Here is a 144,179-nt window from a genome sequence, read left to right as displayed (position 1 = left end):
GTTTACTGATGCTATTTCTGTTTGTTATTTAATATTTTGTCTATTTTGAGTTTATTAATTGCTAAATAAACAGGTCAGTTTCTCCTTACCAACCATTGTGTATTATTCAAACACACCTAATTCAGCTGGCTACTTGTTATCAAGAGTAAAACGCTTTTCAACATGAGTTTGACAACAAAGTAAGTTGGCTAAATAACTTTAAACTTTAATACATGCTCGGAAAGGCCGGTATCGGTATTAACCGATATTGGTATCGGATCGGAAGTGCAAATAAATATCAGTATCGTGAGACTGCATCTCTCTTCCTGCATCACTTAGTCCGGCACCACGGCTTCCCTACCTACGTGGTGTTCGATAGGGGACCCCAGTTTACCAGTCACTTTTGGGGCTCTTTCCTGAGGCTCTTGGGGGCCAAAGCTAGTTTATCCTCTGGGTTTCACCCCCAGACTAATGGACAAACTGAGCGCACTAGCCAGGACCTTAAGCAGACGCTTCGGTGTCTGACTTCCTCCTGACTTCCTGACGAGCTCTGTCAGGGCTGGCTCGGATACCGCTCCTTCTACCACCAGGAGAGTCAGCCCTAGACTCGCTGGGCATAATCAGCGGTGATCCATTTCAGCTGTTCCGAGGGCTTCTTAAGGAAACTTGGTGAGGCGGATCATTGCTGATTCGTTCGGTCTGCATGTTCTCAGCCTGCTTCTACTTTTCTCGTGGTTGCGTTTCGCTACAAGGTGTTTCGTCACCTTTCTCTCTCTGACTACTCCTTTGCTTATTCGAGGTTCTCTCTCCTGCATCGCTCCCTGACCTACCTCAAGTTTTCCTCCATCTATATTTCTTCCTATCAGTCTTATCTTTATTTTAGGAAGGGTTTTGTGTTGTTGCGGCGTTATTGCCTGCTGCCAGTTACTTCCCCTGGCGTCCTTGGTTTTATTTTTTATTTTGTTTCTTTCTCCTGTCTCCTTACGGTTGAGTATTTCCTTTCACGCGTTGGTTTTTGTTTCTAGTTTTACCGTGCTTGCACGATTTAGGTTTCTTTTCCTTCTATGCGTTGAGATTACCGTGTTGTTTTGTTTCTCGTTTTATCGCACTTTCACGATTTTGTTTTCTGTTCTTTTATGCGTTGAGTATTCTGCATTGCTTTCATTTATTCTACCTGTGTTGTTACATGTTTAACCCTTGTGTTTAGCTCTGTCAAACGCATTAGTGTCTACCGGCACTTGGGTCCACCCTTCTCTCTATTACTATAGGCAGTATGTACATCCCTGTACTCCCGCATTAGAGTTTGGATTTTTTTCTCCCTTAATAATAAAAAAACACCTTCATTTAAAAATAGCATTTTGTGTTTACCTGTTCTGTGTTTAAACTATGCATCAGTCTTGGCATCCTCCCTCACCGTTCACAGATATCTTTTTATGCATTATAAATGCATAACTAATAAATACACTATACTGCCAAAAGTATTTGCTCACCCATCCACATTATCGGAATCACTTCCATGGCCAGAGGTGTATGAAATTAAGCACCTAGGTATGCAGACTGTTTTAACAAACATTTGTGAAAGAATGGATCACTCTCAGGAGCTCAGTGGAATTGTGATGCCACCTCTGCAACAAATCCAGTCATGAAATTTCCTTACTCTTAAATATTCCACGGTCAGCTGTCAACTATATAAGAAAATGAAAATGTTTGGGAACGACAACAACTCAACCACAAAGTGGTAGGCCACGTAAACTGACGGAGTGGGGTCAGTGGATGCTGAAGCGCAAAGTGCGAAGATGTCGCCAACTTTCTGCAGAGTCAATCACTACAGACATCCAAACTTCATGTGGTCTTCAGATTAGCTCAAGAACGGTGCGCAGACAGCTTCATGGAATGAATTTCCATGGTCGAGCAGCTGCATCCAAGCCATACATCACCAAGTCCAATGCAAAGCGCCGGATGCAGTGGTGTAAAGCAGTGGAGGCACGTTCTCTGGAGTGACGAATCGCGCTTCTTTACCTGGCAATCTGATGGACAAGTCTGGGTTTGGCGGTTGCCAGGAGAATGGTACTTGTCTGACTGCATTGTGCCAAGTGTAAAGTTTGGTGGAGGGGGGATTATAGTGTGGGGTGGTTTTTCATGACTTTGGGCTTTCATGCTTCCTTGCTTATTAATTTGTCTACTTTGTGGACGCCTTTGGGATGAATTAGACCAGAGACTGAGAGCCAGTCCTTCTCATCCAACATCTGTATGTGACCTCACAAATGCACTTTTGAAAGAATTGTCAAAAATCCACATAAACACGCTCCTAAACCGTGTGGACAGCCTTCCAAGAAGAGTTGAAGATATTCTAGCCTCAAATGGTGGACCGACATCATATTGAACTCTATGGATTAGGAATGGGATGTCACTTAAGCTCATAGGTTAACAAATACTTTTGGCAATATAGTGTATTTATTTTTCAATTTTCTTATTCAGTTAGGGAGCAGAGAGTGCCTGGAGCTTTCTGCTTACACACACACACACACAGGGAGCAGAGAGTGCCTGGAGCTTTCTGCTTACACACACACACACACACACACACACACACACACACACACATGAACACACACACTTGCATGCATGCACACATGGTGATGGATGAATTTGATTCTTTTAGGCTGCAGAAATGTGCCATTCTAGAGCCATTCTAATATTGTTATAGCTTTGTTTTCATATTTTTTATATTTTATTTTATACCCACATGTCCTAGTGTTTCAGGAAATGATCTCAGATGAAGATTTGCCTCAACCTTTATGCTGTTTCTGCTGGAAGATACTAACGAAAAAAAGTTTTGTAGTTTCTATGGCAATCAAATATTACGCAAAACTGCTTCAGACTTTGGGTTTCCTCACATGACAAGACAGCAGTATGAATGCTACACGTATCTAGTTTTTTGACAGGTTCAATACTGACAGAATTTTCTTCAGACCTAAAGCAGAACAGAGAGTGTACAGTGAGCAGAAGTGAGACTGTTGTCTGTGGGGTTTCAAACGGCCTTCCAGCAGCAGTGACTCATGGGTAAAGAAGCAGTGACTCATGGGTAAAGGATTCTGTACCAGTATCCTTAAGGGCTCTCACTCATCTACTGAATGGCAGCTAGGGGTGGCTATGACACCTTCATAAACCTTCGTGAACATCTCCATTAGTTGTGCTCTAACCAAACTGAGTTGAGGGTTGAACAGGGTTGAAGAGTATCCAGGGTTATGATGTGTGCTGCAGCACCTCTGTGCTGCTGATGTGGTAACAGGGCAGAGAGATGACCAGGATGAAGACAGAGGGCTCAGAATTATGAAGCAGGATTGTCACTGCAGTGTGACAACTAAAGCCCCAACACTACACATGAAAATACATCTGTAACAAATTGCCAGTGTGCACCGGAAGTAATATTTTCCCACACTCTCACAGTATTAGTGAGCATAAGTGTGTGTTGTGTGATTTGAACTGTGATGTAAGGGGACATTAAAGTGAAGGGGGAAAGAAAGAGTGAGGGAGGAAGAAATAGAGAAACTGTATTAGACATAAAACAAAAACTGTGTGTGTGTGTGAGAGAGAGAGAGAGCACATATTAGGATTTTTAGGAGTGTAGAGTTGAACAAGGCACAAAGATTTATAAATGTTATAGATCTCTAGTATAAATGTTATAATTCTCTCCTCTGCAAATCAGGTAACACCAACCACTTGGGTTTGGGTTAGAGATTTTACGATTAGAGACGTTAGGGTTAGAGGTAGGGTTAGGGTTAGAGACGCTAGGGTCAGTTAAGGTTAGGGTTAGTGTTAGGCTTAACACAGATTCTACACAAGAACATACAGCCCTTGTGACAATTCTTACATACTTAACACTAAACTTCCTATGCATGCATGTGTGTGTGCATGCGTGTGTCTTACAGAATGCCCTGGTGTCGTTTAAGGAACTGTGTGGTCTGACTCCAGCAGCTAATATGAAGCAATGCATCCTGGCTGTGTCGTCTTGGCTCCTGCACAGTGAGCGAGCGGAGCGTGTGACGGTGGATCTGAGTCATGCTTATCCAAGCATGGAGGCACAGGGCCCCGTACCAGAGCTTCTTCGCAAAGTCCTCACCGCCTATGACACGGTGTGCCAGCACACTGCCATATTAGCACACTACCTCTTTAGCACACCAGCACACATTAGCACACTGCCCCATTAGCACACATTAGCATGTTAGCATACTTGTACATTAGCACACTTCCCTTTTGGCATGCCAGCAAAATGACTGGTTAGCACATCAGAAGACTGCCCTGTTAACATGGCAGCACACTGACCAGTTAGCATACTCTGTGTTAGCATGCAAGCACTCTTACCATGTTAGTATGCAGTCACCCTGCTGATATAGCATGCTAGAACACTGCCACATTAGCCCATAAGTGCACTGCCACATTAGCCCATAAATGCACTGCCATGTTAGCCCTTAAACACACTGCCATGTTAGCCCATACATACACTGCCATGTTAGCCCATAAACACACTGCCACGTTAACACATGAGCACACTTACCAGCTAGCACACTAGTATACTGCCAAGTTAACTTGTGAACACACTGCCTTGTTAGCATGCTTGCATGCATCCACTTTCCACAGTACTATCACACTGCTGCATTAGGATACTAGGACATGCATTCAGTTTTCCAATCTCCTTTTCCCACAGTACAGAAACAACTATAAGTCAAATCAAAATAACTTTGAGTGGAGCATTACAGCACTGTCCTACCTAAATAAACTCACTGTGCTGTGAAAGAGACTTTCAGACTTCTTCAGCTCTGTGACAGGAAGCTGGTCATTGTTTATCCTAGCCTATACAATGATGCTAAATCCCATAATGGCCTAGTAAACATGTGTGTGTGTGCGTGTGTGTGTGTGTCTCTCTCTCTCTCTGCTGTATCCCACTTCCTGTTGTGACTTCCTGTTTCCTGTGGCTGACTTCCTGCAGATGATCCAGACAAGCCGCACTCTGATTGAATCAGCAGACAGTGTGTATGCCAAACTCACCCAAGCCCAACGAGCAGGTAAGAATGTATGTACACACACACACACACACACACACACACATAAATACGCACGTACACACATGTGCACACACATACACACAAGCAAAATAAAGAAGGAAATAAATGTTTTGTTACTGAATGGGGGATTAGTGCTGGGCCTCTTAGGAAGACGCTGTGGTAACTGCACAGAATGAGATAATTAGGACAAAACATCAACTAATTAGCCAGTCACAAAGCTGTCTGACATTTCACATCCTACACAGATCCAGATACCGAAACAGAAGCAGCAACATCATGAAAACAAACTTACACAAGATTTTTCAGAATATTCAGCAGGTGCATTATATTGCTCCCATCATACTCCACCCATTATACTCCACCCATTACACTGCATCCATCATACTCCACCAGCAAGGCCTTCTCTGTTGGCCTAAAAAAGATACAATCCCAAAGCATTTAACGAATTACATTTCAGCCATCATTTGTTGCCAGGAAGAGTCAAAGTCAAAGAAATCTGCAGGCCCTCTAATACAAAATAAATGTTGATGAAACACAAAGTGAATGTTGCTTCAACCAATCAGATTTTGAGTTAGTGACACCAGGGACCACTAGCAGGCATATGGCAACATCATTCAGACCCACTCCTTGGCTAGTCTGGCTAAAGTAGAAGAAGAAACAGATCTGGTGGCAGATTTATTTTTAAAGCCATTTTCAAAATGAATTTTTCAAGAAAAGCTTGTCACAACCAGGAAGAGGATTTGTCCACCACTTTCAGGTTACCAACTAGTATTTGGTAGTAGTTGGTGGTAGTTAGCATTAGCTTCGATGGTAATAGAAAACGCACAGATCAAGATTAATTGAACTGTTTTTGAGGAAAGAGAGGAGGATAGATTTTGTTTACAAATAATCAGATTTTTTTGACGAGTATAATGTTGCTATTTTACTGAATAATATTTCAAGTTTCTGATGTTATTTTTGAAGTTTTTTATGTGTGTTGCAACTGTAGCTGCAGTAGAAGGAGACTTGTTCACCCCTGGATTGTTTATTCAATAAAGGTCTTTTTTAAGGCTACAGATTTATCTATCTGTGTTGCACTGGCTCTTTATACTGTACTTCTGCATATTAAGATGGTTTTTATAACCATATATTTGTTGCTGAGGGCTAGATTGATTCAGATAGAGCATTACTGAAGGCCTAGTTGTGAAATGCACGGTCTGCCATTGTACTCCACCAACAATACACTCCACCTATCATACTCCACCCATTACACTCCACCCATTATACTCCACCCATTCTGATCAACCACCACATCATATTTTCTGAAGCAGCATATTGAAGTAACCAGGCTGTAGCAACTGATTCATTTTTCATTTTTGCTCGGATGTATTTTTTTGTCTGTCCAGCACACAATTAGATCTTTCTCCTCTGTCAGAAAACAGAAAAAATGTTTTTCTTGTGCTGTATAAACTAGTACAGAAACAATCACTATAGATCTCAGAGATAAGGATCCATCTTGATACGTATGAGATGTGACATACATATCTTGTGTGTATTTTTGTGAAAGAGCAGTATTTGCAAACCAGGTTCTTTGTTGGGGATCTCAACTGAAAGTGTGAGCCTTGTGTGTGTTTGCTCATAGAGTGTGTGAGCCATGTGTGTGTTTGCTCATAGAGTGTGTGAGCCTTGTGTGCTATCATTAGTGTAACGTGTATTCAGGCCACAGGTGATGAATGTTGTGTAATGTGTGAATCTGAGGTCAATCTGAGGTCCTGAGAAGTGGTATAAGACTCCTTATAATATCTCTCCTCCACCCTCCACAGACCTTGTTACATGTCAGTCTGTGTTCCTCTGAGAAGAGAGGGTTCTGTCAGAGCCCTGTTAGCTTTGATATCACCATTGCCTTACAGTGTCACTACTAAAGCATTACACCAAGAGACAGAAGAATGTTAGTAAACAAGTCTCCCCTCACTCTCTCACTCTTGCTCTCGTTTTCACTCTCACTCTTGCTCTCACTCTCTCATTCTCTCTTTCTTACACTCTCATCCCCTCTCGCACTCTCTCTCACTCTCTGTCTTTCTCTCGCCCACCTCTTTCTCTCTATCTCTCTCTTTCGCCCACTCTCTCTCTCCTCCTGACTCTTCCAAGCTCTTATTCAGACGTTGAATCATGCCTTCATTAATGCTTGTTTCCTTTCTCACAGAAATAGCCGCTTGCACACGCTCATTTAGTGCACACTCAAACACTCCTCTACTGCACACTCATTTAGTTCGCTAACTCAGACACTGTCATCCCTCGCACAAACACTCATCTAGTGCCTAGAGGTCATTCTGTATGTTTTGGAAAATTAAGGCATACATTTTCATTTTATTGTGTATACATTTATTTTTCTCTCTCCCTCTCTCTCTCTCTCTCTCTCACTGCAAATCTGGACTTGGCCTTCTGAGTGTCACAGCTGCCTGTCTTCTAACGAGCTACTTGAGCGCGCGTGTGTGTGTGTGTGCACGCGTGTGCGCATGTGTGTTTGAGTGTGTGCATGTGTGTTTGTGTATGTATCCATGTGTGTTTGAGCGTGTGTCTTGGGGCCCAGCTGTGCATTTAAGGCAGGTGCTCTGGGAAACTTAGCACCTTTTGCTTTAGCATGTTGAGACCTGCATAGTCACTTGTCTCTCTCTCACTACATAGAGAGCCGTCTGCCACCCACCACCTGTCTCTCTCTCAATGCATAGAGCCCATGCCACCTGTCTCTCACTCATTGCATAGAGAGCCCCTACCACCTGTCTCTCTCTCACTGCATAGAGAGCCCCTACCACTTGTCTCTCTCTCACTGCTTAGAGAGCCCCTGCTACCTGTCTCTCTCACACTGTATAGAGAGCCACCTGTCACCTGCCACATGCCTCTTTCTATATAGGACGATGGATGTGTGTGCATATTATGTCTATCACTCTCTATTTCACTTCTTATCTACTGTCTCTCTCCATCTCTCCTTCTCTCTCTCTACCTGTCTCTCTCTCTCTCTGTATATATGTATCTGTCTGTCTTTTCAGATTCAGCCTCTCACAGCTGAACACACCCCACTCAATCCAATATTCAGTGTCATGTTTTCTGAGCTTGTTAGTGTGATGCGCATGTGCCTCCTACAAACTCCAACAAAAGACCACAGCACAGTACAGACTCTACCAAAGTACCACAGCACAGTACAGACTCCAGCAAAATACCACAGCGCAGTACAGACTCCCGACAAAAGACCACAGCACAGTACAGATTGCACCAAAAGACCACAGCGCAGTACGGACTGCACCAAAAGACCACAGTACAGTACAGACTCCACCAAAAGACCACAGCATAGTACAGACTCCACCAAAAGACCACAGCGCAGTACAGACAAGAACACTGCACATGAGTGACAGAAAACAGGACTATAACATATGTATCTGACAACAGTGTCCAGCATATTCAGACTAAATCAGTATGTGCAGTGATAAATGTAGGAAAGGACAGTGTGGCACAGGCTGCAGTTTCATTTATAAGGAACGTGCACATCAGTGCCCCTTGTGGTAAGAAATGTCATATGCAGTTGAAAGAGAAGGACTGCAGTAACTTCCAATCAGCTAGATTTTAAAAGAGTGTATTGTGTAGTGATTGAGTGTTGCACCTCTGGATCCAGTGTTGTGAGTGCTATTCTGAGCTGTTTCCTGGACATGAGGAGGGAGAGTGACTGCTAACCTTCAGTATATCATAGTAGTAACCTTTCAGTATATGCCAGTATATCAAATTATTTGAATATCTCACGAAAAAAGTAAAATTAACTGAACTTTGAATGTGAACTGCTCACTTTGAGCATGTATGAACTGAACTTGCACTAGTTCAGAAAATCTGTGAACTGGCACAACACTGCGCATCGGCACCTGCTAGGTTTATGGAGGAACTACTCGAGACACACAAAGCTCCTCCAAGATTGATACCCATGCTGGTCAACAAATCATCACCAGGGCTGTGGTCTCCTCCTGGCCAGGGAGAGAGTGCTCGCACCCCAAAATTGTGATCTGCTCATCAGCACAGACCAAAAAGGGAGAAACATCTGTGGTATCTCAGAGGCCTAACACCAGGCAGCTCTGGTATTCCAATCGATTGGGAGAGATCTCTTGGATCCTGCTTCGAAAGACGCTTTACCTATAAACCCGCTGGAAGGTGTTTGCGTTTCCCAGCGCGCACATACCCTCCAGGAAGTACTCGGGTCACAGTGACCAAACACACACACATTTCTTAGCACCCTACCTGAACCAGACCTGGTGTCTTGTCTATAAGTACATCACATGGCTCTCATATGACCAAATATGGGTAAATCACCAAAATTGATACAGAGCGTCATGAGGGCGTGCCTAAACAGTATCTCTGATCAGAAGTCGTATTTTCACTAGGTTCAGATGTTACCATGTGTCTTTCATATTATGAAAGTGGAAGCCTAGGCAAAGTCTCCATATTACCAAAGTGATGGCTGCTACATTTTGCGAGTACAGATCAAAGGGTGGCTGTGAAGTGAACCTTTGAAGGTGCTTTTGTAGGCTACAGTACTTGAAGGTCACAGTACTGACCTAGGCACGTGTTTGCAGGCCCTATACATCTCAAGCTACAATAATTATGTTGTATATTGTTCTGCTGTCTATTAAATTAGGTATGTTGGATTTTGTTTATATCGCTTATATTGAGAATTTTATTTATGTTTTTGTCTCTAGTAGGGTCCATTACTGTAATGGCCTCCTAACTGGACTTCCAAAAAAGCTTTAGCAGATTCCTTGATCCATTTTAAGCATTAGTTCTCTATTCATCATGCCACGTCATTCGCGGTCCACTCGCATGTCGTCTGTGTGACGCGGGAACAGAGGCGGCCGAAGGCGAGGGTTGCACTGAATGGTCTTTATTATCCATCCAAATCAACATGCAAACAGAAAAGCTTCTATAACAGAAACAAGGTCCAGACTACTTGTGATGCCAGAGAGGTCCAGTATAGAGCTCCGACGGGGCAATGTGCAGCACTGGACCGAACGACCTGCGGGGTATAAAAGGTGCACAACATAATTACTGACAGGTGCTAGTAATGTGGTGACTGGGACCGAGGGAGTGGTTTGGTGCTCGGGGGCGTGCGCTGTGAGGCAGTGTGAGTTGTGGCCTGCACCCTCTGGCGGCGACCCGGTGATGTCGTTGCTACGTGCTACTGAGCGACGCTTAACCAGCAACCCAGATCTGGCTAAGGTCTACAACGAGGAGATCCATAAGCTGGGGAGAGCTGGATATGTTATCAAGATCAGCAGTGATTAAGCAAGCTAGTCAGGGGAGTCCTGGTACATTCCACACCACATTGTTCATCACAATGGGAAGGCCAGAGTGGTGTTCAATTGTTCGTTCAAGTACCAGCAGACCGCCCTCAATGACATCCTACTCCCTGGACCCAACCTAGGAGCGTCACTGCTCGGCGTGCTCCTCCGGTTCAGAGAGTACCCAGTGGCCATCAGTGGGGACATCCGAGGGATGTTCCACCAGATCCGGTTACTCCCTGAAGACCAACCACTCCTCCGTTTCCTGTGGCGTGACATGGAGAAGGAACGCAGCCCAGACATCTATGAATGGCGTGTTCTGCCCTTCGGTACTACCTGCAGCCCGTGCTGTGCCATATACGCATTGCAACAGCATGTCAAGACCAACAGTGCCAGCTACGAAGAGGTCCTAAACTCAGTCAACAATGTCTTCTACGTAGACAATTGCCTTCAGTCTCTCCGCACTCCACCACAGGCCAGACGGCTGATTGACGATATGAGAGTCTTGCTCGCGGCTGGTGGATTCGACATGAGGCAGTGGGCGAGCAATCGACCAGAGGTCATCACTCATCTCCCGTCAGAGGCAAGGTCCGAAGGCAGTGAATTGTGGCTAACTGCAGAGAGAGCGGATCCTCAGGAATCCACCCTAGGCCTACGGTGGCACTGTCCCATGGACACGCTTGGCTACAAGTACCGCCAACCAGTAGCTTCTGAGCCCACACTGAGGAACATGTATCGAATTCTGGCATCTCAGTACGACCCACTAGGGCAGTGGTTCTCAAACTGTGGTACGCGTACCACTGGTGGTACGCAGAGCACCCCGCGGTGGTACGCCAGATGAGCTCGGAAAATAAAAGATGCTTTGAGTTTTTTTTTTTTTTTTTTTTTACACAACACATTTTTAAAATTAAAACAGAATTATGACAAGTCCTGAAATTCAGAAACTAAAAGGGATGACTCGTATTATTTGCGGAGAAAATGTCGCTAAACAGCTCGATCTGGTGCATCTTTCAAACGACACAGTCACTCGCAGAATTGATGAAATGGCGAACAACGTCAGACAAACATTGACCGAGAGAATTAAAATGAGTAAATGCTTCTCACTGCAGTTAGATGAATCCATAGATGTCGCAGATTTAGCCAACTTGCTCGTTTCCGTGCGATATGAGTATGAGGGCATGTCGCACGAAGACTTTTTGTGCTGTAAACCCCTACCAACACGAACTACAGGAGAACTACATTATAACATATGTGTGTAATGAGCAGGGTTGCCAACTTTCACGCATTGAGCGTGAGACACACGCATTTGACCGTCTTCACACGCCACACATCCGATTTCTCACGCCGACAAAAAAAATCTAGTTTATTTACCTCTGATCCACATCTATGATTCAATGAGTTACTAGTTCGCTCTGGCACCAACCACCGCGATATAATACTTATCTTGTGTCCATTTTACATCCTCCCGGTAACAATTTACGTTCGCTAACCCCCCGTCAACAACTTAAACTCGCCAAACAGCTTTTTCTTTTTTTTTTTGGGGGGGGGGGTGGTACGTGGAGGTATTTCGTTTGACAGTTGGTGGTACTTTGTGTAAAAAGTTTGAGAACCACTGCACTAGGGTATATTATCCCATATACCACTTGTGCTAAGTTTCCTGATCCAAGCCCTATGGAGGCACGAACAACAGTGGGACGAGCCCATCACCGGAGAACTCCTCTCGGTGTGGCAGAATTGGGAGAGTGAACTTCCCCACCTTCAGCACATCAGCATGCCTCGTTGCTACATGCCTGTCAACATGAGCGCTGATGCTTCCGACCTTCATGTGTTCTGCGACGCCTCCGAGAAGGCATACGGATCCGTTGCCTACCTTCGTATGGAAGACACAGAAGTACACCCACACGTGGCATTCGTCATGGCGCGATCCCGGGTTGCACCAAGGAAGCAGCTCTCCATGCCCCGTCTCGAGCTCAGTGCTGTGCTGACCGGAGCTCAACTTGCCAAACTGCTACACTCTGAGCTCACCCTAACCCTGAGGTACACAATCATGTGGTCAGACTCCACCACCGTGCTTAGTTGGGTCCGGTCTGACTCAGCTCAGTACAAGGTGTTCGTCGGAACTCGCATAGCTGAAATCCAAGAGCACCGATGTCAGTGACTGGAGGTACGTTCCCTCCACCCAGAACCCTGCGGATGACATCACTCGGGGCAAGTCACTTCATCAACTAGCTCAACCCAGCCGCTGGAACAGTGGACCTGCTTTCCTGTATGAACCCCCTAGCCATTGGCCGGAGAATTTAGCAGAGAGAGTGGGGGATACAGTAGAGCTCAGGAAGTACACGTTCTGCGGACAGCTTGCAGTCCCCGACACCTGTCCCGATCCACTACAGTATGATAGTTGGTCTGACCTTGTAGACGCCACTTACCAGTCCCAACACGGGGCGGCAGCGACCTCCATGTCCGCTTCAACTCGCATAGACACAGAAGTAGCTCTCCTGAAGCGAGCGCAAGCTGACAGCTTCCCTGAGGAACTCAGCACCCTGCAACATGACTGCCCTATCCGACTGAGTAGCCGCCTCGTATCACTCTCACCGGAGTACGATTGTACTCTTGGTCTCATCAGAGTGGGAGGATGCCTCCGTAAAGCTGACGATCTACTCAAAGACTCAATTCACCCAATTGTCCTTGCACCAGACCACCCCATCACACAACTCCTGGTGAAGGACTACAACAAACGTCCTACATGCCGGTCCGGAGAGAGTTTTCGCAGAAATCAAGAGAGCGTACTGGATCCTTAGAGGTCGTCAAGCCATCAGGAAGCACCAGCGACACTGCGTCGAGTGTCGCAGATGGCAAAGCAAGCCTACGACGCCCAAGATGGCTGACCTACCTGCGGCGCGCCTCCGACTCAATAAGCCTCCATTCTGGTCCACCAGAGTGGATTGCTTCGGCCCGTACATTGTCAAGATAGGATGGCGGCAAGAGAAACGTTGGGGCATCATTTTCAAATGTCTCACGTCCCGCTGCGTCCATCTCGACCTGATGCCAAGTATGGACACGGACTCCTTTCTCCTTGCCCTCCGCCGCTTCATAGCGCGCAGGGGCAAGCCCTATGAGATACTCTGCGACAGAGGCACCAATTTCCGTGGTGGCGAGAAGGAGCTCCAGCAAGCGTTTGAAGCACTCGAGCCATCACTCAAGGAACACCTGGCCAAACAGTGCATCCTGTTCAGATTCAACCCCCCTCTCGCTCCATATTTTGGGGGAGCGTGGGAGAGAGAGATTAGATCAGTGAAGGCCTCCCTCCAGACTGTCCTGAAGGACCAAGTCCTCCCAGAGGAAGTCCTAATGACTATGATCATAGAAATCGAGGGCATCCTTAATTCTAAGCCCCTCGGCTACGCATCCTCTGACTTGGCCGATCACCCCTAATCTTCCCCTCATGGGGCGGCGAGATGCTTCACTGCCCCAGGCAGTCTACGGCTCCAGTGACCTGCTGGGACTAGGGCTGTCGCGATAACCGCAGTATAGCAATACCGCGCTATTGACGAGAAAATCGCAACGTACGGGAATTAACCGCAACAACCGCAATATTTGTGTTTTTTCCCATGCGAGGGGAAAGTGCCTGTGCAAGAGTTAAAGTCATTTTCCCATCAACCCCCTGTTATCATCCGGTGCGGCTGATCAACAATCCGTCTCCTTTTTTCAAAGATGGAAACTACGGCAGATGCTCTGGTCAAAAAACAAAACGCGACTTCGCCGGTTTGAGAGCATTTCGGGTTCAAGTCAAATCCACGCAGATCCACTCGCCTGGTGGCGCGTCAATGAGGCTAGATTTCCTCTGCTCTGCAAACTTGCCCGCAAGTACATGTGCATTTGTGCAACAAGCACACCATCAGAGCGAGTTTTTAGTACTGCCGGGAATATTGTTAGCCCTTTCCGCTCCTCACTGAAACCACATAAGGTGAATATGTTGGTTTTCTTAGCGCGCAACAGGGACGTGACAACTCAGGTTTAAGCTGAGACGTTATTCTTCTGGTTAAGGAAAGATTTCGTTTTATTGATTTATTTATTAAATTCTCTTTTTGTGTTTAAAATCTCGTTTAAAATATTTACCCTACACTTTTAAGAAAGCGAAAGAGCATGGGTTCTTACTGCATCTCATTTGACTTCTGTGTTCTCTATTTGACAATAAACACATATTTAACTGCTCTTAAAACTGTGTCTTCTTCTTTAAAAACAATAAGAACCCCTTTACAATAAAAACAATAAAACAATTATATAGCTCTAAAATTAAGATTTTAGACGACAAATGACGCATATCGCGTCATACCGCATATCGCGGTGTTGAGCCACTATAAATAACCGCAGGGGAAATTCTTTCACCGCGACAGCCCTAGCTGGGACGACGCAGATGGCGACACAGCCAGGTGCTTGCCGACCACTTCTGGGGTCAGTTCATCCGCAAGTATCTACCTAGTCTACAGCCCTGCCAGAAGTGGAGAACTGCTACACCAGACTTAGCAGTAGGTGCCGTTGTCATGATGCTCGACCCACAGCTCCCGAGAGCACTGTGGCCCATTGGGCGCATCACCCGTATCATCCTCAGAGATGATGGTAAAGTCCGCGCTGCAGAGGTGGACATCAAGGACAATCTCTACACCCGTCCTGTCGCCAAGCTGGTCGAGCTGCCGGAGATGCCGGACGATAGTAAACCCAGCGCACGCTAATCCAGCAGAGACTTTCCTTTTCTACGTATTCGCTCTACGAATCCGGGGGCGGCTGTAGAAAACTCCCTGCTGGAGTCAGCGTTGTGACGTCAGCTGTGACGCACCACGCATTTGCGTGCTTTTATGACTAACTTTCAGTGTGCTTCGCTAGCGGACACTTGCTGTGTTGCTCCAGCGCTTTGTTGAAATTGAATGTTCTTTGTGTGCACGTGTGTTGATGATAATAAACCACACACACACATACACACACCCAAAGCAACACGCACACGCTGTAATGCCTGGAAATAAATAAACCTCTCAATAAGTTATTACCTGAAGTTGCAGCTGTTTTCTGACTGGAGCACATGGTCCGTGGGTGGGCAACTAGCCATCAACGTATACGTCCGCCACACTTTCAGTATATTCAAGTATATAATTGTACTAACCTTTCAGTATTTTTCAGTAAATCATAGTATTAACCTTTCAGTATATTTCAGTATATCATAGTACTAACCTTTCAGTATATTCCAGTACATCATAGATCATATTACTAAACTTTCAGTTTTTTCCAGTATATCATCGTACTAACCTTTCTGTATATTTCAGTATATAATAGTACTAACCTTTCAGTATATTCCAGTATATCATAGTACTAGTGTTTTACAAGGACAAATCATAAAATATAAAAGGCATATCAGAATGCACAAATTCAAATATGACGGAGGGGAGTAGATTTACTCAGATACACATTCTTCTTTATCTGAACTTTAACAGAGTAACTGTCAGAATGGGGAGCAGAGAGATGTGATTTGAGGATTTGAGGAGTGATCTGGGCTGAGTCTGTGCAGCCCCTGTCTGTAAATATCTTCTCTGAACTCCTGAAGCCTCCAGCACCGGCTGACCAGAGATGCAGTCAACCGTACATTTCCTTTCCTGGACAGACTTCCATTGGCCAGGCTGACAACAATTTTCTTTTTCCAATTCTCTCTCTCTCTTCATCTCTTTCTTTCAGTGTAGTGTCTTTACTCCGTGTCATCCACTTATCAAATCTTTCAAAGTATAATTTAATACAGATACTAGTGAGTGTATCTGTCATAGATTTGTGAGTGTGTCTGTAATACATGCATGGACATTAGAATTTTGATGCAGAATGAATTAAGAAGTGTGGTGCACACTAGTCAAATTGTAAACAGCAGGACGACTGATTCGCTGGACGACTGGCTTGCTGTGAGTCACTCCGCTGGTTTCCAGAGTTGGAGGGATTATTCTGGTTTTCCTGGGCTTCTACAGGAAAGTGTGATAGGTGTGGGTGTATCTGAATGCTCTGAAGATCCTACCTGAGTGTTTGTCTCATCCACTTCTGTGTGTTATACACAGATGTAAAGATGACTTTTATGTCCAGTTTAAGTGTTTGCCCTGCCCGCAAGACTGGGATAATAGACCGGGATAAGGAGATAACAAACTGGGACTGGGATAACTGAACAGCTGTAACTGGGATTATAGTGAACAGCAGGGACTGGGATTATAGTGAACAGCTGGGACTGGGATCATAGTGAACAGCTAAGACTGGGATTATAGTGAACAGCTGGGACTGAGATTATAGTGAACAGCTGGGACTGGCGTAATGGTGAATTATAGCAGATGTATGATTGGTCAGTGAAGCTGTGGAGCCAGACTGGACCATGTGGATGGAGTCTGCAGGAGTGACTCAACATTGTGTGTGTGTGTGTGTGTGTGTGTGTGTGTGTGTGTGTGTGTGTGTGTGTGTGTGTGTGTGTGTGTGTGTGTGTGTGTGTGTGTGTGTGTGTGTGTGTGTGCGCGCAGGCCTGGACTTCCATGAGAACCTGCACCGAATTGGTGCCAAGGAGGGTCTCAAGGGCAGGAAGCTGCAGAAAGCCATGGAGAGTTACGCTTGGAACATAACAGTTCTCAAGGTGAGTGTGTCTGTGTGTGTGATGAACTTATATAAGGGTTTTCAAGGTGAGTGTGTAAGTGCTCTGATGTGTGTGTGTATGTGTGTTTGTTTGTCATTGCCCAGATATATGTGTTTGCGTGTGTTTGCACAGGTGTGTCTGTGTGTATTGAATACATGGCCTTTCCTAACCTAACGCTAATCTAACCGTTATCCAAGCTAGGTTTATACTTCATGCGTTGTGACTGGTGCGAGGGTCCGTGTGTCAAAAATGATACAATCGCAGTGGCTATACCCGAATGTTTGCAGGGTTCCTACACCCTTACAAGGTGGAATTCAAGCACTTGTACGACACTTTCAATGTCCATTTATACAAATACACATACACTCAAAATGATTCAAAATAATTTGCTTTTTACACTACTTTTTACACTTTACACTACTGCCTCCACAAGCACACGACACTTGCAGGTGCAGGAGCCAATCAGATGCCAAGCTCCAAGCCTCTATGACTGTTCTGGGATCAGTAAAAAATGCTGAGTTGCATCTTTAGTGTTAGTCGTTAGAGGTCACAGAGGAAGCCAGAGTGTGGGTGTGGTTTATGTGGTGTTTTTCTTTTGTCCTAGTCAAGCTGTAATTGAATCAGATACATTGAGACTGTGATGACTAACAAGTACTAAAAGTCATTACAGTACCTATTGTGCTCTTACCTCTGTACATCTCTCTATACCTCTATCTCTCTTTCTATCTGTCTCTCTTTCTGTCTATATCCCTCAGAGACACACACAGACTCTGGTCTTTTATGTGCTCTGCAGAGGGTGTCATTTCATCTGCATATAAACTGATGCTTCACGTTGAACCTTAGGTTCCCTGGATCATATCAGAGAGAGACAGAGAGAGAGAGAGAGAGAGAGAGAGCTGAATATGGAGAGGAGTCCCCTCAGTCAGATGGTTGTGCAGAGTCTCAGTGACCTAAAACCAAACATCATCACAGACAATAATCAGCCTGTTCACACACTCACTCAAAACATCAGACCCAATCAAATTATCACCACCCAAAAACAAAATTATATCACCTATTGGACTGAAACTACACAACACAAACTCCAATGCTATCGAAACTCCAATCGAGACTTCACATTGGCGACCTACCTGACAACAATCAAAGACAAGAAACTGAGGAAGATATTGACAATGTACTTAGTGAGCACAGACTGGCCAATGTAACTGGCTGGCACAGACAAAGCAGGTTACCCAGAGAGGCCAGGCTGTGTTCCCACTGTGAGGTCTCTGTGGTGGAGACAGAGCTGCACTTTCTTACTGAATGTCCTAAAAATGACCGCATTAGAAAGGAATTCTATAGGAAGGTAATGAGCATCTCCCCTGAGTTCCAGTGCTGCAGTGACACTGAGAAACCGCTGTACATATTAGGAGAGAAGAGTGAACTGATCACACACGCAGCATGATATGTGGCTGCCTGTCACCACCTGAGGCACAACCAGTGAGGATAGTCAGATGATTATTGATTATTAATTATTTTAAATTATTTTGGCTCTTATTTTCTTTTTCTTTTCTGTATTGATTAGTAAAAACTCAATATTATTATTATTATTATTGTGTGAATAACACAATTCCAAGTGTTATATTGCAACCAATATTTGTGTCTATAATACTGTCTTTGTTATGTTTATACCTATGTGTTTTCTGTTAACTGCTTTGGCAACAGTGTATTTTATTACATTCATGCCAATAAAACATTGTTGAATTAAACAAAATGAACTGAATTGAGAGAGAGGAGTGGGAGAGAGTGCAGAGAAAAAGAAAGGAGAGAGCAGAGAGAGGAGATATAAAGAAGAGAGTGAGAGAGAGAAATGAGAGATTTTCCTATTCTTCATGTATTTGACACTGAATCACAGCCGTCCACTTTACCATGAATACATATAATACACAAATGAACTGCACTGAAGGGTAGGAACTGTATGTTTGTCGAGAGAGCAGACAGTGTTTGGGTGAGTTTGCACGTGTGTGTGTGTGTGTCTGTGTGACCTGTTCTCTATCCAGTTTGACATATCTATAGGACCTGTAAACACACATTTGTTGTTTGTACTTTATTTATTATGTAGTTATTGAATTCAGTTCTTGCTTAAGTTGTATTAAATATAATCAACACAGAGAAAGACTCACAGAAACACTCACAGGAACACTGATATAAACACTTCCCCTGTTTGCTGCTTTGATGATTCCTCTTGTGAGTAATAGCTCTACAGGCTGGTGTGGTCTGTAACTCTGAGACACTGAGCATTACCATGACGTTCCCACGACATTCCCATGATGTTTCAATGACATTCCCATGACATTCCAATGACATTCCCATGACGTTCCCACATTCCCATGATGTACCCATGACATTGCCATGACGTTCCTATGACATTCTCATGGTATCCCCATATTGCCAGTATGTGTGCTTTGCTCATGGTTCCTCCTCTCCCCACTGTCTTAAAGACTGAGCAATACGCCTACATGCATAATTCATCTGGTTTAAAATATATCATATTTATTGCCTATGTAGGTCACAGATTCCACAGCTTGTGTATACCAGACACTCTCTGCAAACACAGTACAAGCCAGCAGATTAGAAGCACTGTCTACTGACCATATATTACAGCAGCTCTTCTGGTTTCTCCCTGTCCCAAGAGTCCAGTCCCCAGTTATTAACCTTATGAAGTTATTAACCCTAAACTACTGGAAGTTACTAACCCACTAAAGTCACTAACTCAAACCCACTGAGGTCACTACCTAACCCACTGAAGCTTTACAGAAACAGAAAAAGTGGAGAGGCTTCCAGTGTCCTTGAAGAGAGACGTGTGTGTGTGTGTGTGTGTGTGTGTGTGTGTGTGTGTGTGTGTGTGTGAGAGAGAGAGAGAGAGAGAGAGAGAGAGAGAGAGAGAGAGAGAGAGATCAGGATTTAAGGAGCCTCAATTAATTAGTACCAGTCCAAATTCTAGATTCAAGGACATTCTGATTTACTGAGAATGCACACACCTTCACAGACACGCACACACCTTCACAGACACACACACATACATACACACACACACACACACACACACACACACACACACACACACACACACACACACACACACACACACACACACACACACACACACACACACTCAGCTATACTGGTCTGCACATCAGCTCTGACCCTGACATCCTTCACCTCTCGAATGTTTGTAGAGCAACATTGCAGCCGACTGCAGAACACTGCTGCTCTCCGCAGTGCTGCGGTCTAAGCAAACTGACTGATGCAGCACAGTGACCCCTGCAGGAGATTGCAGGCATTGCAGCTCACATTATGAATCTTACTGGCTAATGTAAAAGTAATTGAGATTAATCCTAAAACCTTAACTTAATCCTCAGATCCTCAGCAAGTACTGCATAAAAATCTTACTCATTGGAATGAACTATATATATATATATATATATATATATATATATATATATATATATATATATATATATATATATATATATACATACATATAGGACTATTAGTGGTTGGACTTTAAGTGGGATGCGTTAATTTCGATTAATTAATTACAGGGAAAATAACGATGTCACTGTGAGGCGGCCCCCTACCGGTCGCCTCCGTCCACAGCGGCTGTTGTTGTTGTTGTTTTGTGACGTCGTGTGCGTCCCTCAGGTGGGCGGAGCCTGTGATCCGTCTCACCTGAGGGTCGTTTGTTTGCCTATATATGTCTTGTCTTTGTACCAGTTGACCGCTGATCATTATATCCTTAATTTGGAGATATTGCACGGGTTTTGGTTTGCACACTTTCTATTAAACCATCCTTTTTCCCTGAGATTTGGTGTGATTGCTTCCTTTTTAGTTGCTCACCCCGCCCATCACAAACAAACTAAAAAAATTAACGTATTTTAACGCATTTAACGCACGAGACACTTTTGTATGGAGAGGAAACAGTGCCAAATTGAAATGTAATCCCTACTAGGCAAAAATGGAAATGCAATCCACAAAATGCATTGCTTTTCCATACAAACATGCACAAGAATTTGCATTCAAAACCAAAACGCTGAATTTGTGCCAGAATTGAATATAATACAGCTCGAAATGTAATCACGGCACAGAGGTATTGCTTTTTACCGTACGGTATTTCAGACATAAATGTCTCCTTTAAATGTAATGATCACGAGATTGATTTAAACACTGATGTGATGAAAACATGCCACAATGAAAAGTAAAAGCTCCAGTGTGTGTGGATTTGTATTTAAAGAAAGAAACGCTGAATTTGTGCCAGAAGCCACCTTGAAATGCAATCGACTGAATGTCATTGTATTCCACTGTGTGTCTCTGCGAAGCTGTATTTGTGCCAGAATGAAATCTAATCACTGTCCAATAGGAACGCTCGCCTGAATTTGGGGCGGGGCTTAGACTCCAGTCAGAAGCAATCGCTCGTAGTTGGACTTGAAAGCAGCAGAAATGTCTTTTCACGACAGAATAAAAAAGGAAATAAACAGTCTAATTGGACAAATTGAGGCTGGTGCAGTTACAGACGACTATGTGCTTAACTTAATTAAGCTGAAGGTGCTGGACAATATTGAAAATGGACCTTGAAAGTGCCGTACATGTGCTTGAATTCCACCTTGTAAAGGTGGATGAACCCTGTAAACAGCGCTGAAGAGCGGAACGTGACCTCGACACGCCACAGCGGAGCCCCCGCGATTGCTACCCGTATTTTCCAGATTATAAACCGCTACTTATTCCATCACGCTTTGAACCATGCGACTTATAATGAGGTGTGGCTTTTCTGTAGATGTTTCTTCACCCATCAGGGGTGGAACAGAAAGTTAATCAGGTGGTAAGACAAAGTTGTAAATCAAAGAAGAAAGTGCTCATTTTCATTTAACACATGCAAGCAGCAGGCACGACGGAGAATTTTTTTCAAACGAATGTGTTGTGCCAAATTCCGAGTCCCCTCGTTTGCACACGCATAAAAACGCTACAGATGATATTCGGGAGTTACAGTGATTTTAACTTAGTTCAATGAGCACTGTAGTTTTGTCCTAACTAGATATTTAGACATAATACTGCTGTAATACTGCAAAGTCATGGTCAGAGGTGAACTTGGTATAGCCAGTGTGTATTTTATTTAAAATAATTAACACCCTTGAGCCAGTGTGGCTTTGGACATAGACAATGCCGTGCCGTTTGCTGTGATGGATAATTAAAGTCTAGCTCTTATTTATGCATAGAAACATAAATCAACAATATAATCTGTAGCGTCTTTATGCGCGAATAAACGAGTGGAGTCGGAATTCAACACAACACTGGCCGAAAGACCTTACAGGCATGAACTCTGAACTGTCAGGCACCGTTCAGAAACTGATCAGTTCAGTTAAATGTACAATGAGTCCCCACTTAACGATGGGTTTCGAGACTGAAATGTCCATCGTAAAGCAGCTTTCGTCGTTAAGCATGACCCTAGATTTAGATACGCTTTGATCATAAATACAGTATAGAAAAAACTAACAATGTTCTCGTGTGTACAGCGTGAGAAAAAGCGACCGTGTTGCTGAGATGGGCTACGGTGGAGGCTGCGCTGCCTCAGCTTATCATACACAACACTCCACTACAGTCTACTACACTCCACAACACTCCACTGTGCTGACGACGCTGAAGTTGGTTACTTATTCGCCGTTTGAGATTCGTTGGATTACTTATTCGCAGCTCCTTATTCGGCGGCTGAAGTTGGTTCCTTATTCAAAAAGGTTGCCTTCACGATGCGTGTTTGCTGCACACTTTGTCTAAAAGAGATAGATTAAACAAACAAGCATAGGAGCATACATTTAAGAGGTTATTGTTTCCCATACTGATTATGTGAATGTAGAAAAAAAATGAAAATTTAATGAAAGCATTCTTTTTTTAAAATGGTCTCTCTCTCTCTCTCTCTGTCTCTCAGGGTCAGGCAGACCTGTTGAAGCATGCTAAGAGGGAGGCTCTGGACACTCTGAGGCAGATCAACTGTGCTGCTCACTCCTGCGGCCTGGCCAAGAACGGCTCTGCCACGCTGCCCACCCAAAATGTCCCACCCACTCAGCACACCCAAAATGCCCCACCCACTCAGCACACACAAAATGCCCCACCCACTCAGGACACCCCAAATGCCCCACCCATTCAGCAGACCCAAAATGCCCCATCTACTCAGCACACCCAAAATGCCCCACCCACAGAGCACACCCAAAATGCCCTGCCCACATATCACACCCAAAATGCCCAGCCCACGCAAAATACGACACCCTCATTGCTCCTCCCAAATACCTTGCACACCCAAAATGCACCACCCACCCTGTATGGTCAGAAAGCCACGCCCACCCAAAACACCCCGTCCCTGCTTTCCCCTCACCCACGGCAATATGGCCCCTTGCACACCATCCCTGAGATAGAGCCTTCTGAGGCAGACCACAATGCCCCCTGCTGACACGCTTACACACATGCAGAAGCACAAAGAGCGATAAAGGGGATAAAGAGAGAGATAAAGAGAGGGGGAGAGAGAGAAAAAGAGGGAGAGAGAAAAAGAGAGGGGGAGTCAGAGTGAGACAGAGAGTGAGAGAGACAAAGAGGGGAGAGAGAGGGGGGAGTGAGAGAGCGAGAGAGAGAGAGAGAGAGAGAGAGAGGTGGGAGTAAGGAGAGGGAAGAGGATTGAAAGAACAGGCTGAACTGCTCAGTGTGCATGTCTGCCTGTGACATCACGCACAGCACCTGTCATGTCCACCATTCCCTGCTGAGTGCTGAAGAACGTGGCCACTGCCGACGGCTCCATTATGACCTGAGAGGCGGTGCTAGCAGTGCTAATGAAAGCATGGCAGTTACAGGCTGTGAACACCAAGCAGAGCTCCAACCCTACACAGGGCAATGCCACTTCTACTTCACTTATAGATCACTTCTGCTATCAAACAGCCTCACTGCTCCACTTCTAATGTACCCTGGGCCTAACCCACTGCACCCCGAGCCGTAACCAACGTCACTGCGGGCCCTAACCCACTACACCCTGGACCCTAACCCACTGCACCCCAGGCTCTTACCCACTGTACCCTAGACCCTAAACCACTGCACTCCAGGCCATAACCAACTGTATGCCGGGCCATAACCCACTGTACCCTGGGCCCTAACCCACTGTGCATCTCCCCCTGTAGCCTGACAGGTTGCAGGAGCACAGCTGCTGGGCTGGCTCAGCTGTGAGCTGTGTAGACCAGAAACATCCCACAAAGCTTTTGAGATATGAACATTCCACAACTGCTGTGTGGAGGAGTCACAGCCAGAAATGAGTGGATTTTATATATATATATATCACACAAACGCACACTCATATATACACACAAACACAGAGAAACAGAACACACAATCACACACAGACACACAGAACTGTAAACACTCTCTCTGTGTTGTCACGTGCTCATTTGGGTGAAATCTGTCACCTTTTTTACATTTGCACCTCTCAAACTGGACTTTAATCCAGGGATACAGTGTGAAAGTATTTGCGTGTGTGTGTGTGAGCTGTCTATATTTTGAATTGGCCACTGACTTTTAACTGGAACTGGAACTTCTGTTGGCTGAGATCATTACTGAGGACTTTGTTCAGAATAAAATGGTACTAAGATTCAGATAAACAAATCAACAATACATTATATAAATTATACATTTTAGGACTTACTAAAATTAGGACTAACAAACTTTCCAGTCTAGTTCTAGAACAGTCTAGAACACTTGTCAACGCAGAACATATGCTGACTGTGAATGAAGTAACTGTTGTATGTACTGCTGTACTTTTGTGGGTAGATATTAATATTGCGGTTATTTTATAATAATGGACATACACAGTGTCATACTATACCTGTGGTTCATTGGCTGAGATCCCACTGGAATGGAAAAGGTCAGGAGATCAAGCAGTTGTGGAGAATGTGGAATAGACGTGGCGTCTGCAGTAAAAGCACCTCATTTGATTTCCTTAATTTCAAAAGCACATACTGGGTATATATGGGTATAAATGTTGGTATATAATGGGTTATAAATGCAATAGACAGAATTGTTTTTTGTCATTTATGTCCATTTGTTATTTATTTTCTGTACTGTAAATCCACTCAGATGATCTGTACAGGGACACTGAACCTCTTGCTCTAAATATCAATCCATAATTTTATATTTTAGAAAGTTACATTTAAGAGTTTCTTTTCAGCCTAGTAAAATGGAGATGAACCATGGCAAATCAGTCTCAAGGGTGAGAGCACACTGGTAAAAAACTCTCATGGTAAATATATCAGTAAGAGTGACAAACTGGCCAATGAGAATCAAGATGCAAATTCTGGAAGACCATTCACAAAATATACTAACATGTCCACAGGTAGGCAAAATAAAATTTGCTTTTAATTTTGTTGTTCCATGTTGACAATTTCTATTCTGCATCTTGTGCATCAGTGAGGTATAAACATATCAAAGCTGTCTGATTAGGTAACAGCAATCATCAAGATTACTTATTTCCTGTGTTCTTCGAGAGAGAGTTCCCTGATGGACCATCCTATGGTGAATACAAAAATGCATGCAGATTCAAAACCACAAAAACCACAAATCATCCCCTACCCAAAGCTCTCATATCTCAAACCTCCCATATCTCAAACCTCCCATATCTCAAACCTCTCATCTCTAATTGCATAGTTCATGTCTACGTATATAAGCAACAACAGGACAGTCATTTCACTTCTTTACATTCACATTCATGGAATTTAGTAGACTCACAGGTGTGGCTGAGTTCAGGTAACTGGGGGTTCAGGGCCTTGTTCAGGTGACAGGGGGTTCAGGGCTTTGTTCAAGTAATTGTGGGTTCAGGCACTTTTTCAGGGTCCCCACAGTAGTAACTTGGCTGTAGTCAGACTTGAAGCTTTGTTACATTAAGAAGCATAATTGACACAGACATACGATAATAAAAAAACTATACTAGAAAAAATTCTTTGTAAGTCACTTCATGAGCCACTCTTCCACAACCCTTTACTCCACCCCATCGTTCTTCTCAAACAGGTTTTCTCAGGCACCTGATGCACATGAGCTGATTTCATTGCTAAAATAATTATAATTATTATAATTTTTAAAAATTATGTTCTTCATATTTCAGTTTATTTGACAATAAAGAGAAAATGTACTTAAGTAATACTTTAAAACTAAGTAATAAATTCTTGTTTCCATTTGAGTAATTATAATTTTAAAGTAACAATACTTCAGTGGAAGTTTTGATATGTCTGCCTGTCTCTGGATTCAAGCTGCTCCCATAATGGCACAGTAGCTATATTTTTGTTTATTATTGTTGATCATTAAGTTCCTAAGGTGTGGATGTGTGCATGATGTCATGTCATGTGCATGATGTCATGTCAGGGCTGGATGGAGTTTGAGACCCAAATGTGAAGATCTGTGTATATAGTTGTGTCTATTTTGGCAGAGATAGACTTATTTTCTGTTTACTTGCTTCATATTTAAATAGAATATACTACATACAACCTGGGCATAATGTAACCTGGGTGTAAACTAACCTGAGCATAATGTAACCTAGGTGTAATGTAACCTGGGTGTAAAGTAATCTGGGTGTAATATAACCTGGATGTAATGTAAGCTTTAGCTGAGAATTTTAAGAAAGACCTACTGTATGTAGTCCTGATTTACAGTGAAGACACCGGGAACACTGGGGAAACCAGGAAAACTGGGGACACTAAGAACATTGAAGACACTGGGAACACCAGGAACACTGCAGGCGTGTCTCCACCACTTTCTGAAATGGCTGGTTTTGTCATCATTGTTTTAAAGCAGACTAGGAAAATATCAATGTTTCCTATACAAACTGTCTCTGCTTCATTTATTCAGTAATAATTTGAGTAATAATATATTTGGTTTAATCAATAAAGTGAACATTTTATGTTCTTAAAGACAGAATCAAAAAAACGTTCATACTTATTTTCTCACAAAGCCAAAATATCTGTCAACCACAGCAAACTGTTCATGAAAATAAACAAAAACAGCTGAACTGTAAACACAGAGTTGAAACACCAACAAATATGCTATTATAAATATATTTATTAATATTTATTTTACAACACTATTAATACAAACATGTTATTATATATTTATTATTAGACAACATAATTATTATAACAAACATATTATTCTATATCATAACATTATTATGACAAAGATTACAATAAACATCCATCCATCCTCCATTTACATCGACTTATCCAGGTCTGGGTCACGGGGGCAGTAGCCTAAGCAAAGAGGTCCAGGTTTCCCTCTCTCCAGCCACCTCTTCCACACTCTTCTGGGGGAATATTGAGGTGTTACCAGGACAGCTGAGAGATACAATCTCTCCAGCATATCCTGTGTCTTCCCTGAGGTCTCCTCCCAGTTGGACATGCCCAGAACACCTCACCAGGGAAGTGCCCAGGGGGCATCGCGATCAGATGCCTGAACCACCCGACTGGTTCCTCTCTACATGGGGGAGCAGCGCTTATATTCTGAGTCTCTCCCGGATAACTAGACTTCTCACCCTATCTCTAAGGGAGAGCCCGGACACCCTGCAGAGGAAACCCATATCAGCCGCTTGTATTCATGATCTCAATAGGCCGTGGGACTGTGCCATAGAGTTGTTGCCAGGTGCCCCCCTCCCTAAAAGATTGAGTTTGTACCCTCACCTTGTCCGGAAGATGGAGAAATGAAATGTGTGGCTGAAGCCCTGAAAAAAGGCTTGGCTGCTGGGTTTTTGTAATCGAAAAGAAAGGGGGGGGACTGCGCCCATGTATACATTTACATTTACGGCATTGAGCAGACACTCATATCCAGAGCGATTTACAAATAGTACGGATAGGCCAGATATAACGAATCAAGGGGGCGGGTGTGATGCAAACGCAAGTATTTGAATAATTTATTAAACAAAGCAAGCAACGGACTAAACCAAGGAAAATAAATAGATAAATAGGTTAAGAACTCAGCAAACAGGTGAGTCTTCAATCTACGCTTGAAGATGGCAATAGACTCTACAGTCCGAGCAGCTAATGGAAGATTGCTCCACCATCTTGGAACCAGGACAGAGAATAGTCTGGAGCTTTGCCTTCCATGAGACCTTAAGCATGGAGTTTCGGTAGTTGTATAGTCTACCAAGTCCTTAATAACACGTCAAAATTTGCATACCCTCTTCCGTTGAAATCTAGCTCACAGGAATGTCTAATGAGACATTTGTTTTATAATCTTGTTCGCATCAGGAAAGGAGATGAGTGGAAAACAGCATTTGTGACCACTAGAGGTCATTACGAATATTAAGTAATGCAGTATATTCTCACAAATAACCCCACAGTATTTCATTGATAAATTTGTGTTAGTTTACCTTGGTATACATCCTCGTATTTTCTCTTTCACTAGAAGAGCATATTCATCACATGAAGTCATGAGCTCATCAGTTATTTGTTAAAGCAGAGAAGTGTGAATTTCTATCTTCCTGGGTTGCACATTGTCCCTGGTAAACTGTCCACGGACCCTGACAAGGTTTCAGCGGTGAACACTTGGCCAGCCCCTAAAACACAAAAGGAATTACAGAGGTTTCTGGGATTTGCCAATTTTTACAGAAGATGTGTATGCAACTTCGGTGTTGTCATGGCTCCTCTAACTAACCTCTTAAATAATCCAACCTCTAGACTCTTCTAGTGGAATTCAGAGGCGGAACAAGCCTGCACGTTGAAGAAGGCGTTCACATCTACTCCTGTCCTCTGCCAACCTGATCCGGATCTGCCTTTTATGGTGGAAGTCAATGATTCAGAAGTGGTATTGGGAGCTTGGTGGGGAAGGCTTGGTGGAAGTAGGCAATCAAGGGATCAAGGATTTTAGTCCTCCCTGATGTCACCCATGAGCTTCTCCTCGTGGAGGTCAATCTTGCACTTCTCCAGCTTGTATTAAAGGTTATTGTACAGAAGAGCCTAGCACGTCTAGTTAATCATTTCCATTCTTTGTGCTGTCTGATGCACACAAGGCTGTATTCGCTGCGTCTGATTGAAGTACTGTGTGACATGGAGCAGTTCTAGTGTGCACCAGGATGACCTGGACCAGTTAAGTAGTGCATTTAACTCCCTGTAATCCACCCATGACCTCAGCCTACTGTCTTTCTTCATTACAAAGCCAACCCTAGCTGAGGATGGTGAGGTGGAAGGGTGGATGTAATCCTGGATGTGCTGCTGTTCCATCTTTTCTGCCCTTTTCTCACGTTCATCAGTCCTGCGATGGACTCCACCTTCATGTGATGGATTCCACCTTCCTAGGGAGCTGCAAGCTCATGCACTGGGATTGCAGACAAACTCAGGCAGGACTTCATACAGATGGTGGAATATACGGAGAAGGATTCATATGGATGCAGACGGTCACTGGCTAGTGGAGAAGAGCCGTACACTAACTTGAGCCCTCCTCCATGAGCCATGAGACCAAACTCCACCTTGATGTGGTCAGGCATCTGAGGTTGGTAGTTGAAAGAGAACTGGTAGTTGAATCCACTGGAGCACCAATCCCTGTAAGCCTTTGGGGGCTGAAATGGGACTGTGCTCTAGTGTTGTCACGATACTAAGAATTAGAACTTCGATACGATACTTTAAAAAATATTGAAATTCGATACCATTTTTGATACCAAAGTCAGATGCTGTGCTCATTTCCGTTTTAAAGCCTTTTTATTTATTTTTTTATAAACAAATGAATATTGTATTTTGTTTCACAAATGTCAAATAAATAAAAGGTGTAGTCCCTACCACATTAAAACAGAAAAATAAATAATTGCACATTAATATAATTAACATAAATAATAGTAGTGCACTCTGGAATTCACATTTAGAAGTCAAAAAAGGCTAGTGCAAAAAGTGTATTTTAAGTATACTTTAAGTAACTAAAACTTCAGTATTAGAGTAGAGTTCAGTATTCATAGATGATTGATCCATTGTAGTACGATCACTCTTTTTTTTCTCCCTGTATGCTGTCGCACTTATGGCTCTTAAACCAAGAATATGACAAACATTTGCTAGGATACCATAATCGGACACATAATATTGTATGCTATAATACTAGAAATGGGAATAATCACCAACCTCTTGGAATGTTTTGTACAAATCTGCGTGCCTTCGGGTGTTTGGCCAGATTAGTGTCTGTGTGCGTGTGTGTCTGTGTGCGTGTGTGTGCTTGTATGCCCAGTGGTGGATGGTGCTCTGCCACTAGAGTCTGTCCTCTCTCCCCTTCCTGCACCCCATTCAGTCCCCCAGGGGGCTGTGGCTTCCGGTAGAGAGTACGCTGTGCGCAATTGGCTGCCGCTTCTCGCCGGTGTGTGTGTGATTGATTGTCTGTGACTTGTAACTGTGTTAAATTGTAAAGCGCCTTGGGAATCTGGAAAGGCGCTATATAAATCGAACATTCATTCATTCATTCATTCAGATTCGTTGTGTTAAGCTAGGTTTATACTTTTGCGAGTGACCATAGCGCGCAAGTCTCCACACCTCGCAGGACCCTGCTCGAACGGTGGAGGCGTTCATACCAAGGGGCAGTCATGGCCTGGTGGTAGGGAACTGGTCTTTGGTCTTGTGACCGGAGGGTCGTGGGTTCGATTCCCAGATCTGAGGCCATGACTGAGGTGCCCTTGAGCAAGGCACCTAACCCCAACTGCTCCCCGGGTGCCGGGCTTTAAAGCAGGAACCATCCCTGTAAGATCTGTAATCTTTGGTCAAATTATTCTCAACTGACGTGGCCTTATCGAAAATGTCTCTATTGCTCAGCAATGTTTGCAGCATTTGTAATATGGGGACTGTAGATCCACACATGCAGTTTCGAGCCACATTCCAACTCACGTTTTAGGCTTCCAAACAAAAGTTTTATTTCTTCAAAAAATACACAAGAAAACTGAACAAAACGATTAGAGTGCCTATAAACTGAGAACTAGGTACTTATATTCATGTTTCTAATTCCTGAATCCTAAAACTGCAGTCAGAAAAGGTGAAGCTCCGTCACCTTGAACTGCATGTCTTGTCTCTTGAATGTGCCTATTGCTAATAATTCCTAAAGACATGATAGCAGTAAACAACCTCTTAAGCAGTTCAAAACAACCAAATATTGTACAATTGTCCCTTTTTTACAATGTTTTCACAGCTGAAACTCTTTTGATCATGTTTTCAAAAAAGAATTTTCAAAGTTCAGTCTCTATTAATGTCGGATATGTCTTCATAAACTGAAACATGGAGTCAGAGGTTCAAGCACATGACTCACTGTTGGAGATCAGTCTTTACCACTGTCTCATACAGCAAGCAATATGCTACGTATCTGCTTCAAGTAAGAAACACAACTTAGTGACTAGTCTCAGGATAAGATTCGTGCTGGTCTTCAGTTGGACCTGGTGAACTCTTCCCTTACTGTCCTGGATGGTCTCAATGACTCGACCCATGATCCAGGAACTTCTGGGAGCAGAATCATCAATCAGCAGCACAATGTCACCAACTACGACATTACGCCTCGGGTGCAGCCACTTTTGCCTTTGCTGCAGGTCTGGCAAATACTCCTTAGTCCAGCGTTTCCAAAATAACTGCCGTGTACTGGACCTGGCGCCATCTGCGTCTGGAGTAAATATCTTTGGCATTGAAAATACCTGGAGGTATTCATCAAGAGAAGATGGTTCGGGGTAATTGCTTCCAAGTCGTTAGGATCATCCGACACTTTCGTGAGAGGGCGGCTATTGATGACGGCCTCAACCTCGCACATAAATGTTTGCAGAACCTCCTCATCCTCATCGCGTAAGACTCTGTCTTTTGGAAGGTCGGCCATAATCTGACGGTTTGCAGTTCCATGCTGGCGTCTACAGATGACGCATTGAGACAGCATGTTCCCAATGACAGCATGAGGACTAGGTAACCAATACCTTTCCCTCAGTTTTGACAGCACGTAATTGCGACCACTGTGTCCAACGTCTTTATGGACTGCTCTTAGGATAAGCGATGTAATATGCATATCCCTTGACAAGATAGCTGGGTACTTTGACTCTTCAGGCATACTGGCTCTATTCAGTCTACCACCCACTCTCACAATGTTGTCTTGCAGGACAGGTGACAACCTGTAGAGGGGGCTACATTTTGAGACCATTTTTTCTTTTTCCAATGCAGCTATCTCTTTAGAGAATGCACGCTGCTGGCTAATTCGTACAATCTCTGACTCAGCATCCACGATGTCATCCAAGGACGGACGACCAACACACAAAGAAGCCTTCAATTCAGCCATCCTTCTTTGCACATTCTTCTTATCATTTCCAAGACCATCACTTGATGCAAATTCCTTTCGTTTTTGACTTGGAAGCTTCATGGTATTATTAAACTTGATCATTCACACAACCGCTCGTTTCAGACGATGCCAATCTGAATCATGATCAATGAACTTTAGGACTATGTCCTCTGCATTCTCAGTGACCACAGTGAATAACGCAGCTTCCTTCACTTCAGGATCTTTCACAAGAGACTGATTGAAACTGTCTGGAAAGATAGGCCATGCATTCTCAGGCTGCAGCAGGAATTCCGGCCCCGATAACCAGGTATTGGCCTTCAGGAATGCTTCCACTGTGCAACCATTGGAAGCGTGGTCCGCTGGATTAGTGAAGGATTCCACATATCTCCATTGGCTTACTTTGGACTGTTCTCTGATTGTTGTAATCCGGTTGGCAACAAACATACGAAACCTTGCTGATTCATTCTGGATGTACCTAAGAACTGTGGTACTATCAGTCGAGAATACCGATTCCTCCAAATCAATTTCTAGCTCGGCCCGTATCATGTTGTCCATCTTTGCAGCTACTGTCGCTGCAGTGAGCTCCAACCTGGGTATTGTGATTGGTTTTAGAGGCGCAACTCTTGCCTTTCCCATTATGAAAGAACACCGTTCCTCATACTTCTCATTTTTCAAGACCAGGTAAGTACAAGTGCCATAACCTAGCTCACTAGCATCTGTGAAATTATGCAGTCTGTGACTGCTCCAAAGTCATGTGTCTTAACTAGGCTTGTCACGATACTAAGAATTACAACTTCGATACGATACTTAAAAAAATATTGAAATTCGATACTATTTTCGATACCAAAGTCAGATACTGTGCTAATTTCCGTTTTAAAGCCTTTTTATTTTTTTTATAAACAAACAAATGAATGTTGCTTTGTGTTTAAAAATGCTTGAAAGTGTAACTTCATTTCACAACAAATAGCTGTCTGACTGATCAGTTCACTTATATGACGTTAACAAATACGAGCCTCTTGTAATTCCAGGACGAAACATGAGAGAACGTGAAGACGTTAAGATTGGGCGTTTTGAAAATAAACAACCATTAAATAATGTGATAAAAAAGCGAATAATTTCGAGTATATGTATAAATATTTAACTTATCCCAACAAACATGCGATATCAGAAAGACGTTAAAATCATGTCTGTATCACGTCTGTCAGTCCAGACCCATTTTGCATGTCTGGTGGACGTTCAAAACTGGTTCAAAATCTGACAGTGTGACTAGGACCTTAACCTTAACTTAACATGGACGTCTATGACGAGTTTTCTATCTGAACGTCTGACTAGGACCTTTATTGGATGTCAGTGGACGTGCAAAAACTGCAACTGAACGGCAGCAATAGACGTTCAAAAGACGCTTAAAAGACGTCGCAAAAACTTTCATTCTGGCTTTTCAGTGGACGTCTTTTGAACGTCTGACGAAGTGATGAAGTGAAATATTGAAATGGACCTTGAAAGTGACATACAAGTGTTTGAATTCCACAAGGTGTATGAACCCTTCAAACAGGACTTTGTTCATCGCGCTGAAGCGCAGCGCACGCGAGGTCGTGCACCTCTCGAATTTTGTAACTTTGCGCATGCCGCGCCTCAGCGCAATGAACAAAGTCATGTTTGCAGGGTTCATACACCTTTATAAGGTGGATGTAACATGCAAGAACTAGGAGAAGGACACAGATGCTGCTGAGAGTCAGATTTATTGGTAGGAGTAGGAGTTTCCTCCCGTCTCCTAACCTGATCGGCTCGAATCGCTCTTGAATGGCGAGGCATTTCATTTACATTAACACTCGGAGCTTCAGACAACGAAATACTGCGAATGCAATGGTAAAACTCCTTGAGTGAACAATAGTACACAGACTAGTTACCCAACACCTATCAGACACGACAAGAATACAAAAATATGAACGAGTTATTACACAAACAGTAAACAAACAAACGCATTCAAAAAGGACAATACAATAATAAACCGGACTAATGCAAAACAGACCTGGCGAAATCAATTAACTTCACTAACGAACCATCAGGAAACAATAACGCGTTGACTCAATAAAGAGTACAAAACCAAACATAGGATGATCTGCGAAACAACTCGAAACAAATCTAATCGAAAGGACCAAACGCTGAACATACAATGATCAAAGTTAAACACCAAGGGCAGATCCGATAACAAACACACGGAACAGAACATACAACTCTCGCAACAATGAATACCAGAAATTGACTTACAAGGAAAGACTGGGCACACGGGAATATAAACCAAACACATCAAGGAGTTAAACATAAACAGCTGATCAAGACTAACAATAGGCGGCGAGATCAAGGGGCGTGACAGGAGAACGCTACGGAGATTCAACTAAAAAACATAGAAACACGTACTCTCACATAGGTTGGGGCGGAGTAGACGTTACAGTGGAATTCAAGCGCTTGTACCAATATTTCTGAGCACGTTAAACTTAATTAAGTTAAATATTTATACATATACTCGAAATGATTCGAAATATTGTGCTTTTTACCACATTATTTAATGGTTGTTGATTTTCAAAACGTTCAATCTTAACGTCTTAACGTTCTCTCATGTTTCGTCCTGGAATTACAAGAGGCTCGTATTTGTTAACGTAATGCAAGTGAACTGTTCAGTCAGACAGATATTTGTTGTGAAACGAAGTAGTTACAATTTCAAGCATTTTAAAGTACTCTAGCCTACATTCCAGCACCTTCAAACCTGAAACACAAAGCAGCATTAAAATTCGTCAGGTAAGTGTTCATTCCCCTTTTGTTGAGGGGTGTCTCTTTTATACTACCCAAGCACCAAGAACACAACAGAAAACTCAAAACGAATGAAGTAAGGCAGACAGTCCTCAGACTAGGAATGCAAGACAGTAGCAGGACTCTCCCACGTAATGAGGCGAGGTTGCAGGCTGAATGAGCAACACTGGACAGCGCGACCTGTGGGATTATAAGAGGACTGAATCCGATTAGTGACAGGTGTCAATATTTTATTGTGTCAACATTTTATTTGAATGGCAATACACAATACATGATGTAGTATGCAAAATACGATAAGGGTATCACAACTGGCCTACCTTTACAGGTACTCGGTCCTGCACCATCTGTGGGCCAGTGGCATCGCTCTTCCTGTCTCCTTCCCTCAAGGCACCATCAGGTCTCTGCGACTAGAATAAGAGTTTGGTGGCTTCAGCGGGTTGTCAAATGGGCACCCCCTTCACTGGTGTTTTGTTGATTTAAGCCCATGACACCTCGGAGGGTCTCAATGGCAGGTCCAGCGTCCTGGATCCACCCCCACTGAATGCCACCCAACTCTGTCTTCAGTCCTTTGGTCCTTCAGAATTTCGGCTCTGCCACCGCACCTCCCACTGCATCCAAATTCAGCGTGATGCCTCCTCTGCCCGCCTGATGGTATTGGCTACCAGCCGCTTCCTGGCCAGCCCTTCGATCCCCAACAGTCCAAGGGATCTCCAAAGTGACTGCCCTGCAAAGCCTCTGCATCCCACCTCCACCGGGAGGTTCCAGGTCTTCCATCCATTTTCCTGGCTCTCGAGGATGAGGTCTTGATATTTCCTCAGCTTACGCTCGTGTGCCTCTTCCATCCTCGCCTCCCAGGGAACAGTCAGCTCGATAAGCACCACATATTTGGTACCTTTAGATCACAGGACAATGTCTGGTCTCAGGCTAGTGTGGGCTATCTTCTCTGGGAATTTGAGCTTCTGTCACATCCAGCCCCTCCTTCCTTCCTGATCCTGCCCAGCTCGTGCTTTTGAAATCCCTGCTATCGTGTTTCATGTTCCTGTTATCTGCCTCCCTTCTAGTTTTAGTTATTATGCGTTGTTTTCCTCGTTGCCCTGCCTCCCAGCTCTGCGTAGTCTGTCTTGGTTTAAACTGGTATTGTTTGTTAGTTTCTCTGTCCCTGTACATATCCCTAGTTTCGTTTGTGCAGTCTGGTTTAGTCATTCGTCTGATTCCTTGCCCTGTTAATTATATCTCTTTCCCATTAGTCGCCGTTTTCCCCGTCTTTACTTCCTGGTTTTTTCATAGTGCGTTGGGTATGTGTCTTCCTCGCCATTTTTACTCTCTCTGTTTCAGTTTAGTGTTTTATGGTTTTCTCCCCGGCTCATATTAGTTCTGTTTCCTTGTGGTTCTGTCAGCCATTTAGTCTATTGTATGTTTTCCCTTGTCTACTTACCGTATTACTTGTTAGTTCTCCTATATTTAGTATCTTGGTTCCTTTTCTTTAATAAATCATTTAAATATCTGCATTTGCGTCACACCCGCCCCTTGAATCGTTACAGCTTCTTCTTCAGGTCTGCCCGCATCTCCCAGTCATTTGCCGTGGCCAGGACCCCCTTGCTCCTCCCTCTTGCTGCTCCACTTTGTGTATAATGTCAAAAGATTTGGCTGAAAACCTGTCCTTTAAAATATTGTAACATATGGAAATATGCACTTAATAATATTATAGTAATAATAATAATATTACTGTGGAAACTAGAATCAAGCAATCGCCTCAGTGATTGTGCCACTTTGTACCAGGGCTGGACTGCCCCTCATAATTAGCGGAGCACAACCGACTTGTAATTTATGTATGTGGGGTACGACGTGAAAAAAAAACACATTTAAAAATTACTGGTTAAAGTAATTGTATTCAATCTTAGCATTATTATATCACAATCACTTTTATGATTTTATTGAAATCATCTCTAATATGTATCGTCTGAATTTCTCCGATTTAACAGCTCAATTCTAATTCTTCAGGTTAAAGGTGCTCTCTCCTTTAAACAGCTATAACATGTATTTGTATCTGGCTACTGTCACGTTGAGGACCCCGGCCCCTCCCTTTTGGGTGTGTGTTTACGTTGTCCACGTATCATCGTCTGCGTCTGTGGATCTGTGTGGTGGTGGTTGTGTCTTGTGAAAATCCGTCTCACCTGTGGCTCGTCTCGTAATCACGCGGGGCTCATGTGGTTTGTCTATTTAATGTGCGCTTGCGCAGTGTCCTGTGCTCGTCGTTGTCTAAAGTTGCACGTATCTGTGTGGGTTACCATGCGCTATAAGCATTTATTTGTTATAAATAAAAGTGACGTTGATCGCCGCTTAGGATTCTGTGTCTCATCCTTCGCCGCTTAGCGCTTAGCCGCACGTCACAGCTGTAACCGAGCTTCTCGGGGGTTCGAGTCGCAGTGTAAAACGAATTAACTTGGAAGACACAAGTATGAACATTGCACCATTCTCTGTTTTATTCTCTCCACCACACCAAAAAAACTTTTTTCTTCTTTTCTTTTCAAGAACCGGCCGAACACACTACAGCGCCCCAAGAGGCATTTCGTATCACCCAGGAACGTTCTCTATAACTCAGTTACATACGTCCCCCCCCCCAAATATAAACGTCCCTGTTTATAACATTCCAGAACGATAATCACACAAACAAATCACAGAAAAATTAGACAATAAAACAGCAGCAACAACAACAAAAAAAAAAAATTATAATAATAGAAGTCAGTGTCCAAAATGACCTTTCCTCAGCTCCACAAACAACAGGATAATAACCATGAGCCCGAGTCACCCCATGCCTTAAACTGAACACCAAACACAAAAAAAAATATGAACCCCACAACTACCACTGTCAATAAGTCATGAAGTCCTGAAGATGAGCCGGGGCACGCAGAACACGTCCAGCACGGGATACAGCAGCTCCAGGCTCCGATAACCCCAGACCCCCCTCCAGCGCATCAGCGAAGCCGGTTCTCTCCCCAGTGCCTAAAACCGGAACATCCAGCTGTGTGGGAGGGTCACCTGCCATCGGAGAAGCATGACATGGAGAAGAGGGTCGTGAGGGCAAAGACAATGTATATGGCTTCAGCCGGTTGTGGTGAACTATCTGAACATGCTCCCCCGGGTCCCTCGGGTTACTGATGGAGTACGTCAGGCCAGTTTCATCCCCTGAACGCTGAACCTGCATAATCTGATAAGGGCCTCGCCAGTGCGGCGCCAGCTTCGCGCGACCCTCAGCAGGGTTGCTCAACCAAACTAAACTGCCCACAACATAAGTGTGGTGTCGAACCCTCTCATCATGATATAGCTTTTGCCGTTCTCGAGCCTCGGCCAAATTGAGTCTAGCCGTCCCAAAAGCCATCTGCAGCCGTTGCACCAGAGAAGACACAAATGGGGTGTAAGACGCAGTTCCCCAAGACCCCAAAAGACTGTTAGGCACAAGCACATCAACGGGAACCCGAGCTTCACGGCCATGCATGAGAAAGTAGGGGCTGAACTGGGTGCTGCTGTGTCTGGATGTGTTGTAGGCGAATGCAGTCTGTTTCAAAAAGTCATCCCACTCGCCCCCACAAGACAGTAACTGCTTAGCCAACTGATCAATCAATGTCCTGTTATGGCGTTCCACCATGCCATCTGACTGAGGATTATAGGCTGTCGTGCGAGTTTTCTTAATCCCCAACAACCGGCAGAGCCCTTGGATCACCTCTGCCTCGAACTGGCGACCCTGGTCACTATGTAAGGTTTCTGGGACACCATGCAACAGAACATAGTCATCAAACAAACACCGAGTTACTGACTGTGCTGTCTGATTTTGAAGGGCGTATAGATTCACAAATTTGGTGAAGTAGTCCTCCACCACCAGAACATACCTACTACCCTTGGACGTAACAGGCAGCTCTAGAATGTCTCCAGTCACCCTTTGCAGGGGTCGACTGACAGACATCCCGCCCATAGGCGCACGCTGTCGTGGTACAGGGGATCTGCGTGTCTGACAAGCTACACACTGCTCACACCAGCGCTTAATGTCACGCAGCATAGAGGGCCAATAGCACGTTCGTCGTGCTTTCTCCCACAAACGCTCTGCTGAGAAGTGTGCAGAAACAGGCCCCCCATGTAGATGTTCGAGCAACTGAGACACCAAAACTGGGGGAATTACTACCTGCACGTGCTGCTCACCAGTTCGGGACCCACGCACCGTACGACACAACAGGCCATTGACAATAGAAAGGCGACTAAATTCCATACACAATTTCCGAAGGTTGAGGGAACCCCCATGTACCTGACGACGTGGGGGATGCCTGACGCCTTCCTCAATCCAGGTTAGCACCCTGGCAAAATCTGGATCTGCCCGCTGCAGAGAACCTATGTCCGAGCCATCATGGGAGAGTGAATAAACCAGGCTTGTGTCCACATCGGTCTCAGCAGTAGTCGAGGGGCCGTGGGATTCCTCTACCACAGAATGCACTCCCGACACCGGCTCACTCAATGCTGGCTCGTCAGGTGTCATAGCCCGACGAGACATTGCATCGGCATTTGTGTGGCGACTGCCATCTTTATGGAACATGACCCAGTTAAATGGGTCCAGTTCCAACACCCATCTGCCCCGACGACCAGTTGGATCATTTTCAATGTTCATTTTTCTCAGGCCCAGCAGCGGGCGATGATCTGTGATGATGGCAAACTGAGACAGCCCCAAATAATGTCTGAATTCCCTGACAGCCCATACAACAGCCCAAAGCTCCCTATCAAAAGTGGACCACCGCTTCTGGGCTTGGGTGAGGGACCGACTGGCGTAGGCCACCACATGTTCTCTCCCGTCTATATCCTGTGCCAAAACGGCACCCACAGAGTCCTTCGAGGCATCAGTGTGAATCCTAAAAGGCACAGAGAAGTCGGGTAGTATCACCAGGGGGGCAGAAGTGAGTACCCCTTTTAGATAGTCAAAAGCAACAGCGCATTCCGCAGTCCATTCGAATGGCACGTTTTTTCCCGCCAAATAGTGCAACGGCGCTGCATGCCTGGCGAAGTTCTTCACAAATCGCCGGTAGTATGAACATAATCCCACAAACGCCCTGACCTCTGAAGGGCAGCTGGGAGTGGGCCAGGACCTGACCTTCTCTGTGTTTTTAGGGTCCGGCTGAAGACCATCACGAGAGACCACATGGCCCAGAAACACTACCTGATCCCTTGCGAGGTGACATTTTTGGGCATTCAATTTCAGACCAGCCAGCCGAATTCTCTGCAAAACTTCCTCCAGATGCTGGAGGTGATCCTCAAATGTCCGGCTGTAAATCAAAATGTCGTCCAAATACACCATACAAACATGCCATGGCAGCCCCCTGAGGATCAGCTCCATCATCCTTTGGAAAGTCGCAGGTGAGTTAGTAAGACCCATGGGCATAGATCTCCACTGGTATAACCCCCGACCTGTGGTAAAGGCCGTTTTCTCCCTGTCCTCCTCAGCCACTTCGACCTGCCAGTATCCGTTGGAAAAATCAAGTGTACTAAACCAGGTGGAGCCTGCCAGGGCATTAAGGCTGTCATCCACCCGGGGCAGGGGATGCGAATCTTTGATGGTAACAAAGTTAAGCCGCCTGTAATCAATACAAAACCTCCATTGTCCCCCTTTTTTCTTTACTAAGACTACTGGGGAGGCCCAGGGGCTGCAGCTCTCCTCGATGACACCATCCGCCAGCAAGCCCGCCACCTGACGTTCAATCTCCGCCTGCTTTTCAAGGGATGTGCGATATGCACGCTGCTTGACAGGGGGGTGGTTCCCAGTCCTAATGTGATGTTTCACCAATTTGCATCTACCCGTGTTACCCTCAGATGCCCCAGTAAAGACCCCTGAAAACTTTTGAAGAAGTTCAGTTAAACCTGCGCGCTGTTGGGGTGTAATGGGTGACCCCTCCAGTGTGACGGGAATGGAGGCAGGCGAGTTAGACACTGAATTAGCCCCTCCTGGATGATAAAGTGGTGCAAGTTGAGTGTCCTCAATGTGATACAGCTCCCCTAAGTACACCCCTTGTTTGAGCAGAATGTCCTTACCAGTCGGGTTTAAAACACGGGCCACGCTGGCACCGTCCCTTACACTGGCAACAGTGTGTGCAACCATCACCCCTGTGGACTCGGGAGTATTCGGCTCCAAGTAACCTTCGAAAACGGCCGACGTTATATCAGAAGTGCAAGGAGCATACACAACGACTGGCACCAGCGTCTCACTGAGCGGAGGTATCGTTACTGTTTGGGCCAGGGAGACGTTACAGCACTCAGGAATCATTTCCGCAGTCCGCAACAGCGGCACTTGTGTGTCCCACAGACTAAGAACCCCCTTATCCAAATCCAACTTGGCATGATTCCTCGCCAAAAAATCCAGGCCCAGCAGGACTGCCTGGGTGGATTCCCTCAGAATATGGAATGTGTGCTGCCACATCACGAGCCCCAGCCTAAAAGTGACATTCATTGTCCCCAGCGTGTCTAACACCTGTCCATTTACTGCCCGTGAACCCACATAGGTTTTATTCAAGGGGCGGCTGCGCAAGGCGGGGACTGACATACGAAATGTTGCGCTCATCAGTGAAACAGAAGCCCCAGAATCTATTAACATCATCACTTCACTCCCTTCCACAACCCCCCTTACATAGGATGTAAGATTATGGGTACAAACATCAACCTCAACCGTATCCGCTGCATTGTCCTGAACAGGCTGGCCCTGACATGTATAAGCTGACGTGCGGGCCTCAACGTCAACTACCGTCCGTTTCCCTGCTGAGTGGACCCTGGATCTCGTTGAGGCGACCGGAAACGCACAACACGGCGTGACTGCTGTTTCTCCTCCTGCCGAGGGCGCCACCTAGGGCTCGGGCTCCGTCGACCCAGTGTTCCACGAGCGGGCTGTCCCATGTCCTGACGCTGAACGTAGAAGCCCCTCCCACGCAGGGTGTGTTGGTCCGGTGACCAACCTCTCTGTGGCCCTCGGTCCATCCAAGACTGCTTACAGCTGCCATCGCACCCAGGACGAGAAGGAGAGCGCGAGCCACGTCTTTCCTCATGCTCCCAAGCGCCAGCCCGTAGCCTCCTGTTCTCCTCCCGCATTTCTTTCATTTCTAGTCGCATGGCATACAGATCCTCACTAAGCATATCAACCGCTCTCCTCAGGCCACTGTCCTCCGACACTGAGTGCACCGTCATCTGTCCTTTAACAAACTGATTGTCGCTGCAGGCGCTCGCATAGTCCGACCCAATAGACAGTCTAGCATTTTCACAACGCCCTGCAATGATCAGAGCCTCCTCTAGGTCAGTAGCCCCCTGCTCATAGCATTTGGCTCTGAGCGACGGATCCAGTCCAGCCAGAAAGCGGTGAAACTTCTCCTGTCTATGCGCCACATCCCCATACTCTGGAAAAGCTTCCAGCACTAACCTGTTAATGTCCGCAGCATAGACTTCCAGGCTCTCGTTAGGAGCCCGCAATCGGGCGGCGAGATTCGCTTTGAAGCAGTCTATAAACTGTTTTTGTCCGAAAGCATCATTAAGCCTCTCTTTAACTGCAGCATAATCCGATTTCACAGCCGCGGGGAAACTGTCCCACAGCAAAAACGCAGCCTGACCCAACCGCGTAGGAAGAATTCTTACTAGTTCGTAGTCCACTTCGGAAGCATCCGCCGTTAGTGCTTTGACCGCAACCTCCAGCTGTCTCGCCCAGCTGAGAAAACTCTGCCTCCCATCTCCTGTAAACGGGGCAGGCAATTCAATTCTTAATCCGCTGCGTGAAACGTCGTTCCTGCCGTGTCCAGGGCTGAACTTAGACGCTCCTATATCGTCCATCCACATGGTGAAGCACGTGCCCGTCCGAGCCAACACTAGCCAACTTTAGCGGCGAAGCTAAACTTCACTTGACAGTATATTAACGCTACCGCGCACCACTAATTATATTGCGAACGCGTAAGAGGAAAAATAAGAAACACCGCTGCCACCAATGTAACCGAGCTTCTCGGGGGTTCGAGTAGGGTTGCCACCTTTCACAAATGAAAATAAGGGACGCCCACCACAGGCCGTGACCAACATGACCCAAGTTGCCAGACTCGCATTTTATGTTGTGTTTTTTTGTAAAGGGGTGATCAGGAAAGCAATTAGCCATGAATAAAATTAAATACTTTTTAATTTTTTACTTTAAAATAAATAATGATAATAATAATAACATAATGTTCTGTACCACATCAGTGTCTGATGACTGTGGTATGAAGAACTGTTTCACTGATGCCTGGCTTTTCTCAGCTTTTACATTTTTGCCGTGTTGCTCTCTTGATCCATGCTGCCTGATATCAGTCAGTCCGCCGTGCGACACTGAAAATACTCGCCGACAAACCTTACAATTTGCTTTAAATTCATCCCCAATAACGCTATTCAGCCATGGATGCGCCTCTTCCCAGTCACGTTTGTATCTCTGCAAGCTTTCGTTTCTGGGGACGTCGGGTGTAGCAGAAGACATTTTTTCAGAGGCGCGGGACGGGTGTGTGGCGTGACGCCTGCTAGGAAACGGTGACTACATCATCCAATTGCACACCCGGAGAGCCAACCGCAGTTTTAGACCTGCAGTTCTAGACCTGCAGTTCTAGACGTGCCGTAGTTTTAGATGTATGTAACGTAATATCCAGATAGTGTTTTAGTATGTCGCGGGAGCAGATGGAAGAATGATATTTATAAGCAATAATAATATATGATAGATATATGATAATGTCTGAAGGTCATTTTTGGGTTATCGTAATGTTTATGTCATGAAGGATGAATCTGGCAAGCGTTAGTGTGTCTTGGTTCGTTAGTTCTGGCTACCTTTATGGCTACTTAGTAGCTACTTTGATTAAATTTGAAACAACTTAAAGGAAGGAAATTAGCACTTACTACGCTACTATTAATATTAAAAGTAGTAAGCAAGCTAAAGTAGCATTTCCCCATCATTATTAACCCCTAAGAACCCAGACTATGTTCTGAATATTGATACAATTGAGCATATTAATATATGATAGACATATATTTAGTCTGCTAAATGCCATAAATGTAAATGTAAATATGATCGGTCTGAAGGTCATTTTTGTGTTATCGTAATGTTTATGTCATGAAGGATGAATCTGGCTAGCGTTAGTGTGTCTTAGTTCGTTAGTTCTGGCTACCTTTATAAGAGAAATGCTAGTCCTGCGAACGTAAATTGTTGCCGGGGGGACGTAAAATGGACACAAATTAAGTATTATATTGCGATCGATCAGTGTTTGCGCCAGAGCGAACTGGTAACTCATTGAATCATAGATATGGATCAGAGGTAAATAAACTAGATTTTTTTTCCGGCGTGAGAAATCGGATGTGTGGCGTGTGAGCGAAAAACCCCAAGTATCACATAATATTTGCTAGTTGCATGCCAATGAAGGTATACGAGTAAAATAAATCACTCCTAACATTCTGGAAACGTATGCTTACTCACTGAAAGCATCCTGACATTATGCAATTTTTGCTGATTTTTAATACAAAATAGCCTATGCCAGTAATCCAGTAGTTTAATTAAAAATAAAATATCTTCAGGAGACAAGCTGTGTGTGTAAATGACAAAATTAATCCAAACTCCCTAAAAGAACAGGGAAAATGAGGCGTACTACTTCTATTTAAATACAAAATGTGGTGTACATTATCGTTTAAAACTTGTCAAATGTTAGAGATTTGGCTAAAACAATTCAGAATCAATGGGCATATTTAACAAATAAACTCTTTATACAATGGATTATTACAATATACAAGCCCCTGAGCCTACGGCATGCATTGGAACTGCTGGTCTAGAACTGCAGTTGGCTGTCGTTAGCTACATTCCGAGCCGCTAGGTGGCGCATGTCTAAAACTACAGCACGTCTAGAACTGCAGGTCTAAAACTGCAGGTCTAGAACTGCAGTTGGCTCTCCGGCTGTGCAATTGGATGCATCTCGACAGTAGCGCCAGCAGCAGGTAACACTGGTCCGTAGCAGGCCGGGGGTCCTAAGAGGATCCACGACCATTTTGCTGGCCTTAGTATTTCCTGTATTTTATTTTATGCATAATTGTTACATTTATTGTTGGTGTGTGTGTGTGACAGAGATGAGCATTGGGCACTTTTGAAAATACGGAACAAATCGCGTCCCGTATCGGTTCAATACGGGACGCAACATTTAACTGCCAAATACGGGACGATTCCGTATTTTACGGGACGGGTGTCAACCCTAGGTTCGAGTCGCAGTGTAAAACGAATTAACTTGGAAGACACAAGTATGAACATTGCACCATTCTCTGTTTTATTCTCTCCACCACACCAAAAAAACTTTTTTTCTTCTTTTCTTTTCAAGAACCGGCCGAACACACTACAGCGCCCCAAGAGGCATTTCGTATCACCCAGGAACGTTCTCTATAACTCAGTTACACAGCTACAAAGCCAGGGTTGCCAACTTTTGACGTTCGCTTGGAGTGAGATTTTTTAACCGGGAGCCGGTGGCGAGTGTATTTTGTTGAGCTTGGGGGGCGAACAAAAGTTGTTGAGTTTGGGGGGGGGGTGGCGAACGTAAAATGGACACAGATTCAGTGTTATATCGCCGGTGGATGGCACCAGAGCTAGCGAACTAGTAACGTATTGAATCATATATGTGGATCTGAGGTAAATAAACGATATTTTTTTTCGGCGTGAGATATCGGAAGTGTGGCGTGAGAGCACGTGAAAACGGTCAAATGCGTGTGTCTCACGCTCAATGCGTGAGAGTTGGCAACCCTGCAAAGCTGCTTTATAAATTCATGCAACACAAACATGTCTTAAAAGCATTTGACACAGTTTTACTCTTATTCAGTGAGGGCATATCTTTTGCTAATATTACTTTTATATATTTTTTACACTTACTGTAGTCATACTTAAATTGCTAAACTTTTATTTATCATTTATAAGTTATAAGTTTTAAAATCTGTAATTTTACTTGTTTTGAGTGCTTTTGAAAACATGTTGAACCACAGCATAGAGGCTACAAATTCAAACTACTATGCAGCCTTTCTACACACCTTTAACCTAAATATCTAAAATGCTATGATAGCCTAAAATGGACACTTGCAAGTTACAGTGGACCACGAAGAGAAAGGGTGGGGCCACTTTCGTCCTATATCCTGATTGGTTCAGTCCACTGTCTATATTGAAGATGGGCCAATGGGCTGCCCCCTCTAAATTGTGGGCCGGTCTCTTAGAAAAAAAAGAGAAGAAAAATAAATCCATCGGCCCCTGAGGACTGTTGGCCCACTGGGCAAATGCCCGGTACGCCAGATTACCAGTCCAGCCCTGCTTTGTACTAAAGTCACCACATGACTGAATTTTAGTCATAGTGAGCCGCAAATCTTTTTTACTGTAATAATACCTTGTGAACAACCTCTTCATACACCATTTCGTAACTCTGCAGTAAATTAGGACACTGCCGTTTTCGTATTGCCGTGGAGGCGAAGAAAGGAGTCTCACGAGAGGAGCTCATTTCAACAAGAGATGTGTTTTATTTAGAACCTAATAGGATGTTTTACATTCCCCTTACTGCTCTTTATGGCAACTACCCCACTCAGCTGCACTCACTCCAAGGTGAGGGTGTTCCTATGTTTTCCCCACGGAACAAACACATATTTGTCCCCAACCACATAACTAAAAACGTAAAAATAACTATCACATAACTATCACTTATTTTAACCTGACTATTTACAATTTCCAATCTCTCTCTCTCATCTCCCAGCCTCCTCTGCTGACGTGTGGGCAGGCTTGTCAGTAACCATGAATCTTGTTTTATGTTGTATTTTAAGCTGCGTTTCAAGTCCCTGATATTATTGTGCTTCTTCATATTTCACTTGTTTATTGCTGCATGTATGCCATATGCTGATTTATCAGTTGATTTTATTTTGTCCCAAAACCCTTCATATATATGCTGCCCAAAAATCCTTCTGATAACTCAATTGGAAATATATGTCTGATTGAGGCCATTCTGAAAACAGTTAGTATATCTTTAAATATACCTGATGTAAAGTGAAAACCAATGTTTTAGTAATGCATTACTAACATGTATTAAACATTACTAAACCTTTCAAATGTTTTTTATTGAATGCACTGGATAGAATTATTAAGGTACAACGTGCTTTATTGCTACAATCTGAAAGCATTACACAATGTTAAACAATAAGCAATCAATTTACATACAACTACACAGTAGAAACACAAAAACATGTAGAACTAACAGGGTTTTTTTTACTATATTTTCAGTCATTTAACAAAACTGTACTATGAATGTCTTTTCAATGCACCTTACTATTCCAGAACAGCTTTATTCAGCTTTTATTTATTTACTTATATATTTTTTAATGAAACGCTAGAGAACATTAACAAGAAAAGTCACCGGGCACTGTGCAAAATGTCAAAAATATTTAAAATAAAATATGCCTACCTGAAAATATAAAAACTATTTGCCACACAACAGCAAAAAAATTATAAGTAAAGGTTCAAGTAACGGGGTCTAAAAAGCTGTGACTTACGCCATACCATTCGAAACCGGAAGTCGTTTTAGGTAAATGTTGATTATACACACTTGTTACATCTGATTGAAATCAGTGTTAGAGATGAATAAGAAAGCATTGTCAAGCCTAAATTACTAGTAACTTATTTAAAGCAAGTGTTAATAATAGGCTAATAAAAACTTTATTATATTGTGATGGCTGGGAATATGGACCTATGAGCTCTGCCACTGACTAGCGGAGGATGCTGGGAAATGTACAGGGTGGGAGATTTACGTTTATTAATGTTCCTTAACATGGCAATTCTTTGTGCATCTTTGTGTTAGTTCTTTTATGGAAATGTGGGAATGCTTTGGGGACGTTTTGTTGGGGAGAGTAAAAATCACCATCAAGGTTAAATGTGTGCAGCGATATGGCATGACTGCCGCCAAAGCACCTGGAAAAGAAAGAGAAAGTAATAGAGCAGTTATTACTCTTGATGTTCAATAAAGAGCATTTCTTGCAAAGATGAGCTTCTTGAGTGAGTCATAAAGTGGGCCTCTGGGCGATCTGCGTCAACTGTTGGACGAGATTGATGAGGTGGACGAACTGGTGCAACGGGAGGAAAGAGCACTAATGAAGCTGCGGAGAGATGCAGATGGACGGAGCATGGCGAGGACGAAAACCACGGAGCGACTACAAGCTGATCGGCGGAAAGAGCAGCGAGCGTACTGGCTGGAGACGTGGAGCGGCACGGCCTGCATGGATGACGCCCAACCAATGACGGCGATGGAGGCCACCGAGGAGCGGGGACACAATGCGGATCAGAACAGCATACGTGCGGAGCGTGCTACGCCGGCCTGCCGCGAAATAGCGGCATGTGCCTCGGCATGTGACTCATTACGCCGCTCCAACTGCCCATGTATGACGGACTTTCCGACTGGGCTGAGTACGATGCTCAGCTGAAGATCACAGCGAACAGAATGGGATGGTCGGACTACGAAACGGCGGCACATTTGTGCCTATCGCTGCAAGGCCACGCTAAGCGTACGCTCATTGAACTGAGAGAGGAGGAACACGACAATCTAACCGTAGTGCGCAACGCGCTGATGGCGCGCTTTGGCAGGCAGCAGCTGAGGACCGCGGCGAGGCAGAGACTGTCACTAAGACGCTGCGAACGCCTCGCGCTATTGGCAGCTGACCTCACGCTGCTGGTACGGCAGGCGTATCCGACATTCTCAGAGGAAGTCAGACAAAGGCTGGCCTTAGACAGGTTCGTGGAGGCACTGGAACCTTTTTGAGTTACAAATGCACATCCTCCTGAAGGACCCGGCGTCGCTGGATTTGGCGATCGAAGAGGCGGAGAGGGCAGAGCTGGTGCTTTCCAGAGGACCCACAACGCGTCCGACGGCTGCTGCGAGACCGGAGCGAGACACAGCGGGACGTCGAACGATGACATGCTGGAGATGTGGGCTACCGGATCACAAGGTGTCTGAATGCACGCTCGAGTCCTCGCTACCTTCACGCTGACTGGGCGTAAATGGACTATACACCCCCCTGATGGTTAATGACAAGCCAGTGAGTGCCTTAATCGACACCGGGTCAGCCGTTTCTGTGTTACGCTACAACACTAGGGCAATTAGGTCTAATGTTAGGATATTGGGTGGTGAAAAAATTACCCTCACCACAGTAACGGGTGAGAGGGTTGTGCTCAGTGAACACACTTTGGCAAGGGTAGACTTCAGGCGGGGGCCCTTCGTACATAAGTTTGGGCTCTGCGATACCTGCGACGAATGCATATTAGGGCTTGACTTTTTGAGACATGCAGAGGCAGTTATAAACTGCAAGACCGGGGGAGTTTCATTTAGTGGTGGGCCGTCGGTGGTACGTCTAGAGGGCGATTTGGCACGCGGGGACGCCAACCGAGGTGGGCACGGGCGCCCGGACATCGCTGAGGCCGTCCGCGAGCTATGGACTCGCTGCGTGGGCAATCTCACTGCTGAGCAGAAGGGCAAAGTTTGGTCACTTTTAGAAGGTTACATGGACATTTTCGCGCTGTTGGAAAACCACTGCACAAGAACCAGTCTAGCTACGCACGACATCGTGACAGGCGACGCGAGGCCAATCCTTTCGAGACCCCACCGCCTACCATTTATGAGACGCAAAATAGCTGAGGAGCAGATCAATATCATGGCTGAGGCAGGCATAATTGAACCCTCGAACAGCCCATGGGTCTCACCGGTCGTACTGTCACAAAGAAGGACGGGAATTGGATGTTTTGTGTGGACTACAGGCGACTTAACGCTGTCACGAAACTTGATGCATACCCATTGCCAAGGATCGACGAATCTCTCGAGCTGCTTGCTGGGTCTGCATGGTTTAGCTCCCTCGATTTGCGCAGCGGTTATTGGCAGGTTCCGCTCACCGAGTCAGCCAAGGAACACTGCATTCACCATAGGTAAAGATCTGTGGCAGTTCAATGTGCTACCTTTTGGCCTCTGTAATGCTCCTGCAACGTTTGAAAGACTCATGGAGAAGGTCCTGAGAGGCATCCCAAACTCTAAATGCCTTGTTTACCTTGACGATGTACTGATGCACGCATGCTCGTTCGAGGCGGCGTTAATGAACCTGGACGCGGTCCTGAATAGGATACGTCGCGCCAACTTGAAGCTCAACCCCGCGAAGTGCAATCTGCTACAACAGCGTTTAAATTTCTTGTGCCATGTCGTTAGCAGCGAGGGGATTAGCACAGACCCAGCAAAAACGGAGGAGGTGAAGAGCTGGCCTTGCCCGACGAACACTAAGCAGGTTACCGGCATCACTGTGGATGACGATGATGTGGACGCGTTTTAATACTACGGTCTTTGGCTCTCATTTTTATTTGAAACAAATCCAAAATGTTGCCAATCTGTAGGTTGCCAATCTGTGTTTCTCTTTGAAACCAGCTCGCTTGACTCACAACTAACACTCAATCGTCATTGTGCCTTTTTCCCCTCTGTATGATATTAGGAGCTACGCCCGGCACAGGACCACAGCCGGTCCCCCTCAATGCATATTTAAGGGGAGGAGCATGCGTGGAATTACACTTAACAAGTCACAAACACGCTAGGACAAAACAAACACGCAAAGACTAGACAAACAAAAAATGAATGGATAATAATAACGGATGGGATCCACACTTGCTCACTCGACACCCAATAGTGACGCGCCACTCAAGTTCGCAGTCGCTCCCCATATAAAACACAAGACGAACGGGCAGGAAGGCGACAGTGACGAGCGGCACCCGCGTCACACACAAAACATTTAACATAAACCCAAACGAGCAACGCACACAGATCCACACAACCGTTCTCACGTACACACTTCTAACACTATGACAACCACACAACACGAAGAGCCTTCCCGGGGTCGACTACCCTGGTCCTCGCCGTGCCACACACACAACATATAAGCACGGCAGAGCTCTTCAGACAACATATAACAGACACAAAGAGCCTTCCCAGGGTTAACTGCCCTGGTCCACGCGATTCCACACACACAACATATAAGCACAACAGAGCTCTTCAGACGACATACAACAAACACACACCACGCAGACAAACACTTACCATGAGACATGACCACGAATGAAGGAGAAAGAAAAAGGAGACTGGCGGCTTCCGACAGTGGCTGGTCATTCTGTGACAGGCAGGGAATGCGAAATAAAATGGAAGCGATCACGTCAAGTCTCAGGGAAAAAGGATGGTTTAATGGAGAAAGTGCGCAAACCAAAAACCAGTGACTCGATTCAAAATAAGGATATAATGACCAGCAGTCAACTGGTACAAAGACAAGACATATATAGACAGACAAACGACCATCAGGTAAGACGGATCGTGGGCCCCGCCCACCTGAGGGACAAACACAACACAACAACAACAAGACAACTGCCGCTGTATACAGAGGCGACCAGAAGGGTGCCCGCCGTATCGTGACATGAAGGATTTAACTGTGAATTATTTGGAGGTTTTGGCAACAACCACTTTTGAATTATATCAACACAGACAATTTGGTGAAAATACAGTTGTGGTCAAATTTATTCAACCCCCACTGAAATAAAGTGTTTTGGCCAGTTTGACATTGATTTTGATCATTTCAGTCATCTTATTTACAATTATATCAAAGAGGCACTTATAAATTAGACAAACATAACATAATATTTATGATGGAATAACCACAAATGTCTTTACTGTGCTCACATCATTATCAGTTTTATTCAACCCCCTAGTGACATTATTTTTTAGTACTTAGTACAACATCCTTTTCCAGTTATGACAGCTTTCAAGCGTGAAGCATAGCTTGACACAAGTGTCTTGCAGCGACCTATGGGTATCTTAGCCCATTCTTCATGAGCAAAAGCCTCCAGTTCAGTCACATTCTTAGGCTTGCACACTGCAACTGCCTTCTTTAGGTCCCACCAGAGGTTCTCAATTGGATTTAAGTCTGGTGATTGCGATGGCCACTCTAGAATGTTCCAGCCTTTCATGTTCAACCATGCTCTAGTGGACTTGGATGTGTGCTTCGGATCATTGTCCTGTTGGAAGGTCCAACGTCTCCCAAGCCGCAGGTTTGTGACTGACTCCATCACATTTTCCTCCAAGATCTCCTGGTACTGAAGGGAATTCATGGTACCCTGCACACGTTGAAGCTTTCCTGTACCATTAGAAGCAAAACAGCCCCAAAGCATAATTGACCCCCTGCCATGCTTCACAGTAGGCAAGGTGTTCTTTTGTTCATAAGCCTGGTTCTTCCTTCTCCAAACATAGCGCTGGTCCATTGTCCCAAACAGTTCTAATTTAGTTTCATCTGACCACAGTACACTGTCCCAAAACCTTTGTGGCTTGTCCACATGACTTTTGGCATACTGCAGTCGACTTTTCTTGTTCTTTGGAGTCAGCAAGGGGGTGCGTCTGGGCGTTCTGGCATGGAGGTCTTCGTTATGCAGTGCGCGCCTTATTGTCTGAGCTGAAACTTCAGTGCCCACATCTGACAGGTCTTTTTTCAGTTCCTTAGCAGTCACGCGGGGATTTTTCTCCACATTACGCTTCAGGTAGCGCACAGCAGTCGCGGTCAGGATCTTCTTTCTGCCACGACCAGGTAACGTTTCCACTGTGCCCTTTAACTTGAACTTGCGAATGATACTTCCGATAGTGTCTCTTGGAATATTTAACAACTTCGCAATCTTTTTATATCCATTGCCATTCTTGTGAAGAGCAATAACCTCTTCTCTTGTATTCTGGGACCATTCTCTTGCCTTCACCATGCTTGGAAACACACCAGTAGATGTCTAGAAGGAGCTGAGTATCACAGTCCTTTTAAATCTGCCTAATTGGTGCTTATCATGCTTGATTGCTGCTCGTTGACATCCACAGATGTTTTCAATACCTGATGGAAAACACTGGAATGAACCTCTGTTCTTAGGAGTGGTAGTCGTAAAGGGGTTGAATAATTGTGTCAATGAAGAAATCACAAAAAGGCCATTTAATACTTTATGACAAAAAAAATTGATGCTATCTTAGTTGCATTTAGTTCTTTAACAAGTCCTTGTAAGATTTCATTATGAACACAATTACAAATGTGCACTGAATTCCATAAAACCCTTCGCAGCATTGGGGGTTGAATAAATTTGATCACAACTGTAAATGATACATTTATTTAAAACCAACTATTCTAAAACACAAACATCAACAATGAAGTAATATGACCTTCCTTCTGTATCCCAAAGTTCTGGTGCTTACTCGTTATATTTTAATCAATGTTTCCTCAGTTAAATAGATAGGGTGGGATTTACTTTTTTCTTTTTTCTTCCTTTATATAGTATGGTCTTTCTCCTGTATTGAAATTTGATCGTATCCAATTGAATACGTTATATATGACATTGCACACCCTGACCATATGCATACTGTTCAATAAATTTGTTCAAAGCTTAATAAAAAAAGGACTGCTAACAGAAAAGTACAGGATTCAGCAATAATGACCAGCAAACCAACGAATACAGACATGGAGTATAGATACACAAAAGAAGGCTAAACAGAGGCGCTGAAGCAAAGTAAACACAAATGAACATGGGAAGACAAAAACAAGTAAGTACAACACAAATACAAACATGACTGACAAAGGGGGAGGGGTCATATGTGACAGTATAATGAGGTGAAGATGTGTATTTAGTGAAGACTAATAACTAATGTATAACTAATGAAGAAGACAGGTGTATCCAATGAAGACAGCTGTATCTAATGAGGGCAGGTATATCTAATGAAGAAGACAGGTGTATCTAATGAAGAAGAAGAATGAGGTCTAATGAAGAAGATTGATGTATCTAATGAAGATCCAATAGATGGTGTCACTACTCTACTCTTGATTATTATTTTGTGCACATTTAGCTACCCTGCTGTTACGATTTGTTGTGAGCGGGCATGATTAGAATGTGATGTCTATTTCTGATGACAAAAGCAGCAGCATTCATTAAATCTGCCCTTCTACAAAAGCGCCATAGCCTCATTACCCTTTACCTCTGTCAGTGCTGTACCAACTCCCAGGCTTTTGTCTACCTTTCACCTTTCACCTTTCATCTCTCATCTTGTCCATGTTTTCTCTGGCCTGTAATAATGTCTTTGCCTGGATATTCCGTAATTGTATTGGCATGTACTAACAACACTGTGTCAGAGCATAAACAACGCTATTCCTGAATGCTGCTGAAAACTCCTTGGATACAGATGTGGAGTGAGTCTTAACGATGAGCTCATTAATGATTGAAATCGAAGTAATGAGTCCTAACAATATGGTACAGGGTCACACTGCATGTCAGTGAGGAACATGAGAAGAAAGGAGATTGAATACAATAGCGACGTCAGGTGCTTCATTAAGGAAATATTGTACTGCTTTATTAATGAGGACTCCAGCCTATAAAACAGTCCTAACTTCTTAGAGTGAGGCTAATTGTGAATCTAGAGAGACTTGAGGCCACATCATGTCCCAAGCAATGAGTTCTGTGGACAAGGTAAGACCTGCTACTATATACTGCTGGTAGTACTAATACTACCACTACTACTAGCTATTAACTGCTATTAATACTCTCACCATTAATACTAATGCTACTTTTAGGCTATTAATAATCTTTCCAGCATTTAAATAGATTGTGTTCAAATCTATTTAAAAACTACATGTGCTAGCAGACGTTGTTATGCAGAGATATCTACTTAATTATGAGTCAGGTGGGGAGCACACACCTATCTTGTGTGACCCATGACGTTGGTATTGATATCACCTTGCAGCTTGTCCATTTCAGTGGTTGATAATGATTTTGCTGTCGAAATTAATAATGTTTCAAATTATTTTCATTACTTATCTGTTTTTGTAGCATTTTCTTCTGTTGATAAACTGTTGTTTTTTCCACAAATTGATAAGTTACGTATAAGCGTATGCATCAACATTTAAAGTGGCGGCGGGGGTGGGCTAACTCCCAATGTAAATATAATATGATGTGCAGTCTGGTAGTGTAGCAAATATGGAATTTGGGCTCTGATTTAATGAAGTATTTCCAGTTTGACATGTGACGCTCTAGTCTGGTACTGGTGATGTCAAATACATGCCATGTCTTTTCCTGCCATGTTGGTAGAGGATGCAGGTGCTGTTCTTCCTCGTGCTGCTAACACACATGGTCTGTGACACTGAGGGCATGGCCGCCTGCTGCATGCAGCAATCCCGATCCTGCAGACTCTACGATCTACTGTGCCGCACAACTTACAGGAACGACACGGGCATGGCGGGGAAAACGGGGCGCTTTACGAATGATGTGGCTGCAGGAATCCTTACGCTTGGCAAACGAAAGGTGACCGAAAGTCGTTACCAGGACCGGTTGCAGAATCTTTTACAGAGTTCTCGTAATCAAGCTGCGGGAATTCTTACGATGGGCAAAAGAAACGAAGACCCCAGAGTTCGGCCTCCATCACATGCCACCGCCTCCGGCACCGTCGCAGCGCCCGGCAAACTCCACCTGGAGCGTCCGCTGAAATATCTGCTGCAGCCTGTACACAGAGACTCTTATGTATGATGATTACAGTACTTAATAGCCTACTTATTAATTACAGCGTTTATCTTTAACAGACCTCATACAATGGAGTATGAATGGTATTCTGGTTGTGAATTATCAATAGAGCCATTATTATTATTGTATATGTGTATGTTAGCCTGTAGTATCTGTTATTGCACTTTCAGCAGTTTAATCAAAAATACCATTTAAGCAATTTTTATATGTTCAGTTTTGACTGCCAATGTGTAATATTCTATGTGGCCAAGAGGTGGCAGTAATGTATTATATTGTACAGAGGCTCTGCGATAATTGCAGGACGTAATAAAATTTCCAATGCTGATTTTAGGCTGCGTTCTGTGGCATGTGTGGATAGGGAATGAACGAGAGAGATTTCATTAGTGGTGCAAATTTATTTCTCACATTATATGATTTGAGTTTTTTGTCAACTAGAAAACTTTTAACCTTTGCCCTGCCTAAAAATCATTATAATGGATGGCCACATTATGCACATTATCATTAACTTCCTCATAATTATCAGTCATGAACTTGAACTTGCAGATTTCTTTTAACAGGGTTGTAAATACTGTCTCTGCCTGCTAATCACCTGACAATCTCTTCAGAAGTATCATGCTTAAATTAAGCTTAAGCAAGGTGGTTTGTGTGTGTGTGTGTGTGTGTGTGTGTGTGTGTGTGTGTGTGTGTGTCTGTGTGTGTGAGGGAGAAAGTATGTGTGTCCACAGCATTTGTGCTTAACAGAGTTATTTATAGCTTTTAGAAACATGATACCCTTGTTCATTAATGTGGTTTTAACATCAGTGCCACTGGAGCTTTATTCGGGTGTAGTGGGTGCTGAAAGCATGACAGTGAAAGAGAGACATTACAGGCACAAAAGGCAGAGTAGCAGAGAAACATGAACAGAATGTATTCGAAAGAAAAAGCGAGAGAAAAGGAGGGAGATGGAGGGGGACATAGGGAGGGAGATAGAGAGAGGGAGAGAGACTGCTTTAAGAGGTGTCTCCGGAGAATGAGTCTGTGGAGAGCAAACGGAATGGGGAAGCATGTTCTCCACCTGCTGTAGGGACAGGACAGGCGAGATCCAGGACAGGTGTAATTCATCATAGGAGAGATACAGGACAGGTGTAATCCAGGATAGGGGAGATCCAGGACCCTTTGCTGCCCATCCAAGCAGAGCAAATAAAAGAGTAACTTCAGGCAGCAAGAGAAAGCAAATCCACATATCGAGAAAGGAACAGAATGTTTCCTGGATGTGTGGAGGACTATGGAGAATCTCCAGTGAGCTGCGAGGAAATCACAAGACAAAAAATAAAAGAAAGAGTTGAACATTGGGACTGAACAGGTGCAGTGAGAAACTACATCGGAGTTATAAGAACCTGCCACCTATATCAGCAACGTTTATCACCTCGTTCTCCCACTCAGCGCAGCACACGTGAAATTCAACAGCATAGAGAGTGCATGTAGCACACGTGAACCTCAATAGCAGAGAGTGTGCCCTTGGAGAGGAATTAGAAAGGGAAGGCAAGTGCCAGTCTTACCGCTCCGCTCTGTGCCACTGCTATTTACTGCAGCATTGAAGGCACTGCCTGCTAGCGAGGATCAACGGGCATCAGTGCTTGGCTTCTTTGCTTTCCTCCCCCACTACATCCCTCTCTCCTTCTCTACATCCCTCTCTTCTTCACTACATCCCTCTCTCTCCCCCTCTTGTGCGTTGCCCTTATCTGGTAGGGATGGAGTGATATTTGATACAGGAGGGAATAGCCACCATGCCTGTGATGAAGGGGCTTCTGGCACCTCAGAACAACTTCCTGGACACCATCGCTAAGCGCTTCGATGGCACACGTGAGTACAACCCTTTATATCTAAGATATTTGACTTCAGTCAGAACCTGTACAGGTTAATTTCTATAGTTGTGGTTAGTTTCTAAGGCTGGAGATTTCTCTAGGGTTAGGGATGTCTCTAGGTTTAGAAAGTAAATTTTTATGATTACATTTTTAGAAATATATGTTTTTACAGCAGATTTTTTTAGTTGCTGGTGGAGTAAATGGGCTGGTGTGTCAGACTGGAGTGACTAAAGCTGTGAATCAGGTGATTTCACCAAATACTGAACTCTGAAGTTCAGAATATTGAAGTTAGAACAGGAATGTGCTGTTTAAAAATCAACATGAACTTCTGTTATGACAACATCTGAAACCACAGTGCATATTGTGCTGCTGCTTGTACCAATGAGCTGCAGAACTACAGTATTTCATTCTTTTCATGTGTTGTGTGTTTCTGTAGTACCATACATGACACAACACAGAATTCCTGTGACATATTTTAAAGATTCAGGACCATGTTCACTGTCCTCTAACAAACAAACACTGGCATCTTCTCATGTGTCTCCTAGGTAAGATCTCCCAGATGAGCTACCTGATGCTATGAGTTTTTTTTTTTCTCATAGCAGTTTGGAACCTAAACTAATATCAGTGCCATTATGGAATTTATTCTCAGATAATTATTATCTTACCAACAAAATTTGTAACATTTGTAAATAGCAGAGATGGTGTGTGTGTTCTACATGTAGGTATGAAGAAGTATGTGTGTGTGAGAGAGAATGTGTATGTGAGTGTGTGAGAGAGTGTGTGTGCCAGAGATGAGCCCTCGAGTAAGTGACTCGAGTCAAAATCGCACTTAAGAAGCCTACAAAAAGAGTTGTAACTGGTCCCTAATGACTCTTGACTCAACTCAGACTCATCCAAAATAACAATGAGTCAGTCTCTTATCCAGGCGCTGTGTGCGAGTTATAGAAAAAATTCACGAGCACGAAATCGGAGAGAAGCGTTGTAACAGCTGGGGCGTCAGTGAGCAATAAGGGCATATTCATAATCAGAGTCGGGTCAGAGGTTCATATAGCCAACACGCATACTCATAGTGAAAAACAGAACTGAACAGACTAGCAAAAGGAAATGAACAAAACACTAAGGAAAATACGCAGCAAAATGCTAGACCTACGTGGGATAACCAGATTGCCAAAATAACCAAAAATCACTACATACACACATTCAGAAACTCGCAAAACACAACCAGGAACAACGTTGACACATTTAATAACCAGCCCTGAACAAGACAAAGAACAGGGATTAAATACACTGGACAACAAGGGAATGATAATCATAGGGCGGGGTTACTAATATCATGAGTGTGGCAGGAGAAACACATGGGGAACCAAAACATAGACACATGGCTAGAAAAATAAAAGGTACACTTGACAGGTTGGGGCGGGGCTAGGTAACAATTGTCAAAACAAACAAGGTTGCCATGGCTATGGCTGCAGTACCGTCAGTGGAGCCTTTGGCTACAGGGAGTTTAAAATCCTTGAACAAAAGCAAAGGGTGCAACGTTTGGGAATGTGGGAAGCAAATTTAACACACTGGAACACCATCTTTACAGCTAATGTAGTAGCCCCAATTAGCGTAGTGGTCACTTGTAAACAAACATCAAAACAACCATCATTTTAAGTTAACTGTAGTGATATACACCTTGTGGTGCAACCTGGACACATCTTCAGTGATCCCAGGACCTTATGTAAAGACTGGCCTGCAAAGACTGGCCCAGCCACCTGTGTAGGAACTGACTGATCTTCTGCTCAAAGCTCTCCATGATGGTAAGAGCCACATCTTGAGGTAATCGCTGGTACCTTGGTGTGCAGTGGTGTCCTTCAGGTCCCCAGTGAATAGCCCATGCTCTTCACTGGATTTTCTGACATTGATGGAATGTGGGTGTCTCCCAGGGTGTTAGTCACTTTTCCCTTCCTCAAGACTAAGGACCTGGACTTTGCAGACTTGAAGCTCATCCTTGCCTATGTCATGAGCTGTTCAAGCCCTCAGAGAATCCACCTGCATCCTGGCACTGATGTTGTAGTTACCGTGAGATAATTCATAAAAGCTTTAATTGGGACAGTGGACCTCTGCACTCCACTTCCACCGACTTCACACCGTTCATGGCCAGGGTAAACAGGGACACAGAAATTTTGCAGCCGGTGATGATACCCTTCTCCAGCCAATGCCACTCTGATGTTGAGGTCCCAGAGGACACCTTCATACTAACATACTTGTTATTCTAGTCAAGTATGAGGTTCCGTATCTTCTCTGGGATGTGGTATCTGCTCAGAGCCAGTTCCACCAGCTTATGTGGTATCGACCCATATGCATTGGTAAGGTCAAGCCACAGCACTGCCAGGTTCCTCTTGTTCTCCTGTGCCTCCTGGATCAATTAAGTCACCACGCCTGTGTGCTCAATACACCCTGGGATGCCTGGAACTCCTCCCTTCTGCACCGAAATGTCAACATAGGTGTTCATAGGAGGCGATTGGCAACAATCTTGAAGAAGATCTTACACTCAACACTAAGGAGAGGGATTGTCCTGAACTGCTTAATGTTACTAGCATCCTCCTCCTTGGGCATCCACACCCCCTCTGCATATGTCCACTGCTGAGGTACATTGCCCTTCCTCCATATGACTCTGTAGATCTTCCAGAGACATTCCAAAAGCCTTGGGCAGTTCTTAAATACCTTATATGTTACTCCACTGGGGCCTGATGCTGACGCTGTTCTAGCAACTTTGATGACCTCTCTGACCTCCTTGAGGGTGGGTTCGTTGATGTTGAACAGGGTGCTGGGTTCAGGTGGATGTATAAGATGGCTGAGCGCAATCTTGCTCTCTCATGTCATCACTGTAACTGTTAATGAGGTACCAGTGTATGTCTTCCTCAGGACATGTGGGTTTCCCACTGCATTTCTCTCTCAGCAACTTCCTTGTGATCTCAAAGGGGTGGCAATGAAGGCACTACATTTGTGGGCCCTCTCCTTGCATCTCTTCCTGTGCTCCTCAGCACGACGTAGCATGGTTAACCCTCCCTGCACCACACCTTTAAGTTCTGCCGGTGCTGCCTTCTCCTGCTCACTCGCTTTCCTATACTGGCTCCTGAGTGTCAGTAGTTCTTTCCTGAGTTGGGCAATCTTTGCTTCTTGTCAGTTTGGAATAGGAGCTACAGTGGCAATCTTGGCGGCGTGTTGTTCCTTGATGCCAAACCTGTCTGACGCAATGCTTATTATGAAAGTGCTCAGTGTTCGGAGCCTCTGTTTCACATCTCCTTTGGCTTCAATGGATGTGTCAACATCTACATCAAATTGGTGCCACTCTGACTCTATATTGGCAGCGGGCCACAAAATTCAACAGTGTTCTGATTGTCTACTTTGGAGTATAGCTTGTGATGCTTGGAGGTTTTTGGCACTGTGGGATCTATCCAGGCCTGGTGTCAAGTACTGGCACTGTGTGTTGCACCACTGGCTTCCTCATGCAGCCCATTTTGGTCATGCAGCCGATCTTGCAGACTGCACTCGTAGTCGATTGAACATATGCATAAGCCATTACCGAAATATTCGTCCATTTTAGGCGTTCATTCTCCACCCTTCTCTGTTCTCGATGCCCATGCAGATGGTGTCTGCAACTGCCCGCAGAACCTGGTCATGTTGCCAATGGTAACATCTGTCCCTCATATGTTCTAAAGATCCCCTTTTCTGGCAGAGTTGGCATGCATGTGAGTCCACCAGGCCCCAGGTGAACAGGTTGGCAGGGCAAGGGAGAACGTCATACACTGACTGGACTAAGAACTTGAAATGGTGTGGTTCCACCTTTCAGAGTTCTGCCGAGGTGATCTTACGGCCAGCTGTCACTAGGGTCTGTCCACTCTCTCCATCTTGCACCCCATTCAGTCCACCAGGGTTTCCGGAAGAGAGTACCCTGTGCGCAATTGGCTGCCGCTTCTCGCCAGTGTGTGATTGGTTGTGTAAGACTTGTGCCAGTGTTGGAGTTGTGAAGCGACCTTGGGTATCTTGAAAGGCGCTATACAAATTGAACGTTCATTCATTCCCACTTGGTCCAGCCCCCCTGTTAGGACATGCCCACCATTCTGCTGCCTCTACCTCAGTACGTACTTCCTCCTGGATCAGCTTCCACTTCTCCTTTCCACTGGCTTTGCTGTAGCTGGTTTTGGTTTTGATACATAGCCCGGCCGGACCAGTAGTCACCGTGCCAACCAGGATGCTGTGACATAACTGTAAATAAATGTATTTTGTAAAAGTATTTTACTCACCACAGTTATTGTTTTACATGAGTGATATGTGTGTAAATTAATGTACAAGACTCATTTCATTCGATGAGAACTTTTTTCCTTAATGATATTTTTGTTTACTTTGACACTAGTCCAGTATCTCTATAATGGATATCTCCCCAATATCTCCACCATGTTAAGATAATTTTACTCCAAGACAAAACCATCCCGGAATGAAAATGAAATGCTTTAACTACGGTTTTGAGCTTTCCCATGTTTATAGTTGGTTCAATTTCCCTGTGTTAAATTTGTTCATTTTGTTAACATCATGGGCACTAGTTAGCATCAAGGTGCACAACATGTGAGGACTAGTCATTTTAAACATTCAGAGACAAATGACTCTCAATCAGACTAAGTCAGAGTAAAATCAGAGTAAGTAAGAGTAAAGTCAAACTATATCAGATCAGAGTAAAGTCAGACTAAGTTTGTGGAAACTAAGTGAAATATAAAGAGCCAGAATAGTTGTAATGGCTGCCAGGTTTTTGGTGATGTGGTTTTATTTCAGGCGTTAGAAGACTGGGGACGTTTTCTACAGTACGAATACTTTTTGCAGTTGTATTCTGCATTCTTCTGGAATGCATTCAACATGCAGAGAGAGAAGCAATGACTGAAATGTCACTCTGTTGTTTTATAAGTCTAGTTTCTGTTCTTTCAGAGAGCTCATGCGCAGCAGAGCTTAACTGGCTAATTCAGGTTGTCGTCCACGTTCCCACATGCAAACCAGTTACTCACAACAGTTCACCATCTTGTGTGTCTCATTCCTACCCATGCTGTAAACGAATCCCACCATATTGTAACGGCAGTGAGTCAGGATTACGAGAATGAGCAGTTTCCACAATTCCTCTCAACTGCTTTTATTTACAAAATCTTGCCAACAAGAAAAGGAATATAGAAAAAACAAGGAATGTTGAATAGCGGGAGGCCACTGTGAATTTATACACTGGTCAAAATTACAGAAATGCAAATTGCTTTCAGATATCCAATAAAATATTGAAAACATAAATTTTACACTCATTTTAAACAGCACAATATTGTTTTCTAACTTTGATAGAATTCAGAAGTGAGTATTTGGATTTTGAAAATCACTCTGTGTGTGTGTGTGGTATTCCACTCTGTGGGTGTTTCTTCTTTCTCTTTTTGCACACTGTGCTGTCATTCGTCTTTTCTGCAGTGTGGGAGAGACACTTGCATTTTTTACACTGTGAGAAAGAGAAGAGAAAGCCAGTGGGAACAAAGTCATTACTCCTGTGGTGCAGCATGTGTGTTGCAAACAAGGATCAGCCTGTGTGTAGCATGTTACTGCAAATGAATATCTCTCTCTCTCTCTCTCTCTCTCTCTCTTTCAGTTAAACTCAAGGTAGCTTTATTGACATGACATTACAAGGTACAATTTTCCCACAGTAAATAATTTGGACAGGTCAATTGTCAAAAAAACAAAACAGTAATATATGTGAGCTTAATTACAATACACCAGTAATCAGTAATAAAATCAGTACTATATTAATAAGAAGATATTATTATCCAGTGAGTGGTGTGGTGGGTGTGTTAGCGTTACTCACTGTCTCTCACACACTGACAGTTTGCACATATTTTGCTGTAAGAGGTGCTGAGTTTTTCTCTTTCTCTCTGTTTGCTTCTCCGAGAGTCCCTTGGATTGTCTCACATTCTGTAACACTCTCTATGTGCTCATGCACACATACATTCTCTCTCAAACACACACCTCTTTCTCCTCATTTCACCAGGTCTCTCACCTGTCATTTCTTGAGTTCTTTTCCTCCCTGCACCATGTAAACCCTGTGCTGCTATATAAACTATATAGAGACACGGGTGTATAGAGACAATGGGTTTATAGAGACAATGGGTTTATCTCTATAAACCCATTGTCTCTATACACCCTGTGTCTCTATAAACCCTGTGTCTTTATAAACCCAATGTCTCTATAAACCCAGTGTCTCTATAAACCCTGTGTCTTTATAAACGCTGTGTCTTTATAAACCCAATGTCTCTATAAACCCAGTGTCTCTATAAACCCAGTGTCTCTTGTATGTTTGGTACAGAAGTGTTTCACACCAGCTACAGATCTGAACCGGCAAACATCAGTATCAGGAAAAAACATTACACCTTTTAATGCCACAGCAGCCATCCTGGGACCTCCTGGTGTGAGAGCCTATCACATGTGCCATACTGGGACCCTTTGAGATCACCTGCTGCTCTGCAGAACAAGCTCACTCCTGAACCACCCCTCACCTCCTCCTGTTCAGATTGTCAGACGCATGTAATGTGAAAAAGGGTGACAGTGTATTTAATTACTGCTCAGTCAATGGCTCATTTCAAATCACAAAGAAGTGATCACTGGTCTCTCCTACTGTTAGACGTCTCTCCTACCATCTGACGTCTGTCCTATCATTAGAGGTCTTACTGTTACTGTTTAGACCTTTTGGCAACATTATCTGTCATCACGGTCTCAAATTCCACTGCTATTCTGATGATATTCTAATATAAACACCAATGCAATGATCAAACAATGATCCTACAGCCCTATCTCCACTTCTCATGGTGGATTCCAGTATTCAGGAGTTAAAGTCTTTGTTAAGTACTTATAGTTTTTATGCCACTACAACTGAATTTATTCTGATTATTGATACCATGTCTACTGAGGCATGTCAGCTGCTCTGACCACTTATTTTTATGATACTTTAACCCTATGTCACCTTTGACCCAGTCCCTGTGCTGTTGTTTGAAACTGTGCTGTTAAAGACACTTGCATTTGATGAATTTGGTGGAGGGAGACTGATAAATGGGTTGACTGTAGTCTGCAAATATGCACTCATAGTATCATAGTATATATATCATAGTATATATGATATAGTTTATATTTCAGAGCCTTGCACCATGTTGATCTCCTGTGTGAAGATGTGAAGAAGAGTCAGAACCACTAAATCAGGACTAAATCAGGACTAACATTCACCCTAAAAATTGTAGATAGATAGAGATAGATAGATAAATACTTTATTGATCCCAGAGGGAAATTCTTGAAAAAAAAGTTCCTCACTGCCCTGCATATTAACGATCCAATATCCTTAGGATATAAATAAGATGCACACTGGGCATACATAGAAGCACAGAGACAATAAATAAAGTTAAAAAACAATTAAAAAAAGTTAGGAAAACTCTAGAGAAAGAAACACAAAGACGGAGCTACTGGAAAAGGCAGCCACTCACGTTGTCGCCAGAAGCTGCTTATATGGCACCTGGATACCAGGATTTCAGTCATTTTTGACATGTACTATCACTCTATAACACACACACACACACACGCGCACACACACACACACACACACACACACACACACACACACACACACACACACACACACACATGCAGGAATGTGTGTGTGTCTGCATTCCTACCTTAGTCTTTCAATTTTTCTCTCTCACCCTTTATGTCTCTTACTCTCCCTCACAAACTCTCTCTCCCACTGTCACACACACTGTATGTATGTGTGAAATTTCACCTGAAGGCTAGGGCTGGACAATAACTCAATATCAAGATATATTGCAACAGAAAATGTTTCAGTAACGGTTATATGATTTTTAAACACATTTTCAATATTTCGATAAATGCTATTTACAATGTTCATAACAGGGCGCTGCCGTTAGTTCATTGCATTCAGTGATTGATGACGTACATCACGTGTACGCAGCCAGTGCTCAGCAACAGCAGCCTATGTGAGTTTTGGTTTGGCTCCAACGTGACACGCACTAGCTACAAAATGAGCACCGCTGACCGCAATACAAATGTGACTGAACGAGCTACGATGAGTGATAATAAAGCAGACGAAATAGTTGATAAAAGGGCAAAGATTAATTCTGTGGTGTGGAAGTGGTTCGGCTATTGAAGATATTAATATTGACAAAGCCGAGGAGTTTGTTTATTTGACGGTGATGTCATGCTTCATGTTCATATATGAAGACTGAATACAAATAAAAGGTTGACTATGATTTATACTATTTTTATTTCTAAGAGTAAATATAGTTTTATAAGAGGAGGTTTCATATACTTGATGAATTTTTCAGACATTTGTAGGTACAGACATCAGTTGTGGGCATTCTTGCCAGTTTTCTTTTGCTTTTATATCGTTCATATCAATATCTAAATTATATTGTATTAACTGAAATTAATAAATTAATAATTAATAAATATGTGATGTACATTTTGCCCATATTGTCCAGCCATACTGAAGGCCAAATATCCCTAACCTTTTGTGAGTAGTGTATACAGATGATATTACACACACAACATTATTCTTGTTTATATTACACACACATATAGATGAGGTAGATTATCCTTTATATTACACACACACATAGACCTATAGATGATGTAGATTATTCTTGTTTACATTACACACACACACACACACTCTCTCTCTCTCTCTCTCTCTCTCTCTCACACACACACACACACACACACACACAGCTTTCAGATCTCTAATCTAAAGTAACATACAAAAGTTACTATGGAAGTACTGAGTTATTATTGGGAAATAAAATGTGGGTTGATTTTTGTTCTATTTTTGTGGCTCCTGTTTAGAGCAAAGTCCTCATTTCTGTTTCCTGGTAACATCTCAGACAGAAATAGGAACATTGCTATATGTTTCCTTTTTCTTATTACCATAGCAACTGGACACCAGGAACATCTTGTCTTAATACTCTGAAATCTAATGCTAGTCAGTGAGACAGACACTGTGGGTGAGGTCACCACAGCTGGGTACCATCCTGCTTCTCCTCCATTGCGGCTATGCAGGAGGTTGCAGAGTAAAAGCTTGTGATTGGTAGGTGGCTGTTGATGTGATTGGTAGGTGACTGTTAGTGTGATTGGTAGGTGACTGTTAGTGTGATTGGTAGGTGGCTGTTAGTGTGATTGGTAGGTGACTGTTAGTGTGATTGGTAGGTGACTGTTAGTGTGATTGGTAGGTGATTGTTAGTGTGATTGGTAGGTGATTGTTAGTGTGATTGGTAGGTGACTGTTAGTGTGATTGGTAGGTGACTGTTAGTGTGATTGGTAGGTGACAGTTAGTGTGATTGGTATGTGATTGTTAGTGTGATTGGTATAGTTTTGTTTCTTTACCACACAAACTGCGTCAAATATCAGGTGCATCAGCACAGTGTGTGTAGAGAGAAGAACATGTAACCAGAGTGTGTAGAGAGTGAGACGATGAGAGTGTCTTCCAATAGTTTCACTAGATTTACAGTGTTTGCATTCATGTGTACATTCTATACACTGTATGTGTGCGTGTGCAGCTTTCATGTCCAGTAACTAATTAGTGCAAATAATGCCAGGGACAGGGTTATGCGTTAGGGTCAGGGTTATGCGTAAGGGTCAGGGTCAGGCATAAAGGTCAGGGTCACGGTCAGAGTTGTGCATTAGGGTCAGGGTTATGAGTTAAGGTTAGGGTTATGTGTTAGGGTAAGGGTTAGGGTTATGCGTTAGGGTTAGGGTTATGTGTTAGGGTAAGGGTTAGGGTTAGTGTTCAATTATAGGGTTAGTGTTAAGTTTAAATAAAAGACTTGCAGCATTAATATGAGAACACAAGTTCAGTACTGTTTACTACACACAACCTTTTAACATATCAGTTTCTAGTAGGTCTACATATCTGTTTTATGGACAGAATGTATGGCATAGCCAAGTGGCGGAGAGTGTTCAGTTTGGTGGCCTTAGGATATCACGTCTTCTTTTTGTGGATGATATGATCCTGTCGGTGTCATCAGGACCTCCAGCTCTCACTGAACCAGTTTGCAGCTGACTGCAAAACAGAACCTCTAAAACTGAGTGCCCTCTCTGGGTTGAGGGTGAGTCCTTGCCTCATGTGGATGGGTTCAAGTATCTCGTGGCCACAATGTTGTGGATGCTGTACTGGACCATTGTGGAGAACAGAGATAAGAGCCAGAAGGCAAAGATCTCAATTTACTGGTCAATGTATGTTCCGACTCTCATCTATGACCACGAGCTCTGGGTAGTGACCGAAAAAAATTAGATCGCAAATACAAGTGGCTGAAATGAGTTTCCTCCGCAAGGTGGAAAAACACACGCACGCACACACACACACACACACACACACACACACACACACACACACACTGTTTATGTGGAGAGTGCTTTGGCATGACAGTTAATGCAATACATGTAATTTTCACAAAGACAAAAACAGCATTAACTCAAGGCTGGACATTGCAGGTGTTCAGTTTGTACTGGTATGAGGTTGCAGGTGTTCAGTTTGTTCTGGAATGAGGTTGCAGGTATTCAGGTAATACTGGTATGAGGTTGCAGGCATTCAGGTTATACTGGTATGAGGTTGCAGGTATTCAGGTTATTTTGAATATTTTAGTGACTTTCTGTGACAAAAAGTTTAGTGATAGATTGACTAAGAGTGAGTTTTCCATTCCAGAATCACTGTATTTCTCTTGTTTTTATTTGTGCATGCATAAATGTAGTATTATTTTATTATTCAACAATAGTTAGTGCCTGATTCTCCTGCATGTGCTTTATTGTCAGCCTCTTTATATGTGATCTCTGCCTGAACCCTGAAACTAAAACTAAATCTCCCTCTGTCCTTATTCTGTGACTCCACTGGCTGCCCACACAGACAGCAACTTCCTGCTGGGGAATGCACAGGGTTGTCAGGGATATCCCATTGTGTACTGTTCAGATGGGTTCTGCAAACTGACTGGCTTTGCACGGACTGAGGTCATGAAGAAGACGTGTACATGTCACTTCCTCCATGGACAGGAAACAAGTGAGAGAGTGACTCAGCAAGTGGAGAAAACCTTGGAAGGCCAAAGAGAGTACCAGGCTGAAGTGCGCTACTACAAGAAAAATGGTATACGTCCCCAAGGGCTCCATTACATGTCCCCAGGGGCCCCATTACATGTCCCCATGGGCCCCATTACATGTCCCCAGGGGCTCCAGTACACATCAGCAGGGTCCCCATTACACCTCACCAAGGGCCTCATTACCCCTCACCAGGGGCTCCAGTACACCTCACCATAGACCTCATTACACCTCACCAGGGGCCCTGTACACCTCACCATAGACCTCATTACACCTCATCAGGAGCTCTTTGTTGCCATTTTCTATATTGTGAGAGTTACACTGTAGACAAAAATGTTATTTAGAATTGAAGTAGTATTGAGTATTAATTATAATAGCTACTATTAAATATAATATAATAGCTACTATTAAATATAATTGCTACTATTAAAATTGGATTCATTAATTTTGTGATGTGCGATTTGTGATGATCTATTAATGCAGCATAGTAAATGTGCTCCAAAATGATGTTAAGAGTTTTAGATCAATTCTTTTTCATGACTTAATTTTTTGGAACTGCAGGAAGTGCGTTCTGGTGTTCACTGGATGTCGTGCCCATAAAGAATGAGAAAGGAGAGGTGGTTCTATTCCTCTTTTCCTTCAAAGACATCACTCACACTTACTCAAGGACTCACTGCTGTTCAGTGCTGCCAGGTAAGAGTCAACGATTCCCATCCTAATGAACTCCAGAAAATGTTTCTATGAGTATAAACTCTTAAATAAATCAAAGTGTATTCACTTAACAAGTCTTGTAATTGTCCATATGTCAGAAGACACCCAGAACAGGAAGTCCAGTCACTCCCATCTGAGTGGTGCTCGCGAGCGTGGGCAGAGGCTTCTCCACCACCTGACCAGTCAGTTCACCAACAGAAGCAAAGGGAAGCTGGCAAAGGTGAGTAACCATGATAGTATGCTGAGTTATTAGTCTGCTGTCATGTTATGCATGGTTAAGCTTTTTATTAGAGCACTCTCACATTTCGTTATGTAGGTTTCATTAAGTGTTCAAACGACGCAGCTCTCTAGCGGCAAATGAGGATCTGTGGGCTCAGGCCTCACAGGTCTTGTCCTGGTTTTAACTGGCAGCGTGTTTGCTGAAGGGTCGAGTGACTCATTCCCTTCTTTTGCATGTCTGTAGTGCTCTTTTCTACTTCCACCTGTATTACTCTGTTCTACCTCCACCTGTACTACTCTGTTCTACCTCTACCTATACTACTCTGTTCTACCTCCACCTGTACTACTCTGTTCTACCTCCACCTGTACTGCTCTGTTCTACCTCTACCTATACTACTCTGTTATACCTCCACCTGTACTGCTTTGTTCTACCTCCACCTGTACTCCTGTTCTACCTCCATCTGTACTGCTCTGTTCTACCTCCACCTGTACTACTCTGTTCTACCTCCACCTGTACTACTCTGTTCTACCTCCACCTGTACTGCTTTGTTCTACCTCCACCTGTACTGCTCTGTTCTACCTCCACCTGTACTGCTCTGTTCTACCTCCACCTGTACTACTCTGTTCTACCTCCACCTGTACTACTCTGTTCTACCTCCACCTTTACTGCTCTGTTCTACCTCCACCTTTACTGCTCTGTTCTACCTCCACCTGTACTACTCTGTTCTACCTCCATCTGTACTTTATGGTGGAAAGGTGGAAAACATCAACCTTTATTTTAAAACTCTGAACTCTTAAACCCTGATTTACTTTCAGTATGTTAATAAATCCTGATGTACACTTAGATCCCTGTGCTTATGAAGCGTGGCATGACGCTACACACCTGCATGGAGCACACTCTCCTTCTGCACTGATTAGTCAGCTTCAGTGATCAGATAACTCTAACCCTATGTCACGTATAGCTGCGCTCATTGCCCCGGCCTAGTGCCGTCTGCCCTAGTCCTGCCTTGTTTTTTGGTTTCCTTGGTATTGCTTCTGTCTATCATCACCCTGTACCTCGTGTCCTTGCCGTAGTTATTATCCTGTTCTTGTTCTTATCTTGTTCCGGTTCTTGTTCTTGTGTCTTGATTCATTCCTTATTTAGTCTGTGTTATAATCCCCGTGTTTCCCCAGTCCCATTGTTGGTTATTTGTGGAGGATATGTTCATTGCACCTGTTCTTCCCTTTGTGATTCCTGTGTCCCGGTCTGTTCTGTATTTCATAGTTATATTACATGTATGCCTGTAACTCCTTCAAACAATTCAAATTCCAAAACACTTGAAAGTTGATTGAACATTTATACATTATTGATTGAACGTTTTCTGAATGTTTTCCTGTGTGGTGACAGGGTGTTTTTGTCAAGCCCACGCTCCCAGAGTACAAGGTCGCCTCAGTGCACCAGGCCCGCTTCATCCTGCTTCATTACAGCCTGTGCAAAGCATTGTGGGACTGGCTGATCCTTCTAGCAACATTCTATGTGGCTGTCACTGTTCCATACAACGTGTGCTTCTCCACCACCGATGACAGTAACCATGGGGACCCAGAATGTGACTCCACCTCCAGAAGCACCCTTGTCAGCGACATAGCTGTGGAGATGCTCTTCATCCTCGGTGTGTGTGTGTGTGTGTGTGTGTGTGTGTGTGTGTGTGTGTGTGTGTGTGTGTGTGTGTGGGGAGGGGGAGGGTCATCTGACAAATATTACCATGGCAACAGCCTATGGTAACATCCTAAGCAAATACACAGATAGCAATTAGTGTCCACCCAAACTTCTCCTCCTCTGTTTTACTCCCTCACACTGTTTCCTCAAACAGTTCACCTCTCCTCTAACCGTAACCCTAACCCTCTAACCCGAACCATAAAACCCCCTAACCCTAACGTTCTAACCATAACCCTCTAGGGTCCCCATACTCAAATAGCGGCCCGCGGGCCGCATGTGGCTATCTATTTCTGGCCCGCGAGCTGTTTTGAAAAGTGTTTTTTTTAGGAATCTTTTTTTTCAATCGCGCACCGCGATCTCAAGACGCTACCGGGGATTGCCTTTATGGCAACAACAAACACGTAGCAGAAATAAAATAAAATGTGTCCCGTCATCATTTCTATTTGAGTACCCCTGCTCTAGGGTGTCATGGTGTCACTGTGTTCGCCTATGAACACAAACACACACACACACACATACACACTCTCATTCAAACTCTTTAGGGTGTCATGGCACCACAGGGAATGATGACATCTAATCTACTCACTCAAATACACACATGATTTTGAAAGATTGAATCATGACTGCTGAGTTTGTTGATTTATTTGTTTAGCTCATAACATTCAACAATGAACACAGACAATGCACGAAGGTACATGACATCTGTTGTGCACATTTTATATTCAGAAAGACTAATTGTATTCTAAGTGTATACTGAATATTCATAAAGTACTGTGTATTGTCATTAGCATTGCATTCCTTTGCATATTCAATAATGTGCTGTGTTTATATTCTTACAATAACATGTTTCACTTTGCAATTGCACAGAATAGACCCATAATGAATATGTTCCCATTATCACTTTAACCTGCAAGATGATTTAATCTGTTCTGTTAATTAATTAATGTAATAGCTATAAAATATACTAACAGACATGTAATAACTATGTACTATGCAAATATATAATAGCTAAAAGTTAATAAACTATGTACTATGTTTTCTCTGCAGACATTATCTTGAATTTCCGCACAACATATGTGGGGCCTGCTGGTCAGGTGGTGTACGACACTCGTTCCATCTGTCTCCACTACACAGCCACCTGGTTCATGCTGGACGTCATCGCTGCTCTGCCCTTTGACCTCCTCTATGCATTCAATGTGTCAGTGGTGAGTTTGGGTGCATGAGTGTCTGTAGATCTGTGTGTCAGGAATTAGCTGGGCACAGTAAGATTAACAGGGGACAAATGAGGCTAACGGGACAATGAGATGAACGGGACAGTGAGATTAACAGACAGCGTGTGTGTGTGTGTGTGTGTGTGTGTGTGTGTGTGTGTGTGTGTGTGTGTGTGTCTGTGTGTGTGTCTGTGTGTACAGACATCTCTGGTACACCTGCTGAAGACGGTGCGTCTGCTCCGCCTGCTGCGTCTGCTGCAGAAGCTGGACCGCTACTCCCAGCACAGCGGCGTCGTGCTCACGCTGCTCATGTCCGCCTTCGCCCTGCTGGCACACTGGCTCGCCTGCGTCTGGTATGTCATCGGCCGACATGAGCTCTCCAGCAACGACCCGCTCATCTGGGACATCGGTACGTCATCTGTGTGTGTGTGTGTGTGATCAAAATGGTTGAAATTGTTGCTGAAACAATGCCAGTTTATAGTATATAGTTCATAACATAAACAGCTCACGTGAAACCACAGCTCACACTTTATCTGAAAATCCCAGAGTATTTTTCCAGTTGCATTGTGCATGTGTGCACAAGATGGAATACACATGAAACTAAGTCCCCTTTGTGCATGCACAGTTGAAACCAGAAGTTTACATACACTATATAAAAAGACACATGTGCATTTTTTTTCTCACTGTCTCACATAAAATCTGAATAAATTCTTCCTGTTTTAGGTCAATTAGGATTACTAAAATTATTTCTATTTGCTAACTGCCAGAATAATGACAGAGAGAATTTTTAAGGCAATTTTTATTACTTTCTTCAAAGTCAAAAGTTTGAATACGCTATGATTACTATGCATTTAAACAATTTGGGACAGCCCATATGATGATTTCATGTCTTTGGAAGCTACTGATAAGTTTATTGACAACATCTGAGTTAAGTGGAGACACACCTGTGTCACGTTGTGGGGGGCCCCCTGCCGGTCGCCCCCGTTTACAGCGGCAGCTGTCCTGTTTTGGTCACGTGATGTTCGTCCCTCAGGTGGGCGGGACCCGTGATCCGTCTCACCTGAGGGTCGTTTGTTCATCTATATATGTCTTGTCTTTGTACCAGTTGACTGCTGGTTATTATTTCCTTAATTTGGAACTATGTCATGGGTTTTTGGTTTGCACACTTTCAATTAAACCATCCTCTTTCCCTGAGACTTGGCGTGATCGCTTCCTTTTTAGTTGCTCATCCTGCCCGTCACAACCTGTGGATGTATTTTAAGGCACACCTGAAACACACTGTGTTCTTTGGGAAAAGAAATCAGCCAAGATATCAGGAAGAGAATTGTGGACTTGCACAAGTCTGGTTCATCCTTGGGTACAATTCCCAGATGCCTGAAGGTGCTTTGTTCATCTGTACAAACAATTATACGTAAGTACAAACAACATGGTAATGTCCAGCCATCGTACCGCTCAGGAAGGAGACAGGTTCTTTGTCCCAGAGATCAACATGCTTTGGTCCGAAATGTGCACATGAACTCAAGGCCAAAAGCAAAATACTTTTTGAAGATGCTGGCTGAAGCTGGTAAGTGTGTGTCATTTTCCACAGTGAAACGAGTACTGTATCGACAAAATAGATGGCATCATGAGGAAAGAACATTATATGGAAATACTGAAGCAACAACTCAAGACATCAGCCAGGAAGTTAAAGCTTGGGTGCAAATGGGTCTTCCAAATGGACAATGACCCAAAGCATACTGCCAAACTTTATGGGCAAAGCTGAAAAGGCATGTGCGAGCAAGGCGGCCTACAAACATGGCTGAGTTACACCAGTTCTGTCAGGAGGAATGGGCCAAAATTCCTGCCAACTATTGTGAGAAGCTTGTGGAAGGATATCCAAAACGTTTGACCCAAGTCATACAGTTTAAGGTTAACAATACCAAAAACTAATGAAATGTATTTAAACTTTTGACCTTGAAGAAAGTAATAAAAATTGGTCTTATGCCTCTCCCCCCTGACCTGCCTCTGCTCTCTCAGGCTGGCTGCAGGAGCTGGGGAAGCGTTTGGAGACGCCATACATGAATGGCACGGCGGGAGGGCCGTCGGTGCACAGTGCCTACATCGCCTCCCTCTACTTCACCCTCAGCAGCCTCACCAGTGTGGGCTTCGGGAACGTCTGCGCCAACACAGACGCCGAGAAGATCTTCTCCATCTGCACTATGCTCATCGGGGGTACACACCACACACACACACACACACACAACAAAGAAACACACAAACACACACACATAACAGACACAACACACACACACACAACACAGAAACATACACAAAACATACACATACACACACACACACACACACAACAAAGAAACACACAAACACACACATAACAGACACACACACACACACACACACACACACACACACACACACACACACACACACACACACACACGCACAACTGTTGCATCTGAGAACATTCAATAATAAAAAAGAAAATATCCAGACTAAGAGGCATTAAACAAAATAGTGATGCCTGCTTATTGCTGTTACATTGGTGGCTAGAATGATGTTGCTCATGTCTGTAAGATGCTGTGCTCACATTCCAACTCTCCCCCTATTGGCTGTTATCTAGGTTAAAGTTAGAAAACACTAACCCTATCCACTAACCCTAACCTCTAACCCTGTGTCTTGTTTGATTCTTGGTTTAGTGTATTTAAGCCCTGTGTTTTGTAATTTGTTTTGTCGGTCATTGTTTTTGTGGTTGTAAGTACTTGTTGATTTGGCTTTTGATGGTTTTGTTCTATATGTCTTTGTTCTTTTTTAGCTGTAATGTTGTCCCGGTTTAATGTATTAGTATTTTCTGTCACTGTTAGTTGGTGTTCTTGGGTGATGTTTTATTTGTCTTTGTTTTATGTCAGTATACTGTGTGTAGCTTTGTAAGTTTTGTTAGTCTTGTTAATAAACTTCTTCTTAGTCCGCATTTGCGTCCAGCCTCCAATACCGCAACTTTATGTACACCTTCTGAATGTTGCGTCTGCCCCGCCCCTTTACCTTGTGTCACGCTTCCTAGGTTTGTCCTTGGCTGAATCCGAAATGCCGTACTTCGCTCTTATTCAGTTCGCCAAAGCAGTATGAGATAACAGGTTGTATGTCCGAGGTTATGAAAACTGCCCAGTCGCCTACTGAAAGAACGTACTGCATTGAAATCTAGTGCCTACTGCTTAAGTACGGCATTTCAGATTCAGCCCTTGTCTTAATTTCCTGAGTTGCCCCATCAGATTGACACACCCTCTGTTTCCCCTGCCCATTGGGAGTGATGTTTAGCTGTTCCTGATTTTTCTTGATTAGTTAGATTTATATTCCCCATGTGTCCAGTCATTCCCTGCAAGTCTACAAGTCTTTTGTGTTTCACGTATTCACTCATTTTAAGGCTGCTGTGTTTGTGTTTCTAAGATTCCCAGTCTCCTTGCTTGTTTCGTTAATTGTATTCCTATGTCCGATATCCTCTGCTTGTCTGAGTTCTTATTTAGTGGTTCTTATTTATTTAGTGTTTCATATCTCTAAAGTGTATGTTCGTGTTTGTTTTCTCTTCTTTTCGCATTCACTAGTATAATGTTAACCTTGTCTATACACATTCTTCGTCGCTGTATGTTGTGTTTATGTATGCTTGTATGTATGCCTGATACACAAATGAGGTCTGCACTATATATTTAAAAGAGCCCAACTGTCTCCAGAGATTGTGAGGTCCGAAAGGCTGTATGCGCACACAGTCCCCTGTTTTCAGTGTGTCCAAGTTTCTGGCTGCTCTGTTGTAATAGGGACACTGGCTTTGTTGCTTACCTTTCAGTCTATGCTGTGCCCTTTGGCCTTAGAAGGCTTGCATTTGTTGGCAGCAATGTTCTGGCGACTGAAGTCTTTGTGCTGGACTCGTGTCCAGGCCATGTGATGGTGTGTTGCGGTGATCCAAAAGGGCAAGGTAAGGATCCTGTCCAACCATTTTGGCTTTTGTGCAAAAGTCACTTGGCTGTTTTGATGGCAGATTCAGCTTTGCTGTTGCTCTGAGGGTGTCCAGGTGATGAAGTCTTGTGCAGGAAATCCCACCATTCACTCAATCTTTGGAATTCTTGTGATGTGTATTGCGGTCCATTGTCCAAAATGACAATGGCCGGGATGCCTTGCCTGGCAAAGTGGGCTTTCAGTTTCCTTATCACAGTTGAAGATTTTGTGTCTGAGAGATCATTTATTTCCCAGAAATTTGAATAATAATCTACAGTGACAAGATAGTCCTTGTTGTCAAAAGAAAACAAATCTGTGCCCACCATAGCACACGGTCTAAGATATCAGCGATATCATGTGATATCAATGTTTCTTTTTGATGTTTATAGTCCACTGACCTGCAGATGTCACAGTTCGTTAAATATGTCTTGATCTGTTCATTGATGCCCAGCCAGTATATGCTCTCTCAGGCTCTCCTTAAGCATCTTTCCACCCCGAGATGGGAGGAATGTAGGCGATGCATGATGCATGATGTCTGATGGTGTATGACAACATGTTCAACCCAAAACACTATTCCATCTTGATGGCTCAGTTAATCCTGGAATGAAAAGTATGGCCTGATTTCAATCTGTGCCTGTTTCTTGTCATTCGGCCATCCGTTTTGCATGGTTTTGATCACGGTCTGCAGTGTTGAATCCTTTGTTGTTGCAGACCAGATTGAACTGAGACTATCTGCTGAGATTGGTACATGCTGTAGCATATTTACAGTTTCAACTGAGCCGTAGGGCACTCAGGAAGAAAGGCTTGGCTCAAGATGTCTGCTAACACGATATCTTTTCCTGGTAGGTACACAACACGTCTTTTGGGTGCACTGTAACGATCTAACGAGGCAGGTGTGACGCAATTGCAGGATTTTTTAGGTTTTATTAAAGAGACCAAACATGAGCCAACCACACAAGGAAGAACTAAACTGAATACCAGGAAACCAAACAGAAAGTACTTACGAATGTGGGAGGCAGGGAAACAGAAAACCAATGAACCGACGAAAAGGAGGGTAGCAAGGACGAGGGCAGGCAGTCATCAAACGGGGAACATACTGACAGTGGGGCTTACAAAAGACATGATGCAGAGGGAACAGAGAACCAACAAAACAAGAAAGCAAGAGAAACAGGGACGATGGAATCAGAGAGCAGAAAACCGAAGCAAAGTACCAACAACCAAATACAATCACCGACAGGGGACAAGGGAAACAAAGGGAGTATAAATACAGATTAAACAGGGAGCAATAGCAAGACACAGGTGGGCATAATGATTACCGGGCCAAGGACACAAGGAACAAGGGGGCATGACAGACAATAGGGAACTATGGAAATGGGGAAATGAGGCTGGACTGGAACAGGGAATACAAAAACGAGGACCAGGATGACAGAAACAGACTACCCGTAGAAGGGGGGCGGAGCTAGACATTACATGCACTCAGTAGTGGCTTCCTCACTATGTTTTCTAATGGTTTGTGGTCTCTCTGTATGGTTACTCTGCATCCATAGGTGTACTGAGAGAATTTCTCCAAAATGAAGATCATTGCTAAGAATTCTTTCAATTTTGGCATAGCCCTTTTTTGTCTGGGTGAGTGCTCTGCTTGCCCATGCTATGGGCTTACCCCCTTGGACCAGTGCTGCACCCAAACCTGTCTCAGAAGCATCACACTGCACCGTCAGTTCTTCATCTAGACTGCAGTACTTGAGCACCGGCGTATTCGTAATGGTCTGTTTCAGATTGAGAAATTCCTGGTCATGCTGGTGTGTCCATTTCCACTCACATTCTTTGTGTGTTAACTGCCTGAGTGGCTGAGAGTGGTCAGACAGATGTGGACAGAATTTGGCCAGGTAATTTACCATTCCCAGCAGACTCTGAACTGCTATCACATCTGTTGGTTTAGGCATTTGATCAATAGCACGCACCTTTTCTGCATCTATCTTTAGACCATCAGCTGTCAAGAGATGTCCTATGTACTGTAAGTAGCCTCCTTTTGTCTCAGCTTGAGTTTTTTTTTTCAATTTGATGTTCTTTTGTCTGCATCTAGTCAGAAACAGTCTCAGCTTTACATCATGATCTTTCTGAGCCATGTCTTGGGTGTCACCTTGTCCTGTGATCAGTACATCGTCTACAATTATGTACAGACCCGGCAGGTCTTTCAGCGCCTGTGTGAGCTTACGCTGAAAGACATCTGATGCAGTCAGGAACCTTGACTCCATCTAATTTAACATGCCAGAACCCACGTTTGATATTGAATATGGTGAACACTTTAGCTTTAGACAGATCTGGAAGAATGTCCTCAATTGTCTGCAACGGGAAGTGACTGCACTTCAGTGCCTTATTTAAGGGTCAATACATACCCTTAACTTCCCGCTCTGCTTTTGGACAACTACCATCCCATTAATCCAATCTAATTATTCCTCTGCGCTGTAGATCCTGCAGTTCAGCCTTTAGTGGTTTCATCATGGCGACTGGCACCCGCCAATTTGGCAGCTGCACTGGTTTCACTGTGTCATCTATTTCCAGGTGATATTCTACTTTGAGGCAGCCATCACCCATAAACACATCAGCGTACTTTGCTTTTATCTGGTCCTTTGTCCACAGGCCTTTTGTTGAATTAGTCTGGTTCTGCTATGGTGTCAATTGCCATGATCTTTTCATAGTGTACTTTTATCAACTGTTTGCCCTGACTAGCTTTTTTCCCGAACAGTGGCACTGTGCCTCCTTTATCCACAACCTGGAACTCCAACTGGTACAATTTCTGGTATCTGGAGTTTCTCAGTTTCAGCTTATATTTGCCCAGTGGTTTCAGTTTGCTTTTGTTGTACACCACTAGCCTACACTCTGTGTTTTCAATCTTCGTGTTCAGATCAAGCAAATTGATTGGGATGATATTGCATGTTGCACCACAATCTATTTGGAATTTCACAGTTCTTTTTCCAACAAGCATTCCAGCAAAGAGTTGTGTGCTGTGGTGTTTATTCAAGTCTACTAAACTCACAGTCTCTCTCTGCCGCAGTTACACAGAGAATTTCTTCAAATAATTTGAATTAAATTTATCACTTGCATATTCTGCTACACTGTGCACCTGTTCCTTTCTCTTTTCTGTCCATTTTGGCTTTACATTTACCTGCAAAATGATTCTCTTTACCAGATTTTCTGCACTTCATACCATATGCAGAGCATTTCTGTTTTTCTTATGGGTTTTGCCACAAAACTTGCTGTTCACTTACTCTAGCAACTGTCTGTGGAGCGCTGGTCTTTGCACTGCATGTACCTCCTCCAGTTTGGGTCCGGAGATGGCTTTAGCGTTCTCTCGGGGCAACTTCACACCTCTGCACAGCTGAATACAAGCATCGAATATCATGTCTTATCATGTAACATACGTTGACTCATGCTATCGCTATTGCTCCCATAGATGAATGAGCGAGGTTCGAAGTTGCATGTTTTCACCAACACTTTCAGCTCTATGACATAACAGCCTGTGTTTTCACTCGAGCCTTGGTTTCTTGAGAAAAAATTATAACATTCCATGGTTTCATTGACACTAGAATTGCAGTGAGCATCAAATGTATTGAAAATGTCCTGTATTTTCCATGTCTCCTTAGCTGACTAGTATCTCTCAAGTCAAGTCCATGACCACTGCCACCATGTTATATTTCACTCTGATACACAAATGAGGACTGCACAATATATTTATAAGAGCCCAACTGGGTAACACTTTATTAACACATGCTTCTCTCTGCCATAGTCACATAACACTTTATTAACACATGCTTCTCTCTGCCATAGTCACATAACACTTTATTAACACATGCTTCTCTCTGCCATAGTCACATAACACTCCTGTGCATTTTCCTCTTCTGGTGCCACACCCAAAAATGTCCTTGTGATAACAATTACTATTGTAACATTCATGTGTCAGGTTTATTTGGTTATAGCGTCTTTATGTTAATCCTGACACTTTGTATCAAACTTGCTTCTGTGTTTTGTGAGTTTGATAGGGTAAACATGCCACGTCGATCTCATGCTATTTGTGTTGGTGCATCTGCACTACAAGAGGTTCTGCCATCTCTCCATAATAAAATAGACTCTTTTTAACGCACTTGTGTCCATCTACCTGTCTTGAGACGTTACACTGCGTCTGCCACCAGCTCTCTGTTACACAATGGCCATCGCATAGCGAGGAGGTAGAGATATGCGCTGAAAAGAGCAAGATGTTTTAGGGGCAAATCCATCAGCAGGGTCATGAGAACGATCCAGGTCATTACCAGAGAATCCATCAGGCAATGAACACTAACCAATATGGGTAAACATAACTAACCAGAACACAAACTACAGATAACACTAAACTAACACACAGAACAGAACCAGGAACAATGATCTACAAATGTATAAAGCAGGTCAGGCAAATAGAGCGTATTCACAGTGATCTGCAACCAAAGTCACCAAACACAGAGCTTAAATCACAGGACATAAGGAGAAACCAAACTAGAAACAGCTGATGACAATAACCAAGAAAAACAGCAAAAGGGAAAACAAGGAAAACTAGAACAGAGGCAGGACTAGGAATCTGAAAACAAGAAAGACAGATGGGAGGCGGAGCCAGGCATGACACTCTACCATTGCTCTTCCCCACAGCCCTCATGCACGCCGTGGTGTTTGGGAATGTGACGGCCATCATCCAGCGCATGTATGCACGTCGCTCACTCTACCACACACGCATGAAGGACCTGAAGGAGTTCACACGTGTGCATAGTCTGCCTCAGCAGCTGAAGCAGCGCATGCTAGAGTACTTTCAGACCACCTGGTCTGTCAACAACGGCATCGACGCCAACGAGGTGAGGCAGCCCGGATCATACTCGCCTCCTTCCAAATGCTTCCACCCCCTTCCAAACGATGTTACCCATTTGCAGGTTCCCTACACATGTGAGGCAGATAAGTGCATCAGTTCATGTTCTAAGAACCATTCTGACGTTACGTGGTTGATTTGGGTCAGTAATTCTACTGGCTTGCTTGAGATAGCAAAGGAGCCAGGACAGCTTTAACTGAACTATCTACCTCAGACAGAAATGAGACAGAAAAGATACTTCCTGGAGCAGTGGCAGTAAAGCCTTTGTTTCAATTGAGTTGTAATTATGTCTAGGTGCCCACTGATAATGGAGGGATATTTCCAGTCCATAAATCTAGTGCTAGTGCACAAAGTACGTGTCTTAGTGACACGTTCAGTATCAGAAATATCCTGGTCACACCTACTTTCACAGAGATAATTACCAGTCAGTGTCTGACTGAATGGAGCGTTGTGAGACACTGTAAATAGTTGCAGAAGGAGAGAAGGCATAGCTGATTGGATGGACAGAGTAGGAGGGGAAACAAACCAGAAAACAGAAGAGGGAGGACCAGCGCATTTACACTGTCAGAAAACTAATTTATTCAGTGATTATGAAAAACAGCAAAAACACTTAAAGCAGTTCACAGGAACTCTGTGACTCTTGACAACTGTTGCTAGGTTGCCACCTCAGAGTCTGTAGCCTGGTCTGAGATCACATGGTAAAGTCACATGGTCGTACTCACTGGTGTCAGCATCTGCTACCATGCCCCCAGAACAGGAAAACACACTCAGAACAAGAGCATTTGTGCTAACCCTAACCCTAATCCCTAAACCTTTGCTTTCTAATTAATAATGTCACATTGAAGATGATGCTGTAGACATTAGAATACATTAGAATATATACCAATAATATTTCACATTGCTGTAACAAAGTCAATAGGTTTGATAAAGTTGTAAACAGACTTAATAACTCTTGCAGAAATGTACAAACCTTTACACAATTAATTCTGCAGTAAGTGAGTTACAAGATGTTTCTCAGTCATTATATTAATGTTAGCTATTCACATTCACATTCTGAATAATCTCAGAATACCCCAGACAAGCTTGAGTATACTGTGAGTTTCCTGTTTTGGAAGAGCAGATTTAAAGGTTTAATTTTGCAGGCTGAAAGCATCATCTCACAGGACTGTGTTTAAGCCCAGTGCTTATCTGCAGAGAAGCCATACAGTTATCACTACCACAACTCTCAGTTTATTATAGACATTGTGACAGCAGTTTAAATCTTTTCCTTTAATGAGTTCATTTTTGTCTGCAGCTCCTCCTGTCTGTCAGGTTAGTGGTTTCACATGCTGATAATTCCTGTGTCGACAACACAAATCTACGTATATTCTCTTTGTGCTGTTGATGCCACCATAATACAAAACAGAAATTAGCTATTTTGTGACTGTTATGGAATTAATCAAGTTCACCATAATGAGTCTCCTGCTTTGTCATTTTTACCAGTGGTTGCATTATTCCTCTTTTAATGTGCCCTTTTTGCTCAAACAGCACAGACTGCACTCAGACAGTACAGACAGCATTCGGACCAGTGTTAATTTTGATAGCATGTTTTGATTTAGTTTTAGTCTTTTGACTAAAATATCATTCAGTCTTAGTAATAATTTAGTCATTGGAGTTGTTTTTAATTTTAGTCTAGTTTTAGTCGACTAATTATCATTAGAATATACTCGACTAATTATAAAAAGAATTTAGTCAACTAAAATATAAATGGTATTAATAGTCATTATTTACACTTACACAAAATGAAACATTAATTAACCAGTTACAGAATATTATTGTTTGTATGTGCAATATACACAAAAACAATTTCCAAACAACTTTATTTACCTGACCTTATGCTCATTGAGCATAACAATAACAAAACATTGATGGCCAGTAGGCCCGCTCTACCTGTAAAACATATGGAGTTTGTTATGAACAATGCATATTACATTCTATATAAAACTGAGTGCCGTAAAAACAGTAGTGTCATAACCTGCAGATGTTGCTTCATTTGTCGTATTTTTCCCAACATCATCATCCCACATGGTTTACACACCGTAAGTCAGAGAAATGTGTCCATATATCGCCTATGGCGAAAATTATTCGTCAACGAAATTAACACTGATTCGGACAGCACAGACAGTGCTCAGACAGCACAGACAACATTCAGACAGCACTCAGACAGCACAGACAGCACTCATACAGCACTCATACAGCACAGGCAACATTCAGACAACACAGACAGCACTCAAACAGCACAGACAGCACTCATACAGCACTCAGACAGCGCTCAAACAGCGCTCAGACAGCACACAGACAACACAGACAGTGCTCAGACAGCATTCAGGCAGTACTCAGACAGCACAGACAGTGCTCAGACAGCACAGACAACACTCAGACAGCACAGACAGCACTCAGACAGCAGAGACAGCACTCAGACAGCACAGACAACACTCAGACAGCATGGAGACAGAACAGAGAACAGTAAGTCAGAGAAATGTGTCTTATATCGTCAACGAAATTAACACTGATTTGGACAGCACATACAGCACTCAGACAGCACAGACAGCACTCATACAGCACAGACAGTGCTCAGACAGCGCTCATACAGCACTCATCCTGTGTGTTGCTGCGCCTCCAGCTCCTGCACGACTTCCCAGACGAGCTGCGTGCAGACATTGCCATGTACCTGAACAAGGACATCCTGCAGCTGCCGCTCTTCTCCTCTGCCAGTAGGGGGTGCCTACGTTCACTCTCTCTGCACATCAAGACTTCTTTCTGTGCACCGGGCGAGTACCTCATTCGCCAGGGCGACGCCCTCCATGCACATCACTTTGTGTGTTCTGGATCCCTGGAGGTGCTGAAGGACGACATGGTGCTGGCTATACTGGGTATGTCAGTCTAGGTTTAGCCTTACACTAACCCTAAACCCTAACACTAACCATAAACACTAACCCTAAACACTAACACTAACCTTAAATCCTAACACTAATACTAAACCCTAAACACTAACTCTAAACCCTAAGACTAACCCTAAACCCTATACCTAACGCCTAAACACTAACCCTAAACCCTAACACTATCCCTAACAATAAATCTAACCATGATTTCACAACATTTCACCCAGATTTTAAAAATCCTTAATTCACACATGCTGCTTATATTGAAATATTGGACTGCACAATATATATAAGATATCACAATATACACAAAATATTTTAAAAAATATACAAAACATCACAACATATCACTGCACTTGTGACGTGGGAACAGAGGCGGCCGAAGGCGAGGGTTGCACTGAATGGTATTTATTTTCCATTCTTTAAGACAGGGAGGTCCAGGCTTGAGCTCCAACAGGACAATGTGCAGCACTGGACCGAACGACCTGCGGGGTTTAAAAAGGTGCACAACACAATTAAGGACAGGTGCTAATAATGCGGTGACTGGGACAGAGGGAGTGGTTTGGTCCACGGGGGCATGCACTGTGAGGTAGTGCGAGCTGTGACATGCGCCCTCTGGCGGCGACCCGGCCTCCCCACCGTGACAGAGCCCCCCCCCCAAGGGCTCCTCCCGCCGACCACCACGACACCACCAGTCGCCTTGGGGCCAGTTGGCCGGTCCGGATGTTCTCTGTGGAAGTCGGCAATGAAGGAGGAGCCCAGGACCTGGGAGGCAGGAATCCAAGAGCGCTCCTCGAGACCGTAGCCAACTTAGTCCACCAGGTATTGCATCTTCCCCTTGCAACACCTGGAGTCCCCCAACCACTCCACAAGGTAGGCAGGGCCGTCAGACAGCTGCAACGGAGAGGGCAGCGCCGTCGTCACCGTGTCCTCCAAGGGCCCTTCTCTGTACGGTTTCAAGGCGGACACATGGAACGCGCGGGAAGCACGTCGGTCTTCAGGCAGGCTAATCTTGTACGTTACAGGGTTAACACGCTTGAGGATAACGTAGGGGCCCGCGTACTTCTCCCCCAGCTTGCCTCTCCTGCCCAGGCGTCCATCTCTGCTGGACACCCACACCTTGTCACCCACCTGGTAGGAGGGGGCCTCGCTCCTCCTGCGGTCCGCCTTGTGTTTGAACCGTCTGATAGCATCCCTCAGGCACCGATGGTTGTCCTCCCTCACCTTCTCGCTCCTTCTGCACCACTCCTCCACTATGGGCTGATCAGAGGAGGCAGCGTTCCAGGGGTACAGAGGAGGTTGGCGACCGAATACGTACTCGAACAGTGTTTTCCCCATGCTGGAATGGGTAAGGGAGTTCTGTGCGTATTCAGCCCACAGCAGCAGAACGCATGCAGTATGTACCTCCCTACTTCCTGGTTGGCGTGATATCCAGATGTTAGGCTGACTGTAACATTCAACTTAGACAGGAACTCCCACCACACACGTGAAGTAAACTGCGGACCCCTGTCCAACACGCTATTCTCCGGCAGACCGAACTGCCGGAATATGTGCCGAAACAGAAGATCCGCCATCTCCCATGCAGTAGGCAGGCTAAGCAGAGGGAGGAAATGAACCATCTTTGAGAACCTGTCTATTACCACCAATATGACAGTGTTACCTTCCAACGGGGGGAGATCGGTCATGAAGTCAAGGGCGATGTGCATCCACAGCTGCTCGGGCACAGGGAGAGGAAGGAGCTTGCCTTGCTTCGTGCGCACACAGCGCAGGAGGCTACGTGGTTCAACACGTCGCGGTGTAACCCAGGCCACCAATACCTGGCTCCCAATAGCTGGGCTGTTTTGGAGACCCCGGCATGTCCAGTTCCCACCGACGTGTGTGCCCAGTTGATAAGGGCAGTGCGCTGTGCGGGGGGTATCCCAATCGACGGCTCCTAGGAAACACTCAGAGTTTAACACTGGCTCGTCACTGGTGGATTCTTTACTGCCTGGGAAGGACCTAGATAGTGCGTCCGCTCGCTGGTTCTTCTCCCCAGGCTGGTACGTAACCTGTAAGCGGAATCTAGAGAAGAACAGTGACCACCGGGTTGGCGAGCGTTCATGCGTTTGGTGGTTTTGATGTACTCTAGGTTCTTATGGTCAGTGACGATGGTGAAAGAATGTTTTGCTCCCTCAAGGCAGTGATGCCACTCGCTGAAAGCCTTGCGCATAGCTAGCAGCTCACAGTTGCCCACACCGTAGTTACGTTCCGCTGCGATTAGCTTCTTTGTATAGAAGGCTATCGGTCTGAGAGAGCTGTTTTTCTTCGGGCGTTGCGATAATACAGCGCCTACACCAACATTGGAGGCATCAATCCCCACTATAAACGGCTTGTTGGGATCTGGTTGGTGTAGCACGGGCGGTTGCATAAAAGCCTTCTTAAGATCAGCGAACGCCTTCGTCGCCTCTGTCGAATGAACCGCCTATAAAAATTCAAGAAGCCCAGAAATCTCTGGAGCTCACACCGTGTGTGAGGCTGAGTCCATTTCACAACCGCGTCCACCTTCCCTGGCTGCATGTGAACGGAGCCTGGCCTGATGGTGTAACCCAGGAAGTTCACCTCGCTGAGGTGGAACTCGCACTTCTCCAGCTTGCAATATAGATTATTGCGCAGGAGCATGCCCAGGACAGCCCGTACATCATGCATATGTTGGTCCAGGGTTTGTGAATACATCAAAATGTCGTCAATATAGACGACACATCTATTCAGATATTCCCTCAGGACCTTGTTAATAAACGCCTGGAAGAACGACGGAGCCGACACCAAGCCGTAGGGCAAGACGCGGTACTCATAGTGCCCGGTTGCGGTACTAAATGCCGTCTTCCACTCATCCCCCTTGCGAATGCGGATGACATTGTAGGCGCTGCGTAGATCGATTTTAGTAAAAATTCTCGCTGACCGCAACTGCTCCAGTGCCGACGGCTGTGAGGAGTAGTAGTCGCTACACAAGCCCTGCGCGAGTGCCTCCTTAATATACTGATCCATTACCTTCTCCTCCTCTTGTGAAAGCGGGTAGATGCGACCGCGCGGAGGAGTGGAACCGGGCTTGAGCATGATGTGACAGTCCCAAGGGCGGCGAGGGGGAAGCTGAGCAGCCTTGGAGGAACTGAAAACCTCTGCCAGGTCGTGATATGGAGCAGGGATAACCTGGTTGGCTTTGATGTTTGGGCTCTCGATGCTAGTGTATTGTGCAAACACACGGGGAGAGGACCTAGCACCACGCAGAGGCGCAACCCATTTTAACAGGCTTCTCTTATTCCAGTCTATCACCGGGTTGTGCAGTCTTAACCAGGGGAGGCCTAACGTGAGTGGGTGATGTGTGTAGGGGAGGATGTAAAAACTGATCTACTCCTGACGACCTTGTATGACTAGTGTAACAGGTGCAGTGTGAAAATATATAAAACCCCCGCCCACAGGCCGTCCGTCCAGTGCCCGGACGCGTCGAGGTTCCTCCAACCATCTCAGGGGCACACCCAGCCGATCTGCCACGCTTTTCCTCATGATGTTCCCCGAGGCTCCCGAGTCCACTAGGGCGAAAAGATCCATAGACACCACCCTGTGAGACACCGTTACCTTCCATGTCAATAAATTGCCCATTAAGGAGTTACTCACCCGAGCCCGTCCCCTCCTGAAGCCGGTTCCTCCAGAGGGGAGCGGTCTCGCCCATCTACATGGGTTCAACAGTAGTTGTCTCACGGGGTGGCGCTGACACGGGAACCTGCAGGGTGATGGATGGAGAAGCGCTTCCCTTTCTCTCTTGTAGGAGTTGGTCGAACGTGATGGCTAGGTGTACCACCTGGTTGAAACCCAGCTCCTCTGGCTGACAGGATAACTCCGTCTTAAGCTCTGGCTTCAGTCTGGCCAGAAAAACATCCGTTAGGGCGACATCATTCCCCCCTGTCCGAGCCGACGGTGCGGAATTCAAGGGCGTGCACCGCTGTGCTGTGGCTGCCCTGGCGCAACTGCAGCAGACTCTGTCCGCACGCACTCCCTCTTCTAGGGTTAAACACCACCTTGAACTCCTGTATGAAATTGGCATAATCGTTCACAAATGGTGCGTTACCGGTAAGCTGGGCTGTGCCCCAGTCCAAAGCCTTGTCTTTCAGGCGTGATACCACAAACGTTACTTTTTCTTTGTCCCCAAGTTGCGAACCTCTGGCGAAGTACAGCTGGCACTGCACACATGTCCAACCTAATCACAAACAATATAAAATACGCTTGTAGAATCACTCTGTTCTATATATTCACAAACAATATAAAATACGACTCATGACAAAGAATCATGACAATAAGAATCATGACAAAAAAAAGCGGTTGTTTAGTATCAAGCAGCAAGATTGGCTGGTGTGTCCAGGTAAGGGAGATCTGATTGGAGCAGACCTGCCTGGCCAGGATCAAGCGATCAAGGCCAATGCTGATGTGAAGGCTCTGACCTACTGTGACCTGCAGTGTGTCAGCGTCAGGGCACTCAGGGAGGTGCTGGAGCTGTACCCTGAATACAGCACCCGCTTCACTGAGGACATCCATCACAACCTCACTTACAATCTCAGAGAGGTGAGACCCCTGAAGGCATAGAACATATATTGCTTCTCCTTTGTTTTCATTATTACAATGGCTTATATTGAGATCTGCTTACTCTGTAGCCGATACATAGTATAGTGCATGCAGTACTTTAGTCCTGTAATGCATGTTGTACTGTAGCACTGTAGTACAGTAGTGCTGTAGTACATGTAGTGCTGTTGTACAGTAGTGCTATAGGTCTGTAGTAGTGCCATAGTACAGTAGTACATGTAGTGTAGTAGTGCTGTAGTACTGTTTGTTAAAAAAATATTTATTACTATTAACATTACACTATCTGCTTTGCTTGTCCTAGGGCCAGACTCGATTCCCTCACTCTCCAAGAACCTCAAAGGTAAGGTGTCACACACAAATATACACACTCACCAACTTGTATATGCTCACTCATCCCTACCAACTGTATTTTTCCTTTCGCTATCTAGCAACTAGCACAAAATCTTTATGTTTATCTCTAACCACAAGGATGGTCATGTCCCCCTAAAAAGGCCTTAATGCATGTGTGTTCATATAGGGATTAAGAGAAGGTATTAAATCATACCAATGGCTATTGATATGCAAGGGAATTCAGATTTCAACAATCTGCAAATAAATACTGCTTCTGGAAGACTACACCCCAACACCCATAATGAATGTGCAGCCAGCCGTCTGTATGCAGGTGGTCACACAAAGTATTTGGACATTATTGAGAAGAGATAGAGATAAGACTGTTCCAACATGCTCTTTGAAGCTTCATGTCGGATCTTCAGTGTTTCTGTTTGTGAGACGCTTCATTGTGTGTGGCAGCCATTATTGTGTCTTTACCTATGTATTGTCACTTTTCCTCAAGGTCTGACAAAGCACACTGTGAAAAGAGGAGCACAGTGGAGAGATTAGCAATCTCACATGATGATTTTCCATGTCCTTGTTCTCTCTGCCCATTTGTGATTTCAAAGCAATTTGCACTCTAGAATTATCATATATTATGATATACAGTTTTCTTTAGTTCCTGCTATTGTAAAATCACTGAAATGATTCACTTTCATTGCACCTCATCTGTCTACTCTAACTCTAACCCTAATATCGCTCCTCTTTCTCAGCAATGTCTCTCTTTTCTTCCTCATCATCTCTCTCTTCTCTTTCTCATCATCTTTCTTTGTCATTATCAACTCTCTTCTCTTTATCATCTACAGTACTTGTTATTGTCTCTTCCTCATCATTGTCACTGTTCTTTCTCATCATCTATGTCATCTATCTTCTTTCTCATTTCTTTTCATTTTTATCATTGTCTCTCTTCTTTCTCATCATTATCTTGTCTCTTTCTCTTCGTTGTCTCTCTTCGTCTTTTCAGGACCGTTTTCAGTCTACACTTCCACTACACCCAAAGTTGCCCTTCATTGTGGAGGCTGAGGAAGAGGATGATTCAGGGCAGGAAGTGGTCAGACCTTTATTCTCAAGAACAGGAAGGTTCTCATCTCAGTCTACACTCAGTGCCATGCTGGGGGAGGAGTTACAGCATTTCAGTATGGTTCGCTTCTGCCACTCTTCAACCCAAGGCTACCAGGGACAGAGCCCCGCCCCTAAGACACTAGCCACTGAGGAGCCATGTGCCACAGTAGTTGACACAGGCTCCTCCCATTGGCCAGCTAAACTGCTTATTCCCTCCCTTAACTGCGTCAGTCCACTGGACCTGAGCCCCAGGTATCACATGACAAAGCACTTTAATGTTCGTGTGTTTCTCGTCAGTCCACTTCTCAGAATCAACATTTATACAGCACTGTGACATGATCACTTCGGATGATTGACCTGTTCACATTTGTTTGATGTCATTGTGGTAACGTAATTTTTGGAAATGTCAGCTCGCATTGATGAGCATGTCTCATAAACAGGGTGTCTCATAAAAATTCAGTTGGATGGGATTGATAATGTCTGGGTATCGTGGTAACAGCATGTGTTTGAGGGGTTGTTTACTGTATGGTTGTCATGGTAATGACGGTATGTGTTGCATCAACTTAGAACGTGCTGACATATTGCAGGGTCGTTGATGGTATTGAGGATAATGAACCAGCATTTCATTTCAATATGGAATCCAGTGAGGTCACCCGTAATCCACAGGTCAAAGGTGAGGGCCAAACTTGCTTAACATCGATTGGCCAGCAATTAACTTTCATGCTTAATTGTTTTACATTTTAGACATGCAGGACTTTCATGTAGAAATGACAACAAAGAGTGTTTAGTTTTTAACACGTAACTAAGTATTCACATGAGACTTTTCAAATAATTTTCAAACCCATTGTTAAATGTAGTATTGCTGTTAAATGTCTTTAAATACCTGCATTTTAGATCCCTTTCAGGTAAATGAGAACATTCTACTTGAGACTGAAGAGGTTAGACAAAGCATCTGTCAGCTCAATACAGAGGTGTTTAATAAACATCCCCAACACATACACACCCATGCATGTACACATAGGCATACACACGTACACATTCCCACAAACACACTTGCACACAAATTCACGCATGGATGCCCACACACAAATATGCGCATAAACACACCCCCACATATCTACACACACACACACACACACACACACACACACACACACACACACACGCATGTACACATGTGCATATACACACAAACGCATTCTCATAAACACATGCATGGACGCACACACACATACATATGCACATAAACACGCACATGTGCACATGCATGCACGCATTTTTATAATCATAGCCTCTGGTTTATGTATGTTATATTTTCATCATATTCCAGATGAGTCACTTAAATGAGGAAGTGTCCACCCTGGCCAAAGAGGTGCATGACATGGTGCGCGTCCTACACACACATATAGCCCCGCCTCACTACACCTCCCCCCTCCCTCCGTGCTCAGTTTTCAGTTGCCATGGTACCATGACCATGCCCACGTCGTCCTCAGACTGGCCCCCACGGGTGCCCTGCCTGCAGGTGGAGCTCTCCGCAAGAGAATGCGTAGGGCTGCGGGCGTGCCACATGTGCTGCCCTGCCTCTGCTGAGGGGGGCTGTGTGGGGCAACATCTTCAGCAGCCTGTCGGTGTCCATTCCTCCTGTGGCCTAGACCCGGAGAGAGTTGCAGCGGTGGGACTGGAGAGGCAGCCGAGCACCTGCCAGCCTGCCAGCACCACGCCCACCTCACCCTACCTGCACCATCATGCTCCCCAGGTTGGGTCTGCTCTGCTCGGCCTGGATTCCAGTCTCCCCTGCCTTTCTGGTCCTAGCGGAGTGGCCTCTCAGGGAAGGATTGCGGGCTCCCTAAGCACTCCCAGCAATGCCCAAACTATCTGTTCCCATGGCAACAATAATCTGTCCCACCACTCTCTGAACATTCAAGTGACCCCTGACCTCACCTGGCAGCATTCATTGTCAACCACACCTGTACACACATCTCTGACGCCCACTGGTCAAACACAACCCCTCACTGTGAGTCCCCTGCTGCATGCTGGGATTTGTAATCATAGCTCATCACACCTCCTCACAGGATCTAGGCAGAACGATCTGGTGGGGTTAAGTCAGGTTCACCTGCAGGAGTCCATCCTGATACCCACTGTGGAGATGACAGATGCTGGAAGTTTGTCAGGGATCTGACTGGACCTTTCTCAGACTCATCCAGCTCTGCCCCACCCTCACCATGTCCAGAAGAAGAACCCCACCCTCACCATGTCCAGGAGAAGAACCCCACCCTCACCATGTCCAGGAGAAGAACTCCACCCTCACCATGTCCAAGGGAAGAACCCCACCCTCACCATGTCCAGGGGAAGCGCCCCACCTTCACCATGTCCAGGAGAAGAACCCCACCCTCACCATGTCCAGGGGAAGCGCCCCACCTTCACCATGTCCAGGAGAAGAACCCCACCCTCACCATGTCCAGGAGAAGAACTCCACCCTCACCATGTCCAAGGGAAGAACTGCACCCTCACCATGTCCAGGAGAAGAACCCCACCCTCACCATGTCCAGGAGAAGAACTCCACCCTCACCATGTCCAGGAGAAGAACTCCACCCTCACCATGTCCAGGAGCGTCCTGATCTCAAATCAACTCCTCTTCAACAAAGTTAACCTTCTCATTAGTGTATGACAGGGGCTCACTGATGTGGGTGACTGCTCTTCCTCTGGCAGGGCTATGCCCTACACTACATAACGTCCTGTGGGTTGTCTGCATGGGTTTGTATGGACACCTTTTCCCTCTAGTTGCTTTCACAGCTTTTAATGAGTCTACATGCATGGCGACAGACAGAAAGCTCTGGATCATCTGCCTTGAAAATGTATCGATTGCAAACGTTGGGCAGCTTTTCTCTCCATCCGTGCATCCACCCATTCACATTTACTTCCCAGAGCTTGTGAGCTTTCTCTCCCATCTAAATAAACACTACAGGTACCAGTGTGTAAAAGCCGCATTACACTACAGTGTGAGAGTTCTTCAGAGACTGCATATGTTCTTTATGAACAAAGTCTGATTCTAGTTTCACAGTATACATCTACTTTCATAATTTTCTAGGCCCAACTTGTCTTGTAATGATTGCTGTCCTGTGGTGGCTATTTTGTAGTGGTTCCAACAGGTTTGTTATGCCCGTTCACAAACTTTTAAAAAAGCTTTTAAAGTTATTACAGCTTTTTATAGGATTTGTGAAGCCTGTAATTCAATGTATGTTCAATGCATATTTAAACATACTATGTTTGATTTTTTATTTTGTAAAATAAAAAGCTTATTTACTGTTTGGATACATTTTATATATCCAAACACACACACAGCAAAAATTCTGGCCCTCATAGACCTCTTAGTCTGCCTCTAAAATGTTCACCTCCACTCCACTTATTATTCTAAATTAGAAACACCTGTTTCAGGTTGTTAGCCGCATAAAGACACCTGTCCACCCCACAAAATCAGTAAGACTCCAACTACTAACATGGCTAAGACCAAAGAGCTGTCCAAAGACACCAGAGACAAAATTGTAGACCTCCACAAGGCTAGAAAGAGCTATGGGGCAATTGCCAAGCAGCTTAATCAAAAAAGATCAACCGGAACAATTATATATTGTTCCAAATAGATCCCTTCCCTCTGTGATGCCTACAGAGAGCCTGTGAGTTAATGAACCAGCTCGTGTATCTGTGGGGCTGAGGCTGCTGTTGGAAAACTGCACTGAGGTTTATACAACGTTTACTCACATAGCCGGGTCTATGTGGCACATTGTTTCAGACGGACTGCACTATTAAACATGGAGCCTCCCACACACACAGCTGGATCAGGCTTTCTTTAACAAACTGTGAAGATGTGGGTATATTCTGTAAATAATGTATGTAGTTAAAGTTCAAGTAGTTTTTATCGTCAATTCTGCATATGTACAGGACATACAGAGAATCGAAATTACATACTCTCCTTCCCAAGTTTCAGCACAAAAAACAACACGAATGTACACTAAAGTAAAAATATAATTATAAATAATAGGAGAGTGAGACAATAAACAATAGTGCAATATACTGTATATAATGTGTATACCTCCATCAGAGCTTAATTTTATGTGCAAAATGTTCATGTACGAGAGAGGAGCAGGCAGTCCTGTCCCCTCTGATACAGAGTTTATACACACAAAGCCTTTAGACCCTTCGAGCCACTGAATGTCCTAAAAGATCTGGAGCCTGCAGTTTGATTCCACAGTATGTACCTTCAGTGACACTTTTGGAGCTCACATGACTGTCACTCATATCCAATTATATGTGTTCATTCTGTAATCAGTGTCAGAGAAACATGTGAAGCAGCAGGATGGGAACAGATGTGAGTAACACGCAGAACACTGAGTAACACACAGGACACTGTGAGTAACACACAGCACAATGTGGGTAGCACACAGTACACTGTGAGTAACAGCGCACTGTGAGTAACAGCACAATGTGAATAGCAAACAGCACAATGTGAGTAACACACAGCACACTGTGAGTAACAGCATAATGTGAGTAACACACAGCACACTGTGAGTAACAGCATAATGTGAGTAGCACACAGCACAATGTGAGTAACACAGTACAATGTGAGTAGCACACAGCACACTGTGAGTAACACAGCACAATGTGAGTAACACAGCACAATGTGAGTAGCACACAGCACAATGTGAGTAACACAGCACAATGTGAGTAGCACAGCATTATGTGTGGAGCACACCGTACACTGAGTAGCACACAGTACAATGTGAGGAGCGCACAGTACACTGAGTAACACAGCATAATGTGAGGAGCACACAGTACACTGTGAGTAACACACAGCACAATGTGGGTAGCACACAGTACACTGTGAGTAACAGCACAATGTGAATAGCACCACACAGCACAATGTGAGTAACACCAGGGTTGCCAACTTTTGAAGATCGCTTGGAGTGAGCTTTGAACCTGAAGGAGATGCCGAGTGTAAATTGTCGACGGGGGGCGAACGTAAAATGGACACAAATTAAGTGTTATATCGCGATCTATCGATCGCCGGTGTTTGGCGCCAGAGCGAACTAGTAACTCAGTAACTCATCAGAGGTAAATAAACTAGATTTTTTTTTTCGGCGTGAGATATCGAAAGTGTGATGTGAGAGCGTGTGAAAACGGTCAAATGAGTGTCTCACGCTCAATGAGTGAGAGTTGGCAACCCTGGTAACCCACAGCACAATGTGAGTAACAGCATAATGTGAGTAACACACAGCACACTGTGAGTAACAGCATAATGTGAGTAGCACACAGCACACTGTGAGTAACACAGTATTATGTCTGGAGCACACAATACACTATGAGTAACACACACCACACTGTCAGTAGCGCACAGCACACAGTGATTCTTGCTGTGTGTTTTGGGCACTTATTTAGTTTATAATGAGACATGCAGCAGCAGAGACTCTGAGAAGAGGAGCACAGTGCACATGGACACGCAGCGTGGGCGTGAAGTCGTTCTGCCTATCCACTAACAACACTGCCTATAGGCAATGCAAACTAGCGAATCTGAAGACAAAGCACACATTCATAGATAATTTTTGCAAGGCTTATGGTGGCCAACAAAACCTCAGGGACAAATGTATAGAAAGAGAAAAGATCGTGTTTCTAGCAGCTTCACTGTATCAGTATATTATGCAGTTTCACTGTTTTCAGTTGTGGCTGAGCAAGATTATTGTGAGTATTGTAAGCCGACTTTCCTCATTTTCTTTCTGTGTAACATGATAATTTAAAAAACTGACGTATTTCATTGTTTACAGACTCACAGAAGTGGGTAGTGGAGCAGATCTGTGGGTGGACAGAGTGGAGCTCTGATGAGTATTTAATATGGCACAAACCAATCGTTAGGCAAAGGTTGGCCATTGTGTAATACTCATCCTCGCTCTCATTTTAATGATATTCTACTCATATTACTTATCAACAGTCTAAAATATAAATATAAGCTTTAATCGCTTGTCAGTATGTGGTGGAAAACACACATGCATTAAATAAATGCACGTTTGATTTAAATATGCTGCAGTTATGGTAGAGAACGATACACTGACTTAGAGTGGGTGGAGCTCAATAATGTGTTTCTGGGAAATCATCCTCAGTTCATAATTCAGGCTTTGGTTTACTGAGAAGTTAACTATGACAGAGGAAGACGGATTTCTGACGGATGGAGAAAAGGATGATGAAATGATTGTATTTTAAATTGTGATCTACAGCACCATCACTAGGTAAAGGGAGGTAATTACATGACTTAGAAAGTTTAGATGCTTTATATGTGTGTATCAGATATGGATGGAGGAAGGTGGGAGACCATAATTAGAGAAAAACATTAATTATTTAGGTTAAAAACATTTATCCATTTTTAGATACTTGGCTTTGAATGCAGTGGTTCTTTATTATTTTTCACTTTCCCATATTTCTTAACGAACATAAAATATACAAATACGGTATATATTTATAATATATAAATAACCCTAAATGTATAATGCTCTATAGATCTTATTGTACACTGGACTACAAGTACAAATATTAGTATGCACTCATATAGTAGTACTAGTGTAATTGTGCATACTCATCTGATAGTTCTACCCAACTGATAACATATGTGCAGGGATGTCAAAGTCAAATACACCGAGGGCCAAAAAACCAAATTTGCTACAAGCCGAGGACCGGACTGGTTCAATATTTATTAAAACATATTGAAATGATTGCACATAGCCTATTGAACCAAGACCTAACACAGTGTATATTATTTAATGCTTAAATGAATAAAGCAATACTTTCTTATGGATCTGTCAGTAATTTCAAGTGAAAACATTTTTCAACAAGCAAACAGATAAAAACAAACTTCCTTCAAAGAAAACATGTCCTGTACATTAAATGAATAAAGTAATAAAGGTTTGAAAAGTGCTGGAATTTAGGCTAAAGTACTTGAAAATGCTTGAAATTGTAACTACTTCGTTTCACAACAAATAGCTATCTGACTAAACAGTTCTCTTTTATTACGTTAACAAATACGAGCCTCTTTTAATTCCAGGACGAAACATGAGAGAACGTGAAGACGTTAAGATTGGGCGTTTTGAAAATAAACAACCATTAAATAATGTGAATAAAAAAATAAAAAAATATTTCGAATCATTCCGAATATATGTATAAATATTTAACTTAATTAAGTTTAACGTGCTGGGAAATATTGAAATGGACCTTGAAAGTGACGTACAAGTGCTTTAATTCCATCTTATAAAGGTGTATGAACCCTGCAAACATGACTTTGTTTATTGCGCTGAGGCGAGAGCGGTTATCTTAACATAAAAAGAAAACGTTCCACCATTGTTATTTATAAACATATTTATAAGAAATTTATATTCCACGACAGGACCGACTGTTACCTTAGGAACATGGTTTGAATTCAACTTACCTTCAACTATAAAGTTTTCAGATACACGACGAATTTCACGTCGCATATTTTTATCACAAGTCGATTTGAATAAACCGTGGGAGATATACTCCTTTAACTCGCCATAAAATCTGAAATCCTTCATTTTTTTATTACAATGTTTCTCGTACGATCACACACTCCGTTCACTACTTCGCATCTAGTAGTGTCGTAAAGTGTAAACGCATCGGGCAAAATATCTGGGTGTATCAGGGTGTACGGATCGGGTAGTCACAGCACGACCTCGCGAATTGACAGCGCGCGAGGCCCTCGCGCACGGGCGGAGCCACTGCGATTACGTCATTTTCGCCGCGCTGACCCTCGCCGCTTGTGCGCGCTGCAGTGACTTCGCGGGCTACCGTTGCATTGTGGGGAATGTAGTGTTTGTGCGTGCAAAACACCAGCGGGCGGCTGTGGCCTGCGGGCCGGTTCTAATAGTAATTAAATATCATCCAGGGGGCCATAGATAATCAATTCGCGGGCCACCTTGACTTTGACACATGTGACAAAGGTAGCACAATGGCTACCTACAGTGTTAGCTTCACCAAAGTGTTAGCTTTTCCTCAACTGTAACTGTGAGTGATGTTTTGGCTATAATAAGACTTATGAACATCAAGAGCATGCAGTTTAAACAATGGACAGGTAAACAGGGAATATGTAAGTCTAAATTTTAGTGGACCTTGTTCTAATCAATCAAAAGTGAAATCCTTATTGTCTCACTTTAAAATGCTTTACTCATTGGCAACACTTATTGTGAATCAGTTTGACCTGCTGTTGTGCAAATGGAACAGACAACAGGTAGAAATGAGAGGCAATTAGCAAGACACCTCCTATAAAGGAATGGTTCTGCAGGTGGGGACCACAGACCTTTTCTCTGTTCTCATCCTTTCTGGCTGATGTTTTGGTCACTTTGGCATTGTGTCGGTTCTCTCACCATAGAGACAGCATGGTGTGGTGTATACAACCAAGTTGTAAGTTGATCAGGTAGTGCAGCTCATCCAGGATGGCATATCATTGTGAGCTGTGGCAAAAAGTTTTGCTGTGTCTGTCAGCAGTGTCCAGAGCATGGAGCAGTACACCAGGAGACATGGAGGGGGCCGTAGGAGGGCAGCAACCCAGCAGCAGGACTGCTACCTCCTCCTTTGTGTAAGGAGGAACAGGAGGAGCAGTGCCAGAGCCCTGCAAAATGACCTCCAGCAGGCCACTAATATCCATGTTTCTACTCAAACTATCAGAAACAGAGTCCATGAGGGTGGTATGAGGGCCCGATGTCCATAAGTGGGGCTTGTGCTTACAGCCCAACACCGTACAGGGCAATTGGCATTGGCGCTTCGCCATTGGCACCCTCTTCACAGATGAGAGCAGGTTCACACAGTATATGTGACAGAGTTTGGAGATGCCGAGGAGAATGTTCTGGTGGCTGCCACGTCCTCCAGCATGAACAGTTTCACAGTGGGTCAGTAATGGTGTGGGGAGGCATTTCTTTGGAGGGCTGCACAGACCTCCATATGCTAGCCAGAGGTACCCAGACTGCCATTAGGTACCCGGATGAGATCCTCAGACCCATTGTGAGACCATAAGCTGGTGCAGGGGCCCTGAGTTTCTTCTGATGCATGACAAGGCAAGGCCTCATGTGGCTGAAGTGTGTCAGCAGTTTCTGCATGATGAAGGCATTGATGCTATGGACTGGCCTGCCCGTTCCCCAGACCTGAATCCAATAGAGCACATCTGGCACATCATCCATCAACGCCACGTCCTTTACACTTTACAACATTTTATGCTAAATGTGTGGTCAGATGAGAATGACTAGACTGATTTGAAATGATAGACAGGCCACAGTAACTTGAATAACAACTCATTAAAGTATTCAGAAGAGCATCTCCAATTGCACAAAAGATATCAAATCGAACAGTCAATGTTAATTATGCAGTAAAAGGGTTAATATATGTTAAATGAAGCTCATGTCAGCTGCCTGTATGTTCATATTTGACCATGAACATTAGACCATGAACATATAGGTGGTGGTGTAATGGTGATGGTGTAATGGTGGTGGTGTTGTAATGGTGGTGTTGAAATGGTGGTGGTGTAATGGAGTTGTGTGATGGTGTGGGGGATATTTTCTTGGGACACTTTAGGCCCTTTTATACCAACTGAGCATCATTTAAATGCCACAGCCTACTTGGGTATTGTTGACCATGTCGATCCCTTTAAGACCGCAGTGTGCCTGTGCTGTCATGGCTACTTACAGCAGGAGGATGTGTCGGGACACAAGGCTCAAATCACACTGCAACACTGAGTTCTCTGTACTGAAATGGCCTCCACAGTCACCATATTCCAATCCAATAGATCACCTTCATGATTGGTGGAACAGGAGATTTACATAATGAATGTGCAGCCAATTAATCTGCAGCAGCTGTGTGATGCTGTGATGATGTCACTATGGACCATCATCTTTGAGGAATGTTTCCAGTACCTTGTTGAATCTGCCACAAAGAATAAAGACAGTTCTGAAGGCAAAAGGAGGTCCGACCCCCCACTGCTGAAATGTAACTGTTGATAGGACAATGTTTGATTAATTATAATAATGAGGTTCTACTGTTAGAACCATTTTATATGGATTTCAGTTTTGGTATTTTAGAACATTCCACTCTTGGCTATGCTTGCTTTAAAACCTACTGAGTCATGAGAGCAATAAAATCCCAGCAGAGGATCTGGAGTTCAATAGCCTATATTCACACTGTGTTTTATAGTCCTCTGTGGGCAACCGAGGTATAGGCCTTCAGACCTACAATGCATCTCACAAAACATGAATATGTTTACTATTAAGGTATTTAATATGTACCATTAAGGTATTTAATAAATTTCATTCGATTATCTGCTTTGATTAAAATAATTAAATCTGGTCCTTCATCAGTATATAATTCCATGTGTTTTGAAATGTTAATTTAGCTGAACATACCTAAACATTTATTTACTTTTCTGTTGATTTTATGTAGTGTGTTGCAGCATTTCATTTACATAAAGACCATTTTACATTTTCTTGTAGACAAACAACTGTATGATCGATCTGAAACACCTCAAGCAAGACCTAATCAGAATTATTGGTTTAATGTATATTTGCAGTCATTCAATAATCACTTATCTGTAAGCCTGATGGTCCTGGTGTGTAAATTTAGCATTTTTCCAGTCCACATAATGTAAATATTTAACTGTAATTGTAGGGTATTCTAACTAAAATTCTTTAGGTCGGAGCTTTGTGGCTGACGCGTGTTTCAGGATCCAAAAGTAAACGACATCTTCAACAAAAGTCACGTTTTGTATTTTTTATTGATGCAAAATAATAATAAAAACGAATACAAACGAACACTTTGCCTTTTAAGTTTCCACTATAATCGTTCCACAGTGTGACTACGTCCACGGTACGATCCACGGTACGCTCCACGTACGGTCAGAAAAACCGTGAGCCTCCAACCTTCCTTCTCCCGTGTCCCTCTAACCACACTGTCCACTGCCCTAGCCCACTTGTGTCACCAAAGGCCAACCACGTCACTTCCCAAAATTACTTTTAAATCCACATTATCCTTTTGCGTATATTCTCACAAAAAACCATGAAATATACTAAGCATAAATTTAAACCAGTATCAAATATCTTATCAATATTATATTATAATATGAAACATGAACACCAAATACACATAACATGGGCAAACTCTGAACTAGGCATAAAATAGGCATCTGGCGCCTACATTACCGGCCCCTAATTGTTCTAACACCAAAGTAACAGAACAATTACCAAACTTGATTCCTATATATTATCCAAGTATGAATCATATCCACGTATAAGAAATGTGCAAATTTCTGTCTCATAAATAAGATACTATTAGTATACTAAATGTCCAAATTTTCATGGATATAAATCCGTAATTGCTCCATCTGTGATAAAGAGAGAAAAGAAAGAGAGAGAGAGAGAGAGAGAGAGAGAGAGATAAAGAAATAAAGAGAGAAAGTAGAACCAGAGGTTGCTAGCACATGGTTCATCGTAGGGGCTTAGTCTTTACCACTAGCCCAGTCAGACTCCACAAGCAGACAGATCTTCGTAATGGGTCTGTCCAAGACATTAGTCTTTGTCTTTATTTTGACCCTGCGGACCAGACCGTTCCTGTCTGGAACTGCTTCAATAATCTTGCCCATAACCCAGGAGTTTCTAGGCGCACAGTCATTCACAAGAAGAACGATGTCTCCTTCAGCATAGTTCTTGGATGCTGTAGCCCAGCGCTGGCGCTCCTGTAGTTGCGGTAAGTACTCCTTAGTCCATCTCTTCCAAAACAAGTCGGACATGTATTGCACCTGTTTCCATCTGCGCCTAGAATATAGGTCGTCCTGATCAAACAATCCTGGAGGCAATGAGGGCATTGTCTTCAGCATTAACAAATGATTAGGTGTCAAAGCCTCTAAATCATTCGGATCGTTGGATGCCTTGGTGATCGGCCGGCTGTTGATGATCGACTCTGCCTCGCAGAGGACCGTAAGAAGGCCCTCCTCATCAAGGATCTGTTCTCTCACAACTGAATTCAGCACCTTCCTGACTGATCGTATCAACCTCTCCCATGCTCCACCGTGATGCGAGGCGGCAGGAGGGTTGAACGTCCACTTGATCTCATGCTGGTGGAACAGATGCTGAAACTCTGAGGAGTTCCAATCGGCAACAGCTGCCTTCAGCTCACGATTGGCAGCAACAAAATTTGTCCCGTTATCCGAGCGAACCTCTTTCACTTGTCCTCTTCGCGCTATGAAGCGCCGAATCGCGTTAATGCACGAATCAGTGTCTAATGACGAGGCCAACTCGATGTGCCCTGCGCGAATGGCTAAGCAAGTGAATATGACTCCATACTTTTTAAAGATGGTTCTTCCACGCTTGACCTCCAATGGTCCGAAATAATCCACACCAACTCGAGTGAAAGGTGGGTCATCAGGAATCACTCGCTCTTGTGGAAGATCAGCCATAAGTTGGGTTCCAGTTTTCCCATGCAAGCGGCGGCACGTCACACACTTCCCAATCACTTTTGTAATAGCCATGTTGGCGCTCGGAATCCAAAACCTTTGGCGCAGCTCAGAGAGCATGTGATTGCGCCCTCCATGCCCAGTCTTCAAGTGAATCTGTTGGAGGAGTAAGTCTGTTATGTGAAAGTCTCTGGACAGGATGACTGGCTGCTTGCTACTTTCTGGCATAGCTGCACGACTCAGTCTTCCGCCTACTCTCAACAGGTCATCTTGAAGTACTGGGTTTAGCTTGTACAAGTGACTACTGCGCTTTATGCTTTGACCTTTGCACAAAGCTGCAATCTCCTCCGAATATTTCTCTTTCTGACAGAATTTGATTATGTCAATTTCTGCTTGCTCCAGGTCTTCCACTGAAAGTTGAGTAGGTCCAATGCTCATCTTGAAGTGGTCAATCTGGCTTTGGATCAGCTGTTCACTTTGAACTGCACTGTTTTTAGTGTCAACTGCACACAGCTCTTTGTGTTTTTGACAGAGGCATCGCAGCATGGCCTTCAACTTCAAGAACCACGCCACGATTCTTTTCAATTTGATCCAGGATGAGAAGTGGTTGATTAGTCTTTCGAAGGGAGTGACATTCTCTTCCACTTCCACTCGATTCACTGTGACCTTTTTGATCTCAGGATCATCTGACGTAAGTTGTGTGTGGCTCAATGGAGTGTTGGGCCAATTCTCTTCGGGACCGTGGAGAAACTCAGGTCCAGACACCCATGTGGTGTTCTTCAGGAATTGATCCACTCTTTGCCCTCTAGAGGCGCAGTCGGCTGGATTCACGTCGGTGCCGACATGTCTCCACTGTTCCACATCAGAGTTTTTTAGGATAGCCGAAACTCTATTTGCCACAAACGTACGGAAACGCGTGGTCTCGTTCTGCAGATACTGGAGTACCACCGTACTATCAGTCCAAAATGTTGATTCTGCAAGATCCAGTTGAAGCTCTCTTCTTAGGACACCGTCCATCTTAATGGCTACCGTAGCCGCAATCAATTCCATCCGGGGAATCATAGGAGGCCTAAGAGGCGCTACTCTGGACTTGCCCATCATGAACGCACAATGCGTCTTATTGTCTGCATTGCGCAGGAGAAGGTAGCTGACCGACCCGTACGCATCCTCACTCGCGTCTGCAAAGTGATGTAATTGCGCGAATACGCATCTTCCAAATTCTTCAGGCTTGAGACATCTGGCCACTGAGAAATTCTCCAAGGCAGGAAGACTAGTTAGCCAGTTCGTCCACTGCTTCTTCACTTGCTCAGGTAAGTCGTCGTCCCATCCAATCTTCAGTCTGCATAGTTCTTGCAGGATAGCTTTCACTGGCAAGACTACGGGTGTCAAAATGCCTAATGGATCATAGACTGAACCAATGACTGAGAGAAGTCCTCTCCTGGTGAATGGGCGATCTTTGATGGTGATCTTGAATTTGAATACGTCTGACTCAACACACCAGTTGAGACCAAGAGCCCTCTCCATAGGTAATTCGTCACGATCCAGATCCAATGTTTTCATTTCCTTTGCCAATTCAGACTTGGGAATGGAGTCAAGTACCTTCCGTCGGTTGCTCACCCATTTGGTGAGGCGGAAGCCTCCTTTAGCACAAATCCTCATGAGGTCTTGACACATGGATACAGCTGCCTCCTCTGTAGCAACAGACTTGAGGCAATCGTCTACGTAAAAGTTCTGTAAGACAGTCTGAACCACTTCGGGTTTGAACTGCCCACTCTGATCTTCGGCACACCTCCTCAAAGCGAAGCTGGCACAACTTGGCGAAGATGTGGCTCCAAATAGGTGCACAGTCATCTTGTGCTCCGTCAACGCCTGGTTGCAGTCGCCGTCTGCCCACCAGAGAAACCTGAGAAGGTCAGAGTCTTCATCAGACACCTTAACTTGATGGAACATTGCTTCCACGTCTGCCATGATTGCAACGTGCTCTTGTCTGAATCGTATCACAACACCAATCAGACTGCTGGTCATGTCTGGACCCTGAAGGAGTTGGTCGTTCAGGGATGTGCCTTGATACGATGCTGCACAATCGAACACAACCCTTAGTGTCTGTTTGACAGGGTGGTATACGGCGTGGTGTGGTATATACCACACCTTCCCTTCTTTGTGCATCATTTCATCCTCTGAAAGTTGCACTGCATAGCCCTTCTTTATCAGGTCTTCCATAAAGTCTGTATACTCCTGTCTGTAGCTGTCGTTTCGAAGAAACTTCCGCTTTAGGTTTTGTGCTCGCTGTTCAGCTATTGGTCGATTATTTGGCATGTGAACCAATCTGTTCTTGAGTGGTAGACACAAGGAGTAATGACCATCAACCAACACAGCAGATTCCGTGACCATGTCCATGAACTGATGGTCTTCCCTGGACATTTCCACTTCTTCATGTTTTCCACATTCTGGAAAATCCACTTTGAACTGTTGTAGCCACAGGTTCTCCAAACTGCTGACTGATATGCGGTTTGCTGTTGTCCTCTTTAGTCTTCCTTTGTTCTGACTGCTATACGTTTCCCTCAAAGGCCCATTTACAGTCCAGCCTAGCTTGGTTCGCACAGCGTATGGCCCATCACCAATACTGCTCACCAGCTCCCATGGCTCCATAGCTTTGGGCACATTTGCTCCTATGAGCAATCCAATGTCGGCTTCGATATGAGGTAAGTGTATTCCTTTAAGGTAGGTCCACCTTTCTAGATCCTTTTGTTTCGGTATGTTTTCCTTTCCAACAGGTATGGATTTCTGTGAGAAAACATCTGGAAGATCGATAAACTCCTCACCGGATAAACTGCTGACTTTCAAGCCTGACAATATGTGAGTACAAACAGGTTTCTCTTCGTTCATAGTTCTCAGCAGTATGTTGGTCTTTCTTCCAGTGAGCTTCAACTCCTTCATCAAGGCTTCGGTACAGAATGTGGCCGAGCTTCCTGGGTCTAAGAAGGCGTAAGTCTGCACCACCGCGTTTCTCCTCTTGGTTTTAACCTGTACGGGAATAATCGCCAGCGTGCAGTCATCTTCTCCGGCCCCAATCAGCCCACCACCTTCGGATTCTGCAGCAACGAAGGCACTGAGTATAGTTTGCGTTTCAGAACTCTGTGTCTCTGTGTTTGTTTCATCAGCGATGCCTTTTTTCTTTATGTGCAGCAACGTTGGATGCGTTAACGAACACACCTGACAGCTGACTTTTGCCTTACAGGATTTACTCATGTGGCCTTGCTTTAAACAGCCAAAACAACATCCCTTGCTCTTCAGGAAGTTTATCTTCTCGTTGTGTGGCTTGCCTTTAAGCTTAGTACACGAGTCCAAGTTGTGTTCACCATCACAGAAGAGACACGTCTTTGTGACAGTCATCTCTGAGTCCGTGTTTTTCTTTGACTCTGTGTTTGCCTCCTGTTTGTCCAACTGTTTAGCACTTATAGTGAATGACTTTTTAATTATGCCTTTCTTCTGCTCTTTGTTATTGTTTTGCCTAAGTGTAGGTGCTTTAGATGTTGTGCTATCTTTTATGTCTCCGAAGACTGGGTGCAGAGCGATCTTGGCTTGTTTGTTAATAAACTCTACCAAATCTTTGAACTTGACTCTCTTGTCAGGTTGCTCCTGCACACCAAATACGACACCTCTCCACCTTTCTCGTAGCTTATAAGGAAGCTTCGACACAATGGCCTTCAAATTTGCAACATTATCAAGCTCTTCCATATAATTCACTTCAGTCATGGTGTTGAGGCATGCTGTCAGAAAGAGTGAAAAGGCATTCAGTGCGTCAGCATCCTCTGGCTTTATAGGCATCCAGTTTGCCACCTTGTTCATGTAGGCTACAGCAATCTTGTAATCGTTGCCGAAGTGCTCCTTCAGTAACTCTTTTGCTCTCTGATAGCCTTCTTGTGGCTTCATATGAAGGCAGCTCTTCACCAACTCTTTAGGTTGACCACTCGTAAATTGCTCTAAAAAATAGAGACGATCCCTAGGGCTTTCAGTGCGTGATTCTACACCATGCTCAAATGCCCTTACAAATGTGTTGTAATCAAGGGGGTGACCACTAAAGGTGGGAATGTCTAATGGTGGCAGGCTCATCGTTTTCTGTTGTTTCACCATCATCTCAGTTATTGTATTCTGACGAGCCATAACACCGCAGAGTGTTTCAACTGCATGGTCACCTGCTACAGGGATAGCTGTAGGCTGCCATGTGCCAGTAAACTGTGGCTGCTGCGCACCAATAGACTGAAGCTGCACAGCAATAGGCTGAGGCTGTAGTGGGATGAATTGACCATGTGCACTTGTATTGTCACTGACTGGATTTCGATTTACAGGCCGTGGTATGTATCCAGACTCAATAGTTAATGAATTGCGTGATGAATGGCGTGACGCTTGGCTCACTTGTGAAAAGCATTCATTTTCATAATTTTCTAAAACTTTTATTTTTGCGTCCGCTGCTGCAAGAAGTGTTTGCAGATCTAATTGTTCCCTTTTTGCTTTTAATTCAGCTTCTTGCAATTGTAAATTTTGTTTTTGTTGCAAAGTTGTTGCCTCTGCGAGCAATGTAGCTTTCTCCATCTCTGCTTTAAGCTTAAGTTTTGAAGAAGTGGTGGATACTCTGCTTCCAGCTACTGTCTCGCGCCCTTTACTCCTCTTGCTCGAGGCAACCGATATGGCAGACACGCTGTCCGAAGGACGAATTTCGGAGTCACAACGTTTTGATTGTTCAGCGCGAGCCGCAGCTGCTTTAATCCACATTTCCACATGTTCAATGAAACCCTGCATTCGGCTCGCATTTGGGTTAAACCACGACTTTTGATCCATATCTCGTTCTTCCTCGTTCATTAATTGTTGCAGACCATCGTTTATCTTACACAATTCTCTGAATGAGTCTTGAAAGTCCACACGCAATTTCTGTTTAACAGTGTCCACGTTACCATCGAATCCCATTAGCGTTTCAATCCGGCTAATTTGGCTAGTTAGATGGCCTAGCTTAGCTTTCCTTGACTGTGTTAAGCGGTGTAGCTTGTCTTCGACAGCTTTCTCTGTCATTTTCGATTCTCTTTTTCCACTAGTTAACTGTTCAGTAACTTCATGCATAATGGCAAACTTCCGAAATAACACACAAGTTGCAGCTTACCAGAATGATCATCCACTCGTCTCGTGGTAAGTTACTCTTCTCGTCTTGATAAAACGTTGTCCGAGGTTTTCACGATTTTTAACGAGTCCTTTTTCTTCCTTTCCAATTCCTTCTCCACACGAAGCAGAGAGGTTTTTCTGACTAAAGATGTAGGGTATTCTAACTAAAATTCTTTAGGTCGGAGCTTTGTGGCTGACGCGTGTTTCAGGATCCAAAAGTAAACGACATCTTCAACAAAAGTCACGTTTTGTATTTTTTATTGATGCAAAATAATAATAAAAACGAATACAAACGAACACTTTGCCTTTTAAGTTTCCACTATAATCGTTCCACAGTGTGACTACGTCCACGGTACGATACACGCTCCACGTACGGTCAGAAAAACCGTGTCCCTCTAACCACACTGTCCACTGCCCTAGCCCACTTGTGTCACCAAAGGCCAACCACGTCACTTCCCAAAATTACTTTTAAATCCACATTATCCTTTTGCGTATATTCTCACAAAAAAACCATGAAATATACTAAGCATAAATTTAAACCAGTATCAAATATCTTATCAATATTATATTATAATATGAAACATGAACACCAAATACACATAACATGGGCAAACTCTGAACTAGGCATAAAATAGGCATCTGGCGCCTACAGTAATTTAACCCACCTTTAATCTGCTGTGATATTACAACAAATACTGACAAGTGGAAAAACTCCCTGGAGAATTTTGTAATGTAAATTACAGAATCTCAGAGTGTATGAACAGTAAATCCATGTTCATCAGACTGGAAAGATAATGGCCACAGATGATTTTAATAATATATGTTTAAAAAACTTAAAGACAATAATGAAATTCAAGAAGCAATTTAAAATCTGAAAAACAAAAAATCATCTGATGGTCTCATCTCTGAATTTCACAGACCCATAACTTCTTTTCCTAATGGAAGTATGTGAAGATGCTTTTGAAAAGGAACAACTTTCCATATTACTAAAACAAGGCATCATAGCAATCTCATGGCTTCTTGATAGTAGGTGTCCTTTAACATTATTAAAGTGTCAGTATGAGCGATGCCACCTCTCACCACCAGATGTCACCATCATCCCCGGAGAACTGATCACCAACAGCTATCCTCCCTAAATTCCTCTACCTACAGGTCCTTCTAAAAAAATTAGCATATTGTGATAAAGTTCATTATTTTATGTAATGTACTGATAAACATTAGACTTTCATATATTTTAGATTCATTACACACAACTGAAGTAGTTCAAGCCTTTTATTGGTTTAATATTGATGATTTTGGCAACAAAGCAAAGAAACAACAACCCCCCCCAAATTAGCATATTTCATCCGACTAAAAAAGAAAAGTGTTTTAATACAAAAAAAGTCTACCTTCAAATAATTATGTTCAGTTATGCACTCAATACTTGGTCGGGAATCTTTTTGCAGAAATGACTGCTTCAATGCGGCGTGGCATTGAGGCAATCAGCCTGTGGCACTGCTGAGGTGTTATGGAGGCCTAGGATACTTCGAAAGCAGCCTTGAGCTCATCCAGAGTGTTGGGTCTTGCATCTCTCAACTTTCTCTTCACAATATCCCACAGATCCTCTATGGGGTTGAGGTCAGGAGAGTTGGCAGGCCAATTGAACACAGTACTACCATGGTCAGTAAACCATTTACCAGTGGTCTTGGCACTGTGAGCAGGTGCCAGGTCGTGCTGAAAAATGAAATCTTCATCTCCATAAAGTTTTTCAGCAGATGGAAGCATGAAACGCTCCAAAATCTCCCGATAGCTAGCTGCATTGACCCTGCCCTTGATAAAACACAGTGGACCAACACCAGCAGCTGACACAGTGGCACCCCAGACCATCACTGACTGTGGGTACTTGACACTGGACTTCAGGCATTTTGGCATTTCCTTCTCTCCAGTCTTCCTCCAGACTCTGGCACCTTGATTTCCCAATGACATGTAAAATTTGCAGTGCTGCTTCTCTGTAGCCCAGGTCGGGCGCTTCTGCCACTGTTTCTGGTTCAAAAGTGGCTTGACCTGGGGAATGTAGCACCTGTAGCCCATTTCCTGCACACGCCTGTGCACGGTGGCTCTGGATGTTTCTACTCCAGACTCAGTCCACTGCTTTCGCAGGTCCCCCAAGGTCTGGAATCGGCCCTTCTCCACAATCTTCCTCAGGGTCCGCTCACCTCTTCTCATTGTGCAGCGTTTTCTGCCACACTTTTTCCTTCCCACAGACTTCCCACTGAGATGCCTTGATGCAGCACTCTGGGAACAGTCTATTCGTTCAGAAATTTTTTTGTGTCTGACCCTCTTGCTTGAGGGTGTCAGTGATGGCCTTCTGGACAGCAGTCAGATCGGCAGTCTTACCCATGGTTGCAGTTTTGAGTAATGAACCAGGCTGGGAGTTTTTAAAAGCCTCAGGAATCTTGTTTAGGTGTTTAGAGTTAATTTGTTGATTCAGATGATTAGGTTATTAGCTCATTTAGAGAACCTTTTCATGATATGCTAATTTTGTGAGAATTTTGCGTTTTCATGAGCTGTATGCCAAAATCATATATTTCAGTTGGTGTGCAATGAATCTAAAATACATGAAAGTTAATTTTTTATCATTACATTATGGAAAAGAATGAACTTTATCACAATATGCTAATTTTTTTAGAAGGACATGTATTTTACCTCCTACCGTTCCAAAGTACTGCCTCTGTTACATCGAGTCTGACTGTTTCCAATGTAACTCCTTTTCCAATAAGGACAACACAACTGTTTTTGATTCTTAACTAACTGATTTAAGCCATATCTTAGTCATGACATTGAAATGTTTGGGTTCTGGTGCTACCCTGGTGTCTTTTAGTAAAAGTCCATTATTAAGCCTACCTTCAACTGATGGAACGTTCTGTGATGTCATTTTCTAGCTCGAGAAGAAGTTCGTTTTTTCAGTTAATTTAAACCATCACAAAAGTGAAGAGGTGCTTCCTTAGACCGTTCTTGCCCTTGAGAAGGCTTTGCTTTTTTACGAGAGAGAAAAAAGGGAGAATTATATGTATCGGAAGATTGAAATAAACGTTCAAAACTCGCTTCTGACTCAGAATTTCATCCCAACGTTAGCTGTCTGTCTAGTCAAGCGAATGGGCGCCTGACGAGGACAAAACATTCTGTGTTTAACTGTTTGCCGTCCTTAATAAACTCTAGAAGTCTTTCCTGACACACAACAGCTACGGAACACTGAGGGTTGTATACATTCGTACTGCTGGATTTGAACCCTGATCGTCTTGAGATGGTTGCAAGGCCCATACTACAGTCACAATCACTGGTATTTAATGTCAGTGTTGAAACAGAAAATAATACATGTATTAGAGACCTGTATGTTTCTGATGGGCTACATTACTGGGCTTGAAGAGATGCACTTGATCAGCACAAATTCAGGACCCAAGCAATATGTAAAAAACAACAAGTTTAAAGAAATCTCAATGTAACAAGTACACATGCTATATACAGGACCTGTTTATTGTTGTTGGTAAATATTTTATTCTTAAAATGATCACATTACAATTATATCTCCTCTATTCGGTGTGTATATTGTACTAAAGCAGCCAAAGTAACGAACGTCATCTTTTCATTTGTTTATTTTTTTTATCCGAATATATTAACGAATATGGATTGTTGTCTACTACGTTTTATGTTTTTTGTTTTCTCGTGTATGTGCTTTCCCGATTATGTTGTTCCTTTGGTAAAGTTTTTGTTATTTTAAAACTAATGTTATTTTAAGAGCGTGGGGAATAGGAGGATCCCGGAAGTCGGTTCCCTAAAGCGGAAGCGAAGGCAGGACCGTCGACTGGAGACGTTTGGGGCAACGAGAAGGGACATTTTTGTTCGAGCTATATTTTGCGAAAGCAATACAAAGCTCAGGTAAGTATAGATTTGTTGTTGATATGTGAACGTCTTACTGTTGGTGACAAGTACTGAGTGGCTCATTAAACTAATGACTGTCGTATCGTGAAGTTGGCGCTGTCATCTAACGTGAGCCACCGTCAGGTTAGCCGGATGCTAACCCGTCACGGCGCACCGGAGAGTCCCGACCCGCCATCACGGCCCCGGTCACGGGGTTACGGCTCGGCCCCTGGGCTCTGCTGCACAGGGCCGGTCCTGTCAAACTCCAGGGTCTCTTATGGTGTCCAAAGTTGGGAGTTAGCCCATTAGCGTGCCGGTAATGTGACTTTACTTGGCCAGCTGGCCTCATTTGGTATGCGAACAAAACTAGCCGAGCTCAGGGTGCAGAGTGAGCTAGCGTAAGCTAACCCTAAATACTTCACTAACCCTTAAAACACAAAATCCCATCCCCAGTATTAACTAACCCTAAATACTAAACCCCTAAATCCCCTAAAAAACCCTAAATCCCTCAACCTAAACCCCTAACCCTAGCGTTAACTAACCCTAAATACTAAACACTAACCCTTATCACTAAACCCCAGCCCTAGCGTCAGCTAACCCTAAATACTAAACACTAACCCTTATCACTAAACCCCAGCCCTAGCGTTAACTAAGTAGGGTTTAGGGCTAAAGTGTAGTGTTAGAGCCGTCATTAAAATGGACTTGTAGCATTTCAGTTTAACTAGCCAAGCAAGCTAGCACAGTGAGGTGAAGTTGACAGTTGTGTGTGTAATATTTTATAAAACGTTATTCTGTTAATAAGTATATGTACACTGGCGAGAGTGGCGAGCTACAGTGCCGGCGGGCCCAGCACTGCGGAGCTGAGCTCGGGTAACTCACCCAGCTCTCCGACCAGGGCGAAAATTCCACATAGGAAATGTCTACAGCCATGGGCATACTGTCACATGTATGAGAGAGGCGTAAGAGAAATCGTAGATGTAAACGTTTTCATCCTGTCTCTGGGCACAAAGTTCAGTTCAGTGTGGCATACCGTGTTTTAATGCGCAGGAATGTAAAGTCACATCATGCCTTCCGTGTTTTACCAGACCGGCAAGCTAGTTGAGTCACTACTCGGTTCATCACGTTTTGTTGCAATGAGGATTCTGTGGTTTGGTTTGGTCTTGGCTAAACAGTGTGTGCATTTAGACATGTGAACTGAAACACGCATTTGCTGTGGTCAATTGCCTTAGGACTGTCTCCATGATGAAACTTTCTTCATGTTTCTCTGTTGGTTCCTTAGGAAAGAGCTGATTTGTTAACCTTTGAATCCAGCTGGATTTTGAACAACCATTGTCCTTTTGTACTACAATGCAGTAAAAGAGAATATACAGACACTTCCTTTTTAAAATCTGTAAATCCATTCATTCTTTGACAAAGTTTAGCAAACAGAGTTGTTCTTTGAAGCATGTCTATGGACATTTGTGGTAGGGTTGGGTGGTATAGAGCTTTTTCATACCATCTTCAGATTACCGGGTTGGGGGGGGGGGCTTTTCATCACCTGTGTACATTCCTGTTTTTTTGGTGCATTGATACTCTGTGTTCTTAATGCCCTGGTGTGTGTGTGTGTGTATATACCCAATTTTCTTAATGCCCCGTTGTGTGTGTGTGTGTGTGTGTGTGTGTGTGTGTGTGTGTGTGTGTGTGTGTGTGTGTGTGTATTATACCCCCTGTTTTTAATTCCCCGTTGTGTGTATATATACCCCATGTTCTTAATGCCCCATTGCTGGCCATTGTTTCAGGTCTCCTGTTCCTAGTCTAGTCTACTTCCCTCTGCTGTTCTTGGTTTGTGTGTTTCAGGTTCCTGAGTTTTGCTTTGCCCATTTTCTTTAGCTTCTGTCTAGTGTTTTTTTCTGGGTCCTGTTGATTCTCTTTCTAGTTTGTGTTCACTTGTTCATGTATGTCCCATGTGTGTCCTCTACTTTTACCCGGTTTGTTGTATTATGTTTGCCTGCTTCCATTCCTTTGCTCTTTGGACTTGTTTCTTTATTGCAGTGGTGTATTAATCTAATTAATCTAGTTCTTAATTTTAATTTCATGTTGTAGCTACTTGGTTTGTTTTCTTATTTGGTTATGTGTCCACTTCCATTACGGCACAAATTCCCGGCGTTACAGACATGACTTTTTTGAACTTTTAAATGCTATATCTGATGATCTGAAATATAGCCTATTTAAATACAAACATATGTCAGCGTTATGGATGTGTGGAATAACGACAGACAGCATGTCCTCAAAAAAATATCAGTCATGCTAACTTTTATTAGCATTACTTTCATTAACCTCCAAAGCTAGGTAGCTCCAACGACTTCCCACAAGAAAAGCAGTTTGATTTGAGACAAAGCTCAGCAACAAGCACTTCTTGCGTGTTGTACCTCCCCTTTTACACACTTCTTGCGTGTTGTACCTCCCCTTTTACACACTTCTTGCGTGTTGTACCTCCCCTTTTACACACTTCTTGCGTGTTGTACCTCCCCTTTTACACACTTCTTGCGTGTTGTACCTCCCCTTTTACACACTTCTTGCGTGTTGTACCTCCCCTTTTACACACTTCTTGCGTGTTGTACCTCCCCTTTTCTCACACTTCTTGCGTGTTGTACCTCCCCTTTCCGTCAGATTCGCCTACAGGTAAAACAACACCATAGTTAATATACTGTCACCATTTTACAATACTGTCATATTTAAATACTGCGTTATATTGAAATACCACCCAACCCTAATCTCTGGTCCACTATATGTTCATTTGTGTCCTTGTAACAATGACTAATTCTAATGGACCTTTATGAGCCATATCTCATTAACATGTTCAAAATTAAAGGTTTATTGTGGTTTTTGAAAATGAGTGTGCCGATTCTGTTAATCACTTTAGGGCATGACTTCCATTTTTAATGGGATAAACTCCTGCTCTGACTGTGAGTTGAATGTGGACTTGTCTTTGTGTTGTTTTCTCTCTACATACAGACATGTAATGTTGCTGGACAGTTTGTAGAGTGTCCTGTTCTTGCCTGTGTGTAGTAACCCTTTACTATTGATGACAATGTTGCAAAGTCCAGAGGCCACACCCACCTCACCAGCTGGTTTTCAGGGGTCAAATGTGTGCTCTGACTGGCCGTAGAAGACCCAGCACACACATACACCCTTGAGTGATGCCCTCTTTCACAGACTGGAAATGTTTTATAATGAATCTGCAGATGGAGTCTAACCTTGCTGTGACTCAAGCATATATGTCTGTGGTTTCACTTCTCCTGGCACCCTACGTGAGTGACTCGTCATTAGTAGTTATCTGGCCAATGCACTGTAGAAGTTAGATAAGTCAACGGGCTTCACGCTCAAACTTGGCTATGAATGTGCAGATACGCCCACATAAAACTCCAGCTTTTCAAGCAGGACGCCAGGTCATTTGTCAGGGACGGATTTCCTCTATTTGTACTCTGTGATGTCCTCTTCCTTTGTCCTAAACTGAAGGGTGGTCTGACTCCTATACTCATCATTAAGGCTCTATGCTGGCCATTGAATTCTAAGTTTGTGGAGTTAATATTAAGTGTTGAATTAAGATTCATATTTTTTCCCCTCATATGTTGTGTATAGTGGTTTGCTTGTCTTGAAGGAAGTTGATTGTTCCTTGCAGTAATCTTCCATCACTATGTTGAACCCAAGCTGTCTGTCCTGTTACTCTTCGTGTTAGACTGCAGTGCTGTTTTTCACAGACTTCTCTTGGTCAGAGTGAAACAAGCTGTGGTTGGACGTTGTTACTATAAATACAGAAGAAATGTTTTTTGATCTTCACTCCTGATCACACTACGTCCATGCTGGCTAGTTTTATTTGTGTAGTAGTTTACCCAGCATTTGTGTTCAGTGTTGGATTCATTTTTCTTTACTGGAATGAGGAAGAGGGCTTTGTTGGATCTTGGTCCGGGAGCTGCTCTGGTCCGCAGCACTTTGTGATGCTGCTGGAAGAAATGCAACATCTGTGCAGGGGGCAAACAAGCAGTTTAGTGATGAGGAAGCTGAGGTGCTATTGGAACAGAACTTTCCACGCTAGCTTATTAGAGGCAGAGCGCTGACATGTTTTTCACCACTGATGTCATTGAGAATCTACTGTTGCCTTGTCATAGCTTAATATTGTCTAGAGATCTGCTATAGCAAATTACACACCTTTTATATTTCTGTTCCCTCCTGGAATGGGGCGGCTGTCTAGTGGACAACTCCAGTCTCTCTCCTCTTGATGGTGTCTGAGGTCTATATCAAATGTGCTGATAACCCAAGCCCGTGTGACCTCTTGCTTTCTCCAGGCCTTCAGTAACATAAAGAATCTGCCTGAAATAACACCTCGGCCTGGGAGTACTGGGTGTGATTATTTAGAACAGGATCACATATTGGCATGGTGTGTCTCTTATAAATGACACCAGACACTTTTGTTTTGTGTTAGATGCTGCCTTTAGTGGCTGGTCAACGTTGAAGACTGTTAGACTTTTAACTACATATTTTTGTTTTCTAAGAAAGTGTTCTACTTGATGTGTTGAAGGTTTTCTTTATTTCTATTGTTACTACAGTGACAACAATCCCTCTTCCTGCTGTCCTGTGGTCCTGTGCTGCTTCTCTCAGCCTCCCCCTCCTCACCGACCCGCCCCATCCTGACCAAGTGTTCCCGGGTCTGTGACCCACGACCCACACCAGCAGAGCACACATCCCAGCCAGCCCTCTCCTCCCCTGGGTCGTCCTATCGGCATGGCTGGGCGTGGAGGACCGGTGCGGACAAACGGGGCCGCTGCCGCCGGCAACAAGATCTGCCAGTTCAAACTGGTGCTGCTGGGCGAGTCCGCTGTAGGCAAGTCCAGTCTGGTACTGCGCTTCGTTAAGGGCCAGTTCCACGAGTACCAGGAGAGCACCATCGGAGGTGAGGTTGGGGTGGGGGTGGGGTGGGGGTAGATGTTTATTATTTTCAAGCACAAAGTTGAATTTTCCTGCTCTTCATTTTTTATTTCTTGACATTTTTATCCTCTGTTTATTTGATTAAAGAATTTGAATATTTATTGGCCTCTGTGCTCTGTGAGAACTTGGCTGTTTTCTTAACTGAATATGGGAGTCCTGAACTGCCCAGGGCCCATGGTTCTCTACAGTGGGGTTTTCTCTCCTCTTGCTAACTCTAACCCTTCCTGACTGGTTACAAGTGTTTACCTTTTTAATGAAATGATGAGACGTCGATTGTGAGGTATAGCTGACAAATGGGTTTACTCCTGTTCCCTGCCATGATGTCGTGCGAGGGTGAGCTGGTCTTCCTACAGAGCTGCAGGAGGAAACTGAGGAGCATCTGCTGAGAGGAAGTAGCAATGGGACTTCCTGCCTGCCTGTGTGCCTTTGTGCCTGTAGACATATGAATAAGTGAAGGAAGACCATCACATTTCTCATTGGGGTTTTCAGCGATAGATTTGAAATTAATTTGCTATTGAATGTTAAATTGTATTCAGAATTGTTTTAAAAGATGCTCCAGTTATTGCTGGTTATTTGCAATGCCAGAGCAGCCTAACATTGACCAGATAATGCCCAGTCATCGTACTGGATGTGGGGAGAGGGAGAGAGACAGGATGTCACATGTTTGTTGGCCTTGGATTAAAGAGATGGTCAGCACTTTTACTCTTTCACTGATATGATTCTTCTTCCCTTTGTTAATTACCCATTGGTTGGGATTGGGCCTCAGTTCAGTGCCCTAGTGTTCAGTGCCCTAGTGAAATGTATGTGAACTGCAGTCATGTGACCTGCTGCTGTCATGTGAACAGCCCTGCTGCATCAGCAGGCCTATAAGGACCAGTGGGCTGTATCGGTGAACTTGTGAAGTAAAGGCCTGTCAAACCACACAAAAATGAGTCACCTATGGAGAGTAAAGTGAGGTGGTTCTGTTTGAGAGCAGCTGTCATTAAACTCAGATGGAACACCTGAAGAGTTCAGCCTGAATCAGAGAGGATTTTCAGAATAGATCCTGACATCTAATGTTTTCATTAGAACGGACTACACATGCATTAACTTAATTATACCCAGATATGTGTCTCACACATTCTCTCTCTGTCATCCCCCCCCCCCTGCAGCTGCTTTCCTCACACAGACAGTCTGTTTGGATGATACAACAGTGAAGTTTGAGATTTGGGACACAGCCGGCCAGGAGCGCTACCACAGTCTGGCCCCCATGTACTACAGAGGGGCCCAGGCTGCCATAGTAGTGTACGACATCACTAATACAGTAAGAACACACACACATAGTGGTGTACGATATCACTAACAAAGTAAGCGTCAGATTCAGACCTTTACTACCTCACACACACTCATAGTGGTGTACAACTTAACTAATACAGAAAGGCTACCTTATTTATATAGCGTCTTTCATACACACTGGCAATTCTAAGTGCTTCACACAAGAAATAAAGAAGCTTATAGTGACCTGATGTCTATCACCTTGGGAAGGTCACACACACACTCAGTGGTGCACAACATCACTAACACAGTACGAGCACACACACTCATAGTGTACAAAATCACTAACACATTGCTTACTAAGACAGTAAGAGTGCACACACTCATAGTGGTGTATGACATCACTAACACCATAAGCGTCACACCTTTACTGCATTACCTCTCACCTCAGACGTGCAGTCTCTCAGAGTCCTGGGCACGTGAAGACCAGTCTGTGTGTGTGTGTGTGTGTGTGTGTGTGTGTGTGTGTGTGTGAGAGAGCTGTAATGACCCTGCATTTCCAAACACCACCACCTGTGTGAATGCCAGTCCTGGCTCGTTGTGACTCCACTGTGTGGACACACAGGAAACAGTGACTGTGCCACAGAGGCACGTCATACTACACTGGAACTGCGGATACTGACTCAGCATCAAGGCGTTTTGCAGAAGAAACAACCCTGTTCCTCAGATAAACTGGGAATGTAACACAGTAGATGTTCCGCACACTCCTACTCTTACTTATACACCCCTACCCCTTACACCTACACTCCAGCACACCGACAACCCCTAGCCCCTACGCTCTCCAGCGCTCCGACAACCCCTAGCCCCTACGCTCTCCAGCGCTCCGACAACCCCTAGCCCCTACGCTCTCCAGCGCTCCGACAACCCCTAGCCCCTACGCTCTCCAGCGCTCCGACAACCCCTAACCCCTACGCTCTCCAGCGCTCCGACAACCCCTAACCCCTACGCTCTCCAGCGCACCTAACCCCTAACCCCTACGCTCTTCAGCGCACCTAACCCCTAACCCCTACGCTTTCCAGCGCACCGACAACCCCTAACCCCTATGCTCTCCAGCGCACCGACAACCCCTAACCCCTACGCTCTCCAGCGCACCGACAACCCCTAACCCCTACACTCTCCAGCGCACCGACAACCCCTAACCCCTACGCTCTCCAGCGCACCTAACCCCTATGCTCTCCAGCGCACCTAACCCCTATGCTCTCCAGCGCACCGACAACCCCTACGCTCTCCAGCGCACCGACAACCCCTACGCTCTCCAGCGCACCGACAACCCCTACGCTCTCCAGCGCACCGACAACCCCTACGCTCTCCAGCGCACCTAACCCCTAACACACTCATGAAACACTGTACTCCTCCTGAGTTGAGAGAAGCCTGTTGCTCTAAAATATCTAGCCAGCAGTGTCCTGTACTCAGAAACTGACCATTGATAAAGGCCGGGAGTACAGCTGACAGACCCTGGGTAGGTGTGTTTGGCTGGGTGGCGTGTGTGTGTTTGTGAATTGAGTGGTTGGTTAATGTTTAAGTGCCTGCTGGTTTGTTCATTAGTGTTTTTCTTCCAGGATACGTTCACGCGAGCGCAGAACTGGGTGAAGGAGCTGCAGAGGCAGGCGAGTCCCAACATCGTGATCGCGCTGGCAGGGAACAAGGCAGACCTGGCCAGCAGGAGAGCAGTGGACGTCCAGGTGCGTCTTATGAAGAAAGACAAGTGTTTCTGTCTTAGGAAGTGCACATGCTGAAAAGGACCCATATGTGTCTTCACAGGAGGCTCAGGCATATGTGGACGACAACAGCCTGCTGTTCATGGAGACGTCCGCCAAGACGGCCATGAACGTCAACGAGATCTTCATGGCCATTGGTAAGCAGCCCTGTGATTTCAGCATGCAACAAAATATACTAGATGGACAGAAGTATCTGGACACTTTACCATCACTTCTACATTAGCTTGTCTGACATCCCATTTCCTATCCCATGTGTTTATGGCCTTGCTGTGTGCACAGGGGCATTATGGGGCAGGGGCTGTGTGCAGGCCGGAGCTGAAAAATGGAACTGGCTAAAATATGTTTGTATGATGGTAACAGGCTGAAACCGTGACTGAGAACACGCATGTTCTAGGTCGTAAACATGTTCTCTGACCACCAGACAAAGGACAAATGGGGCACACATTTGCTCTCCTGAATGAGTGATGGTCTGTATGACCCTGCCCACAGTACATAACAGCCAGATCTTTACTCATTTGAGATTCTTCATCACACTGCAGCTACAGAGCTTAGCTTCCTCCAAACCCAGAACATCCCTCTGTCTTCCAAACCCAGGTCCATCCATCACATTGCCAGATAGAGAAGTGTCACTCTTGAGAAGGTTTCCACTGCACATGTTATGAACAGTGTGAGTGGAACAGTACTGTTCGGCTTCGATAGGCAGTAATGTTTGAAGTCACTGAAGTCTTCCATAAGACCCGTTCTACTGCCAGGGTTTGTCTCTGGAGATCATTTGGCTGTGTGCTTGACTTTATACACCCGATGAATGTGATTGAAGCTGGTAGATTTGAACTCTGCAGTTAGAATGTGTGTCCTCGTACTTTTAGCCATATAGTGTACATTTAACAGCGATATAGTACCAGTCTGATGCCTAATTTGAACATTCACATTGTAGTTCCTATACCTCTGTATGCTGTAACAAAGTTGTCTTTGTAGCTAAGAAGCTTCCGAAGAGTGATACGCAAGGTGTGACGGCACCTGGTGGGCGGGGCAGGGGCGGAGTCGACCTGCAGGAGCCGGCCCCTCAGGGCAGATCCGGACAGTGCTGCGGAGGCGGGAACTAATCATTCAAGCAATCGGCTGGCAAATACGGCCAAGAATCAACAGACACATTACCAACACAGTACCGATTCATAGTCTGACAATTATGTCTGTTCACAGCCAAACTGGAAGCTCTGGTCAATTAGACTGTGATGTACTTCTGCAGCCCACCTGATTGTTGTTTTGAACTGACCAAAGGGCCCATTGGTATTCCTGGGGTTTAGGGTTAGGATCTTCCTCGCCACTTGTAAATATTTTGACCAATTATCCCTCCAACTGACAGATAAGCAGACTCCATAGCGACTGTGTTTAAGAACCAGTAGAATGGCATTTGCTCTAAACAGTCACTTGCCAAAAATACAAAAGAAAAGAATTTGGGGAAGGAGGGAGGACAGTGCATCATAAACACAGCTCTAAGCCCCTCCCTCTTATGGTCTGGGTTCAGTTGTGCATCATAAACACAGCTCTAAGCCCCTCCCTCTTATGGTCTGGGTTCAGTTGTGCATCATAAACACAGCTCTAAGCCCCTCCCTCTTATGGTCTGGGTTCAGTTGTGCATCATAAACACAGCTCTAAGCCCCTCCCTCTTATGGTCTGGGTTCAGTTGTGCATCATAAACACAGCTCTAAGCCCCGCCCTCTTCTGGTCTGGGTTCAGAACTAAATCCAAACTGCTGCTCCAGACGTTTCTTCCACTGTGTTTCTTGTTCTGTCTGTCCCGCCTCAGTCAGATGAACACGGCTAAACTCCCGTCTCCCGCCCAGCAGCATCTGCACCTCACAAGTGTTGATTTTCTCTTTTCTGCTTTTCTGATTTCTTTTTGGGTCACAATGTTTGAGGGGAAGAAGAGAAAATAAAAAGGATGAGATCATAGGCTTCATTTTCTCTCCATACACAGCAGTTACGTAGATTCTGTATTATTCTTGGTTATTACTTTTGTTATTATTGCAATTATGACTACCACTACTCCAAAGCTAATTAATATTGATTTATTGGATAGGCTAGTCCTTTTCCTCCCTGGTCCTGTCTGTGTGAAATACAGACTGTATGCACATAACACAGTGTCTCAGCATTAATTTAATGATGTTTTTTTTTGTTGTTTGTTTTTTCTTTGGAAGTTTTCATTCAACAAACCCTACATGGATTGAAAAACACATGGAAATTGCAAAATTTGCTTCCTCTGACCAAAATCACAGTTTATGTATTGAAAATAACTTGCTGTATTTGTACTCTAGATTTTCTTTTTTCTGTGAAAGTATACTGAATCATTAGCCATTATCTAATACAGTACCTTCCCAAAACTGATCAGTCATTTTTCTTCTGTCCATAAGATGTTTGTTTGGTAACGAAGGTCCTCGTGTGCACTGCTTCTCATCCTGTCGTTTTCTGTGTTTTTGCTCCCTCTCCAAGATTGGTTTTGTGTTTATTTTATTTTATTTTTTAACATCTATTGTCTCTGTCTTATGTGAATTAGTACAACAAATCGTAGCTGCTTCCCTGCCCCATGTCAGCAGGGTTTGGACTGTTGTGGTCTTCAGTGGATGGGGGCACAACAGGAAAATAGTCAAAAGCTCTTGTAGTTCTGATTTTACCAATAAACCAGGGAAGGTAAACTTTGTGTGAGGCTGCTTTGATAAAACTTGTTCCTGTTTTATTTCATTACGTGTTAGTTTAAATCAATATATAACAAATGTTTTGGGCAAATAGTATACCATATAAACAATAAATAGATTTAACAAATCCCAGAAGTCATTCACGAAATATACTGCCGTCTAGTGGAGGATTTGCATCGTGCACCTACAGCTACGGTTTGATAAGTGAACTCCATTACCCATGGAGACCTGGTATTGGGCATGCGCAGTGTAACGACTGACTCGTGGAGGCAGGAACGAGCGTGGCCTGAAATTCATCAAAAAACTTTATTTGTCCCAAAACGTAGTTTGCGGAAGGAAAGCCCGCTGCTCAACGCTGGGACCGACAGCGCTGATATGGCTGAACCGGCGGCTCAGGCCTCCATGCAACCCCGGCTCCAACCGGGCCAGAGCGGGTCGGCGGGGTCTGCCGCCACCTCGGGGTCCGGGAGCAGCGACCCGGCCCGGCCTGGTTTGAGTCAGCAGCAGTGGGCGAGTCAGAAGAAGGCGCAGGTCCGCGCGTTCCCTCGGGCCAAGAAGCTCGAGAAACTCGGAGTTTTTTCGGCGTGCAAGGTAGCGCGTGTGGCCGGTGTGTGCGGTAGCGGAGCGGCGAGCCCGTCAGCACCAAACACTCGCAGCTCGCTCTACAGCGGTGTACTTGTATATCTGTCTGCGAACCCTCGACCAGCCTGCTACTCATCCAGCTCAGCCCGAAGCACTAGTCTAGCTGGCTGGAGCCCTCAGCAAAGTCGGTGATAAGTTTCCTGTTTACGGACCTGCGTTCAGCAGCACAGACCCGCACGGGCGTGTCGGCAGGCTCGCAAACAACAACGTGCCTTCTGTGGGAATTTGTGTCGGTGCTTTCCAAGTCCGTCACATTTCTAATGTTATCTGATCCGTAGTTTTGCACATTTATGAATTCATCTGATCCGTAGTTGTGTTGCACATTTATAAATTCATCTGATCCGTAGTTGTTACACAGCGTGGCCGAGCATGTATGTCATGTTTATCATGATGGGGCTTTTGCTTGGTGCTTGTATGCGCTGTGGTGCACTGAGCTGTACCATCTCTCCAGGCCAACGATGCGTGCAAGTGTAACGGATGGAAGAATCCCCACCCGCCCACCGCCACACGCATGCCGCCGCAGCCGCAGACGGCCAGTCTGAGCGACGCATGCCGCAGCTGCGGACACGCGCTGGGTACGCTCCCGTTACACTCCCGTTACAGCCCCGTTTACACCAGAAGCGGCGGCAGAAGCTGCTCTTACTGCAAAGCTTTCACACACCAGACGTATGTAGTGCCTGCTGCCTGGGTTGCTGTTTAGATCAAACGTAGGTGCATCAGTTTACAATAGTAATAGTGAAAGTAATACTTAGGCTGTACCACAGTAAGCTGTTTATTGTGCTTTCAGTCCTGAGCGTGTCGTAGGTCTTGAAGCCCTATTTGATGTTTGTTCAAGTGCTCTAACTGACTGAGTTTAATTCACAAAGTAATTGTGTGTGTGTGTGTGTGTGTGTGTGTGTGTGTGTGTGTGTGTAGCTGAGCATGTTTCTCACCTGGAGAATGTGTCGGAGGATGAGATTAACAGGTTGCTGGGGATGGTGGTGGATGTCGAGAACCTGTTTATGTCTGTGCATAAAGAGGAAGACACAGATACAAAGCAGGTCTACTTCTACCTGTTTAAGGTAAAGAATCCAAGCAGGCGTTGCGACCAGTATGACTGTGTTTTCATATTGTGTGATGGTGTTATGTCCAGTATGACTGTGTTTTCATATTGTATAATGGTGTTATGTCCAGTATGACTGTTTTCCTGTTGTGTGATGGTGTTATGTCCAGTATGACTGTGTTTTCATATTGTATAATGGTGTTATGACCAGTATGACTGTGTTTTCATATTGTTTGATGGCGTTACGATCAGTATGACTGTTTTCATATTGTATGATCGTGTTACGACCAGTATGACTAGTTTTCATATTGTGTGATGATGATACGACCAGTATGACTGTGTTTTCATAGTGCATGATGGTGTTATGACCAGTATGACTGTGTTTTCATATTGTGTGATGGTGTTATGTCCAGTATGACTGTGTTTTCATATTGTATAATGGTGTTATGTCCAGTATGACTGTTTTCCTGTTGTGTGATGGTGTTATGTCCAGTATGACTGTGTTTTCATATTGTATAATGGTGTTATGACCAGTATGACTGTGTTTTCATATTGTTTGATGGCGTTACGATCAGTATGACTGTTTTCATATTGTATGATCGTGTTACGACCAGTATGACTAGTTTTCATATTGTGTGATGATGATACGACCAGTATGACTGTGTTTTCATAGTGCATGATGGTGTTATGACCAGTATGACTGTGTTTTCATATTGTATGATGGGGTTATGACCAGTTTGACTGTCTTTTCATATTTTATGATTGTATTATGACCAGTATGATGACGTCTTCTTATAGTTGCTGAGGAAGTGTATTCTGCAGATGGGTCGACCTGTTGTGGAGGGACCTTTAGGAAGCCCACCGTTTGAGAAACCCAACATAGAACAGGTATGTGTGCTAGCACGACAAATGTATGCTTGATTCTCTCATTATCTCTTTCTTCTGTTGACTGGACTCCTGCTGCAGGGGGTTCTGAATTTTGTGCAGTACAAGTTCAGCCACTTGGCCCCAAAGGAGAGGCAGACCATGTTTGAGCTGAGCAAGATGTTTCTTCTGTGCCTGAACTACTGGAAGCTGGAGACCCCATCACAGTTCCGCCAGCGTGCACAGAAAGAGGATGCCTCAGCATATAAAGTAGACTACACCAGGTGAGTGTGTGTGTATAAGGTAGACTACACTAGGTGTGTGTGAGTATATGTGTATAAGGTAGACTACACCCAGTGTCTGTCGCATCCCAAAGAGTAACGTCAGTGCACACGCTACGAGACATGTCGTGTGTGTGTGTGTTGCAGGTGGCTGTGCTACTGTCATGTCCCTCAGAGTAACGACAGTCTGCCACGCTACGAGACGTGTCAGGTTTTCGGACGTAGTCTGCTGAAGTCCATCTTCACCGTCACACGGCGACAACTGCTGGAGAAGTTCAGAGTGGAGAAAGACAAACTCCCTCCAGAGAAACGCACACTTATTCTCACACATTTTCCGAAGTAAATACACACACATGCTGCACAGGCTCACATTAATGCATCCCAAAATAATGATGCATGTCTAGAGGTCTGTTTTGCTTTGCCCTGTGTGTGTGTGTGTGTGTGTGTGTGTGTGTGTGTGTGTGTGTGTGTGTGTGTGTGTGTGTGTGTGTGTGTGTAAGATTTCTTTCCATGCTGGAAGAAGAGATATATGGAGAGAACTCACCCATATGGGATGCAGACTTCACCATGCCAGCCTCTGAGGGAGCACAGCTGGGTCCGCAGACAGGTGTGTGTGTGTGTGTGGGCCAGGTTTCCCTCTCTCCAGTCAACTATTCCAGCTCTTCTGGGGAATACCGAGACGTTCCTAGGACAGAGAGATATAATATCCTCCGAGTCTCTCCCAGATGATGAATCTCCTCACCCTATCTCTAGGACAGCCCCGACACCCTGTGGTGTCATTTCAGCCGCTTGTATTCGTGATCTCATTCTTTCAGTCACTACCTAGAGCTCGTGACCATTGCTGAGAGTCGGAACGTAGATTGACCAGTAAATTTGAGAGCTTGGCCTTCTGGCTCAGATCTCTCTTCTACACAATGGTCTGGTACAGTGCAACACTGCAGCTGCCGTACCGATCTGCCTGTCAGCCTCCCGTCCCATCCTTGCCTCACTCGTGAACAAGTACCTGAGACTTGAACTCCTCCACTTGAGGCAAGGACTCACCCCTGACCCGGAGAGGGCACTCCACCTTTGTCTAACTGAGTTTGTGGGTGTATTGTTCCTCTGCTTGGGGTGTTTTCAGTGTGTGTGTGTGTGTGTGTGTGTGTGTGTGTGTGGCACACCTACAGTGCTGAGTCCTGTTGCGGTATCTGGATCTCCACTACAGAAAGGTGTTGTTGGCTCTTCTGTGGATCCAGCAACCTCCAAACCAATCCCAGGTACACGCACATCCATGTTATTCTGTTAATGCCATTACCAAATGTCTCGATTGAGAACACAAAGTATGGCTGTAGGAAAACTTGTGGATTGGTGTGATAAAGATAAATTGGAGATAAATACAAAGAAGACAGTAGAAATAGTGGTGGGCCCTCGGTCAGTTGGCAATTTTGACCCTGTGACCATTCATGGGCAAACAATCGAGCAGGTGAGCTCCTTTAAATATCTCGGAGTTCATAAAGATAGTGATCTGAGTTGGAGAACACAGGTGGCTAGCGTTTGTTCGAGAATTCATCAGCGTCTTTATTTTTTGCGTCGATTAAGACTATTTGGTGTCTGTAAACATATTATGCTGATTTTCTACAAAGCTGCTTTTGAATCCATCCTGAGATATGGTATTACTGGTTGGTTTGGCAATTTAACGGTTACATCAAAAACTCAAATACTCAGTCTGGTCAAGACAGCAGGTAAAATTATGGGCATTCCTACCCTTTCTAGCCCGCAGGAGCTGTTGGAGCAGGAATTATATAGATAGGCAATGAACATTGTATTAGATCAGGGGTCACCAACGTGGTGCCCGTGGGCACCATGTCGCCCGCGAGGACGTCAACCAAGAAGTAGCTCCCAGTTTGAAAATGGTTGGTGACCCCTGTATTAGATAATACACATGTGCTGTGTTCTGAGTACCAGCTCATGAATTCAGGTAGGAGATATAGGGTTCTGTTAAGTAGGCATAATGGGTACAAATATTCTTTTGTACCACTGTCAATCAAGATGTTAAATAACACCAAGGTTTGACCGTATCCCTGTGTGTCTGTTTTTTTTGTAATGGCACACAATTGTAACGCACTTAATGCACTTTCATGATACGTTATTTGTTCACATGGTGTTGTCCATTTATGTCTTGTGTTGTACTGCAGTATGCCTTCTGCCTAAGGAGACAAATGGGAGACAAATAAAAGGAACTTGACAAGTTTTGGATCAAATTCATTATTATAATGATTCTGTCTTTCTCTCTCTTTCTTTTTCTTTTTTTTTTTTCCCCCGCCGCCCTTGTGGTGTGTCAGGGGAGAAGCGTAAGCCCCCGGAGGCCTTGACGCTGGAAGATGCCAAGCGCATCAGGGTGATGGGTGACATCCCCATGGAGCTGGTCAACGAGGTCATGATGACCATAACAGACCCTGCAGCTATGCTAGGCCCAGAGGTACAGCAGATCACTGCCCAGACCTTTCAATCCCCGCCCCCAACTCCGCCCCAGTCCACTTTATGAGAGTGCAAGTCCATCTCCACCTTCCGTAACCTCAGTAAGGAAAGTCTTGAGGAGCAGGACAACTGAGAGAATCCCGCAGTGCCCTATTGAAACCTGAACTCTGCTGATGAGAGAGATGCTGTTGAATGAAGTATTGATTGTGGTGATGAGAAGAACGATGTAGTGATGCTTCTGTATGCTGCTTATTTTTGACCCCCCAGACGAGTCTCCTGTCAGCTAATGCTGCGCGGGATGAGACGGCACGTTTGGAGGAGAGACGTGGCATCATTGAGTTTCATGTGATCGGTAACTCGCTTTCGCAGAAGTCCAACAAGAACATCCTGATGTGGCTCGTGGGTCTCCAGAACGTCTTCTCCCACCAGCTGCCCCGCATGCCCAAAGAGTACATCACACGCCTCGTCTTCGACCCGTGAGTGCGCAACCTGACCTTTGACCTCAGGACACTGCCCATGACACGGCTCATCACTGACCCTGTAGTGCAGGGGTGGCCAACCCGCGGCTCGCGAGCCGCATGCGGCTCTTTGCCTGGTTTCATGCGGCTCCCCAGCCGGTCCGCGGGCTCACCTGCACAAACGGGGCGACACACTGCTACATTTTCGTGGTGCGCGGTTAGTTTACAAGCCTAGCGAGCCGCTAATACTTTTAAAACCGGCGTAGTGGAAAACAGGCATTTGACTGTCTTCACAGCTAATAATTTACACTCGCCCATGTACGATGTGGCTCTTTGCCGTAACGCAGTAAGAAAAGTGGCTCTTGGTCTATAACGGGTTGGCCACCCCTGCTGTAGTGTCTTGCCATGGTAACTTGTGACGTTTCAGAATTGATGAGGTCTGTTATTATAGCATGGAAATGGCTAACATGGTCCTGTCACACACACTTCATCACACTCATGGTCCTGTCACACACACTTCATCACACTCATGGTCCTGTCACACACACTTCATCACACTCGTGGTCCTGTCCTGCCATCTGGTTTTCCCTCATTGAATGTTTTCACATAAAAGATCCTTTCCTAGTGGCCTTATGTTTTATAGAAACATTCTCGTGTTTTGTGCCAAATAGATTGTGTTGGTGTGTTCAGCCCAACTCCAGTGTTAAAGAGTGGTGTGTGTGTGGGTGTGTGTGTGTGTTTGCACCCTGATGTGTGTGTCCAGGAAGCACAAGACTCTGGCTCTGATTAAGGATGGTCGTGTGATTGGGGGAATCTGCTTCCGTATGTTCCTCACTCAGGGTTTCACGGAGATCGTCTTCTGCGCCGTTACATCTAATGAGCAGGTCAAGGTACAGGGAGCTTTTGCACTCTTCATATAGTATCTGGGTTGGGCAGACACCCTGGACGACACCTTGGTCAGATTTAGTCAACGTGATGGTAATCGCACTATGCCACACCAAATATGAGACTTAATATGAGACACGATTCAGATATTTAATTCCTGTTCATAAAGTTAGTATGGTGATAATTAGTGTGCCGCAATAAACTAGTCAAGAGACCAGTGGTGCAAAACTGCCAGTTGCTCAGAAATGTAACACATTTTAAACTTTCAGAATTACAGCAACTGCATGGTTGGGCTGAAATGATGAGTGCTACTACTAAATCTGCAGTACTGACTCCGCTATGTTAGGGTGAGGATTATGGTGAGGGTTAGGGTTTGGTTTTAGGTTAGGGTTAGTTAAGTTTCTAAGGTTTGTGGTGTGCTGAGGTCCTGTTCAAACCTGCTGATGTACTTGCACAGTTTTTCTTCATGCTTGTGCCAGAGAGATTAACAGTGTGCCTGTATAATATGTGTTAGTTAGCTAGTGGGGAGGTGTGGACATTTCTTACTGACCTGCATGTGGATGTTTAAGGAAATGTCCACATCTTGCTGGCACATTCACTGTTGGACAGGTTCATGAGGGATTTTCTATTAATGATTCACTGATGTCATTTGTATTGAAGGTCAGTAAGCAGAGCCACCATATATCATGCCAACAGGAGAATACGGCTGCAGTGTTTAATGAAGTGTGTGAATTTGTTCCAGTGTATGTTTATAAATACGGTGTGTGTGTGTGTGTGTGTGTGTGTGTGTGCACGCGCGCGCATCAGGGCTATGGCACCCATCTGATGAACCACCTGAAGGAGTATCACCTCAAACACAGTGTTCTCTACTTCCTCACCTATGCTGACGAGTACGCCATTGGCTACTTCAAGAAACAGGTGCTCATTCCTCTCCACTAGAGTGGCTCTCTTGTCTGTTCCTGTCTCATACACCCCCACACACACCCATACATGCTCACACACCACCACACACTCCCATACACAACACGTTTGAGGTGTTGGCGTTTGGGTATGTTGGTTTAAGGTGGTGTTGAGGTATGTTGGTTTAAGATGGTGTTGAGGTATGTTGGTTTAAAGTGGAGTTTGGGTAGGTTGTTTTAAAGTGGAGTTTGGGTAGGTTGTTTTAAAGTGGAGTTTGGGTAGGTTGTTTTAAAGTGGAGTTTGGGTAGGTTGTTTTAAAGTGGAGTTTGGGTAGGTTGGTTTAAGGTGGCGGTTGGGCAGGTTGGTTTAAGGTGGCGGTTGGGCAGGTTGGTTTAAGGTGGCGGTTGGGCAGGTTGGTTTAAGGTGGCGGTTGGGCAGGTTGGTTTAAGGTGGCGGTTGGGCAGGGTGGTTTAAGGTGGCGGTTGGGCAGGGTGGTTTAAGGTGGCGGTTGGGCAGGGTGGTTTAAGGTGGCGGTTGGGCAGGGTGGTTTAAGGTGGCAGTTGGGCAGGGTGGTTTAAGGTGGCGGTTGGGCAGGGTGATTTAAGGTGGCGGTGGGGCAGGGTGGTTTATGGTGGCGGTGGGGCAGGGTGGTTTATGGTGGCGGTTGGGCAGGGTGGTTTAAGGTGGCGGTTGGGCAGGGTGGTTTAAGGTGGCGGTTGGGCAGGGTGGTTTAAGGTGGCGGTTGGGCAGGGTGGTTTAAGGTGGCGGTTGGGCAGGTTGGATGTATGCTCTCTTCCTGAGGGCAATGGCTGTGAGTCATGCTATTGTTTGGTGATATCCTGCTTCCCCTGATTCTGGTTCCACATGAAGGGCTTCACCAAAGACATTAAAGTCCCCAAGAGTCGTTACCTTGGTTACATCAAGGACTACGAAGGAGCCACACTGATGGAGTGTGAGCTCAATCCCAGAATCCCCTACACCGAGCTGTCTCACATCATAAAGAAGCAGAAGGAGGTAAGAAGCATGTCTGCGTCCCTGACAGCTTCGAAGTACAAAGGACTAAAGTAATCAGGGACTGAAGTTATTCACCAAGACACTTGTAGTGTTCCATGCTGTTATTTTGTTACTTTTAAACTCATGAGTAAAAAAAAAAAAAAATCAAATAATCCTTTCTGCTATATGTGGTGTTTGTGTATGTCAACATTCATCTCATTCATCTCGATGTGTGTGTATGTTGCAGATCATTAAGAAGCTCATTGAGCGGAAGCAGAGTCAGATCAGGAAGGTGTACCCTGGTCTCACCTGCTTCAAAGAAGGAGTCCGACAGATACCTGTGGAGAGCATTCCTGGCATTAGTAAGTGTGCTTGTGTGAGACAGGGTGACCTTTGACCTGGTCCGGTTATCAGTGTGATGTCACTCAAGTGTTCACACTGTCAATAAAACTGTCATCCAGTTTTATTTATTTATTTGTTTTTTAATCTCTGTCTAGGGGAAACTGGCTGGAAACCCAGTACCAAAGAGAAAACGTACGTTGTGTATACACCATCACTATTGTGTTGCAGTCACAGTGCATTGTTGGTAATCTGAATGATGTTTTATTGTGTCCAGTAAAGAGCTGAAAGATCCGGACCTGCTCTACAACGTCCTGAAGAATCTCCTCGCCCAGATTAAAGTACCACCCATTCATATATGAGGGCTTAGACTTATTTAAGTGGAAGTTTTGACTTAGACTAGACGTTAGGCTACACTGCTGTGTGACCTGAATATTTCCCGATATCTGGGAGAATGAGTGAGTGAGTTTAGGAAAGGTCACACTAACACAGCTTCTGAACTCTGTTATGGATGTGTGTATGTATGCGGTGTGTGTGTGTGTGTGTGTGTGTGTGTGTGTGTGTGTGTGTGTGTGTGTGTGTGTGTGTGTACAGACGCATCCTGATGCTTGGCCTTTCATGGAACCAGTGAAGAAGTGTGAGGCGCCGGACTATTATGAGATCATTCGCTTCCCCATCGGTAAGCGTCAGCCCGCTACCCCCACCAAACACGCTACACGTTACACATACAGGCTACACGTTTAATATACACATACAGGCTACATGTTACACGTACACATACAGGCTACATATTACATATACAGGCTACATGTACACATACAGGCTGCATATTACACATGTAAACCTACACTTACATGTTACACATACACAAACGGGTTGCATGTACAGATTACACGTACATGCTACGCGTTACACGTACAGGTTGTGTGTTAGATGGTATGGATGAGTGGTGTAATGGGTGGTGCTCATCAGATCTGAAGAGCATGACGGAGAGACTGAAGAATCGCTACTACGTGACCAAGAAACTGTTCATGGCTGACCTGCAGCGTGTCATCACCAACTGCAGGGAGTACAACCCTCCCGACAGCGAGTACTGCCGCTGTGCCAACACGCTGGAGAAGTTCTTCTACTTCAAGCTCAAGGAGAGCGGCCTCATCGAGAAGTGACCACACCCTGCTCAGTGCGGAGATCGTGTGTGGTTGAAGGGATCAGCATAGTGACTGTGCCCAACTGCTCAGTATGAGTGTGGATGGGTCATTGCAGATCCTTCTGAAATAAGGACATTAGGTGTGTGTGCGCGTGTGTATGTGTGTGTGTGTGTGTGAGTGAGAGAGAGAGAAGAGGTGAGTTAACCAGGTGAATGGAGAGCAGAGGGGATAAGACATTTCAGAGGGAATGATCATTTGTGATTTATTTTGGAAGAAGACAGGGACAGGTCAGGGTTTCTTTTCATTCTCATTTCATTCTGTTGGTCCCTTCCTCCTCTGCATCAGATCGGGATCATGTGACCTGTGTAGACTAGGCTTCATTTGCCCCAGGGGATAGGTTTTAGGGTTAGGGGTTTAGGGTTTAGGGATGGGATAGGGTTTGGGGTAAGGGATACGGTTTTGTGTTTGCTCATTCTGACTGTTCCACTGCTTACTACTGGACTTCACAATACAGACTCAATCAATACAGATTTTCCACCTGAAAGTGAAGAAAATGGAGAAAATCTGCTTTGCATGCATCACATACAGTATATTTTCAGTGATTCACAGCTGAGTAGGGTTGACTGGTCTCGTTTGCTGTAATTAATCAAAACCGAGCCAAAGACAAGTGTGCTGTGGAGGGGAAGGACGTGAGGCACCAGGAACATGACTTAATCAGCATTGACCCCTGACCCCTGTACGTGATCAGTACTGGCCCCCTTGCAGAATTGGTCACAGTTCATTGTTTGAATTTCCGGATGTGAAGCATTCATTTGAGCTTGGCGTTTCTCCACTGGTGGTGGTCCGACATGGGAGCATTGTAAGACTTCAGTGGAAATGAAACACTTTCATTTTTTGATGTTCAGAGGCAGGAGCCCAAGTATTTGCCAGTGGAAGCCATATTTAATGTTACCATGTTTCTTGCGTGAGAGATCATGGCAGTGTGCCAACCTGAACCAACGCAGGCTCGTTTGTCCTCAGCACTCCGGTGTCTACGGGACACACCAGCTAATTTTGTCTTTGTTTTTCTTTTCGGTTAATTTCTAAGGACATTTTTCAGCTTTCCAGGTCAAGGGTTCTGAAAGTGGCAAATTTTAAAAAAATAAAAAAATTTAAACCTTGGATCTCGAAAGAGCAATTTGGTGAATAGTCATTACACAGAATAGCAAGAACACAGATATACACACACACACACACACGCAGCCTAGCCTTCTGACATACAGCTTTGTACATACAAACACATGTCTGACAACACGTGCGCTCACACGCAAAGCCTTGTACATGTGCGTTTGGGCCTGGTGTCCTATGACGTTGTGTTGGGTGTTGGACGTTCACTGAGTACCATTCAGAGGGCTTTTCCTGGATGCTGCTTGTGTTTAAGATCCGGTTGTTCTGAGTTGGTTACATACTTGAATCCTGATTTGTTATTAATACTGCATTATTGGTTATAATGGGGGCTGCAGGAGTCTGACACAGGGCCTGTCAAATGATTTTTTTTAAGAAACTGCTTCACAAACACAGACAGCGCAGTCCTTAGCTTTGAGGACCTTTTGATGATGTATGTAGATTTCTGCAACTCTTTCTACTGTATGTGTTCATAATAAATGTTTTTCATGAAGGAACTTTGTCTGCTGTTTTGTATTGTCACAGTTAAATGCCTTAAGTCTTGATTTTGTAGAAACAAGACTCATGTCTTCTGCGGAAGCCTATATTACCTGCTTGGAAGACACCAGATTATGAAATGCCAGTGGGGAAATCCTCAGGTTTCCTTTTCCTGATGTCACGGTGCACTGTCCTGGGGCCCCTCAAAGGGGGTTTTCTCTCCTTCGAATGGACTACTTTACATCCTGTTATACCTTCATGTAGTGCCTTTATCTACGTATTTGTATTTGCATCAGTATTCAGAATCCAAAGCATGAAGTATACAAGGAATTTATTCTTGTAGGTGTCAGCACAAGATAAGCACAGTAAGATATCAGAATCAGAAATACTTTATTGCTGCCAGGGGGACCAATAATGATATGTGGGGTCCTGACATGGGGCCCTGATGGGGTACTCTCTTACTGTTATGTTGAGAGAGCACTTTTCCCTCCCTTCTGATGTGTTAGGTAACGGTCATTCGCAGAAATTCAAGTGCCATCACTGTTGTAATAGGAATCTGCTGCTGTATGTCGTTGGTCCCCCTGTGCTGGGCCCTTGCTATGTGCTGGTTTTGCTTTCGTTTCTGAGCTGTGCAGGCGGATCAGCTGGAAGGATAGAAGTCGAACGGAGGATCATTTTCTTCAAAGCAAGTAAATCAACTGACGGGTCTAGTACATACAGCACAGGTGAGAGGACTACTGACCATCCATCCGATGTGTGTGGTTTAGCAGACGGAGAGAGTGTCATTTCAAAACTGGAGCCTGTGATATATATATATATTTTTTAGCTGTTTCTGTCAAAGAATGTTGTTTACACAGTGGGCTAGTATTTATGATTGTGCTCTACTAAGAAAGTGACGTTTAGTTAGTATCCTAGAGTTTCTGTGATGTTTGAAAGAACAAACTAACACATGAAGACACTTCAATGAATGAATGAAGAAAGAAGACTGGGACTAAACTCCTAGGGTTCTTCATGATGCTGAGGAACCCAGAGACAGTTAGGCTTGTGGAGAATATGCCTGAGGATCTTTCTCATTTTCGTGGTGGCATCGGAGTAGATGGGGCATATAGGGTAGAAGTCTCGCTAAGCTTTGGAGTAAAGCTATAAGACTCTATTAAAAGCTCTTGTTGGAACCTGCACTGAATGGTATGGTTGTTTATCATTGTGTGTGTGTGTGTGTGTGTGTGTGTGTGTGTGTGTGTGTGTGTGTAGATGGAGATCTCACTGAGGCCATACCAGGAGGAGGTGGTGCAGACAGCCCTGATGGGGGAGAACAGCATCATCTGGCTGCCCACAGGTGGAGGCAAGACCCGCGCTGCAGTCTACGTGGCCAAGAAGCACCTGGAGAGGCAGCCGGAAGCCAAGGTGGCTGTCCTAGTCAACAAGGTATCTACAGTGCCAGGATTGGTTACCAGGCAACCAACACCAACCAGGAAGGGTTGTTTTTCTTATTTTTCCCTGTTCTGCTTCATCTCTGTCGTCTTTACATATTTGAGGTTAAAATGGTAGAGATGTGTGTGTTCCTCAGGTCCACCTGGTTGATCAGCACTACCAGAAAGAGTTTTTACCATACTTGGGTGGGACAGTGAAGATCGTGCCCATCAGTGGAGACAGTAAAGAAAAGGACTTCTTTGGTCTTGTGGTCAGGGACTCAGACCTGGTCATCTGCACTGCTCAGATTCTGGAGAATGCTTTAATGAACACAGAAGAGGACAAACATGTGGAAGTGACAGGTGAGAACCTCTCCACGGTAGGGTAGGATAGGTACAGCAGGGTAGGGTAGGATAGGTACAACAGGGTAGGGCAGGGTAGAGCAGAGATTTTAAAAAGTGCCCCTGTCACAATATCCTTGTAACCCTAATGGCGATAAAGCAGTACCAGTAGTGACTTTGTCGCTATATTTAGTTAGTATTCAGACCACTCTAGCTATTCTTTTTAGGGGGTTATGTCATTTAGTGACTTTAGCTACTTTTAGGACAGATAGCTCCTTTCCTTAGTGAGGAGTTGGCAACATGTCATCTAGGCTAGTTGCTGTTGAGAATGTGTTGCATATGACGCACTTTATATCTGCATGTATCCAGACAACTAGTCAGCTAACTAGCTATATGCCTAATATGCGATAAATGGCCCACCTCCACCCCCCCATCTTTGGAGGACAACTTTGTTTTTATGTACAGATCAAATGATAACAATTCTGTATAATATAGTGCAATAGTGATAACAGTAATTGGGGTTAGGTGCACCATGATAAAGAAAAGAGGGGGAGAGAAAATTAAAAGGGAAAAGACAGAAGGGCAGGGGAAAAAAAAGCAACCAGCTCAAATGACCACTACAAGGAAGAGCAGAAAGTGTACCCAAGACATAGCACAAATAACTGTGATGTATGTGTGAGTGTGTGGTTATGTGTAACCTAAAAGTGCAACATAGGATAAATGTACGGAATGTACTTACCAGCAAGGGTAGAAAGCTGCGACAACATTCCCCCAGGGGGCAGAGGCAGGCAGAGGAAACCCACCCACCCACGGACCCTTCAGGAGCAGTATGTTTTATAGTTACAAGTCAAGTCTGAAGTCTTTTTGTAGACCACTTAAGTGTGACTTCGACTCGAGTCAATCTCTCTGTCTCTGGGATCGAGTAGAGCAGTATTATAACTATTATGTTCAGTTTTGAGGTACTAATCTTGGTATCATGTTATGCATGATAGTCTTGTTTTTATGATTATGGGAGTCAGTTCAGAAGTTTGAAGTTGTTCTCATGTCGATTCTCTCATGTCAGACTTCACACTGCTGATCATAGATGAGTGCCACCACACACACAAGAGCAATGTGTATAATAAGATCATGGCGCGCTACGTGGAGAAGAAGCTGCAGGGTGTGGGGCCTCTGCCTCAGGTCCTTGGTCTGACTGCCTCACCTGGCACCGGCGGGGCCAAGACACTGGAGGGCGCCGTTGCACACGTGCTGAAGGTGTGGCCATGCATGGGCCTTGGCTGTGTCTTGATTTGTTTTTTTTCCCTTCCTACTGAGTGCTGTTAGATGCATTAAAATGTTGGGACTTTCATAAAAGTGATTTATTAACTCTCTTGCACAGATCTGTGCCAATCTGGACTCTGCTATCGTGTTCACTAAACATTACAAGCCAATGCTTACGGAGGCTGTTCCCAGACCTGTGAAGAAGTATGACATTGTGGAAGAACAGGTGTTGGTATGTTTCTTTTGTCTCTGTTTATGTTGGAACCCATAATATGTTTGTAGTCTCTGATAGGCCATCTTATTTTGAGTCTGTACAGCTTTGACTGGATGAATGAATGTATACTTTATTGATCCCAAAGGAAATTTATCCCAAAAGAAATGAGGTTCCTCTGGGGCCTCGGTGTAAAGCACTGTGATCCCAGAGCGGCTGCTGCGTCTGAAACGTGTCGCCTTTCATAGATAGAGAAAGATAGGGAAAGATAGAGAGATAAACATTAGGAAGGAGTAAAAATATATATAATCGCAGTTTCTTTCGACAGCACAACAATCGGTGAGCATTTTAAAGAAATCCCCATAGCACATATAAGCATTGGTGGTGACAGACAATCAAGCAGTGAGAGGTGTGTTCATCTAGAAGGTAGAGGGAGTCTGGTTTTTCTGGCACAGTTTTTGTGTCAAAGTTCGCGATGAAAGCGAGAGCCATTTCTGACAGTCTATATGTGGGGGAAGGAGCAGGTAACCAAGACAACAAACTTCAGGGAGAGTTTTGTTTGGGAGCCGAATGTAGATAATGAGTTAAGCACGTATCCAGCTGAGAATGTTCCGTACGTGTGGGTTCTCCCGACCCATGACTACTTGTGAAAAAAATAATATCAGTTGCGTAGAGAGACCACTTAATCAATTCCATGCTTTCTTGTTTGAATAATTCGAAGAACAGCGTGAGGGTACTGAGACGAGACACAGAAGCCAAGCTGGGCCAGGGAGTGCAGGAGCGAGAGAGAGTCCACTGCCTCTCCTGAAAGACAGAAAAGAAGTGATGATGTGATGATTTCAGTATGATGTGAGCGTGAAGCCACCTAGGCTTTGATTCAGCATAGCTTGACCCATATGTGTGATTTCCTCCTAGCCCTAATCCTAACTCTAGCCCTAATCCTAACAGGACCCCTTTGGGCTCCATCTGAAGATGATGATGAGGATGATCCATGAGTTCATGTCTTCGGAGCTGAAGGTTGTTCTCCGGGAGATGGGCACCCAGGACTATGAAGCTGATGTGGTGGACCTGGAGAAAAGAGGTCAGAGGTCATTTCTGTGATGTTCTGTGTGTGTTGACCCTCTTCCCCATTACACTGTACTGTGCTGAGATGACGTATTGGCATCTACATTACTTCTACAGGCAGATAAGAGGAGTGTCACAGATGTGTGTGTGTGTGTGTGTGTGTGTGCATGTGGTGTTCAGGTGTCCAAAAAGAGAACAGACTTTTGGCCCAGTGTGCTCGGCACCTGCGGAAATATAATGACGCCCTGCTGATTAAGGATGCTGTGCGGATGGTGGACGCTCTCCATCTCCTCGAGGACTTCTACAGCACCCAGAGGAACAACACGTTGGATGGCACTGACATATTCCTGTCAGCACTCTTTGAAGGTGTGGACTTTACCCGAGCGATTGTAGTGCAGCCTCTTATAAATGGCCTCCAAAACAAGGGCATGGGGGAAGGGTAACCACACAGATGATGATGATGAAGGAAAATGTCTTGTGGTTCATGAAGGTTCTCGAGAATAAAGTGGACTAAGTGTTATATATTATAGGATTGTGGATTGAGTTTGTGGATTATAGGATTATGGACTGAGTAGTGTGGTTACAGGATTATAGCGCCAGTGACTCAGCTTTTGTTGATGATTATAATGATGATGATGATGGCAGTCTTCCTCACTCAGAGAATCAAGTGGAGCTAGAACAGCTGGCGGCTGACATGCGCTACGAGAACCCCAAACTGGCCCAGTTACAGCGCACCCTAGTGGAGCAGTTCCAGGACCGAGAGTCACGGGGCATCCTCTTCACCAAGACCCGTGAGGGCACACGCTGCCTGTGTGACTGGGTGCATGACAACCCAGAACTGCAGAGTGCCAACATCCAGGCCGCTATCCTCACTGGAGCAGGCACCGGTGCCAATCACATGACCCAGGTAGGAGCTTGGCACCAACCAGAGGTGTATAATCCAAGTTCAGAAAGTAAAAGTCCTCACCAGGATTTTGCTCAGGTTTCCTGGATTGTGTTGATTCCACTAATTTTACCTGGATTGCACTAATTAGAAAATCTAGCAAGCTAGAGCAAAATCCTGGTGAGGACTTTTACTTTCTGAACCTGGATTATACACCAACCATTTCAATCCAGAAGGCTTTGATTCTAGAACCCGCTCAGTGCTTCTCAGTTCTCTCTATAGGCCAATACAGACACCCTAACATATTTGTCATTTATAATATTAAAGGAAATATAAAAATAAATTTGACTTCTAATAGTTGCTTCTGCTATCTTGTGAATGCTTGTCTTGAGTGTGTTGTAGAATGGGCAAAAAGAAACAATTCAGAAGTTCAGAAAAGGAGGTCTGAACCTCCTAATCTCCACCAGTGTGGCCGAGGAGGGACTCGACATCCCAGAATGCAACGTGGTGGTCCGTTATGGACTACTAACCAATGAGATTGCTCAACAGCAGGCTACTGGGCGGGCCCGGGCAAAGGACAGCGTGTACTCCGTGGTGGCACTGAAAGATGGGCGGGAGATGCGCAGGGAAATGACCAATGAGTACCTGGAGGACCTGACTGGCAGAGCTATTGCCCAAGTACACAGAATGGATCCCAGCGAGTTTCGCAAGAAGGTTTGTCCCTGATTGGTCCAAACCAAACCAAACCTAATTAGAAGCCTATTGAGAATTGAGCTGTACTGTGTTTGTGTTGTTTATGAAAGTGATCTGACGTGGACCCTTTCCTCTCCCCATGTGTTGGGGCAGGTGCTGGATCTGCAGACAGAATCTGTAACGGAGCGCACCTTGGCTCGCATGCAGCACACCCAGCGGAGGCAGCGTTACAGCCCCACCCAGGTGGAGTTCGCCTGCCGTGGCTGCTTCACCACCGTCGCCCGTGGAGACCACATGCGAGTTGTGAACAGTTCACAGCACGTGAACATCAACCCTGACTTCAGGTGAGTGACAGACTGGGCGGTCCATGGGTGGCCTGCTCCAACTGGCTTGTTTGCCAGCCTCTCAGCCTCTGTGTTACGGCCTTACGTTACTGCTAACAGTCGAGAGTGTGTATTTTAAATGCAAGACCGCAAATCATGCAGTACTCACAGATGTCCTTTGCTCACGTGTCCAGAAAATTTTTGCTCACTCATATTTTCTGCGTTCTCGATCAGATTCTCTTTGCTGTGCTGCGTGTGTGTCGTACATTTGTGTGTCACTGAGGTTTTACACCTGCCACTTACCTCGTGTGAATGGAAGATTCAAGTGCCATTTATGTGAATATGACCAATATATATTCATGACATTACAAGATTTATCCTAACCCTCACATAGAAAGGAAAACCCATTAACCCTAATATTAACCTTACCCTCATCTTAACCCTACCCTAACATTAACCCTAACCCTACCCGAACCTTACCCTAACCCTTTCTTTCCTCGTTCAATCGGCTTCTCACTGTAGCTAGCTGAAATGAGCTAAACATTTTCAGCCACTGAAGTTACATGATGTTTATCAATATTTTTGATTCACAAAAGTGAAATTTACTGTAATTGTCTTCACTGCGAGGACATTTCTGTAATAGTATTCACTGTGAGCACATTCCTGTAATATTCTTCACTGTGAGGCCATTCTTGTTTCCCCTGGATGGCACTGACAGGTCTAGGTTGACTGCAGGCTCTCTGCTAGTAGTCCATCAATAGTGATCTCATCATTTTGTGAATGTGTAGGAACAATTGAATTGGTCAAAACTTCTGATTGGCTGACAACTTACAGTAGCATTTTGGTTGTGAAAACACAAGTTGAGGAGCTTGAAAAGATTTGTGATCACTCATGCTGCCCTAACGCAGGCTGTGTGTAATGTGAACAGTTTTGTAGGAGAGCAAAACAGTTTTTTCATGTTTTTTTTTAGAACTAAAATATTTGGATTACAAATAACTCTTGACTAATGTCTTTCTGGCTCTATGAGTACTCAAGATCATTTTCTAAGGATCTGATGTGTTCTATGGTTGGTTATTCTATGATTTGAGGCAGTTTGGTTAACTATAAAACTTTATTTGTGTTTTTTACAGGAAGCATTATGAGAAAGGAAACCAGGTTTACCTGGACCGAAGTTTTGAAGATTGGGAGCCTGGACACACCATCAGCTGTATTGAATGTGGACAGGTAAGGAGGTGTGGGTGTGGTATGTAGGAGGGTTTGGGTGGGGTATGTAGGAGGATGTATGTGCACTTTATATAGTCCTGTGTACTCCTACTGTCTTATGTAGCCCTTAGTCCTGGAGGAACATTATTTCATTCCACTGTACATTACACACTGTATATGGTTGAAATGACAAAAACCTACTTGACTTGACTAGTTACAGCTTTTTAAATATTAAGATGTAAATTGTTGTAACTGAAGAGTGCCTTTTTCATGCTGGCTGGCTGTCCATGTCAGGACTGGGGGATGGAAATCAAAATCAGGAAAGTGCTGGTGCTGCCCTGTGTGAAGATAAAGGGCTTTCTAGTGAAGGCTCCTGGGAGCAAGCGGACCGTGGAGCAGTGGAAGGACGTGGAGTTTCCTGTGGACGAGTTTGATTTTGTACAGTTTGTGTCTGACATGAACTTGAGTGGAGTGTGAATCCTCTTGACTGCTTCCTTCTCCTGTTCCTCTCAGTTGGTCTTTCATATCGAGCCTTTAAGGTGTTCAGCTGTAACAGCAAACGCCGCTACTGCACTCTTCCTCTTACTTATCAAACCAAGTCCGTAAGTGAAGTGCACTTCTGTCTGTACATTCTGTGCTGACCACCAGGGGTCTCTCTTGTGCAATATTTCATGGAAGCACCTCCATGCATCAGCGTCCTGAGGCTGGCAGCCATACGTCATCATAAATCATCATAGGTCAATTATGCTTGACTGCCCTGGTTAACATTTGTCTGAATGCTTGACATTAGGAAAAAAAACTTGTAGGTTGTGAACTTATAAATGTGGACACTGATACAGTAAACTGGATCCTGATAACGTTTCCCCTCTGTTTACTGTGTGTGTAAACTGTTTCTTACCAGGTGAACAAATGTATTTTTTAAAATAATGAAATTAAAGTAAATGACTTAAGATTAAAAGTGTTCATTTATATTACATAACATCCACAAGTAAAGGAACTCTGTAATAATTCATAAAATGTGTTATAAGTGCATTTTACAATTTGAGCAGTAACCATGGTGAAGGAGACATCTTTGAACTATATCACACTTCACTGCCATGTTTGGACTCTCAGTCTTGACTGTATGTCACCATGGACTTCATCCCTCATCTGTGTCACTGTGTTGAAGCGCAGCATCTGGAACTGTAAACATACACTGTACACACTGTACACATACACTGTACACATACACACACACTGTACACATACACTGTACACATACACACACACTGTACACATACACTGTACACATACACACACACTGTACACATACACACACACACTGTACACACACTGTACACACATACACACACTGTACACATACACCGTACACATACACACACACTGTACACATACACTGTACACATACACACACACTGTAAACATACACTGTACACACTGTACACATACACTGTACACATACACTGTACACATACACTGTACACATACACACACTGTACACATACACTGTACACATACACACACACTGTACACATACACACACACACTGTACACACACTGTACACACATACACACACTGTACACATACACCGTACACATACACACACACTGTACACATACACACACTGTACGCATACACTGTACACATACACACACACTGTACACATACACACACACTGTACGCATACACTGTACACATACACTGTACACATACACACACACTGTACACATACACACACTGTACGCATACACTGTACACATACACTGTACACATACACACACACTGTACACATACACTGTACACATACACACACACTGTACACATACACACACTGTACACACACACTGTACACATACACTGTACACACACACACACTGTACACATACACACACACTGTACACATACACTGTACACACATACACACACTGTACACATACACCGTACACACACGCGCACACACACTGTACAAATACACACAGTCTACACATACACTGTACACACACACTGCACACACACTGTACACATACAAACACTGTACACACACTGTACACATACAAGCACTGTGCACACATATACACACACACTACACACACACAGAGTTTGTTTTCAACCCCTCTAGTAAATTTGGTATTTTGTGTAACCTTAATAAAGACACGTTTGGGTAGTATGGAAAAGGAGAATTCTAGAGAGCATAATGAGGTGGAGATTTCTAGAGAGAGCAGGATGAGGTGGAGATTTCTAGAGAGAGCAGGATGAGGTGGAGATTTCTAGAGAGAGCAGGATGAGGTGGAGATTTCTAGAGAGAGCAGGATGAGGTGGAGATTTCTAGAGAGAGCAGGATGAGGTGGAGATTTCTAGAGAGAGCAGGATGGATGAGATCCCTACATGCTGCTCATCTTCGTCCTGACACACCTCCTGTGTCTCATCACTTCCCCTGCTGCTCTTAACCCCATCTCTGTCTCTCTCTCTGTCTGTCTCTCTCTCTTACTCTCTCTCTCACTGTCTGTCTCTGTCTCTCTCTCTCTCTCTCTCTCACTGTCTCTC

At 44.3% G+C, this 144,179-nt stretch overlaps 5 protein-coding genes across 8 annotated transcripts in view; all 5 read left to right on the top strand.

Moving 5' to 3' along the window:
- Positions 1-23,571, top strand: part of LOC143502845 (inactive phospholipase C-like protein 2) — a 104,889-nt gene extending 81,318 nt beyond the window's left edge. For all 3 annotated transcript variants that reach the window (XM_076995548.1, XM_076995549.1, XM_076995550.1), the window contains 4 exons: positions 3,909-4,112; positions 4,967-5,042; positions 16,870-16,979; positions 22,939-23,571. In XM_076995548.1, the coding sequence (XP_076851663.1) occupies positions 3,909-4,112; positions 4,967-5,042; positions 16,870-16,979; positions 22,939-23,457 (909 nt within the window). In that variant the 3' untranslated portion in view covers positions 23,458-23,571. The remainder of the gene's footprint in view (positions 1-3,908; positions 4,113-4,966; positions 5,043-16,869; positions 16,980-22,938) is intronic.
- A 33,173-nt stretch (positions 23,572-56,744) lies between these two features.
- On the top strand, positions 56,745-93,644 carry kcnh4a (potassium voltage-gated channel, subfamily H (eag-related), member 4a). The gene is made up of 16 exons (XM_076995543.1): positions 56,745-57,561; positions 68,521-68,754; positions 69,267-69,398; positions 69,515-69,636; positions 71,023-71,284; positions 72,379-72,536; positions 72,744-72,951; positions 74,559-74,753; positions 81,201-81,400; positions 84,074-84,323; positions 88,726-88,925; positions 89,245-89,283; positions 90,277-90,626; positions 90,962-91,047; positions 91,269-91,345; positions 91,705-93,644. The coding sequence occupies exons 1-16, from the start codon at positions 57,486-57,488 to the stop codon at positions 92,551-92,553; spliced, it is 3,438 nt and encodes a 1,145-aa protein (XP_076851658.1). The 5' UTR covers positions 56,745-57,485; the 3' UTR covers positions 92,554-93,644.
- An 18,141-nt stretch (positions 93,645-111,785) lies between these two features.
- rab5c (RAB5C, member RAS oncogene family) lies at positions 111,786-122,595 on the top strand. Its single transcript, XM_076995517.1, has 6 exons — positions 111,786-111,924; positions 116,493-116,836; positions 118,023-118,174; positions 119,745-119,867; positions 119,947-120,040; positions 120,879-122,595. Exons 2-6 carry the CDS (start codon positions 116,668-116,670, stop codon positions 121,004-121,006), a joined length of 666 nt encoding a protein of 221 aa, XP_076851632.1. The 5' UTR covers positions 111,786-111,924; positions 116,493-116,667; the 3' UTR covers positions 121,007-122,595.
- Positions 122,596-122,861: 266 nt separating this feature from the next.
- Positions 122,862-134,261, top strand: kat2a (K(lysine) acetyltransferase 2A). 2 transcript variants are annotated; one of them, XM_076995505.1, is made up of 18 exons: positions 122,862-123,186; positions 123,689-123,812; positions 124,153-124,298; positions 125,078-125,167; positions 125,246-125,427; positions 125,572-125,763; positions 125,925-126,031; positions 126,591-126,680; positions 127,746-127,882; positions 128,149-128,357; positions 129,103-129,229; positions 130,032-130,142; positions 130,995-131,138; positions 131,365-131,479; positions 131,615-131,651; positions 131,734-131,797; positions 132,051-132,135; positions 132,429-134,261. In XM_076995505.1, the coding sequence occupies exons 1-18, from the start codon at positions 122,971-122,973 to the stop codon at positions 132,620-132,622; spliced, it is 2,370 nt and encodes a 789-aa protein (XP_076851620.1). In that variant the 5' UTR covers positions 122,862-122,970; the 3' UTR covers positions 132,623-134,261. The 2 variants fall into 2 exon arrangements, with proteins under 2 accessions (XP_076851620.1, XP_076851627.1); XM_076995512.1 differs by having other exon boundaries at positions 122,864-123,481.
- Positions 134,262-134,830: 569 nt separating this feature from the next.
- dhx58 (DEXH (Asp-Glu-X-His) box polypeptide 58) lies at positions 134,831-142,577 on the top strand. Its single transcript, XM_076995496.1, has 12 exons — positions 134,831-134,970; positions 135,497-135,670; positions 135,813-136,017; positions 137,060-137,250; positions 137,375-137,488; positions 138,416-138,548; positions 138,713-138,898; positions 139,192-139,439; positions 139,818-140,129; positions 140,262-140,452; positions 141,562-141,655; positions 141,929-142,577. The coding sequence occupies exons 2-12, from the start codon at positions 135,497-135,499 to the stop codon at positions 142,109-142,111; spliced, it is 2,031 nt and encodes a 676-aa protein (XP_076851611.1). The 5' UTR covers positions 134,831-134,970; the 3' UTR covers positions 142,112-142,577.
- The last annotated feature ends 1,602 nt before the right edge of the window (positions 142,578-144,179 follow it).

This window comes from Brachyhypopomus gauderio, chromosome 2 (genome assembly GCF_052324685.1).
Source record: "Brachyhypopomus gauderio isolate BG-103 chromosome 2, BGAUD_0.2, whole genome shotgun sequence".
Taxonomy (NCBI): domain Eukaryota; kingdom Metazoa; phylum Chordata; class Actinopteri; order Gymnotiformes; family Hypopomidae; genus Brachyhypopomus; species Brachyhypopomus gauderio.
This window is presented reverse-complemented; position numbering and strand designations above follow the sequence as displayed.

Bases quoted from the DNA above. Each gene is read 5' to 3' on its own strand.
- kcnh4a (XM_076995543.1), top strand. From the start codon at position 57,486: ATGCCTGTGATGAAGGGGCTTCTGGCACCTCAGAACAACTTCCTGGAC. The intron at 88,926-89,244 runs GTGAGACCCCTG...TGCTTGTCCTAG, and splicing joins TCACTTACAATCTCAGAGAG to GGCCAGACTCGATTCCCTCA. The intron at 89,284-90,276 runs GTAAGGTGTCAC...TCGTCTTTTCAG, and splicing joins ACTCTCCAAGAACCTCAAAG to GACCGTTTTCAGTCTACACT.
- dhx58 (XM_076995496.1), top strand. From the start codon at position 135,497: ATGGAGATCTCACTGAGGCCATACCAGGAGGAGGTGGTGCAGACAGCC. The intron at 137,489-138,415 runs GTATGTTTCTTT...TAATCCTAACAG, and splicing joins TTGTGGAAGAACAGGTGTTG to GACCCCTTTGGGCTCCATCT. The intron at 141,656-141,928 runs GTAAGGAGGTGT...TGTCCATGTCAG, and splicing joins GCTGTATTGAATGTGGACAG to GACTGGGGGATGGAAATCAA.
- rab5c (XM_076995517.1), top strand. From the start codon at position 116,668: ATGGCTGGGCGTGGAGGACCGGTGCGGACAAACGGGGCCGCTGCCGCC. The intron at 116,837-118,022 runs GTGAGGTTGGGG...CCCCCCCTGCAG, and splicing joins CCAGGAGAGCACCATCGGAG to CTGCTTTCCTCACACAGACA. The intron at 119,868-119,946 runs GTGCGTCTTATG...GTGTCTTCACAG, and splicing joins GGAGAGCAGTGGACGTCCAG to GAGGCTCAGGCATATGTGGA.
- kat2a (XM_076995505.1), top strand. From the start codon at position 122,971: ATGGCTGAACCGGCGGCTCAGGCCTCCATGCAACCCCGGCTCCAACCG. The intron at 123,187-123,688 runs GTAGCGCGTGTG...CCATCTCTCCAG, and splicing joins GAGTTTTTTCGGCGTGCAAG to GCCAACGATGCGTGCAAGTG. The intron at 131,480-131,614 runs GTAAGTGTGCTT...ATCTCTGTCTAG, and splicing joins GGAGAGCATTCCTGGCATTA to GGGAAACTGGCTGGAAACCC.